Raw genomic sequence first — 144,179 nt, 5'->3', positions numbered from 1 at the left:
AATAATTAGTCATGATAGGGCTTGATATACTTGATTTACTAGGAAAACTCAAATTTCCTAATTTAAGATTTTTTTTTAAATGAAGAATATAATGTATTGTATTCCCTTTGTAAATAATCTCTTAGCCATAGAGAACTTGCTTAACTCACTAAAAATAGTTTTCTTTTAGGCTTTGGAGAACAACAGACAACTTGAAGATCTCATTGGCATTTCCCTAGTACCATGTTTCTTAAAAAGAGAAGTGGAGAAAACCAGAGAACTAAGTAAGAAAGATTAATGTATTTTTAAAGATTTTTAAAAATTTATGTATTTTATGTATATGGGTGTTTTGTCTGCATGTCTGTCTGCATACCTGAAGAGGGCATTGGATTCCATTATAGGTGGTTGTGAGCCACCATGTGAGTGCTGGGAATGACCTTAGGACCTCTGGAAGAGCAGCCAGTACTCTTAACCACTGGGCCATCTCTCCAGCCCCTGTGTTTTTAATGTTAGTAATTTTAAAGTTAAACCTCCTAAAGTTTCTCAAGTTTCAATCTGATAGATCACACATATTCAAAGCTGTCCAGATAGAAGTACTGTTACCTCATTAGAAAAGGAGGTATGTGTGCTTTATCAGGATATGTTGTTTGATGGCTTCCTCTTGAATGTGGAAGAAAAGATTGCTCATTGGAGACTGCTTAGCAGACTTCCTTTATACTGAGCTCGTTTTCAGAGGAAGATAGTAAGAGGGCACTGTGTTGTGCTTGATACCTATAGTATGTGTCACTTTGAATTAATTTTTTTTCCTAAAGTGTTGCTTCTTCCAAATAATGAGGAATTATTCGTTCATATTCCATGTTGGTTTGTTCATAGCCCAGGCTGTCCTTGGATTCACTGTGTAGCCCAGGCTGTTCTTGAAATCACAGCAATCCTCTTTTTTTTTTTTTTCAGCCTCTTGAATGCTGGGATTATAGGTGTGTGCCAACCACACCCAAATATTTTATGTCAATTCTTAAAAAAAAAAAAAAAAAAAAAGATTGTGTGTGCCTTTGTGTTTGTACTGAAGAGTGTATATTTAAGTGTGCATGCAGGTGCTGTGCACAGCTGTGTGCAAGCATGGAGTGTCCTATCACTGTCTGTTCCTGTGAATCGGGGTTTCTCTGTGAGCCTGAGGCTTACGTTTTCTCATCTAGACTGGAAGCCAGCAAGTCTTAGGCATCTTCCTGTCCCACCCTACTTAGCTGGGAATATAGTCATGCTCAAGATTCCCAGCTTGTTGGATGGCTGCGGAGACCCGAATTCTAATTTTTATAATTGCTCCGCAAGCTGTCTTCCCATTAAGCCATCTCTGCAGCCCTTTGTGTTACTTCCTAATGTGAGGGTGGTTTTGTTTTGTTTTTTCTCTTACAGTGACAAGAGTCACAGAGCAAAAGCTGTGGGAGAAGAAGAGTTCACGAATTCCTCCCAGAGGTGGGATTGTCTTTTAGTTTACTACATAAAGAAACGGGGCTGGGGAGGTGGCTCGTCAGTGGAAAACACTCATCACTCCTGCACAGGACCTGGTCTCGGTTCCTAACAGCCCTTGTGGTGGTGCACAGCCATCCATAACGCCAGTGCCCAGGGCTCCAGTGCCTTCCTCTGACCTCTGTAGGCACCAGGTGCACATACGGTGCTCAGATTACATGTAGGCAAAACACTCACACTCATGAGATAAAATAAATCTTTTTTTTTTGTTGTTTTGTTTTTTGTTTTTTTGAGACAGGGTTTCTTTGTGTAGCTTTGCGCCTTTCCTAGGACTCACTTGGTAGCCCAGGCTGGCCTCGAACTCACAGAGATCCGCCTGGCTCTGCCTCCCGAGTGCTGGGATTAAAGGCGTGTGCCACCACCGCCCGGCAAAATAAATCTTTTTAAAAAAGAGAAATGTCTTCATATCATTTCACAAACTAAGACCTAACTTTGTGTACACACACACACACACACACACACACACACACACACACACACGAAGGCCAGAAGAGGGCTCATATTATTTTTTAAATCCATTCATTTCATTTAAAAATGTTTGTAATAGATTAATAAGAAGACCATGTCTGGTGAAATCTACTTTCCTGATGGCTGAATTTTAAAATGCTTTTTGAAATACAGTTTTGCCTTTTTATTGTAATTTCTTTTTAGAATGTTAATAATCTTTAATTTTTAGTGGTAGAATATTTTTTAAAGCATTTAAAGTAATTAGTATCCTGGAAACTTTTAAACCATTAGTGATCCTTTGACAGTTGATCTACTAAGAATTTATACTTTTGATCGTTTAATACTGTGGAAAACTAAGCAGGTTTTCCGTTTCCACAGATGATACACACTATCCATAAGTAAGTACTACAACCTTTTTAGACCAACTTGAACATCAGCATTTTATGGGGGGAGGATTGCCCTTTTACTTTTAAATTTTTTAGCATTTATAAATTGTGCAAAATGCTGGGTTTCGTTTTGACAATTCCATTCATATATAAAACATTTTATTTTACTTACCACATATGTTACCCTGTCTTACCCACCCACCCCCCTCCTCTGTCTGTGTATGTGCAGGTGTGTGTGCCTCTGTCCCTTGCTGGCTGCAGAAGTGGGCATTGGATGTCCCTAGAAACTTCCCTTCTACTTCATGTCCCCTCATTATTTTTTCTTCAGATTCTGCACATGAGAGAACACATGGTGATAGTTATCTTTCTAGGTCAGATTTATTTCACTTAACAAGATATCTCTAGTTCCATCCACTTTCTTGCAAATAACCTGACTTTGTTCTTTTTTTTCCTCCCTTGGAAACTATTAGAGTGCTCTGAGATTCCTACACATTTCTTTTTGTAGATATAAGCACTCTTATGAAATTTTAATGAAGGAAATTTTATGCAGTGTCTTCAAGTGTAGCATTAAGCTAAGTAAATTATGATGTATTCATAGAAAACAATTTGCTACAGCCATTCAAAGTCTTCCTTTAGAAGATTTTAATGGCCATATGCAATATGATTTCAGTTATGTACCCAAACTATAAAAAAATGTGTATGGTCCTGTACTGGCTGGTTTTATGTCAGCCTGACACAAGGTAGAGTCGTCAGAGAGGAAAGAGTCTCAGTTGAGGAAATGCCTCCATAAGATCCAGCTGTAAGGCCTTTTTCTCAATTAGTGATCAGTGGGGAAGGGCCCTGCCCATGGTGCATGGTGCTGTCCCTGGGCTGGTGGTCCTGGGTTCTGTAAGAAAGCAGGCTGAACAAGCCATGGGGAGCAAGCCAGTAAGCAGCACCCCTCCATGGTCTCTGCATCAGCTCCTGCCTCCAGGTCCCAGCTCTGCTTGAGTTCCTGTTCTGACTTCCTGCAGTGATGAACTATGGAAGTGTAAGCTAAATACAACCTTTCCTACAAAACTTGCTTTTTGGTCATGGTGTTTCGTTGTAGTAATAGAAACCCTAACTAAGACAGGTCCATACATGCTTATATGTGCATATAAATATATATGTTTGAATCACAAGATATTGTGTATACACATTCTATTTTAGATTTTCACTGTGTCTGTTTATGGTCCTAGGTTAAAAGGACATCTGGATACAAGTATATATTGTATGTTGAGCTTAACCACCTATCATACCTTTCTCTCCCATTCTTACCATTATTTTCCCTAAATGTTTTCATTTCTACTTCATGTCACATATGTGTGCATGATGTTATATGTCTATATAAAACCTGGCAATCACAATTAAGCAAAATCATGGGATATTTAGCATTCTAAGACTGGATTGATAGTCATGTCCAGTTGCATCCATCTTCCTGCAAACAACATAACTGCATTCTTGTTCATGGCTGAACTTTTTCTGCTGTGTGTGTGTGTGTGTGTGTGTGTGTGTGTGTGTCCACTTTTAGCTTTCTGAGAAACCTCTTAAGTGGCTTCCCAAGTGACTGGACTAGTGTATAGCCTGTCCAGCAGTTGATAAAGGTTCCTGTCTCTCCACATAATCACCTGCACTTGCTATTATTTGCTATTATTTGTTTTCTTATAACTTCTGTTGTGACTGGGGTGAAATGGAATATTATAGTCTTAATTTGCATTTATCTGATATCTAATGACATTGAAGGTTTTCTTACATGTTTATTGGCCATTTGTATTTCATCTTTTGAGAACTTTCTGTTCGTTTCATTAGCCTACTGTTTGACTAGGTTATATGATGTCTTGTTTCATTTTTTGAATTCTCTCTGTATTCTAGATATTAGTCCTGTATCAGATGTATAGCTAGCAAAGATTTTTCTCCCATTTTATATCCTGTCTCTTCATTCAGTTAACCGCTTGTCTTGCTGTGCTTTTTAGTTTCACGGGGTTCCTTCCATTTGTTGATTGTTGATATTATTTCCTGGGTCCCTTAGTCAAGAAGTAATTGCCTGCCTAAATCATCAAAGTGCTTTCTCTCATTTTTCCATGACAGTTTCAGAGTTTCAGGTCTTAAGATCTTTGATACATGTGGAGTTGATTTGTTTGTTGGGGGTGTTGGGGAAGTTGCTTTTTTGTTCTTGTACATAATCAGTTTTCTCACCATATTTGTTGAAGATGCTGTTTTTCTCCGGTGCGTATGCCTGGCATCTTTGTCAAATTCAGATAGCTGTAATTGTGTGGATTCATGTCTGAGTCTACTGGTTTTTGTTTGTTTGTTTTTGTTTTGGGTTACTTGTTTGTTTGTTTTTGTTTTTGTTTTTGAGACAGGGTTTCTCTATGTAGCTTTGGAGCCTGTCCTGGAACTCGCTCTGTAGACCAGACTGGCCTTGAACTGAGTCTACTGTTTTATTCCACTGATTTATAGATCTGTTTTCATGCCAAGACCCATTGCTGGTTTTGTTGCTGCAGCTCAGTAGAGTGGCTTAAAACGAAGTGAAATGATAATACCAGCATTACTAGTTTGTTTGTTTGTTTGTTTGTTTGGTTGGTTGGTTGGTTGGTTTTTCAAGACAGGGTTTCTCTGTGTAGCTTTGTGCCTTTCCTGGAACTCACTCTGTAGCCCAGGCTGGCATCGAGATCACAGAGATCCACCTGGCTCTGCCTCCCGAGTGCTGGGATTAAAGGCGTGCGCCACCACCGCCCGGCTCAGCATTACTATTTTTGCTCAGAATTGCTTTTGCTTTCTGGGGTCTTTTGCGCTTCTATATGAATCTTAAGGGGGTTTTATTGTTTTTTTTTCTATTTCTGTGAAAAATAACATTAGAATTTCAAGAGGGTTGCATTGAATTTGTAGATTACTTTTGGTAAGGTAGCCATTTTCACAATATTAATTATTCTAATCCATTAATATGGGAGATCTTTCCCACTTCTATGTTGTCTTCAGTTTCTTTCTTGGGTACTTAAAAGTTTTAATTGTAGAAATCTTTTACTTTCCTTGGTTAGGTTTATGCCAAGGTACTTTTCTTTTTTTTAGACAATTGTGAATAGGATTGTTCTTGATTTTTCCCCCCTTTGGTTTATTTGTTATTGGAATATTGGAAGGCTGCTGGGTTTTGTATGCTAATTTTGTATCCTGCCACTTCCCTTATCAGATCTAAGAGTTTCCTGGTTGTCTATAGCATCTCATGTACAAAATCACCATTTGGAAATGGGGCTTCTTGATCTTCCTTTTGTATCTGCATCCTTGTATTTCCTTTTCTTGCCTTATTGCTTCAGCTAAGTCTTTAAGTAGTATATTGAAGATAAATGGAGAAATTGTCTTGTTCCTCATACTAGTGGAAATGCTTTTGAGTTTTTCTCCATTTAGTATAATGTTGGTAACAGGTTTGTCATGTGCAGTCCTATTATATTGTGATATATTCCTTCTGTTGCTAATTTCTTTTGGGATTTTATCATGGACTTTTGTTAAAATCTCCCTTTTCCACATCTGTTGAGATAATCAGGTGATTTCTGACCTTGAGTCTATTTATATGATATATTTACTGATTTCCATATGCAGACCCTTTCCTGCATCTCTGGACCAAGCCAACTTGGTCATGGTGTGCAGAGAGCCTGTAAGGCCTTCAGCACTTAGGATGCCCACATAAGTTTTGCTTTTCGAATATGGTCAGTTTATTCACACAAACATTCCTTATAATATCATACTAATAGAAAAATTAAACAGACATCTTGCCAAGTGGGGAATGGTTGTTTGGGCAGGAATGCTGCTGCAGGGTTCCACTGGGAAATCTTCTCTGGTGAGGATGCTTTGGAAACTTGGAGATGTGAAAGTCCTTCAACTGTGGCAGGCAGGAGGATGACAGGTGGAGGTCCAGGATGTCCTTGAAAGTGTAGGTCAATGGCTAGTGCCAACAGGTGGGCCTGTGTGGCCCCAGCCACAGTGCTGGAAGTTCCAACAGTCACTGAGGCCAGGGCCACACAAAGTCTCAGTCCTCTTATTGATGGGTATCAACAGAGAGGCTAGAGAAGCCTTGGCTAGGAAGCACAGGTGTGATCCTAGAGACCATTCCCAAGGTTTCAATTGTTGTATCATTTCATTGGGCAGTAGCTTTGCGCTCTCAGGGCTCACAGCTTGGTGCCTGTTCACTAGCACAATCCTGCTACCTTAGGTCCTGTCTCTGAACTGCTTGGTGGCCTGTCAGGGACTTGCTTTTGAGGCCTAGCTCTTATCAGAGCTATCTGGTGGTGAGTTCAGGTATCACGTTATTTCATATCATATCAAATGGTTTCTGAGTGACACAAAATGATGTTAAAGCTATGTTCCTAATGTGGTAAATGCTTGTTTTGATGTGTTCTTGAATTGTTTGCAGATATTTTCTTGAGAACTTTTGTATCTTATCAGGGAGATTGGTCTAGAATTTCATTTTTTGTGCATGTCCTTTTCTGGCTTTGGCATTAGCCTGATACCAGCTTTGTAAAAAGTTTGGCTGCATCTCTTCTCTTTTGAGCTGATGGAATAGTTTGAGAAGTCCTAGTGTTAGTTTTTCTTCAATGGTCTGGTAGAATTCAGCAGGGAATCCATCTGTGTCTGGACTTTTTTTAGTTGGGATATTATTTATTACTATTTCAATATCATTGTTTGCTATAATCTGTTTAAATGATTTCTCTTTTCTTGGTTTAATTTTGGTAGGTCATACATATCTAGAGATTATCCGTCTTTAGATTTTTCCAATTTAGTGAAATATTAGTATTTAAGGTATGTCCTATTGACGTTCTGAATTCTATCAGTATTTATTGTAATGGTTCCCTTTTCATCTCTCATTTCATTAATTTGAGTGTTGTCTTTTTTGTTGTTGTTAGTTTCACTAAGGATTTGTCAAAGCTTTATCTTTTCAAAGAATCAACTCTTTGTTTTATTGAGTCTTTGCATTGTTGTTGTTTGTGTTTTTGTTTTTCATTTTCATTTCATTAATTTCTCCCTCACCTTTATTTCTTTACCTGATTTTAGGTTGCCATTTTCTTGTTTTCCCAAGGCCCTAATGTACATCATCATGTTAGAAATCTAGATTTTTAGAGTAGTTGTAAACTTGCTTAATAGAACTAATTTCATAGGTTTTTTTTTTTTTTTGGTATGTTGTATTTTTATTTTCATCCAATTCTAGGAATTTTTAAATTTCCTTCTTTAGTCTATCAGTGAGCTATTCATCATTCAGTAGTGTGTTGCTCAAACTATACATTTGTATAGGTTCTATAGTTTTCACGGTGTTGATTTCTATTTTAACCCATTGTGATCAGATAACATATAAGAAATTATTTCAGCTTTCTTGTTGTTGTTATAATTTGCTTTGTATTGTATTAAATAATCTACTTTAGAGAAAGTTCTGTGTTGTGCTGTTTAGAGTGTGTATTACTCAGTGTATGGTTGGATGTCTAGGTTCATCTGTTAGATCCATCTGATCTAGGATGTCAGTTAACTCAGATGTTTTCTTGTTTATTTTTTGTCAGAGTGACTTGTATGTTGATGAAAGTGGGCTGTTATGTTACCTGCTGTGACAATTTGAATAGAAATGGCCCCCATAGGCTCATATATTTGAATGCTTGGTCCTTAGGGAGTGGCACTGCTTGACAGGGAGTGGCCTTGTTGGAGTAGGCGTGGCTTTGTGGAGGAAGTGTGTCATTTGTGCGGGCCGGGGGGATGGGCTTTGAGGTTTCAGAGGCCCAAGCCAGGCCCAATGGCTCTCTCTCTTCTTGCTGCCTGCCAATCCTGATAGAGAACTCTCAGCTACCTCTCCAGCCTACATGCCACCATGATGATAATAAATTAAACCTTTGAAACTGTAAGCCAGCCCCAATTAAATGTATTCCTTTATAAGAGTTGCCATGGTCATAGTGTCTCTTTGCAAAAACAGAACATTGATTAAGATGTTACTATTACTAACATTAATATTATCATTACTTATTATTAATTAATGTTGTGGGATTCATCTTAGTTTCTACTTGTAGTAGTATTTGATTTGTGAACTTAGGTCCACCCATGTTCAGTCCATGTGTGTTTAAAATGGCAGTGTCCTCCTGATGGAGTTACTTTAATCTGTATAATGTAATCTTCTTTATCTCTTCTAATTTTGGTTTAAAGTCATTTGTCAGATATTAGAACAATGGTACCTGCTTGTTCCTAGTTCCATTTTCTTAGAATATGTTTTTCCATTCTTTCACCCCAAGGTAGCATCTGGCCCTTTCGTTTTTGTCTTGTTCATGTGTGATGTTCGTACATATGTATGTTAATGTTCACACAAATACATGCTCACACATGAGTGTATGGGTAGGTCATGGTTTGATGTTGGGTGTCTTCTTGATTGCTTTCCACCTACTATATTGAGGCGGGGTCTCACTTGAACCCAGAGCTTGCCCATTTGGCTAGCCTAGCTAGCAAATTTGCCTTGAGATCTCATATCTCTGTCTTCTGTGTACAGGCATTACAGGTGAGCCACCCCATACCCCTCCTGGCATTTACATGAGTACTGGGATCCAAACTCTGGTCCTTGTGTTTGCACAGCAAGTGCTTTACTTGTTAAGCCCAAATATTTGGAGTGAAGTGTGTTTTTAGAGGCAACAAACAGATGGATCTTGCTCTGTAATTCAACCGGCTAGTCTATCTTTTGACTAGGACATTGAAACCATTAGTATTCAGAATTATTACTAAAAGGTATTTATTGTAAGCATTGCAGCTCAGAAGGAAAGGTATCCTGGCAGTCAGGAGCCAAGGACTACTACAAAGTCACCCTAAGCATAAAGCTTACAGCCCTGCTCCAGGGAAAGATTTCCCCAATGCAAGTGTAACAACTTTGTTCCAGCAGGGGAAAGTTTCAAACCCCCCTGCAAAGTTGTTACAGTTCTGCTCTGCTCTGCTCCAGAGAAGTGTTACAGGTCTGCTCAGCTAGGGGGAAGTTTCCCCAGTGAAAATTTTACAGTTCTGCTCTGCTTTGACTCATGCTCTGCTGTAGGCAGACTTTTCTTTCCCATCTGCCAGTTCCCAAATGACTGACATGGAGACTCAATAGTAAGTATAAATGCTTGGCCATAGCTCAGGCTTATTACTAACTAGCTCTTGCAACTTAAATTAACCCATTTCTATTATTCTACATTCTGCCACGTGGCATCACCTCTCTTTCACCTTGCACCTCCTGTTTCCTCCTCTGTCTGGCTGGTGACTCCCCTGACTCCACCCTTCTTCTTCCCAGTGTCCTTAGTCTGGTTTTCCTGTCCAGCTATTGGCCAGTCAGCTTCTTTATTAGACCAATCACAGTGTAATTTACACTGTGTACAAAAGAATTATTCCATAGTATTGCTCTGCCCTGCTTCAGCTCTGTTGACAGTTGTTACAGCTGGGATCACTCCAGTGAAAATGTCACACCACACAACAAAACTCACTTGAGATTTATTGGGAAGGAAGAATCTAGGAGGATGGCTGCCTCTAGGGAGAAGCACAGCAAATTGAACAGGGTACAGAGCTTATATAGCATTTCTTAGGGGATGGGGGGCAGAGCTTTCCAGGATGGCTTGGAATTAGTGGATTTTTGTGGTCTTATTCTGAGTCAAGCTCAGGGGTTAGTAGGATTCTGTGCTCAGGGACCTCAGAGATTGGTGGGATTCTGCAGCCTGACTCTGGGGCAAGCTCAGGAATTGGTGAGATTTCAAGCCCTGGTCTTAGGGTCAAGGCCCTTGGCCCTTTTCACCCTACAAGTATTACAGGTGAGCCACCATACACTCCTGGCATTTATGTGGGTACTATTGAAAACTTGTATTTCTGTCATTTTGTTGATTATTTTTTTAGTGTTTGAGATTGTCATAGTCTTTACTTGCTAAACGGTTATTCTGTTGTGGTTTATTATTTCCTATAATATGGATGAGTTTGCTGTGGGATGTTCTGTATGGCAAATGTGTTGCTAATTAGTCAATAAATAAAACACTGATTGGCCATTGGCTAGGCAGAAAGTGTAGGCGGGACAAGGAGGAGAATAAAGCTGGGAAGTGGAAACCTGAGTCAGAGAGAGACTGCCAGCCGCCACCATGACAAACAGCATATGAAGATGCCGGTAAGCCACAAGCCACGTGGCAAGGTATAGATTAATAGAAATGGATTAATTTAAGCTGTAAGAACAGTTAGCAAGAAGCCTGCCACGGCCATACAGTTTGAAAGCAATATAAGTCTCTGTGTTTACTTGGTCGGGTCTGAGAGGCTGTGGGACTGGCAGGTGAGAGAGATTTGTCCTGACTGTGGGCCAGGCAGGAAAACTCTAGCTACATGAGTTTGTCTTTTTCTTTATTCTAAAGGATTCCTTCAAGTATTTAGTGTCAATGCTGGCCCTCATATCTGGCCTAATGCCAATAAGTTGGGAGTACAAAAGCTCTGTGTCACACCGCCAAATCCCTTGGGCTGGAACGGTGCTCAGCTGTGTGTCACAAATCTCTTTATCCTATTTGTCTCATGGAAAGTGTTTTTTCTTTAATTATGTCAAATAGTTTTTCTGTGTGTAGGATTCTGGGTTAGTGATCCATCCTATCTTTTAAAGATTCTCTTGAGGAATTCGTTATTATTTTGATGGGCCTGCCTTTTATGTGACTATGTTTCTTATAATTTACAACATACTTTGTTTCATATCTTTAATATTTTATTCACAATAAGATATAGGAAAGTTCTGTTCTTGTCTTTTTTCCTAACTTCCTCCTGTGCCTGACTGGACATCTCTTTCCTTAGATATGAGAAATATTCTGCATACATTTAGTTGAAAATGTTTTCTGTGCCTTTCACATGAAATTCTTCTCCTTCTCCATGCTCATGATTTGTAGATTTGGTCTTTATTCATAGAGTCCCATACATTATGTTTACCCTTTCTTATTAATTCATCTTTGTCATTGTCTGCATATTCCAATTCATCTATCTTGTTTTCACTCCTACTATTCTGTTCCCCCCTAGCTGTATTCTACTTATTCTATGGAGCTTCCTATTTGATGTAGTGAACTTGGAATTTCTTGTATTTCACTTGTTTTTTGTTTTTCTTATTCTACTTTCATATCCTATGTTGACTTGTTTCTTTTTATTTTATGTGTGTGGATATTTGGCCTATATGTATGTCTGTGCATCACATGCATGTCGTCACTATGGAAGCCAGAAGAGGGGATTGGATCTCCTGGAACTGGAGTTACAGGTGGTTTTGAGCCTCTGTCTAGGTCCTAGAAATTGAACACAAGTCCTCTGCAAGAGCAATAAGAACTCTTAACTGCTGTGCCATCTCTCTAGCCCCTCCATCTTATTTTTTGAGATAAGGCTTTTACTGAACCTGGAATTTCTTGGATTGCCCAGACTGGCTGGCCAGCCAGCTCTCAGGATCCACCTGTCTCTGCCCTTCCAGTACAGGGGACACAGACATATACCACCATGCCTGGATTTTATGTGGGTGCTGGGGATTAGACTGACTGAGCCATCTACCTAACCCCACACTCCTTTATTTCTTTTAGCTATTTTTGTTCTCATAGAATTCACTCAGGAGTTTATTTATGTCCTCTTTGATATTTTTGAATAACTTACCATCATTCTTTTGAATTAATTATTTGGGATTTCATATAACTTACTCTCATTAAAGGACATTACTGTGGGATAAATGATTTTTTTGGAGGAATCATTTTGCCTTGAACTTTCATGTTTCTTGTGTTTTTACATTGAGACTTACACATCTGGTAAATCTTTGGGGTTTTGTTGTTGTTGTTCTAAATCACCTCTGTTCTTTCATTTGAAGTGATTGCAGTGTAGGAAAGTGACTGGGTTGTAGTAAGGTTATGGTGTTGTTTTCTGCTAGACTCCATGTCTAGCTTAGTAGTTAGACCCTCAACCCATATGTTCAGGCACCAGGCTTAATCCCTACTACACCCCTGAAGGTAGAACACTGTTTGCAAAAGCAATCATTATCAAAGATAGGCCAGCCCACTGTGAAAATACAGCAACGGTCAAATAAAAAACAGTCACCACCAAATGCCAGTCATTTTAGGATGTAAAGGAAAACTGATGGTGCCGTGTGCACTAAGATGTTAGTTATTTTGTATAAGTGGGAAGGGAAAGCAGAGTGAGACTAGTGGTTAGTATTGGCTTGATGGAGAAAAGGAGAGAAGGGGGAAAAGTAACAGAGGGACCAGTGAGGAGAGGTAAAGAAATCCAAAGGCAGTCAAGAACAGCCCTATCCTGTAGGAGGCGGCAATAACAAAACTGTACATGCAAACCAAGCTATTATGTTCTTGAGGAAAGCCTGTCCACAAAGACGGGAAAAGAAAGTCTAGAGTTGGAAAAAAAGGAGACAGCAAAAGACACTATTTTTTTTTTTTCCTAAAAGGGAAGAAAGAAGCCCTAGCCTGAGGGCCTCAGTGTGCCAAAGCCTGAGCACTAGGCCTGGGGTGCCCAGTCCAGCCCAGGTGAGCATGGGAGAGCACTGGGTCCTCTCTGCGCCTGCAGCTCTGTCACCATTATGGCTAGCCTTCAGTGCCTTTCCTAACCCGGGGTTGCCAACTCAATCTTGGATCTGGGTTCTAGGCATAATCTCAGAGTCCTCTCTTGCTGAGAGCTGCTGGTAGCAATGGTTTTACCAGAGACTGTGGGAGTACACACCAGGTGACAACTAGTATTTAACAGGTTGACCCACCAGGCGAATAACTCTGATGGGGAGCCCAACCTGGCAAGGACCGTGGGGTCACTGACTGTAAATGACCGGTTGCTCCTGTCTGTAATTCCTCTCATGTGTCACTACATTTCTCCCCTAAGAACTGCTATGGGTGTTTTCCCACTGCTTGTGTGTTTATCTCATGTATATAGTTCATCTCTTGGGCACACTTATAGCTGTGGATGGCCAGGAAGATGATTTCTGCTTAAATTGTATAATTCTGATGAATAGAATACTAGGATATTTTTCATTACTCATACCAACATAGGAAGATGGCAATGTTCTCAGCTACAAAGACAGCCTTTCATTTATTTTGCTAAGACCTCAGAGCAAATCCAAAATAGACTGAGTTGCCTGTGGAGACAATTTGCTCAAGGACAAATTCCCAAGTGTCTATTGAACCAAAGTCAGGCCGATACATTAAGACGTGGCTTCCTATACAGGTCCTCTTGGCAGTTGGCTTTCTGCATGTACTCCCTATTTCAAGATTCAGCCAACTGTTTATCGTTTGAGTCCTGAATTTCAATGTCACTTTCTGTCTGGGAACCCTGATCACTTAGAGCTATGTACACAGCCAAGCCTTACTCACTGACCGGTCAGCATGACCTCCCTAGCCTGAGAGAAACTGTGGGACTTATCATGTGTTATGAGAATAGGTCGGACCCTGAAAATGTAACAGATAATTGTCCGGAGTTTGGCTGTTGGTGTGTGTGCTGAAAGGGAGATGTAGCTGTGTGTAGAGAGAGAATGTGTGAAGATATGTAACTGTGTGGAGACAGAGATGTGTATGTAGGACAGAGATGTGTATGTACAGGAGAGTGAATGAGAGAATGAATGAGTAAAGAGTGACTGGATGATGTAGTAGAGTGTGAAGGACTGTAAAAGGGTAGAGAGAAGAAAGAGATGTAATTGTATATAGAAATATATGGCTGTGTAGGAGAGAGATGTGTGTGTGTGTATATATAGAGAGAGAGGTAAAGAATATAGCTGTGTGGAAACAGAGATTGTCAGAGAGAGGATTTTTTAGGTTGAAGGAAAAGAGAAAGTTACCATCAGAAAGCATGCCTGTTTCCTTATTTACCCCTGAGAAGTCTAGCCCTTGCCACACTCATGGCTTTTTTTTTTTTTTTTTTTTTTTTTGTATACCCTGGTGCTGACTGGAGGCTGGGCCTCTAGTTAGCAGTACTCTCTATTGGGGGGATACTGTGACCTCAAGGATGATACAGATGTCTGTGGAAGAGTCACCACCATCTCCTGAGAAACTGGGGCAAGGGCAGTATTGTTCTCTCTGGTGAACTTGTTGAACCCACACCGGAAGTAGCAGTGACAGCAAACCCACTCCAGAATCTAAGTTCTCTTCCAGTGTTCTCCAGGCTCCTAATCTCCAGCACCTCACATGGTGGAATGGGGACCCCAACGGATGAGCTGCAGGAGGCTTGGGACACAGCAGTCTGGCAGTACTCACTAGGAAACACCAAGTTTATTGGAGACTTGTGTCTGTTACTCTTCAGACTCTGGCCCTAACCAGATTTGCACCTTGCTAAACATTGAGTGGATCCCATTCAGTTCCTCCCCGCACAGCTTTGCACATCTGGTAAATCTTTGATTTGTTTTTCTTCTAAATCACCTCTGTTCTCCCATTTGAAGTGATTGCAGTGTAGGAAAGCGACTGAGTTGTAGTAAGGTTATGGTGTTGTTTTCTGCTAGACTCCATGTCTAGCCCAGTAGTTAGACCTTCAACTCTCATGTTTTGAAGTGTATTGCTGGTGAGGTTTCTGTGTCATCCCAGGATACTTGCTGTGAGTTCTCTATGTGTGACTGTTGGAAGGCCTGGAATTGCCAAGCCCCTAACTCAGCAGGGATCTTTTTTAAAATGTCATACTTGGGCTGCTCCTGTTGAGTGTTCCTCTGGTCAGATGCCCAGCAGAAACTTCCTTGTTCTTTATGACTGAATAATACTCTGTTGTGTGTAGAAGAATGAGAATTTTAATATTCTGACATGAATGCCACTCAGCAATCTCTGCAAGTGGAGTTGGGCCTTGGCTAGTTGTATATTAGTCTACCATCCTTAAGGACAAGCAACTACTACTTATTAAGTACTGTGTTTCCAGTACTAGGCTCAGCAGATCTGTACAACAATATTACAAGATAGTTATTTTCATTGTCATTATGGACAAAAAACACATACACAGAATTCACTAAGAAATTTGACCAAAGACACTGCCACTTAAGTTACAGAGCCGGGACTCCAGCTAAAGGTCAGCATGACTCAGAAAGTCTGGCCTTTCCATGATTTCATGGTTCTTTCCAAAACAAGTGAAGTCATCTGGTCACCCCAGCTTTCAGATTATACATTAATATAACTGACATTGGATCAGCCAGTCTAATATGTCTGACTGGGCTTAGGACTTGAACAGTAACCTCCAGTGGTAATACCGGATTCTAGTCAGATACAGAGGCTGGCGGCATTATCCAAGGGTAGCAACCATGGCAAGATGCCTCCAAAGCTGTTGTAGAGAGGGCAAAGTAGACTCCTGCACCTCTCACTTATACTGTGGCCTAGGAGGAGAAGAAGACTCCCGCACCACTCACTTGTACTGTGTGTGACTTAGGAGGAGGAGTAGACTCCTGCACTGCTCACTTGTACTGTGTATGACCTAAGAGGAGAAGTAGACTCCCGCACCTCTCACTTGTACTGTGGCCTAGGAGGAGATGGGGGTCTCCTCTCCTACTTTAGCTCTCCAGAGCTTGACTGCAGTGTGTCGCTGTTTCACTTCCTAACCTGATAAGATTTAGATTATGTGACATTTATATGTTTATTTCTCAATTGGAAGAAATCCGCTATATCTTCTGTGTAGATGATACAATTTTTAAATCCATACTTTTCTAGAACGATTAATAATTTACCTAATTTGGGGAAATGCAGGAAAAATTCTCAGGTAATTAGTTAACAGAATTATTACATTTATTTCATTTATTGGAGGATGAAATGGACACTTGTAGGGTCAGCTGGTAAATTACAGGAGTCAGCTCTCTCCCTCTATCATGTGGCTCTTAGGGATCAAACTCAGGTCGTCAGGCTTTGGCAGTAAGCCTCTTCACCCGCTGAGCCATCTCACTAGCCCTCAGATAATTCTAAAGAACATCTTCCGAACGTATCAATACATCACTAAAATCTTTTAGGGGCTTTTGGATAATATGCCATTCCTTTCTGTTATCCACCGTACCTCAATTCTTTGTGCACTTATGCAAGACCAGCCTGGTAGCTATTCTCTGTTATTTGTAGACGTGCAGACTGACTTGTCCATTACCAGGCTCTTACCAGGTTAGGTTTCTTTCATTCATAGAAGAAATTGTATCACTAAATCATATTTTGAAATTTCCAATAGGCACTAGTTACTTGTTGTAGAATAAATAAAAACTTAATTTAAAAACCTGTTTTCATGTTATTTTACCAGTATATGTTGTTCTTATGTACTATCTGGATCACTTTTTTTTTTTTTTTTTTGGTTTTTCAAGACAGAGTTTCTCTGTGTAGCTTTGTGCCTTTCCTGGATCTTGCTCCGTAGACCAGGCTGGCCTTGAACTCACAGAGATCTGCCTGCCTCTGCCTCCCGAGTGCTGGGATTAAAGGTGTGTGCCACCACCGCCTGGCCTGGATCACTTATTGGTATTGATAATCCGTCATTTCTATATGGCACAAGCTACATTAGCTCTTTCTATCTTCTAGGGTACTGAAAGTTCTTCACTTTTCAAATTACGAAAACTTGCTTCCTGTGTAGTTTGAATCTGAGCTCCTGCATTTCCCTGGATGCTGTCCCCACTGCTTTCTCTGGTTCCTACTATGCATATTTTCAGTTTGGGTTTTTTGTTGTTGCACACACAGATTTTTCTTTGCTAAATTAACAACTCTCATCTCTTCTTACCACATTGATTTTAAGAAACACTTGCTAATTTTTGTAATATCTGAGACTAGTCTGCTTTGTGTGCTCCCTTGTTGATTGGGCTTTGATTCTTTTTTTTTTTTTTTTTTTTTTTTTGGTTTTTCGAGACAGGGTTTCTCTGTGTAGCTTTGAGCCTTTCCTGGAACTCACTTGGTAGCCCATGCTGGCTTCGAACTCACAGAGATCCACCTGGCTCTGTCTCCCAAGTGCTGGGATTAAAGGCGTGTGCCACCACTGCCCGGCTGGGCTTTGATTCTTTTTTTTTTTTTTTTTTTGGTTTTTTCGAGACAGGGTTTCTCTATGTAGCTTTGTGCCTTTCCTGGAACTCACTTGGTAGCCCAGGCTGGCCTCGAACTCACAGAGATCCACCTGGCTCTGCCTCCCAAGTGCTGGGATTAAAGGCGTGCGCCACCACCGCCCGGCTGGGCTTTGATTCTTAATAATGTTTTCTACTTTACTTTTTTCTATTACTATCCAGATTTGTTTAAATTTTAGAACATCTTGTGAATTTTCATGACATCGGAAATAGTTTTTTTGAATCAGCCCTTATACTATATACTGAATTTGTTCCATGTCTGTAATCATAAAAGTGGGGCTAGTCAGTCACTTGTTTCACTGTCAACAGCACATCCCCACAGTGGCCGTTTAGGATGATGATGGTAATTCTTCTTATCCTTCAGATTCTTCTAAAGTTTTCCTAGAATAATTAAAATAAGCAATTGCAGGAGAGTTGCAACATTTCCGCTGCCGTTGCCCATTCAGATCGGTCTTTTCCTCTTTCACCCTGGCGCCAGTTCCCTTCCCTCAGCACTGCTTGCAGCTGCTACTGCAGCAAGAATGACACTCCAGGATTAAGTAAACAGGCACCTGACACATACATACCGTGAAGGCTTCAGGCAACTAAGAGATGTAAAACATCCCCGGTAACGTGAAGAGGTCACTGAACTTTTCCGAAGAACTAGACCTTATGAATCAGAATGCCTTCTTAGACTGTGTGAGTAGCAGGCACTCCTCTGCTTACCCAGGGTCTTAAACAAAGGACGGCTTCTTTGGCTTACTTAGGATATAAGACTAACTTCACTTTCCTTAATAATATTGGCTTTATGACTATTAGGAAAACGATGAAATGAAAGGTTCCTTTTCTGTTAGATTTGGATGTGGATTTTCATAATTATTTTAAATTTGTTACGCATAAGATTTAAGACATCTGACTATTCAGTGGGCTGAGACGGATGGAATGTCACATTGTCATCACATGGTAAGGCATGAAATGTATTTGCTTTATACAGTCAACCTCTACTAAAAACAACCTCACACAGATATCCCTTAGTCAATAGATGGCATTCTGTAGCACTTGGCATTTTCATTTTTTCTAGAGATATTAAAAAATGCCCTCATTGTTTGTCTGTGTCTAGGAATTCCAGTAAACAAAATGTTTTTGAAAAGAATGTAAGCAAATTGTAGAGCAGTTGCCAAGATAAGAAATCAAGACACTTAGTTTCAGTCCAAAACATATTTTATGTTTTGAGAATAACTGTGTAGGTTGCAGAATGCATATTTCAAATGCAGTACAACCATCTGAACTTTACAGTGCTCAAAAAAGTTGATTGTTTCAGCTATTTGTAACAGAAACTATTTCAGAACTTCTAGCTCTGGTCTTTTGAAAGAAGCACAGACTGTTTTCTTTAGTTAACTTCCATTGTAAAATCCATCTTGGTTCTAGGATTCCGAAGTTATCAAAGTCTTGAAGCTCTATGACAAGTTGAAGCCCCTTTTGTACTGACACTATAAAATAGTTTGAGGTGGCACTGCCTTGTCGTTCTGGCCACCACTAAGGTATTTTTAACAAAAATATGTTTTGCTTCTCTCAACTCAGTCGTGAAAAAGTATTCATCAAATTGGCTAAATCATTTTACTTCCTGAAGACTACTATCCTGCTGGCTTTTCATCTTGTAAATATCTTTTTTTTTTTTTGGTCAGAGACTTCAGTTTTAAAAGCACTCATTTGAGTTTGAAGATTCTCTTAAACATTCCCCCATGTGCTTTTCTAGATTGATTTGGAGATAGCTGTTAATTTTGTACCACAAATTCACATTAATGGACATTGCAGCCCTCAGCCCTTAATATGGACTTGCTGCTGTGCATGCGGCATGGGTCAGTCCTCTGCTGTGGATGATAGTAATGTGCTTATCTTCTGCCGATCACCATGCTGGGGGAATACTACCAACTGCTGGAAATGCTTACTTAAGATCTGCCTTGGATTTAAGGAAAACCAAACAGGTTTATTACTTTTCAAAGTCTTTTACATAATTTTCTTCCATGATTTAAATTTTTATGCTTTACTTAAAGAATAATTTTCTTTTGAAAAAAATCTGTAGCACATGTGGAAATTATACATTTGGACTCACTTACTAGCAATTACGTGTTTAAAAGGTGTAAATAACTTGCAAGCAGACAGGACAAATATCCAGGTGTTCTTATGTGCTGATGACAACAAAATTGAAAAGAAAGACTGTAATAATTCTGACTGGTTTGCTCTGCAGAAGATATTGATTATTTGTGTGTGGTGAGAGATTTGGAAAATTCAATTAAAGGAGTTGTGCAAAGGTTTCATAAATTTCCCTTCTCCAGCGTGTACACAGACATTGTTGCCTTTTAAATCAATGCAGCACTTCACAATATATTTTCTTTGAAACATAAAAATAAATAACATTTAAACAGTTCTGCTTACTACAGAAACAAATTTTATTTTCTGTGAAGCATTTAGTCATGTGCTATCACTGACTCATACACATTTGCCAGCTGTAACAAATTTTATGGACACTTCCCTGGAGACATTGCTCACATACTATGAATTTTTAAATGAACAAATGGTGAAGAAGGGATGTCAGCAATATAAAAATTGATCAGTTAAAAGATAAAAGCATAAGTAAAGAGATTTGTATGGTAGCCTTAATAGGTTTTATTAAATAAAAATACTATAAAGAGACAGTAATGAATAGACTGAGGACTGGCTGTTCTTGAGGAGGAGAAGAATTATCCTGGCACATTTATAGAAATTGGTTTTTCGTCACCTGACAGGTGAACAGTTTCCATTTTAACCCTGAAAAGCAGAAAAACTCACCCCACCCCCAAGACTCACATCAGATTGCTAAGTGGCATACATATTTTAGACACGTATATAACAAAGTATATTTACATTGTTATATAGCTAATTATGTTAGGTGATTTCCTGTCCATCACAGACTCAAAAGAGAAGGAGGTCATTTGTATTCACACTTAGTTTCAGCCCACTGGAATGTCTGGGCCCCTCTGCCGCTTTCCTTCCACCAGATTGCTGTCTCCTCTCCTGCTTATCTAACTGCTCAGTCGGTCACGATGGCCCATCCTCTGGGATGCTCCCCATTCTCCCAGGTGAAGCACAGTTGCCCCATGTTGTAGGCTCCCATGGTAGTTGTCAGTGTTTGTTAGTGACTGTTCATTGTGTTTGTGTAGAGCATCATCACGCTCAGATTGCTGGCCTTTCTGTGGACTATTCTGTATTGCAGCCGCAGAGCCTAGGTCAGAAGCTGGAGAGAGGGTTGGGTGTAGCTACAGCAGAGCACCTACACAGAGCCCAGGTCAAAGGTCCTTTATGCAGTCTAGTGGATGGGTAAATGTCTAGTCTAAGAATTTTAAAATATATTTTATCAGAGGCACCCAACAATAGTGATGTCTGACTCCAAGAATTATCTAAGCATTTTCAAACACTTAAGTTTTTTTTTGGTTTCATTGAGTGAGTTGGTTGATTTATTTTGGACGGGGGTCTCACTGTGTAGTCCTAGGCAGCCCAGAACTTGCCATGTAGATCAGCTGGCCTCAAATCCAGAAATCCACTTGCTTCTGCCTCCCAAGTGTTGGGATTAAAGGTTCAAATACTTAGGATTGCTCTGTTCATGTACTTCATTAATTAAATGTTTACAGAATGCCTGTTATGAATTAGTCTTCTGACCTTAGAGACACCAACAAGACAGGCATTGTCCTGCCCTCAGAAGTAGAGTCCAAGCTGGGCGGTGGTGGTGCACGCCTTTAATCCCAGCACTCGGGAGGCAGAGGCAGGCGGATCTCTGTGAGTTCGAGGCCAGCCTGGTCTCCAAAGCGAGTTCCAGGAAAGGCGCAAAGCTACACAGAGAAACCCTGTCTCGAAAAACCAAAAAAAAAAAAAAAAAGTAGAGTCCAGCAAAAGAGCAAGTAACCATAATGAAGCATGAAAGTGTAATAGCAATAGCATTACATGTTGATACTCTTTGTAATAATGTATAAGGCATACAACAAATATCTTGGCTATTATAAATTTAAAATATATATGCTGAAGTAGAACCAGAGTAACCTCTGAGATGTTGAAATAAAAATTATAAAGCCTAAACTTGTTTATTATGTAAAATAAAAGTTGAGGGTTTTTTTTTAAGATTTATCTATTTTTATTTTGTGTATAGATGTTTTCCTGCATGTATATAAATGCATCATATGCATGCAGTCCCCACAGAGGGTACTGAAGAGAGCATCAGATCCCGTAGAACTGGAGTTGTAGATGGTTGTAAGCTGCTGTATGAGTGCTTATGACCCTGGGTCTTCTGCAAGAGCAGTGAGTGCTCTTAACTGCTGATCCAGCTCTCCAGCCCCCAACTTTCATTTATTTGAATTTCCCTTGATTCAGTATTTACTTTGTATCATATAGTGTGGCAAGTTATTCTGAACTCTTCATCTCTTTTTTTTCATGTAGAACATCATCTTGACAGCTTTGAATTCTTTAAAGCCATTTTAAACTGAGGTAATGTCTTGCTTTTCTAATTTAGCTAACCTTGTTAAATTTCACTGTTTTGTTCATGTAAAAACATTTAACTTACATTGTAAGATTTAATTAATTAGCTGGCTATAGCTTTCCTCTAGAGCCATTACTATTTTGTAAAGAGAATCTTTTTCGGGTAGCTAACTATAACATATAAACTATCAGTGTGTCATGATGTGATATGTTCAGAAGTTCACTAGATGGAATATGCCTTGCTTGCTTTGGACATTTTCTTCATTTCATCCACACCTGACTGGTCCTCACCCTCGTGAAGAGGGCTTCCATCCCAAGAGTAAACCAGTCTCAGCTGCTACGCTATCTCAAGTATATTTATTTCATCACTTCTCCATCAAAATTGTTCTTCCTCTACCTTTCTAGGGTTTATAGCACTCAGCCCAGCTTAAAAACTTAAAACAATTCAGAAGTGATATGAATTTTAGATGTGGAGACGGAATTTTGAGCTATACTAAGTCATACAAGTTCAGACTCTCGTTCTAGGGTTCTGGCCCACTGCACAAAAATTGTGACTCTAATGAGGATCAAAGTATCAGCTTGGAGAAATGGATGTCCCATAGGGCAAGCCCTCTGGCACAAAAAAGTTAGTAATTAACGTGGACCAGGCCTTAAAGCAGAAGTGTAATCACCTAGAATTCACACCAAACTAAACTTGAACTCAGTGCATTGCCCCAAACCTGAGGGGAAAGCTTGGTTGGTAAGTCTGTGAAGACCACAGACCTGCCCTGTGTTCATGATTGCAACTGGCCATGTGAGGACACGGTACTCTCCTGACCGCATGCAGCTAGGAAGCACAAAGGCCCATGAACTTGAGATACGTAGCGATAGTGAAACTACACATGAGAAAGAATGGTGTGTAAAATTAATGACCTATAATGTCAGTAAAATGTAGGCCAGTCAATGTTCTGGATTCTGCCTTTCATGAGATGTAGAGCAAGGAATAGTTGATAATAGATATAAACATTGTTTTCTGCTGTGAGTGCCAGCAAAGAAAAAGCAGTGTTCGAAAGTTCACAACAGACATAGATCAGCTCAGGAAGGCGTGACCGGGGAAGTAGTTAGAGACTGGGGACTTGACACCAGCTCGAGCAGTGTGGTGCACACAGTCGCAATCCCAGCTCGTGAGAAGATGAGCTGTACACCTGGGCTTCACAGCAAGCACGTCTTAAAGGTGGGAGGGACCATCCTACTAATTCTGCTCTCCATTATCTCTGTCCAGGAGCCATTTACATTCTATTAATAGGTGCCCTGGACTTTAATAGCTAGAAGAACTGAGAAAACCTGCTCTGTTTCTCCTTTAAGTCAGGATTCCACTAATATAGCTAGGCCTGACCACACTCCTCCTCCCTCATCTTCCTAAGAGCTAGAATGACAGACGTGTACTAAATATACCTGGCTTCAAAAACATGGGTGATTTTGATGGGTTATGTAAATATGCCTACGTAAGCACAAAATATCAGAAAGTGAGACTAAGGCAAGGCTCAGGGCAACACAGACGGTCGCCAGCCTCATACAGCCAGAGATGGCCCAGCAGCGAAGAGTATGAGGACAGCAAGTCTCTGAGGTATGCCGTGGAATATATGGTTGCCATGAAGGACGAATACTGCCACTATCTGTTATACCTTAACATAACTCTCAGTAAGTTTTCTGCTTGGTCCTAGATTTGACTTCAAAATCAAAATAGTTCTCCCAACAATCAGGGTCAGCTGATGAACACTTTTTTTTCTTGCAGTATCTGATATTACAAAAAAATAATGTTTTAAAATCCAAAGATGTTTAATGCCAACTCTGCTACCTACCTATAACCCTATTCATGTCCTAGGTTCCCCTCAGCCTGAATTGTAAATGGGGCTTGTGATCCTCCTTGGTGAGAGTAAATTAGCCTAACTAGCATCTCCTCTATGGTAATATTTTAATAAGAGCTTTTCTCTCCTTTCTAGTGTTACCTTCACGTCTGACAACTGTGTCAATCTACATGGGTACTAGTCAACCTGTAAGAATGCAGACCAGACTGAAATGAAGAGTCAGTGAAAGTAAACTGTTAAGTTTACAACCCATCTTCTAATGGAGTTGAAATGGAGTATTTGTGGATTTTTCTAAATAGGAAAAAATAAACGAGTCCATTGTGCACTGCCTTTTTATGCAAAAATCTGTGTGTGTATGCCTGTGTGTGTATGTTGGGGGGCGGGCAGGTATATATTTACCATGGTACAGGTCCTCACATGTCAGCCCATCATCCGCCTTAAGACGGGGTCTCTTGTTCACCAGTGTATACACCACTTAGCTGGCCTGGGAGCGCCCAGTGAGTGATGGGTGTAGATACATGCTGCTGCCTCTGGCTTTATCTGGGTTCTAGTGATCCACATGCAGGTTCTCACCGTGAGCCATCCCCCAAGCCCACCACTGTTCATGACTTCTAACTGCTGGTGAACACGAGGAGGGAAAGAGCCACGTGCCTGCAGGAAGGTTTGTTTCATCAGTTGCCAGTATCTTCCCTGACGCAGTGCTCTTAGGTCTAAATGAGATCATCTGTCACCACTAGGAGTCCCCAGTGGGACACACTGAGTAGGAATCTGTCCCAGTCACCACACAGGCCCTTCTTGGCAGCTGTTGAAGAAAGCACCTGCTGGAGTCCCTTAAGCCCTGTAGACAAAGGCATCTAAATTGTGTTTTCAGTGGGTCCTGTTGGAGTATCAAAGTTCTCTCAAAAGTATTTCTCATATTTCTTTACACAAAAATAAAGAGTGCTGTCAGAATAGCTAACTAATTTGTGAAGGTGAATCTTACTCAGAAGACTCAAAAATAAGCAAATGGAAGCTTATCAGTATCTAAAGTAGGTACCAAATTACATGGCAAATAGCACTTAAATAATTTCTTAAGCGATGCATGAGATAGATATATGTTAATTTGGAAACTAATTCATGATGATGTAATAACCGTCTTCTATATCCCAAAGGCACTTGGAAGAAATGCACTCACTGTGAACAGTGTCTGCATCTGCCCGATCATATTTAAAGGCACAGAAGAAATGTGTGTAATGAATCTGCCCAGTAAATACCAGCTTGTAGCACTAGGCAGGTGCAAGTCTAGATAAAATTTCTTGCAGCTAATTTAAACTTTCTACACACACCACTGGATAATCTCAATGTAAATAATACATTTCTTCTTGACCCTTTAAGCCTTGCAGTACAGGACAGTCCTGACTTCTGCTGCACATCACCTATGTTCCTGTCCACGTTTAACACTTTTGGATAGAGTTATGACTCTACTTTTGTAGAGTAACATACTTTACTGAAACTCATAATACACCAGGCAAACCAGGAACCAGCTTTCCCCTGTACAGTCCCAGCCAGTTTTTAATTTACAGGTTACTTTGTGTTTATTGGAAATTTGGTAATATATGGTGGAATTGGTGTCTCCGGAGTGTGCTATTCCACTCTGGGGACCATTGTCTCTGCTTAAGAGAAAATTACTGTAAACGTTTTAAGATTTCATACATTTAGAAAACACTGTAATGAATCCAGGACAGACATTTAAATATTCAGTTGGTTTTGACTAAGTTCAGACTCCAATGAATTTAAAGCAAAGACCTTTACTATCGGGCAGAACGTGACCCCTTCCAGATTACTTGAAGCATTAGCTTAGATGTGTGATTCTGTGGCGTTTGCATTACAGTCTGTTTGCACTGTAAGGATAAAGGGGAAGGAGAAGCATAGACTGTCACGTCTTTATAACATAGTTTCGAACACTTACATACTTAAACACTGCTACAAGGAAGTAAGTGCTGTTCTCTTGGTTCTTGCCCTAAGTAAGTTTTGACAAAATTAGTCTAAGATGTCACTTGATGCAGTATTACTTTGAAAATAAAAACTTTGTATGAAAATGTGAAGCAAAAATCAAGATTGAAAAGAACTTATTTTTCACTTAGAAACATTTCAGATTAATATCTTAAAGGTGTTTAAAAAAATCTGTTACTATAAATGGCATAGGTCCTAAGCAGTGGTTCAGTCTCAGTCAACTATTCAACCTAATTGCCTTCTGAGTCTCCAGGAACTACTTAAGCAAGAGTTTTTGTATATCTGTTGGCTAAATATCAAGAATACTTTTTAATATGATCCTTCAAATATGTTACCCAAAACATACTAATATAGATTGTTCTAACAGTGAAAACTGGGGTACAAGCCAACACATTTTATAAAGTTAAAGTACCCTGCATTAGTTAGAAAACAAAGGGTTAAGTAGATTGGTTTCACATGTAATGAGTTATGTAGGTATGTGTTTAACGCAGTTACTGTGTGTTTGACCTCTTGATATACTGAGCATTTGCCTTTCAGAACAGCTGGGTCTGCTGAGAATCATTTCCCAGTTCTCTTCATTGTAGATCAGATGACTCTCGCTTTATCACCTTTAGAGGCCACATGAAGGACAAAGCAGAAGGATCCACACACAAACTAATGTTTATATGGGGGGAGGAGAAGGGATGTACCTGGCCGGATAGTTCAGTCAACAAAAAAGAAACCAGTTGAGAATTGGAACCATTGTGTTTCTCTACTGGTTTTTTTTTTTTGTTTGTTTGTTTGTTTTAGCCGTCTTTTGTTCCTTCTTATTGAACAATGGACTGTTTGGCTGCCTTGACCTTTGTGTATGTCTTGCTCCCTTACTTGTGGTTTATGATTTGGACAGATACCCCCCCCCCCCAGCCAAGGCCTCAAAGGATAAAGATTCTAGTGAGCTTCATATGATACACGAACTCACACCCTATTCTCTTCTTGCTTTAAGAAGCAAACCTGAGTGCATTAGCAGTGGAGAACACTGCATTTCTCAAAAGTGCCTCTTCACTCAAAAATGTATCTGAAAAGAACATGGAAGTCTTCATTTTTTGACAGATAAGAAAACAAGGCTTCCTATCTTTATTTAATTTTGTATAAGTATCTATAAAACCTCCTGTGTTCAGGCTAGCCTCGAACTCATGATCCTTCTGATTGTAGCTCCCAAGTGTTAAGATTACAGGTGTGTACCACCAAGCCCAGCTCTAAGTGCATCTTAAGCTGGTTTCTAATGGATGTGAGAGCTGTTGACTTACACTGCCCATCCCAAGTCTCCTTTAAAGCTGAAGGTTACTCGGTATCATCTGAAAAAAAAAGTGTTTTTATTGAAAGAATTTAAGTACATAAGAAATGCTAAATCTAGCACCATGTTATACTGTTAGTTACTTTTATTTTTGAGTAATAAGGTTGCTCTACTGAATTTCTGGCAAGTTAGAACTTTGTCATTAATGGAAATCTGCTGTGGGATGGTCTGTATGTCAAGTGTGTTGCTGATTGGTCAGTAAATAAATCACTGATTGGCCATTGGCTAGGCAGGAAGTATAGGCGGGACAAGGAAAAGAATTCTGGGAAGTGGAAGGCTGAGGGAGACACTGCCAGCCGCCATCAGGACAAGGAAGATGTGAGGTACCAGTAAGCCATGAGCCATGTGGCAAAGTAAAGATTAATAGAAATGGGCTAAATATAAGAGTAAGAGCTAGACAATAACAGGCCTGAGCTAATGGCCAAGCAGTTTAAATAATGTAAGAGTCTGTGTGTTTATTTTATAAGTGGGCTCTGGGACTGGCGGGACTTGGTGGCGGGAGCTGGAGAGAAATTCTCCAGCAACAAATGGCGTCCAACGTGGTGGCAAGAGTTTCCACCTAAAAACTTAGAAAAAAGATTCTAAAACGGAACTAAAAACAGCTTCCTAATTGTCTCTCTCAAATGAGCGGCAGCTGCCGGTTTGAGCTACTGGCGGGTTCCTAGCGTGCGCTCTCGACCTGCAGTATGGTGGGAATGAGGCCTCTGCAAGTAGCACATTAAACTGTGTGGTGAATTTAGCCTTTGCTAGCACAAAACAAAACAAAACAAAACAAAAAAAAGAGGTTTCTGCGCTACACGCTGCTTTGATAGAAGCATAGACCCACTGTTTCTGAGAGTTGATGGCTCCCAGAGCTGGCGGAAAACGGACTACCGCCATGTTGGGAAGAAGTGGGCGGAACCAGCAGCCACAGCGCCAGTGCCGTTTCAGGCTTAGAAGGCTACAGTTTAAAGCAATAGGCTCAAGCTAATATAAAAAAATAAGCCACGTAAAGATGGCTACCACACAGAGAATCTGGATTATGTTCTCTTTGATATTCGTAACTGCAGAAAAACATTTGATTGTAAAAGCTGTTGAGTTATGCCAAAATGTATATTTTAAAGGTACCTTGACTTCAAAATTTGGATATAAGGATATGTTGCTTTGGAAAAGAGTCTCTGCTTTTGTTTCCACAGAAAGCCAGAGACTATGGATTTGTTCCAGATTAAGATACATCAGGTTTGACCAGCCAGGACCCCCTGAAAGGTCTCCAATGACACCATGGCCCAGATGATTCAACATCCAGAATGGTTTCAAGTCAACTGGCTCAGATGATACAGCCTCACGGACTACTCCATGATCCTAAAATTTTCTTTCTGTCTCCAGAAGATACAGCGCCCCCCTCCAGCAGGAAGTAGTAAGAGAAGCTACGCCCAAATTCCCAAATATACCAAGCTGGCTTTAGAGATGGAATTGGCTCACTCCCCCTCTAAACCCAGACATATTGCTCAAAAAAAAAAAAAAAATGGTTAAGAGATTCTTGTGTCCCAAATCAGAAGAGCCCTCTGGTGTGGGACAGAGAAAAAACAATATTTTTTTTAAATCAGATTGATTATAAATACAATCTCTTTCTAAAACAAAAAGGGTGATAGTTTAGATATGATAGGATGAAAGGGTAGATTAATGAACCTACTTTTAAAGAGTAACAACTTGTTTAAAATGTTTTACATTGCTATAGATTTTAGTTTATTGATACAAATTTAAACTTAATTTTGTTATACTGTATATATATTTCTATTCTTGTTTGAGGTATTATGTTTATGTAACTCATTTAAAATTGTAATGGATAATTAAAAAATAGATTAATAGTTAGTCATCTATGATAATATTTGTAGCCATGTTAGTTAAGTCTTCTAGGTATACATAGATATATTTCAGATAGATAGGTAATCTTCAAACACTTCAAAGACCTACAGAATATGGCATTTAAAATGTTTTAAAAGTTTAGACTTTTTGGACAGTGAGACATGTCTGCTCCTGACAGCACCGATTTACTTCAGAGAGGAGGATGGGCATCGAAGACACTCCATATGGAGTTTATCTTCACCTTGACAAAAATAGCCATTTGGGCAAGAAACTGTTCTTGCCTGGACTGTCTGATCAACTGGACATGCAGGACCCATACAAAGGTGACCACTGAACTTTGCTTGACAAAATGGTCCTTCAGGTTCCTGCTTTGCAGAAAAAACTGCCAGACATTCTACAGGACACAGAGAAAAGTGAATAAGAGACTCTAGGCCTGTGGGCTGAAGACAGATGCCCCAACTTTACAAGAGAACTTTGAATGACTGTCCAGGCTGCCAGCTGTCTCTGTCTACCCTACAAGACTCCTAAAAGTTGCTTATATCCTTCTCCATTTCTCAGGTAGTAATATATCCTTCTGAGGTCTTTGATGTGGTTAAAGACTAGATACTTACAATTTTCCTTAGTTATAATACAAGATAAGTTAGATATAAAACCTTAAACTTACAAATATAAGATAGATAGGATCTCTTCTTTAATATTGTAACTGTAATTCTTGCTTGATAATTGTTTTGTTATATGTAATTTTACTATGTTAAAGTTAAAACCTTCCTTTTTAAGAAAAGAAAAGGGGAAGTGCTGTGGGATGGTCTGTATGTCAAGTGTGTTGCTGATTGGTCAGTAAATAAATCACTGATTGGCCATTGGCTAGGCAGGAAGTATAGGCGGGACAAGGAAAAGAATTCTGGGAAGTGGAAGGCTGAGGGAGACACTGCCAGCCGCCATCAGGACAAGGAAGATGTGAGGTACCAGTAAGCCATGAGCCATGTGGCAAAGTAAAGATTAATAGAAATGGGCTAAATATAAGAGTAAGAGCTAGACAATAACAGGCCTGAGCTAATGGCCAAGCAGTTTAAATAATGTAAGAGTCTGTGTGTTTATTTTATAAGTGGGCTCTGGGACTGGCGGGACTTGGTGGCGGGAGCTGGAGAGAAATTCTCCAGCAACAGAAATCAGCATTTCTGTGTTAAACTCAGATACATTATTTAAAAAAAAAAAAAAAAAAAGAGTGTTAGAGTTAAACCAGCCAGCCAAGATGCTGTCAGTTGGGCCCAGTGGTTACAGACAGTGGCCATGGACAGTGATGTCCCTGCTGACTGGACAGTGACCAAGGCTGCTTCTCTGTGCTGATCTTGCCCTTTCAATCCTCACACACATTTACTGTTGTCTAGGCCCACTTCCTTTATCAGACTGAGAAATACACATTTCCTTGCATCAGCCTATTCATGTCCAGAACCAATTCTTTCTACTACTTTAGAATATGCCATTAACGACTTAATTCTTTCATAACTATATCATGAAAGAAATATACACAAAATAGGCAAGTGGTAAGGTGTGGTGGTACTGTGTTCACCAAAATATTGTGCACCCTAATAAACTTATCTGGGGTCAGAGAACAGAACAGCCACTAGATAAAGAGGCCAGAAAATGGTGGCACACACGCCTTTAATCCTAGCATTCCAGAGGCGGAGATCCTTCTGGATCTCTGTGAGTTCAGGGCCACACTGGAAACAGCCAGGTGTGCTAACAAGAGCCTTTAATCCCAGGAAGTGATGGCAGAAAGCAGAAAGGTATATAAGGCTTGAGGACCAGGAACTAGAGCAGGGTAAGCTTTCAGGCTTTTGAGAAGCAGTTCAGCTGAGATCCATTTGGATGAGGACTCAGAAGCTTCCAGTCTGAGGAAACAGGATCAGCTGAGGAATTGACAAGGTGAGGAAGCTGTGGCTTGTTCTGCTTCTCTGATCTTCCAGCATTCACCCCAATACCTGGCTCCAAGGTTTGTTTCTTATTTAACAAGACCTTCTAACAATTCGTGCTACAGTAAGGTGACTTTAATTTGTATCAGAGACTAAAAGAAAGAGCTTTCCATGAGAAAGAAAAACATACTACATGATTTTTACCAGTTGAGACCAGTACAGTGAGCACAGAGAAGGGATAACCATAGCTATGGACCAAGCAGACGGAAGGCGTGGCCTGAGTAAACACTGTTTCAGTGGAGACCTGAAACGAGGTAACGGAAAGGAGATGGAATCTTGATAAAATAGTTTAATTTAGAATGACTAGAAATGTAGAACTAATGACCATGAGTAACCAAAAAGGCTTCAAACTTCTTAGATTTATAGTCAATAGTTCTTTTTAAAAATGGAATCAAGTGACTCTGTATTCTTGGAAACAAAAATACCATTTAATTTATTAGCATCCAATTTTGCATATGCAAAGATACGTATTCAATTTCAATTTCAGTAATTAAAAAAAATTAATTCCCTGAGATACAACTTTAAATGAGATGCTTATTACTCATATGCTAAAGCTCAAATAAGACAGAAGCTTAATTCTTCCAATAAACTCACTATAGTTACAGTTTTTAAAAGATCATAATTTACAGAGCGTATTTCATTATTAAATATTGGCAATAAGGACATTTTTTTCTCTCCCTTTTTTGTTGAGACAGGAGTATCATGTAGCCCAAGCTAGCCTCAAACTTTCTATGTAACCAGGGATGACCCTGAACCAAGGTCCACCTGCCTCTACCTCCTGGTACTAGGACTGAAGATGTGAGCTACTACAACCAGCTGGGACATTTTTCTCTCTTATTTTATCATTTAAATATCTGTGATTATTACCAAAATTACAATATGCTTTACCAAAAAATACTTAAAAAGCGAGTGCTTTGGTCCCATATACAGTTTGTGTAGGTTAACAATAGGCAGTGACCATTTCTTTTCCTATGACACCATGATTCTAAACATGTACACTCACTTATACATAACAAAAGATTGCATTTGATTGGGTAAATAGCTAGTTGATTTTCTTACGATTTCTTCCATTTTTGGAATCCCACATGATTACAATGTTAAAGTATACCAAGAAGAATATGAAGTTTATACAGGACACAAAACACACCAGTACAGAAAACAAGTCTGGTAATTTCTGGGGAGGGTTCACTGTGACACTCAAAATCGTCAGAAGGACCATGGTGACGACTGAAGACAGAAACTGTAAGAGAAAAGAAAGACCATTACTGAATGGTAGAGAAGGCCGGGCCAGTGTGTTGGCTGCATTTCTTGTCAACCTGACACAAGCTGGAGTCATCTGGGTAAAGGGAACCTCACCTGAGAAAATGCTTCCATCAGCTGGCCTGTGGGCAAGTCTACAGTGTGTTTTCTTGATTAATGACTGATGTGGGGGGTTCCAGCACACTGGGGTGGTGTCACCCTGGGCAGGTGGTCCCAGGATGGGTAAGAAGAGCAAGCCAGTGAGCAGCATTTCTCCACAGCCTCCACTTCAGTTCCTTCCTCACATTCTCGCAGAGTACTGTAACCAGGTATGTAAGCCAAATAAACCTTTCCTCCCAAGATGCTTTTGATCATGGTCTTTTCTCTTTTTCTTTTGGAGACAGGGTTTCTCTGTGTAGTCCTGACTGTCCTGGCACTCACTCTGTAGACCAGGCTAGCCTTGAATCAGAGATTAACCTGCCTCTGCCTTCCGATGTGTCACCACCACTGGGCAAAATGTGCAGCCCAGGCTGGCCACGAACTCATGATCCTCCACCTCCTTCAGCAAATCCTACTGGCGTGTACGACCACAACCAGCAGTCATGGTCTTTATCCCAGCAACAGACTTAGACAGCTGGTAACATTGATTTGTAGCTGTTATATTAGCAGAACTGCAGGTGAGAGCTTAAGGATGTCCAATCTGTCATACAAGTGGATCTCAGCTTTGGCTTTATGTTGGAATTATCTGACAGACAGACTGTTAAAAACCTCCATGCATAGGCCATACCCCAAGCAAACTAGAAATTTAAGGATAAGCCTTAAATATAAATACCTGTTGTTAAAGCTCTCCAGAGGGTTCCCATATGAAGCTAAACTTTCAACCTTTGTCTTTGTCTGTTACAGTGTTTTGGGGGGAAAGGGGAGGGAGTGCACTCAAGCCACTGTGTGTGTGTGTAAGTCAGAGGGTAACTTGCCAGCCAGTTGTTCCTTCCAACATATGGGTCCTGGCAGTCAAACTCAGATTGTCAGGTCTGATGGCAAGCGTCTGTACCTGCTAAGCCATCTTGGTGGCTCAGAACCTGTCTTTTTAATGCAATATGTAATGGATAATGTTTATGTAAACATATGTGCACCTGTGTGGGTACACAGTGTGTGCATGCGTGTTAGGGCGTCCAAGGCTGACGTCAGGTGTCTTCTGTCACTCTCTACCTTGTATCTCTTGCAGATCTTCAAGCTCACAACTTCAGTTAGCCATTCCTCTGGGAATTCCTTATCTCCACACCCTGCTATGCTCACCTAGCTTTTAGAAGTTCTGAGGATCTGAACTCCAGTCCTCAGCTTTTACAGCAAGCATTTTACCTGCTGAACCTTCTCCTCAGCCCAATATACAAGTTTCAATAACCACAAAAACACCATTCTATAGGCTACTTAGTATTTCATACATTATTAGGGAAAGGCTGGTGGCAGCAGTACACACAGTCTATCCTTCACAGTTTTGTTCATCACGGCCTCACACTAAATTCACTTGATGTCAGCCTGCTTGGACTTAATTTAGACTAATCAGTTCAGAACTAGTATAGGGGGCATTCTAGAGTTACAGACTTCCTGTCCCAAATGCAACATAACACCAAAAACTTCATCTTTCTTTTTTTTTTTGTTTTTTTTCGAGACAGGGTTTCTCTGAGTAGCTTTGCGCCTTTCCTGGAACTCACTTGGTAGCCCAGGCTGGCCTCGAACTCACAGAGATCTACCTGGCTCTGCCTCCCAAGTGCTGGGATTAAAGGCGTGCACCACCACCGCCTGGCAAAAACTTCATCTTTCAACAGTATGGCTTTGTCCTTGTCTTATCTATATGGTGGGCTGCTTAATTCCTTACTCCCAAACATCTGAATAGCTATGTAATTAATTACACATTAATTACATTAACTAATTACATATATTTATAAGCATAATTTTAGAAGTTAATAAGTCCTCTTTAAAAATTGATTTTAGGGGAGGTATTTATTTACACTATTAGAAAAAAATCCTGTAGTGGTTTGAAAGAAAATGGTCCCCAAAAGGAGTGGCACTATTAGGAGGTGTGGCCTTGTTGGAGGAAGTGTATTACTGTGGGGGTGGACTTTTTTTCTCAAGTGTCACTTAGTGTGACAAGCAGTCAGCTTCCTGTTGCCTGCAAGATGTAGCACTCTCAGCTCCAGCACCACATCTGCCTGCACACTGCCATGCTCCCCTTCATGATCACAATGGACGGAATCTCTGAAACTATAAGCGAGCCACCCTCAATTAAATGTTTTCTTTATGAGAGTTGCCGTGGTCATGGGGTCTCTTCACAGCAATAGTAAACCCTAACTAAGGCAATTCCAAAGGCAGCTTTCCCCTCAACAATCAATGAATGGATAATGAAAATTTGGTATACATACACTATGAAATACTACTATATAATTTAAATGAAGTTTTCCCATCTGGGCTGGTAATACTGCCCCCAAAAGCCAAAGACCATCTAACAAAAACCAAAACACTAGGCCTGAGAAGCCCCTCTTTTGAGTTAGTGCAGGGTTATCCAAGAGACTCCCCAAACATTACATGTTATGGTTATTAACCCTGACTGCCCCTCAGAGGTGGAAAGTAAGGCTCTATTGCTGAAGAGACCATGCACTTCGGATGCATTGCCCGGAGGCCCCTGGGCTGGAACTGATTTGAAAGCCTCCTCTCTAAGGACTAGTTCTCATGTTTCAGAAGGCATCATGCAAGTTTGCAAAGAAGGAAAGCAACCAACAGTCCTACCCACATGAGACACCTGTGAACCACAACAGAGGTAACATGGCACTATAAGCCTAAGGGTGCTGTAGTGGCACACACACCTTGGTGGTCACCAACAGCTCTCTAACTGTACTTAAGACCCTCTCAACAAGAAAGATACCATGCCTGGTACTGGAAACATAGCCAATGACTCAGGGCTAGTGACATCACAGATCTTGGAGGAGACCCTACAACTACCACTTGAATAAACCAGCATAACCCCTAACTACATTCTAAATATCCTTAAACCCACAGGTAAGTGTAATCCTCACTCCTCATCAAAAAACTTCTCTTTGAAGCAGAAGGAGATTGTTACAGAAAACCACAACCAATCATGCTTAGGTGTAGAGTCCAGATCTAATGGCTAAATCTATAAAATAACGCCCACATTTAAGGCTCAGGGATCATCACAAAAGGGGTGCAAAGACTGTAAGAGCCAGAGGGTCGGTCAGTCTGCTGTTCAGACCATGTTCCCTAGGAATTTCAGAAGCTATATCCACAGTCCCACCAACATGGCTGCCTACACAGGAGCTGAACAAAGACCACAGCAACGGACACGCATGCTACTGTGGTTGGGGAAAGCCCACAAGGTCTCAACCCTACACAAAGAACTATAGGCAGTTAAACACTGAGTAGGAGAAATAATCTTCCCCAGGGAAGAGCAGACCTACTGCTTTTCCAATATCAAATGGTCCCTGAAAACTGACAAGTAACATTATATAGACTGAACAGGATGTGTTTAGTAGTATATATGTATACGCATATGTGTATGTAACAACAATTCATGAAAAAAAAAAAAAAGGTCATGAATTTGAAAGACACCAAGGAGGGGTACATGGTATGGTCTGGAGGGAAGAAAGGTAAGGAGGAAATTAAGTAATTAGATTATTTAAAAAATAAAAGTTATTTTTTAAAGTTAGGGTTTCTATTGCTGCAATGAAACACCATGACCAAAAAGCAAATTGGGGAGGAAAGGGTTTATTTGGCTTGCACTTCCATATTGCTGTTCATCACTGAAGGAAGTCAGGACAGGAACTCACACAGGGCAGGATCCTGGAGGCAGGAGCTGATGCAGAGGCCATGGATGGGTGCTATGGACTGGCTTGCTTCCCCTGGCTTGCTCAGCCCGCTTTCTTAGAGAACCCAGGACCACCAGCTCAGGGATGGCAGCACCCACCATGGGCTGGGCCCTCCCCAGTTGATCACTGATTGAGAAATACCCTACAGCTGGATCTCATGGAGGCATTTCCTCAACTGAAGCTCCTTCCTCTAATGACTGTGGCTTGTGTCAAGTGACACACAAAACCAGCCCGTAGCTTTAAAAAAAAAAAAGTGTGATGCTGATGACACAATTTTCCTCAGTGGGTTGTATAATTTCAAGGATTCAATAGTTTGTTAGTACATATAGCATTAAAATACAGAAGTAGGCCGGGCAGTGGTGGCGCACGCCTTTAATCCCAGCACTCGGGAGGCAGAGCCAGGCGGATCTCTGTGAGTTCGAGGCCAGCCTGGGCTACCAAGTGAGTTCCAGGAGAGGCGCAAAGCTACACAGAGAAACCTTGTCTCGAAAAACCAAAATAAATAAATAAATAAATAAAAATAAAAAAAATAAAATACAGAAGTAGATCCCTGAAGTATGCACTTTGAAGACAATACTGTTTTGAGGTATACTTTCTATATATTTCCAAGTTAGTGCTTTGGCCAAAAAAAAAAAAAAAAAAAAAAAAAATCCATCATTACAGTCACAAAACTCAGTTTTGGGTGCAAAGATTATCAAAGTAACAATGGCACTTAAAGCAGTTCCTGCCCCTTTCTAACCCCCCCCCCATCATGTAATACCCCTAGAGAAGGATTTTCTGAAAAAAATTAATTATTTCTCTTGAGAAAGAAACTTTGGTCTGCAGAATTCTCGACATCAGACCATGTGTATGGGTCACTTTACCACTGCTCATTGGACATAATGAAGGTAATGAATTCGAAATGGAAGCTTTCGCTATTACAACAAAGAGCTTTGACTAAAGCTGAACAAAGAATAGCAAATATTGAAGTAAAAACCTATTGAGGAAAATTCTGAGTGGGTATCAGATAGGTTTCTGGTTTCCATGGTACCAATCACCTGTTCTGACAAAGCTCTGATGTCAGCCCAAAGAGCTGTTCCAGTGCCACCACCTAGAGCAGCAAGCTGCTCCTGTCCTGGCTCCTGTCCGTCCTGCTTGGGTTTTCTGCATGGAGTGCGCTGTGAAATGCAGCACGGCATTCACGGTCTCCTATTCAGTGCATTCTTTTCTCTTGGGACTCCATGAAGGTTTCCTATCTGACTGGAGAACAACTGGTCCTGTTTGCAGCTGGTTCCCTGTGATGCCACAAGTACACAGGGCACCACAGCAGATCGCCCTCCTTACTGCAGGTTGCTCTATCAGCAGGCATGGAGTGCCTGCCTGCCTTCTGCTCTCCCTGCTTTCTGGTTCCACCCTTGAGCTTCCTCCAGAGCATCAGGACTGAATTGTTTTCCTCAAGAAAGTCAGAGATCTGGCAAAGTCATGTGATAGCTTTCTGGCAAGTATGATTTTCTTCAATACTGGGAAGTGTCACAGGAGGAAAAGCTATGCAAGTGTAAGGGTGTCTCCTGTGTGGACACCAACCAAGGCAACACCAGGACCTGCTGCTGTCTGAGGAGGTGCAGCCCCCAAAGACTCAGAAAATCTTTGGGAAGGAGGCTGGCTGCCAGGACCTGGGTTTTCCTTTCCTGAAGCCATGGTCTTGGCCAAGGATCAGAACCTCTACCGACCACACTTCATTCCACACAGACACTGAAGAAAAATGCCCTAACTAGGAATACCTAATATCACTACTTAGGGTAATAGGTAGTATTCCTTTACCCAATCCCAGTAGAATATAAAATTCTAAGCTAACCAGGAGAACCTGTCTGAAAACTTTCCCATGGTCAAGGGAAAATTATAGTCACTGAATACTTTCAATGAGCTAATGCTGTGGTAAAGCACAGTGACAAAACGTGGTTCTCTTGAGGGATTAGAGGCACATTAACTAAAATCGCAAAGTCTTATTTGACTGAACATCAAAATCAGTAGTAAAAATACATTTATGGTAACCATGTAGTAGTCGGCTTCTCTAGACCAGCACGCTGTAAATACAACTTTTCTACAAGGATGTCCTTCTGCACTCTCCAGTCCAGGAGCTATTATCATGTGTGGCTACTGGGCATCTGAAATGGCGCTCATATGGCTGAGGAACCACGTTTTCATTTAATTTCAGTAAGTTTAAGTCTCCCCACGTGACTAGTAGCTAGTATATGGGTAGCTTAGCTCAAGTGAGCTCCCTTTAAGATGTAGATTAGCCAGACTGCACTCACTTTACCCCTAGCACAGCAGATACACAAAAGCTGGGTAAGTAAGTGGAAAAAGCAGGTGAAGCAGTGGTGACTTTCCTGGAGGAGGCAAAACGTAATGGAGTCCTCCTCCGTGATGCCATCAGGGCAGCAGTGCTGAGAGCCGAGTGGAGAGTAAGGCTCTGGCCATCCCAGAGGACAGCGAGCAGGGCAGGACCCGCTAGGTGTTAAGTATTCTCTCAAGGGAAGGTCCCCGAGTAGAGGGGTGGGTGTGAAGTTTTCTGAAATGAAATCACAAAATTTTAAATGTAAGAAATAATTTTAAATATTTGAAAATATTCAAAATAGTTGAGATACCATGATCTTGAACTAGTTAACTTGAACAGTTAAGCTTTGAGGCTGGAGAGATGGTTCAGTGGTTAAGAGCACATACTGCTCTTGCCCTTGCTGAGGACAGGAGTTAGATTACCAGCACCAATGCCAGGCAGCAGCTCACAACCTCCTGTAACTCCAGCTCAGGGGAACCGATGCCCTCTTCTGACCTCTGCAGGTACTGCACTCACATGTACATAGCCACACAGAGACACTCACGCACACTAAAGAATGCTGAAATTTCTCCCACTTTAGACAAAAATCTGATTCTTGCAGCTCTTGCTCTACTTTATAGTAATAATTATAGCAAAGCTTCAGAAAGTACCTGTAGACACCGTGTTCAATTCTTCCATCACTGGTGAATTGTGTCACCTGGGCTTTTGCTTTACTGCTGCACGTAACAGCTGTGTTCATCTCTCCATTCTGGGTATATTCTTATTCCCTTATCCATCCTCTCAGTAAACAGCATAGAAGTAACACAGTACACCCATCACCATGAACTCATTCCTTCATTTCAAGGAAATTCAGCTACCATGACACCATACTTCCATGACACCATACTTCCATGACACCATACTTCTATGACACCATGCTTCCATGACACTGTACTTCTGTGGCACTGTACTTCTGTGGCACCATACTTTCCATGACACCGTGCTTTGATTCTTCCCACCTGGGACAAGCCATACTCAACTATCTACACAGTTAGGTGCAGTCCTTTAAAGGACCCTGCTACTTGAAAACTGCCATTGTCCTTGCTCCCTCGCTTTGTTTTTCTCCAAACCTCTAATACCCTGTGGTGTGTGTTTCCTACATGCTAGCATCTTTGATTCCCCTGACTACAACAACTGTGATAGGAGGAGGTTTTCATTTTTCCCCACTGTTATATTTTCAACCTCCAAAAGAGTGGTTAGCATATAATAAGCACTCAATGAGTTGAATAGATTGAGGAGCCTAGGATACTCCTCACCTTAAGACCACCTGTGACCACCCTGTGGCTGTCACAAGAGGCTGCAGTTCTACATACATCCAAGCATTCAGTCATGTGCTAACAAAAATAAATTTTACACCGTGCTCTCCACTTAAACCCCGAATAAGCAAATTAATCTATTTTTGTCTTTCTTATTCACCTCTTAATTTCTGCTTCAACCTTCTCCTTCACGGTCATTACCAACAGTGCAAAACTCTCAAGACACTCACTGAGCTGTGCATTTAAGAATGCTGTCGAATACTGTAAGGTGCTCTGCACACCATCAGGAGAAAGGTAGTCATCAATATCTCCTAGCTATATACACTGGCCTACAACAGTGATCTACCTGCCTGCAGGATCTACTGGGGCAACAGTGACACGAATGTGATGGCGTAATCACCACTCTCTGGTTGGATTTAGGCCAACTCCATGAGATGGAATCCACACCTCACACTGCTACAGTGACCAAGATCCTGAGACCAGACAGGCCATGAGCCTAGAGGAAAACCGAATACTGCTGAAGGAACAGAGCCATACAATGACTCCTAATGATACTCTACCCAGAGATCAATGCCTTGCTCAGCCCTCATCAGAGAAGCTACTTCTTGCAGTAGACAGGAGCTAACACAAAAACTCACAACTGGACAGTGTGCAGAGAATAGGAGACCTTGGGAACTCAGTCCTAAACAGGATGTCTTCAAAGCCTCCATTCCCCACCCCTTCAAGGCTCAAGGATCTAAGAGGTGAAGAAGGCAGAAAGATTGTAAGAGCCAAAGGTTATGGATTACTCCAAGAAAACAGTGTCCTCTAGACAAACAGGACTGATGCACATATGAAATCCCAGAGACTGTGGCAGCATGCACAGGGTCCCACACAGGTTCAAACCAGACAGGTCCCAGCAATAAGAGGAAGTAGACAAGGGTTGCCCCCTCTAACCAAAAAGCTATCAGCAAGTGATTCCACTGGCAATGGAAAAATCAGTTTTCTCTAATGGAGTCTCACTGAGTATATTAACCACACCTCAGGGAAGACTCTATGCCCAATAGCAGTTGGCCAACACAAAACAAACTCAATTCTTTGGGGTTTTTTGGTTTTGTTTTGTTTCGTTTGTTTGTTTTGCTTTGTTTTTAAACTTTTTGTCTCATTCTGCTTTGTTTGGGTATTTTATGTCTTGTTGATCTTTTGCTTGTTTTGTTCCGTGTATGAAGGGGTTGTTTTGTGTTTGTTTTAAAGAATGAGAAAACATAAATTTGGGTGGGTACAGAGGATCTGTGGGAAGGGAAAAATGTGATCAAAAAAGAATGCAGTCTAAATGCCAGGCATGGTGGCATGAGCCTGTGATTCGAACACTCGGGAGAGAGGCAGGAGGCTCAAAGCCAGTTTCACATACACAGTGAGTTCAAGGCCATCTTAGGCTACATGAGACTTTGTCTCAAAACAAAACAAATTGCCTGTCAAAAAATAATATTGTAAAATTAGTTATATTATTTAAAGCAACCTATATATCCAGCATTAACTCTCCATTAAAATTCCAATGGCATTCTTCAAAGAGCTAGTGGAAAAATTCCTAAACTTCATATAAATGCACAAAAATAAGCAAGTAGACTAATGGAAAGAGGATCTAGAAATAAACCCAATATCTATAGCCAACTCATCTTTGGCAAAGTTATCAAAAGCCAACATTGAGAACAGTCTCTTCAAAAATGGTTTTGGAGACCTGGATATGCACATGTAGAAGAATGAAATTATATCCATAACTTACCCTGCACAAAATTCAATTCAAAACGGATCGAAGACCTGCAACTTTGAAAGTGCTGGAGGCAAATCCTGCACTGAGATGCAGACAGGCTTCCTGGAAATGACCCACTAGCAGGAAAAATGCTAACGAGGTAACGTAGAACTTAAAAAACTGTACAGCAGCTGGGCGATGGTGGCGCATGCCTTTAGTCCCAGCACTGAGTTCAAGGTCAGCCTGGTCTACAAAGTGAGTTCTAGGACAGCCAAGGCTGTTAACACAGAGAAACCTTGTCTCAAAAAACAAAACAACAACAACAAAAAAAAAAAAAATTACCAAAAAAAAAAAAATTATCAAAAAAAAAAAAAAACTATATAGCAAGGAAACAATCACCAATGTGAAAAGACAGTATACAGGTAGGGAGTGGAGTAATCTGCCAGATAGGAGATTCATATCTATAATACATAAAGAACTATAAACATAAAACATCATAAAAATAAATCACCCAGTGAGTGAACCAAATAGACAGACCTCAAAAGAAATACAAATGGCTAATAAATACTTTCAAAAGTATTCAACATCCTTAGCCATCAGGTTAATGCAAATTAAAACTCCTTTGTGATTGCCATCTTGCCCTAGTCAGAACGACTGTCCTGGAGAAAGTAAAGGACAGCCTGGTAAGGCTGTGGGGAACGAATGTGGAACACATACTCTGCTGATAGTAATGTAACGTAGAGCAGCCATGTAGAACTGAGTGTGTAGGATCAACAATGAAAACCTACAACCTACTATATAATCTAGCTGTTACACTCCTGAAGATATCCCCAAAGGACTGCAAGACAACACACGACAGGTAACTGTACATCCATGCTTATTGTTGTACTGTTCACAATAGCAAAGAAATGGAATCAGCCTAGATGTAGGCCAACAGATTAATAGAGAAAACATGGTACATATATACCACATTTTATTCAACCACAAAAGAAAAAGAAGACAGACAGATAGAAAGATAGATACAAAGAGCAAACCATGACATTTACAGGAAAGGAGAAATAAACCAGACCAGCAAATATTTTTTCTCACATGTGTGCATCATTGAGCTCAGGCCCTCTGCAATAGCGGTGTGCACTCTTAACTACTGAGCCATGTCTCCCACCCAATCAAAATTATATATATATATATTTTTGGTTTTTCGAGACAGGGTTTCTCTGTGCAGCTTTGCGCCTTTTCCTGGGACTCACTTGGTAGCCCAGGCTGGCCTCGAACTCACAGAGATCCGCCTGGCTCTGCCTCCCGAGTGCTGGGATTAAAGGCGTGCGCCACCACCGCACGGCCAAAATTATATATTTTAAATAATGTATAAAAGACTTGTGCGACTCAAAAATAAAATACACAACTGAATTAAAAATAGGCAAAGGTAGCTGAAGTGATAGCCATCATTGAGAGGTTACCTAGAATGTGCAAATTTTATTACCAGCTGATGGGGAGATAGGAAGAACAAAGATTTGAGTAATTTCCCCCCCAAAAAAGATAGATAATTGGCCAGTAAAGAAATGAAAAGATATTCAACATTTTTCATTAGAAAACTGCAAACTGAAATGAAATGGCGCCACTTCCCAGCTAATAGGACAGCTGTGGTTAAAGAGGCAGCAACAATACTGTCAAAGACATGGGCGCTAGAACCTTCCTCCCAGGCTCACGACAATTCACAATCACGCTTGACTTTGGAAAATAAGCAATTTCTAAAATATCAGGCATTGAATTACTATGGTGTCCAGCAACTCTACTCCAAGGTATACTTTCCAGGGAATGAAAGCAGGGGATTCCATATTTTGTACACAGATATTCCTAACAGTATTACTCACAATACCAAAATTAACCTAATGTCTGTTAACCGATGGGTTAAAAAAAAAATGTGGAACATATTAATGGAATATAATTTGTCAATCAAAAGAAATCTACGTGCTGATAATACACTACAGCATGAATGACTCTGCCATGAAAGAAACCAGTCATGAAGACCATATTTTATGATTCCATGTCATGGATTCAACTATGTCCTACCTCAAAATTCATGGAGGGCCAGCGAGATGACTCAGCAGGTACAAATGTTCTGTCAAAGCTGACAACCCAGGTCTAACCCGAATCCTACATGGTGAAAGGAGTGAACTGACTTCCAAGTTACCCTCTGAACTCTGCACATGTGCCACAGTACAGGCACACACACACACACGCACATCAATACATGTAAAACCGAAAAGTCACATGTTGAAGCCTGAACCCCTCAATGTGACAGTATTTGGACATTGGCTTTTAGAAAGGCAATTATGACTACTATAATCCATTATATATCTTTATAATAAGGAAGATACCAGACAAGAGGCCACATGAGGAAAAGCCATCTAGCTATGGCAGAACCAGCAGACTCACTGGAAACCAACCCCGCTGTCAGTGCCTCCAGCCCCAGAACCGGGAGGAAGTGCATTTCTGTGTATCTTATTAAGCAGCCTGTGCTGACGAAGTCATTCCCTTAATAGGCACTATTCAGAAAAGGCAAGTTTGGAGACAAAAAGCAGATTAGTGGCTGCCCAAGGCCGGGTTAGCAATGACAGTGTCGTGACAAATGACTGCTACTGAGTGGGGACTTTCTTTGACGAGGGTGATAAAAATAATCTAAAATTAGATGATAGTGACAGTTATACACAGCTGTTAAGTGGTGGATTATAGAACACCACCTCAAAAATCTACAAAAGGCATTTCAAGCCAGGCTAAGGCAGGAGGAGCAAAGTTCAAATCCTGCATGTGCTACAGTGAGGTCCGGGCTAGCCTGGGCTACATAATGAGTGTGACCCTGTCTCAACAACAAAAATTCAGTAACTTGAAAAAAATAGTAACATGCTAGAAAATATACTTCTTAAAACCTGCACCGTGCCAGTGAGACGTCCAGCAGGTAAAGGCACTTGCCACCAGGCCTGACAACCTGAGTTCAATCCCTGAAACCCACATGGTAGAAGGAAATGACCAACTCCCAAAAGTTACCCTCTGACCTCTACATGTGCTATGAGGCGTGAGGACACACAGGCACAAAATAAAGTTAAAAACGAGCTGCCGAGCCTACCAGATACTGGATCATTCTGGGAAGGAACGTGAAGCCCGGGAGCCACCTCCTCACAGAAACTGCGAAGGACTTCAACTGCAGTTCTTCTTCAGAAGTACTCTCAAACACCGGGAAGAAAGTGGCACAAGCCACTAAAAACGCCATCGTTGTCACAACTGAGGGCAATAGGAGCTCATCCTTCAATAGAAGAGGCAGCATGCTGTAAAGGAAAATGGGGATCAAAGGCAGCAAGTTAAACTATAATGTGAATCTGTAAGAATCGTACTGGAAATGTTATACAGAAATCAGTTTGACTCACCTAAATGTCGACACTAGTAAAAACCAAGTCGACATGAAAGGAATTTCTTTTAAAACTAAGCAAACTGGTCTAAAATGACAAGAAAAACAATTTTAATATTACAGAATATATTTTTTTTCAGAATATAATTTTTATCTCTAGCCTGTAAACAACTAAATATACTCTACATGTCTGATTTCCAAGGTTAGTTTAAAAGGAAAAAAAGTTCTCCATGTGACTACTCAGAAAGTGTCACCTTCTCAAAACCAGACAACAGCCACTTGACTAGGTCACTATCAAACACTCCTCTGTGGCCACAGGAACAGTCCCCTAAGGAAAGGACCAGAGAAAGAAGCCTCTGCATTTCAGTCATTTTGCAAATACAAAGTGAATCCCAAGGCCATTGTTTTCAAACTTCTTCTATGTTACAGGCTACTCAGCTGGTCACAAACTAAAGCCATGAAAAACAGGATTGCCACATCAATGAAGAAAGGACAACACAGGTGAATTACAGAAGGGACAGGTTAAAACCAGTAAACTAAAGACAAATATGAAAACTAAATAGTTAGAGGCCACATGGAAATGACAAGGACACAGGGCGTGAACAGGACGCTGCTAAGTGGAGCCTCCTCCTCTTCTTATCTGGTGTTTAGGTGCTCTCCCACAGCCTTTGACTGATGTTGTCTGGGTGTAACTGCATCCACGCTCATGGAGAAGCAGGCCAGTTAGAAGCCCTGAGTCCTAGCTAGTCCCATGGCTGCCACTCACTGTGTGACTTGGGCCAAGGATTAATGTCTCTGCAAGGATCACTTGTATTTGTTTTTAGCAATACAAAATAAGCTTTTCTAAGAGTGACCACTATTGACTTACTGTGGCCATTACTACTAATCTCTCTCCCGTTACGTTTAAAAAGGTTCCAAAGGCTTGACATTCTCCTCCTACGGTAGTTTGCATGAGAAATGTCCTCCATAGGCTCAGATATTTGAATACTTGGTCCCTATTTGGTTGTGCTGCTTGGGTAGACTTAGGAGATGTAGCCTTGCTGGAGAAAGTACGTCACTGGAGGGGGGCTTTGAAGCTTAAATGTGCCATTCAAGTTTGATCTCTCTGCTTCGTGCTAACGGTTAAGATGTGAGCTCTCATCTTGCTGCTCCAGCCACCTGCCTTCTTCCCATCATGATGGTGACGGACTCTAGCCCTCTGGAACCATAAACCCAAATAAACCCTTCCTTCTATAAGTTGCCTTGGTCATGGTGTTTTATCACAGCAACAGAAAAAGAACTAATCTACTCCCTTTCTTTTTCTTTTCTTTTTTTTTAAGATTTATTTATTTATTTATTATGTATGCCAGAAGAGGGCGCCAGATCTCGTTACAGATGGTTGTGAGCCACCATGTGGTTGCTGGGAATTGAACTCATGACCTCTGGAAGAACAGCCAGTGCTCTTAACGGCTGAGCCATCTCTCCAGCCCCCTACTCCCTTTCTTAAAGGAATGTTTTTCTGCATAGCAACCAGCATGTAAGGTTTAAGCTTGGCATTGAAAACCACTGTTTCCTATTAAGGGATCACACTAGAGGACTTTCCAGTGCTTCAATATGCTATACCGGAAGGGGTTTATCAGCACAAACATAGTAAGTATTCAATAAGTAAGGTTTTCTGAGTTCCCCTTCCCATGTACTCTTTCAACTACCAAACCAAATGAAACTGCATTACACATAGGCACTGCTCTGAAAATAATAAAAATGAAACATTACTTGGCCTTAACCGCAAGGTGGATCAAGTAGCATAGAGCCCTCTATGTCCTCAGGACCTCACTCTCCCCTTCATCTGCAGAAACCATGCCTGGCTTGCCATTCCCTCAGAAAAAAGCCAAAGTTTCTAGAAGCCCTTCCAAGGTCTTACCTGACCTGGACTACTGTGCAGGTGGTTTGAAGTGGGAAGCCCTAACCAGGTACAGGCTTCAGGGGCGGACATGTCCTCCCATCTGCAATGACCCTGTGCAGCAGCTTGTACGCCAAGGTGCTTCCACAGAGGCAGCCCAGAGCTTTCAGCCCAGAGCTCCACCTAAGAAAAGCACGAGCATTTCCTTCATCTCCCTGGCCATTTTGTACCGGTGTCTTCTACAAGCCCACTGAGAGCACCGGGTGGGGCGTAAGGCAGCAGACAGTTGGGACTGACCCGGGGAGGAGTCAAGTACTGCACATTACTCTAAGCCTATACTACTTTAGAATTAGGATAACACGGCCCAGTTGTCACCCAGTTCTTTCTATGAAGAGTGGAAAATTTTAATGCTCTTAAAAAAAAGTAATCTGTTGAAGGATTGCCAAGAGGGTCTGAAACCTTCATATACAGGCTGTGATTGTGTGTCAGGGGTGGGGGGAGGGAGGGCAGGGGAGGCAAAAAACAAAACACAAGAGAAACAACATATGGAGGACCTCATGGAGATAAATGGTAGAGATTAAGGCTATCCATTAGATGTGGAAATGAATAAACTACAAAAGACAAAGAGAAGAAAGAGGAAAGCCACTTGGAGGAATGTGTTTAATTAGCAGAGAAAAATCTGAAGACCAGGAAGACATAAGAATACGTCAATAACAATTTTATCAACTGTGTTGGTTTAAAATTTATTTTATACAGTAAAATAAAGCATTACCTTTCTGAGAATGACTAAAATAATTATATGCAAAAATATTGTGTTGCTTTATTTTGTACTTAAATTAACACTTTTGTAAACTTACTTATACATAATACTATATAATAAAATTATAATGGATGTACACTTCAAAGCTGTCTACTTACAATGACACCAAGAGAATGGACTTTTCATGTACTTGGAAAGAAAACAGAAAGAATGATAGGGCACAGCTAACCTTGAAGAAGAAGAAGAGGGTAAAACATGATTTAACAACTTGAAAACTGTATCAATGGAACTATAAATCTAAATAAAAACATTCCAAGTTTAAATAGTGTAGTTACTAGTCAAAAGGGAAAAATTAAACACAGAGTATGCATAATATTTAACCAATTTTAAGCATGTAGAACTTAAAAACTAATAGTAATTATTGGGCTGGTGAGATGGTGCAGTAGGAATAAGGTGCTGACGACCCAAGTTCAGTCCCCAGGACCCACCTGGTGAAGGAGAGAACTGGCTCCCACACGCTGTCCTTGACCTGTGGTGGCACATGTAAAGCCTCCCACACCAAAAAATAATTAATAAAGTTTTTTTAAAAAGCAACTATTAAAAGGCTACATAGAAGTATCCAAAATGGTTCTGAAACTACCAAATAATAATAAACAAAACTACCAGCCAGGCTTGGTGGCACACATCTTTAATCCTGGCACTTAGGAGGCAGAGGCAGGTGGATCTCTGTGAATCCAAAGCTAGCCTGGTCTACAAAGAAAGTTCCAGGATAGCCTGGGCTACATAGCACTACTCTGTCTCAAAAAACCAATAAAAAAGTAATAATAAATAATAAAAGATAATGATGGGGAAATCTACAGAGACAATTGAACCAAGCTCGTATTAACTCACAAACTTTAAACTGCCAGGCTCTAGGGGGTAATGGGGGTTTGACGGTTATATTATCGCCTGTACATGGTAGTTTTGTTTATTATTATTATTATTATTTATTTAAGAAAACTTTTTATTCATTTTACATACCAACTGCAGATCCCACCTCATCCCTCCTTCCTGGAACCTGCATGGGACCAGACTAGGCCCTCTGCATATGGGAAATAGTTATGTAGCTTGGTCTGTTTGAGGGATCCCTGGCAGTGGGATCAAGATCTAACCCTGGTGCATGAGCTGGCTTTTTGGAGCCCATTACCTATGGTGGGACACCTTGCTCAGCCTTGATGCAGCGGGGAGGAGCTTAGTCCTGCCTCAACTGAATACCCCAGGCTTTGCTGACTCCCCATAGGAGCCCTTACCCTTTTGGAGGAAGGGATGAGGGTGAGGGGGAAGTTGAGGGGGAGAGTGGAAGGAAGGATGAGGTGGGATCTGCAGTTGGTATGTAAAATGAATAAAAAATTTTCTTAAATAAACAATAATAAACAAAACTACCATGTACAGGCGATAATATAACAGTCAAACCCCCATTGCCCCCTGGAGCCTGGCAAACTACTTAAAACATATAGGGCCAGCAAGATAGCTCTGTAGGTACAGGCCCTTGCTGCCCAAGGGCAGGGGTACCATCTCTAGAACCCACTTAGAGGAAAAAGAGAACCAACTTCCATAAGCTGTCCTCTGCTTTACACAGGCATGCCATGGCACGTGCACACAAGTGCACACAAACACGCAAGTAAAATCAATGTAAATTTGTTAAGCATGAAAGACAAAAAGGTCAAAGTCTAAAACTGAAAATCAAACAAATTTATTGCAGTGTTTTTAAAAAGTGTGCCCCAATGAGACATAGTAACTGTTTTTGCGAAGTCACCCGGCTACTTGGGGTTTTCAGTATGTGTCTCAGATCTGTGTGTGTGTTTCTAGCTGCTGAAGCACAACTCCTGACTTACACATCCCACACATCCCCTCCGTAAATGTGCTGACACTTCCCACACACATCAGCCATCCACTTCGCTCCATTCTGCTCTGCTGATGTTGGCAAGCAACCTGCACATCACCTGGCCCAGTACAGTAACCTAACTGGAGGCACTCTCACAGTTGTGTCAGATCACATGATGCCCGTCTCAAACCCCCCAAGGGCTTCCTAGTACACATCCAATAAAGCCTGGACCCTTGTGAACTCTGTCTTTCCTAATCCACCAGTTACTGTCTCCTTCACTCCACTTCGCCCAAGCCACTTTTCTTACCCCTTTATTCTTTGAGCAACCCAAATATGTTTCTGTTCTCTCCTCTTCCCAAAATCTGTCTTTGCACATCTCATACAGAAGCCTCTCAACCAAACATCTGACATCTTCTGAAACTTGCCCCATTTTTTACCTTTTCTTCACCTACCCTTAAACACAAGCACACACACAAATACACATTTTAACATCCATTCCTGCTCTCTGTCCTTTCCTAGCTCAAGCTCTCTTCTGCCTTGAGTTTCTTTTCTGCTGTCCAGAAGTTCCAAGCCTTGCCTAGCTTCCCAAATCTGGCTGAAATCCCACTTGCCCAGCAACAGTCTAAAATCCTCCTCCAAGATCTCCACCTTCCCCATCACAACAAAGACTTGATCTGTACCTGACCAAGCATAATGCCAGCGGCTCAACAGCATTAGCTCTTGTTTCTACTGCTGAGGCGAAACACCATGACCAAAGAGCACGCTGGGGAGGAAAGAACTTATCAGGCCTATACTTCAGCATTGCTGTTCATCACTGAAGGAAGTCAGGACAGGAACTCAAAACAGGGCAGGATCCTGGAAGCAGGAGCTGATGCAGAGACCATGGAGAGGTGCTGCTTACTGGCTTGCTCCCCATGGCTTGCTCAGCTTACCTTCTTATAGAACCCAGGATCAGCAGCCCAGGGATGGCACCACCCACCATGGACTGGGCCCTCCCCCATGGATCACTAAATGAGAAAATCCCTTACAGCTGGATCTCATCGCCACAATGAAGGCTCCTTCCTCTGATGACTCTAACTTGTGTCAAATTGACACACAAAACCAGCCAGTACAGATGCGCATGTTATCACCACCTTTGTATTCCCTCAATCGATACAAAGCGGAAACTAAACAGTTCCTGAAGTAAACCAAAGATTCTGATTGCTCAGCCTTATGCCTAATCCAGCACCTGCACAAGGACGGTGTTTAGTGTCGGTCAAATGATCGAGCGTTTTATTTTGCAGCCCAGTCAATCTTACCCCAAAGCAGAAAATACTTAGTGATGTTTTTAAAATGTCAGCTACAGCAAAAACTAAAGTGTAAGAAACATGAGAACTTACCAGAGTCAATCTGAATCCTTTAGAAGAAGGCTGAAGGGTCAGTTTTATACATGCAGGAAGCAGGCTCACAAATGTAAGGCAAAAGCTAAAAAGCAATAAAATGTGTCTTCTGTGACAGAAATCCAGCTAAAACAATTACTTTTTAAAATATAAGGATTATATCATTCATCAATCTAATTTGATCCCAGATTAAACTTTATTATTTATTAAATTTTAAACTAGAACCTAAATAAAGCATACACATTGAAGTATGTATACACTTTTGTACACAATTCTAATATAATACGAAACCAAACAATACTAAGTATTGCATTTGTCATTCCACATTTAATATCATGTATAAAGATATAAAGAACAGAGTTGCAGGTCAGTTAGCAAACACTAGAAAATAAGAAAACACTACCAGGCCTAAGGAAACAACACCGTATTTCCAACACAAATACTCATAAACTTAACTCTCAGGGGAGTCCTGGCCCTCACTCCACAAAAGTTGACAATCTGAGTTTTCAAGTCCAGAAAGAACAAATCATAAGGAGTGAGCAGCTTCTCTTAGTGATGGCTGGGGAGTAGGGAAGAGACAAGGCAGACACAGACACCTCAGTGCTGTGAGAGACAGCTCCCAGAGCCTGAGCACACCTCAGTGCTGTGAGAGACAGCTCCCAGAGCCTGAGCACACCTCAGTGCTGTGAGAGACAGCTCCCAGAGCCTGAGCACACCTCAGTGCTGTGAGAGACAGCTCCCAGAGCCTGAGCACACCTCAGCGCTGTGACAGACAGCTCCCAGAGCCTGAGCACACCTCAGCGCTGTGACAGACAGCTCCCAGAGCCTGAGCACACCTCAGTGCTGTGACAGACAGCTCCCAGAGCCTGAGCACACCTCAGCGCTGTGAGAGACAGCTCCCAGAGCCTGAGCACACCTCAGTGCTGTGAGAGACAGCTCCCAGAGCCTGAGCACACCTCAGTGCTGTGAGAGACAGCTCCCAGAGCCTGAGCACACCTCAGTGCTGTGAGAGACAGCTCCCAGAGCCTGAGCACACCTCAGTGCTGTGAGAGACAGCTCCCAGAGCCTGAGCACACCTCAGTGCTGTGAGAGACAGCTCCCAGAGCCTGAGCACACCTCAGTGCTGTGAGAGACAGCTCCCTGAGCCTGAACACGGTATATATCTCAACACAGAACCTCCTGACTTCCTTACTTTCAGTGGTTCTGTACCCAATGAGCTCACGAGGCTGAACTGAAGTCCCCAGACTCCCTTTTTGTATATTTCCTGTGAGGAAAAAAAGTCTATTCTGAGAGGCGAATGTGGTGATATTTTATCTGTGTACCCCAATAAAGTTTCTCTGAGGATCAGAGGAAAAAGTCAGCCATTATATTAATCACAGAAGTCAGGCAATGGTAGCACATGCCTTTAATCCTATAATTCAGGAGGCAGGGATCTGTCTGGATCTCTGTGAGTTCAAGGCCGCACTGGGAACAGAGCCAGGTGTGGTAGCACACACCTTAAATTCCAACACTAGTTAACCATAAAGGTTTGGAGGTCTGTATAGACAGACAGGAAGTGACAGAGCTGGGCAGGAAGAAGAAGTGATGTAGCTGGACAGAGAAAGCAAATATAACAGAAAGGCATATAGGCGTGGGTATACAGGAAGTAGGTCTCTTTGGAAGCTGAGGGGTCAGTGAGATGACGTTGGCTTGTGGCTTTTCCTATTCCTCTGATCTCTCAGGTTTTCACCTTACTATCTGGCACCGGGATTTTTGTTTAATACGACCATTTAGAAATTGGTCTATAGGCAGAGCCCACAAGAAAGGCAACACCCATCTGCTACTCAAGCAAAGGGGAGTCTGTCCTGGGGCCTGGCAATCAGCTGGAAGCCCCTAAGACAGCTTAGGCCTCCTAATAGCCATGATGGGTCAGGGGCACTTCCTTCTCAAGACACTCCTGATGCCTGCCATGTGGACTTCTGGTTTGCTTAGCCAGACCCCACAACTGCATTATCCAATTCTTGTGATAAGTTCACACACAGAATAATCTCTAACTTGCTCTATTTTGCTGGCTAATGCTGGCTGCACACCTGTGACAATCATGAATTCTTCAAGATAATGTTAACCTATAGTGTATGTTCTAGTTAAAGGAAAAATAAGAAAAATGTTCACATAAAATAATTCAGACTGGGAAGGAGAAGAGGGAGAAGATAAAGATTAGGAGGAGGAGAAGCCAGGCAGTGGTGGCGCTTGCCTTGAATCCCAGCTGGGGAGGCAGAGGCAGGCAGATCTGAGTTGAGGCCAGCCTGGTCTTCAGAGCAAGTACCAAGGACAGACAGGGCTACACAAAAAACCCTGTTTCAAAAAAATAAACATAAAAAAAGGGGGTGGTGAGGAGAAAGAGGAGGAGGACAGAATTGTATTAAGTGGGAAGTCACTAATGACCAGCTCAGATAAATAGCATATTACTGTAATTGGGTTGGGTTTTTTTGAGAAAGGGTTTCTCTGTGTAGCTCTGGCTGTCCTAGAACTCACTTTGTAGACCAGGCTGGCCTCAAACTCACAGAGATCCACCTGCCTCTGCCTCCTGAGTGCTGGGGTTAAAGGCGTGTGCCACCACTGCCCCGCTTACTGTAATATTTTTGAAGGTTAGTTTATAAAGCACTATATCTATATATATATTATGTTAGTTACCTGATTGCTAGCTGAATGTGACGAGGCAAAATGTCCTTAATCTTCAGAAAAACATTAATGCTGCACCAAATATTGGCTACTTTATCCTTAAAAGAGATTTGTTAGTTTTACATTTTGGTATAATTGAAAGAAATATTAAACCCCATGAAGTACAGCCTATAATCTCCAGGTAATAAACTTTAGAGACATGAAACTTTCATTCACATTTATAACAAAGTAGATTAAACTCTTCAAGCAATAAAAATATATACCCACAGCCTCAAGCATTTTTCTTTTTCTTTTTTGAAATACAGATTATATAAAGCATTAGTCAACCATAATCCACATTCTAGTAAACTACTTAATATTTTTCAAAAAGCAGTATATTAAGCAAAAATCCCCCCAAACTTGTAAAATAAATATTAATTACATTTGCACCATTTTATTACAAATGTAACTTTCTGTCACATAATCTAATAGGTCCTAGCAATGACAAGACTAATTGCTAATAAATCAAGAAGCTTTAAAACATTAGCAGTTGGGCTGGGCTCACTCAGAAGGAGATTTGCTATCTCAGCTCCCCAGCTGGTGCCACCCATCCTCTACACAGCTGCAAACATGGCATCAGGAGAGCGTGGCCGCCAGCAGCTGCCCTACCCACTTCCTGGTCAAGACAAGGTCTAGAGTAGCCGCTCCCAACCTGTGGGTCAAACCACCCTTTCACAGGGGTCGCCTAAGGCCACCTGCACATCAGATATTTACAGTACGATTCATAACAGTAGCAAAATCACAGTTATGAAGTAGCAACAAAAATACTGTTATGGTTGGGGGGGTCACAACATGCGGATCTGTATTAAAGAGTCGCTGCATTAGGAAGGTTGAGAACCACTGCTCTGGAGCTTCTGTGGTGGACAAGGAACAGGGGATTGGTGACACACTGAATATGTCTGACACCATTCCATGACTCACCGTCACAGACACCTTCTGAAATGGAAGATACAACAAATAACAGGCAGTCTTTATAGAAAATCAAGCTTTGCTTTGCTATTAAGGTTATCAAGACTTGAAATCATGACTCTGCCACATACTGTGTCTATGAATGTCTGACCTCAGTTTCCTATCTGTACAACAGGGACAAGAGCCATCTTAGAGCTGTGGGGATCATAAGTCATGCAGAAGGGTCTAGCACCTAATGAGTGATGTTAGCAACAATGGAGATACCACCAATCTGTACAGTGACACTGTCCACACACCTCTGCATTCACAACAACACTGTTCAGTCTCTTTCAAAACATTATCCCATCCTCCTGCAAATCCATGGAAAACTATTTTATAGAAATTATGTATTCAAAACTTAGAGATGCTTTCTAATTCTTTTCAAAAGAAATGTTATTCAAAAGCAAATTATCTATAAATATGTTGTCTCTAAGTTTATTAAAAGACCTTTTGTTTCAGAAATAAATGGTTTGTTTAATTTAATTACTAAATCTAAATGATCAAATTATTCATGCAATAAAAGTTTAACCAGAGTGATTAAAGTAGCATTAAATGAAGGATTCTCATTAAAAATTACTGTGGATGAAGGTTATATATTTCATAAGGAATTATGAGATCTTTCTGAGGCAAACAGGATTATCAGCTTAACAAATAATTCTGGCAAACTAAGAAGAGAATGTAAACCAACACGGTGGCAGGCTGGTTAACTTGGTCGCCTCAGCATCCAATGCTCTTTTACTATGGACCAATCTGACTTTTAAAAAAAGTACAACTGAATTATGGACCTAATTATGGCAAAAATATTACCTATTCATAAGGCACTAAAAAATGCCAACTAAGTCAGGGGTGCTATATTGGATTAATAACTGACAGGCTGACTGGAGGAGGAAACGGAAGTTACTGTCCCTGGTATCTCCTCTATGAGCTCCCCAAAGTTAAAAGGGAGGTGCAGTAATAGAAGAAGGTCCATTTGTAAACATACCTCAAACAATCCACGATCAATAGGGAAGAGTCTTCTTAGAACCTGCAGGGCATGTTCCCTTTCTGTAAAGAAGGGCAACCAACACAGAAGGAAGGAAGCCACGACAGTACAGGCTATCTTAATCAACGACTCAAACCTAGAACAAAGAGCGGAGATGAGCAGTAAGACAGAGAAAGGCTAACAACTCTTGAAAAAAGTGATGTGACTATCATTCAATACAATAACCGCAAATATAACAGCACTGTCAATCGATACTATCAATAAAGATTTAAGATGGGAATCCACTCACAACACAGCTGAAATTTTCACAACTGTTAAAAGACTCATTTTTCCAGCCAAAGACCCACCACTATCATAATTAGCATTTAGCTTGGCTGTCATTGCTACAGGCATGAAGGGATGCAGCCATGAAGAAAAATGTCAAGCAGGAGTATTTTTAATAAGTGCATAGCATGATAAGCTCTAAAGTGATAGCACTCCACAGGAGTACTCTGGAAAACTGGCCCAGACTGCCTCCGAAGTGTACATGGATCCAAACAGTCCAGTAGTTACGAGGATTTGCAAGGATACAGAACATGGCTCAATAACTTTCCTCCATTCATCCATGCATGGCCAACACATTTATAAGAAAGCACCTAAACCAAAGACCACCTTCCTCCAGATAAGTATGCAAAAAAATTCTCTAAAAATTTTTAATTCTGTGCTCTAAGAGTCACTTACCCCTTTCCTTTGAGGCCTTTTTTAAAACACTTGCCAAGTAAAAAGCAAAAAAATGGCAGGGAATGGTAGAGCTCCATCTGTTTATAATTTAGAGCTAAGCAAAATGCCAATGACCCTAGCAGGTCCCAGTCACAAGATACTCCAAGAACACCCCACAAAGCAAAACCAAGACTCACAGAATTATATCTGTCCCTGTGTCAAGGAAATTAGCTCAGTAATTAAGCCACAGAGCTTGCATTTTGTAAACATATTTCTTGTGTGATTAAAAACAACATGTAAACTAAAAGCTTACTTCTAAATATAAGCTGAAAATATTAAAGGGATAAAAATGTATACAAAGCAGGCTCAAATATATTGTCTGCTGTTAAACAGCAATGTGTAAAGGTTTAAAGGAGTTACAAGTACAGATAACATAGTTTTTTGTTTTTTTTTTTTGGTTTTTCGAGACAGGGTTTCTCTGTGTAGCTTTGCGCCTTTCCTGGGACTCACTTGGTAGCCCAGGCTGGCCTCGAACTCACAGAGATCTGCCTGGCTCTGCCTCCCGAGTGCTGGGATTAAAGGCGTGCGCCACCACCGCCCGGCCAGACAACATAATTTTGTTTCTGTTAAACTACTTCACAATATTATAATAATATTCCAAATCTGTAGAATAAAACCACTCTGGCAGCAAGTTCAACACCGACAACAAAATTGCTGTTGTCACTGTATGCTTCTGTCAATCAGGTAAGAATCAAAAGAAAAAGAGGAGTAGGAAGAGAAAGAAAATCTTAATTAGAAATTCAAAATATGCCTAACAAAACAAATGGAATTTAACAGAGGTGTTAATGGTAAAGACAGAGTAATTTCCTAGAAGGCACAAAACAGAAAGGAAACCTGCAGAAGAGGGAAATAAAAACTCTAACACCTGAAGAAAGCTCAGCATGCACATGGCACCTCACAACTGTCTGTAAATTCAGTTCCAGGGGATCCAACATTCTTACACAGACATGCACACAGACATGCACACAGGCAAAACACCAGTGCATATAAAATAAAAATAAATTATACAAAAAAAAAAAAAAATAAGGGGAAAAAATGTTGGATATCTTTAATACCAGGACTGGAGAGGCAGAGGCAGGTGGATCTCTATGAGTTTAAGGCCAGTCTGGTCTACAGCAAATTCCAGGATAGCCAGAGCTGTACAGAGTTACTCTGTCCCCCCCCCAAAAAAAAGTAAATAAAATTAAAATTAAAAATAATAAGGAAAGAATACATAATTGTTTAAAAAAATATATCCCCACAAAATTGCATAACTCAGAAACTTGAAGACTTTAATTCACCACACCAGACTTTTATCAACTGAAAAGAGTTCATATAAGTATATATGACAATAGAGGAAGGCAGTGCTACGTGCTGATGGGCCATGTCGCTCTATATGCTGTGAATGTGTTGCTCTGATTGGCTGATAAATAAAATGCTGAATGGCCAGTAGTCAGGCAGGAAGGTGGGAGATAAACAGACAAGGAGAATTCTGGGAAGAAGAAGGCTGAGTCAGGAGTCACCAGCCAGACACAGAGGAAGCAAAATGTGAAAGCAGAACTGAGAAAAGGTACCAAGCCACGTGGCTACACATAAATAAGAATTATGGGTTAATTTAAGTGTAAGAGCTAGTCAGTAATAAGCTTGAGCTAACGGCCATACAGATCGTAAATAATATAAGCCTCTGTGTGTTTACTTGGGGGACGCAAGTGGCAGAGATTTGTCCTGACCACAGGCCAGGAGGGACACAGGAAAACTTCAGCTACAACGTGCAGTGAGCCTAGATCATAATATATAACTGATTTCATTTCCAATTTAATAAAGGATACTGAAAATGCCCATAGTCGATAAGAATAAGACCTGGATACAGCAATATGCATAATGCACTAGCGATCTGTAAAGAAAAGTATGGTAGATAAAGAGGTCATTATTATAGCGGAGTGACGAGCACTGTACATCCAGCATGCAGGGAACATCCATCTTCCTGAGGCATTGTCCTTCCTTATTCAAAATATTCCATTTTCAAGAGACACCTGTTAAGACACTAAAGTTTTCATGGAGGCAAAAGAAAATACTTTAATAAAAAGTAAAATTACTGAAAAAGTTCAGTTGTTTTGTTGAGTCACACTATGTAGCTCTGGGTGTCCCGAAACTCACTATGTAGGCCAGGCTGTCCTCAAGCTCATAAAGATGCACCTGACTCTGCCTCCCAGAATGCTGGAATTAAAGGCACCCTTGTCATCATACCCATTTAATCAAATGACTGGCTATCTAATCATTCAATGTAAAATTCTCAAGAAAGGATGCTTGATAATGACTATGAACAGACACACACACTTTCCAACATGCCCTTTAGTCAAGTGCTTGTCCCCAGCCAGCTCAGAACTCTGATTTACAAGCTTAGCAATAAGTCCAGCATGGCATGGGTCAACAGTACAGTACTTCTGAAGTTCAATGCATTCTGTTATGACTAGAGCACACTTAAAGTAATTATTGTAAGTTAAACTATTGTTTCTAAATGAAAATTAATAAGTAGAAGACAAAATATTCATTATCCTATCTACTCCCAAAGAGCGGGGCTTCCTTAAAGTTGGTACTTAGTACGCTAGTAATAAACATTTCAGAGATGAAATGTCAGACAGCTTTAAAACTTACCTTTCTCTTAGGTGAGATTTCTCTTAAGGAGTAACAGTACAAAAGCACAGCTGGGATGTAAATGAGCAGATCAGCAACGAAAACTGCAAACAAGCAAATACAATGCGTCCATCAGGCTCTCCACCAACCACCTTCCTCCGCAGCCTTGACTGACAACTGTGTCAACACTACCTGCAAGTCCCTACACAACTAGCCCTTTGCATTCCCTCTGCTTATAAAGGCCGCATCCCAAGACGCTTCTCTGACTTTAATACACGTAATCAACGAGATGAGGACCCGCAGTCACACTCTTGCAGCTCAGACTTGAGCATCAAATGAACGCTCAGAGCACAGGAAGACAGTCTGGTCTCTTGTATCTGCACACTCAAAGTGTTCTGCTCAGAACAGCTCCAAGGAGAATCTTTACTGCTGCTATTTATAAAAACATACAAACTTTTACTAGTCGATGCATATAAAGAGTTAGAGAGAGCCTAGCAGTGTCTCATGAACATTATTTTTTTTATCCATCAGCAGGATGCAGCATGAGGATGAGGCCCGGGGCTTCATATGAGTTCCAAACCAGTCATGATAGAAGAGATGGCAGGACTCTCTCAAAGGAAAAAAAAAAGAGCTTGAGAGGCCTGGGTAAGCAAGAAACTAGAAATACACACATCGTGTATGAGTGTGTGTCTGTGTGTACATAAGAAGGGATGGTACGAGACAAAAGAATAGGGACAGGGGCTGGGCGGTGGTGGCGCATGCCTTTAATCCCAGCACTCGGGAGGCAGAGCCAGGCGGATCTCTGTGAGTTCGAGGCCAGCCTGGTCTACCAAATGAGTTCTAGGAAAGGCGCAAAGCTTCACAGAGAAACCCTGTCTCGAAAAACCAAAAAAAAAAAAAAAAAAAGAATAGGGACAGGGACAAAACAGAGAAACAGCAATGTATAATTCCTTGTTGTACAGTCGTTTTAGAACAACAACAACAACAAATTCTCCAACAGGACAACATTGCTGTCCCAAAAGTCTGTTATCCTGCACAAGGAAGGCACTTTTATCGTTGGGCACTCTCTGAACTAGAATGGGCTTTAACCAGTGTGACTCTCGGGGATGCAGATATCAGTGTGGGTGCTGAGAACCATGGAACGAACATGCCAAAGAAAGAAAACAGTGGAAAGTCCTGGAAGAAGGAGAGACGAGCAAAAGGGCAGACAAACAGAAGCTATCTCCTGGATGATATTCCATAAGAGGTGAACAGTAAAGACAACAGAGAGTCCTTGGGTTAATTAACAACAAAAGGTGCAAATCAGAATTAAATCTTAGCTCTATAATGCTTTTAAAGAAATCAAAGCTTACTACTTTCAACCTAGAGCAGTGCATAATAATACTCTATAAACACTGATGACAGGCTGGGGGTGTAGCTCAGTGGGAAGGCTTGACTAGCATTTTAAGTCCCTTTGTTCAGTCCCCAGCACCACTCAAAAAGAGAGGAGGAGAGCCTGGCGGTGGCACACGCCTTTAATCCCAGCATTCAGGAGGCTGAGCCAGGCGAATCTTTGTGAGTTCAAGGCCAGCCTGGTCTACAGAGCAAGATCCAGGACAGGCACCAAAACTACACACAGAAATCCTCTCTCCAAAAACCAAAGAGGGGAAAAAAAGAGAGAGGAGGGAGTGTTTGAGTGGGTTGTTTAATGTACAAACACCACAATGTATGAAGCCCCACTCTAAGGACGGCTTTAAGAACAGTGAAGGAACCTGGGATTAGGATACTAAAGCAGCAGCGTAAACAAGTACAACTTCAGTTCCTAACTAACTGACATTTGAGCCTCGGTAGTTTCCTCAGCTTAAAATAAGGGTAAGATCTCCCAGATGCTATAGGGTTCTCTCCCACTGTTGCCAGTGGATATCATCCAAACAGTGGGCTCATATCTTTGGTTTTTGTGCAGTCATTGTCGTATTGTAGTCCTAAGACTCATTATAGTGTATTTTTGATATTTTTGAAATGTGTTAAATTTTTTAGTTCAATAATATGAGCCAGAGCATGTTGCAGCAAATCTATTGTTTGTAAAAAATAATAGCAATAAATAAAATAAAATGGAAAAAAAAATAAGGGTAAGAATATTCATTGCATCATGGAATCAAGTGAGATAATCGATGTGAAACACAGACTTATTCCTTTACTCTTGGTTTAAAGCTTACATATACTTTTAGTCTTACAGCATACATACACATATATGCATAATTATACAATTTTAAAACCATTAGAACAGTAGCCAGGCATGGTGGCACACACCTTTAATCTCAGAACTCAGGAGGCAGAGAAAGGCAGACCTCTGTGAGTTCAAGGCTGGCCTGGTCTACATAGTGAGTTCTAGGACAGCCAGGGCTACACAGTGAGACACTGTCTCAAAAACAAACAAAAAAAGAATAATAACGCTATTTTATCAATTTATCCAAATTGTTTTTAAAAAACACATTTTTGAGCCCATACCAACTGCTCTTTTACCTGTGGTACGCATGAAGAGCTTGTGCGCTTGACTCTCATATCCACGTGATATGTGCAGAGCAACCCAGTCGGGATTTATAAACTCTGCCCTGCAAATCAAAGCATACATACATGCACTTTATTCTTCTTGGTTTTAGTAAGAAGGGCACCTGAGAACATAGACTCTAAGAGTTGGCTGCTGCTGTTAATAGGGTCAATACTGAAGCTCTTCTCCTTGTATTTAATCGTGTAAAATTCACTGAGGATACAAAACAGTATCTCATCTACCTTGCCCATCTTCCAATAAAACCATGTAATACGCAGATGTCTGACTCTTGTCATCCTAGTATAAAAAATAATCTGATATCACATTTCATTATTAAAAACATACTTCACTTAGAACCTCTTCAGTTACCAATACAACTGGCTATAATAAACATTATCGGTCATAAATTTCCCATAAAATTCAGCCATTATTATTGATAAATCTAGTTTTCAATCATATTATAATATCCTGAACACTACAAAGTATAACTAACCATCATGTTTAGGAACTTAATTTCAACCCATTATTAAAATATGAAACAGTTAAATGTTGAAATAATAAACCACGGAAAATGAGCTCAGGAGACACCGTGAAGATGTTTCTCAAATGTCCGCTGACACATGAAGTCTATGAGGAATGTGCTCCAGCAGTGAACAGGGTCCCCACCAAACACAAGTCCTCGTCTAGAAAGCACTTCATTTGTTTATTTTTTTTAAAGGAGGCATGCCTATCCTACAAGTTTCTACCTTAGCAGATCAGTTAAGAAGGCCATTTGGCAACACTCAGGAGGCAGAGGCAGGCAGAGCTCTGAGTCTGAGGCCAGCCTGGCCTACAGAGTGAGTTCTAGAACTGCCAGGGATGCACAGGGAAATGGGGGTGGGGGGGTGGGGGACTGGAACTACAGTTTTCATTACTTGGCTACTATGCAGAAAAATTAAAGCTTTCTTGTATTACACTGCTCAGCAGTCATGTGCAGTTGCTAACTGCTCTACTCCAAAACAAATCTAAGTTCTGCATTCTTTCTTGCCTGTACACCACAAACACTACAGAAATGTTCAAAATCTGATAGTGGCTCTTAAATTTGTCATATGATCGAAGCTACAAGCAATCACACTTACATAAACCAGATCACACTGTGTCTAAGGGCATAAATATTCAGTTCTATTTTAAAAAGAGAAACTCACACATATGCACATAAGAGACTATGATAGGCTGTAAGAGGTGGGTAATCCAGTCCCCAGTACTGTAAATTGTTGTCACTGCTGTTAAAATACCTGGAAAAATAAAAAGCACAATTCCATTACCAATATTCGAGACGTAATTTAATATCTCATGCCATTTAATTAAAATTAAGCTTAATGGTTTGACTAATTAAGGCATTAATAATTACTCTATGACATCAAATACAAACAGGGATGCCCCAGGTGCCTAGGACTTAATTCTTAGCAGACTTAGTAAATTAATTATACTCATACAACAAAATATATGCAACAAGGACAATTTGTTTCTGATACTATAACAAATTAGAAAAACGGCATTTTTAAAGCATAATTTAAAAAATACAAAGCCAGTTTCAAAGAACGCAAGAAGATACAGTACGGTGATATTTTATTTGTACGGAAATGTGATTTTATTTGTATGTTAATAAATAAAGTTGCCTGGGGATCAGAGCTGATAGCAAGCCATAGCAGAAGTCTGGCAGTGGTAGCACACGCCCTTAATCCCGATCACATGACAGCCAGATTTCTGTGTGTTCAAGGATACCACCAGCATGGAGACACACGCCTTTAATCTCAATAGCAATCATAGAAGACCTGGAGGTCTGTATAAATGGGCAGTGATGAGGAGGTCATGTGGTTTGGTTTACAACCAATGAGAAGGCAGAACAGAAAGTCTATAAAAAGACAGATACACAGGAAGTAGCGCTCTTGTTGAGAGGAAGGACAGCAGCAGCAGCGAAGGGTAAGCTCAGCTCTCAGCTACTTTTAACTTGGGCTTTTAACTCTGCAATTGGCTCTGTGTTTCTTATTTAATAAGACTGTTCATCTACAATACAGCTTATGGAAAGAGGAAGACTTCATGGAGTCAGCAGGCTTGATGAAGATTTTGAAAACAATTTAGCTGCATATATAATTTAGTCCTACTACAGAAAAGATTCTGTGAAGCAATGGGAAAAACCTGTCTAGAGTCCATAAATGTGCTCAGCTCCTCCAGTTACAGTTATGAAGGAATTATAAAAAGCCACTGTGTCTCTAAAAGGAAAACTAAGCTTATATAAACATATTTCTTAGTTATGTCCTTTATAGATAAGCAACTTCTTCCATCCACTTTACTCTCAGTCTCAGGAGCAATTTCCAATAATGCAGAGCAAACTGCATCACCCCCAAATAACTGCTCATCATCTTGTTTCAAATGGGTCACAAGCTCTCACTTCTCCAACATGAAGACTTAAGTTAGTACTCAACAAGGTTCTCATCAAGAGGGGGGATCTAGCCCACCTGAGTTGAGCTGTTGGCAATTGATGGCTGCTAGGGAAGGGAGGGTCAGATGTCTGGTAGGGTGCCGTGCTCAACAGGTGGCCCTCCCCCCATAAACATGCTGGCAGCAGTAACTGGATTCAGTGGGTTACAAAAGGAAGACATGAAGTTGGAAGGAGACTGAGGCAGAGAGGTATCTGGGAGAAGCTGGAGTGGGGGGAGGTAAATATGATCAAAATACATATATGATATTCTCAAAGAATGTATTTAAAGTGTATTTAAAGGGATCTCCATCAAGTAATTGATTGTTCACACCCGGATTTGCTCTTCTTTAAATATAGCGTGTACAGAGCTGAGGATTAGTAAAATGTTCGAAGCCTACTAGAGAGCTGAATGACATGGGTGGGGGCACTGTGGTACAGTACGGCTGAGGGCAGTCGGAGGTTCCGGCAGAAACATCCACAGGAGCATCCTGAGTCCTTGTGTGGCTGGCACCAGAAGCTAGAAATCAGTGTCTTCTCCTCATGAGCTGCAGGCCAGGCCCTCTGCACAGCCTGAATCTGCCAGGAAAAAATGGTGCACAAGGGCTCGGTTCTCTAGGAAGGGTTGTCTGATGCCAGGCACCAACTGTGTTACTTCCAAATTCACACCACTGGAAGGCACACCGCACAACGCTTCGCTGCGTCTGCCTCACAGCGCTGTTCAAGCACTCAGTTAAACAAGTGAAGCTGTCAAGTCACTGCTTGGCAGAACCTAAGTTCTTAGCAGTAGTTCTAATTTGCCATTAACCACCAAACTACTGGGATGGATACAGCAACAGGAAGTCACTGAGTCACTGAAGATTACTTTTGACCAAAACAAGTTGATGTGGTTTCCAGCTTATAAAGAAAAGCTAATTTTCGTTTACTTGAACCTTGAAATTCACTGGAGATGAGTGAAAGAGGCGCTGAAGTGACAGTGAGCTGTAAAAATGCAAAGACTTCTGCTATGGCAAGAAGGTAATGTTAAGACTGCACTCCCCACTCTTAGGGTAATTCTTAAGAGGGAGCCTGCTCCTAGGCACAGGCCTGTAATCACAGCCACTCAGATAAGGCAACAGAATTACCATTCAAGGCCAGCCTGGACTACACCGTGGGACTGTTTAAAAGGGGGAAAGAAAAAGAAAAAAGAAGCCTGGAAGATGGCTGTGTAGCTCTGCAGCTTGGTGGTCCAGTCCTTGCCTAGCATGCAGTGTGGTGGTTTGAATAAAAGTGGCTCCCATATTAATCCCAGCACTCAGGAGACAGAGACAAGTGGATCTCTGTGAGTTCAAGGCCAGCCTGCTCTACAAAGTGAGTTCCAGGACAGCCAGAGCTGCTATGCAGAGAAACTCTGTCTTGAAAAACCAAACCAAAACAAAATAAATAAATAAATAGAATGGCTCCCCTAGGCTTATATATTTCATGCTTAGTCATCAGGAAGTGGAACTCTGATAAGATTAGAAGGATTAGGTGTGGTCTTGTTGGAGTAGATGTGAACTCACTGGAGGAAGTGTGCTCAATGGGGGTGGGCTTTTAAGTTTCAGAAGCCCATGCTAGGCCCAGTTCTCTTTCTGCCCGCAGATCAGGATGTAGCTCTGAGCTACTGCTCCATCTTCTCTCATATGTGGATCCTAAATTTTAATTCTCACATATACATACAGATATGAAGGTGTAGGTGAAGAAATTAGAAAGGGGACCATGAAAGGAGAAAAGATCTTAAGGGGTTGAGAAGAGGGAAAGGACTAATGGGGGGCTAGAGATACAGCTCATCAGTTAAGGTGTATGTATTGCCCTTGGACAGGACCAGTGTTTGGTTCCCAGCACCCATATCCAGAGGCTCACGAGTGCCTTTAACTCTAGCTCCAGGGGATCCAACGTCAGCCTCTGGACTCAACTACATACATGCCCACACACAGGCATACAAAAAAAAATTAAAGTCCTTTTAAAAGAAGGGGCCATAGAATATGTAAGACATGGGAGCAGAGAGGGGGTTCTTGGTTGGGGAGAAAGGGAACCAGGAAGAGTGAGCGAGAGAAGAGAAGGGAGTGGGCGAGGGTGATAAGAACAAAGCATGTGTGGAAATGCCTTAATAAAACCCTTACTCACTGCATGTGGTGGCGCACGCCTTTAGCCCCAGCACTGGGGAGGCAGAGGCAGGCGGATCTCTGAGTTCGAGGCCAGCCTGGTCTACAAAATGAGTTCCTGGACAGCCAGGGCTACACAGAGAAACCCTGTCTCAAAAAACAAAAACAAACAAAAAAGCCCTTGCTGACCCAGTGAAATATGGAGACAGTTACTTCCACTCTGCTAGAAGAGAGAGTTAATCAGTCTGCAGAGGTGGAGCCAACAGTGACCTGGGAGCTGAACTCAGGCAGTCTGCACGGCACCTACACTCTTCCCGTTTTAACATCACTAAGGTCCCGAAGAGACACTCCGGGACACCTCCAGGCAGATGTGCACACAACATGAAGGTGAATTACCACTGCTTCAGTGGTTGAGAATAACAGCAATCTCTACGATGTTCTGAGTTCTACAAAGCAGGAGATCCATACAAACCATACCATGAAACCACTGATGGTAGAGTGATTTTCTTTACACTACAGGGAGAGCTATAGTAATAAGACCACATAAGAAAGGACAAATGAACATTCCTTCCTTAGGGAGATGTTCACAAGGGTCTGCATCGTGCCAGGACCCACACTAGATGCAGAGTACTCTAGGTGGCCAAGGGACAGAAGTAAATTTTTCAGTTGAAAACAAATTCAAATCTCCTTTTTATTCCTTTTCAGCGCCACACATATAGCCAGTTACTACTGCCAAGACGTTTCTGTTTTTAGCTAGAGCTGATGTCACAGTAAGCTTTAGTGAGAAAGGTACGGGTGAGGGAACAGGGCAAAACACTGTCCGCTTCTGCCGCCGTTTCAGCTTGCATCTATCCAGAGGGGCTTCCCAGATACACAGTGTTCTTGCACCAAACCTCGAGGTTAGGGCTGGCAAGATGGCTCAGTGGGTAAACTCGCTTGTCCGGAGGTCTGGCTCTCCGGGTTTGATCCCTGGGACCTGTGTAAATGTGGACGGAGAAAACCAATTCCACATGTCCGCTGACCACCACAGGCACACGGTGACATGAGTGCACCCCCATATCATCACACAGGATGAGAAGAAATAAAATTTATAGATTATTTAAAATGAGAAGTTCTAGATTAATAGCACATCCTAGCTAACTGAGCATGCACGTGGGTAATTTTCAGGACTGTGAAACTTTAAAGATGACATGCAATATGAAAGACAACGTATACAAAGCACCATATGCAAGAGATGAAGAAAATGGGGTTTTTCTTTTAAATATCTTCATATAATCTATATTACCTATGATGAACAACAAAATCAAGCCAAAATCATCCATACCACTCTTTTACTGGTAAATTAAAGGTAATTTCTTGCCAGTGTCTCTGAGCTTCATAATCACCAAACATAGGAGGTTTTCCAGCACCTAAAACAAAAAGAGGATAAAAATGGACTTTCAGCACATGAGGCTTTTTCCCCTCTTATAAAAATGTGCTCTATTACAGGGGCAATGCAAGCCAGGGAAAGAACACAGGAGTATCGAAGTCAGAGATGAGGCCTGAACTCAGTACTGCTCATCCCCAAGTGACCACGTGATGGGCAAGTTCCTTACCCTCTCTAAGTCATGAGCCACACAGTCTACTCGGAGAACTGCTAGAGCAAATACCAAACAAGTGTAAACAGCCAGTACAGAGCCTAGCATAGCAGACACTCAGTAAGCAGGGCCACTGTAGCACCACCCAGCTATTATCAGTACAGGTATCTATGATTGGGTTTTGTTTTTTGTTTTTCAATTATAATTGCTAGCTGTGATGGTGCACACTTTTTTTTTGTTTTGTTTGTTTTATCTTGTTTTTTTAGAGACAGGGATTCTCTGTGTAGCTTTGTACCTTTCCTGGATCTCTCTCTGTAGACCAGGCTGGCCTCGAACTCACAAAGATCTGCCTGGCTCTGCCTCCCGAGTGCTGGGATTAAAGGCGTGCACCACCACTGCCCAGCTAATGGTGCACACTTTTAATCCCAGTACTGGGGAGACAGGCAGGATGATCTCTATGAACTCAATGCCAGTATGGTCTACATAGTGAGTTCTAGGCCAGTCAGGGATACACAGTGAGACTCTATTTCAAATAAATAAACAAAACCAAAAAACCCAACAACATTTTTTAGTGTGTGTGCGTGCATGTGTGTAACGTGTAGAAGTCAAAGGCAAGTCTCAAGAGAGGATCTTTCCTGCCACCTTATGGGATCCAGAGATGAAACTCGAGTCGTCCAGCATGCATGAAAGCACCCAATGATTCATCTTGCCAGCCACCAGGTTTACTTTTACTTCATGAGAAAAACTGTCACCAACACTGTGGTCTGAATATGAAATGTCACAGATAGGCTCAGGTTTGAGGACATGGTCCACAGCTGGCGGAGCTGTTTTGAAAGGCTGTGGAACATTTCAGAGGTAGAGACTTGAGGAAGTGGGTCCCTGGGCCAGGGCCTCGAGGCTTGCTGGCCAGAGTTCCTCCAGTCCTCCACTCTTCCCAAGTGGGGATGCAGTGTGAGCAGCCCTCTCCCACTCCACTGCAGTGGCATCCCACAGACCCTCAAACTGGAGGGAGATAAACCCTTCTCCCACGTGGTTTCTGGTCAGGTATTTGGTCACAGCAAGAAGAAAAGTAACAACACAAATACTTCATGAAAGTACCATAAATTAACAACAAATATCTGCATTTACAAACTAAAAATAAAAACTTAGGTCGAACACAGAATAAAAACAGGCTATGTATTGACAAAGGTCAGCCTGTACTATCAAATGATTTGTATATACTCAAAGGCTGGTGAGATGTCTTAGCAGCTAAAGGAATTTGCCACCAAACCCGAGGCCAATCCCTAGAATCCACATGCAACCAGAGAACCAACTAAGTTGTCCCAACTTCCACACGCCAAGCAATGTAGCACATGCAACACACATAATAAATAAGCAAAGAAATGTTTAAAAAACACAACAGCTTGTAATTTGCTTTTTATAAGTAAGGGATAATAAACTTTTAATAACTAACATGTATGTTGTAGTGCTAAATACAATAATCCTATGAATTAATTGTTATGACGTTCCCTATTCAAAGGCTAGGGAAGAGGAAATGTTCACTAAAGTAGTCAAAAAGCAAGGAAGATATAAACCCAGCAGGTTGGCTCTAAAACCCATTCTCCAGTTTTGTCTTGAACCTTTTTTTTAAAGAAGTGAGTTATTTTAAATGGTTTGTTTTTATTTTATGTGCATTGGTGTTTTCCCTAAGCGTGTGTCTGTGTGAGGGTGTCTGATCCCCTGGAACTGGAGTCACAGACAGTTGTGAGTTGCCATGTGGGTGCTGGGAAGAGCAGCCAATGCTCTTAATCACTGAGCCTTCTCTCCAGCCCCTAAAACCCATTCTTAACTCCTACCCTATCATGCCCACATAGATGACAAATCTCTATAGCACATACTAAACACCCTATTTAACTAGCAGTTGACTACTGAACTGTGAGGAAGCCCAACAAGGTACAATAGAGTCACAGGTTCTAAAGTCAGCAAATAAGGTAGAAATCAAAATGGCCCTATATACTTCTAACCCAGTCGGTAGGTGTCACACTGAATAATAACAGACATGCCCATTGAATTCTAACCCAGATTTTCTCCAGAGTTAATGAAGTTGGTTGCTTACATTAGTTGGCTGCATCCTACCAGTACTCTTTGAATGCTGGAATTTCTAAGGAGACAATCTATAAATTACCAGAAAAGCTGACTAACAGCTCTACAGCGTGTACACTGAGAACAGACTAACAAGTCTACAGCGTGTACACTGAGAACAGACTAACAGCTCTACAGCGTGTACACTGAGAACAGACTAACAGCTCTACAGCGTGTACACTGAGAACAGACTAACAAGACTACAGCATGTACACTGAGGACAGACTAACAAGTCTATAGCGTGTACACTGAGAACAGACTAACAGCTCTACAGTGTGTACACTGAGTAACTGGTACAAGAAACGACCCACAGTACAAACACCCTTGTACAAAAGCAAGCCTTGTCTCAAAAGAACAAACAAAATCACTTCAAATCCCAACCCCCATGAGTCTCCCTTTACAAATTAAAATATAGTGAATTATTGACTTCTCATGATATGTATACTTTCCATATCATGTTTGTGATATGCCTAAACTACTTCCTGATTGATAATCAGGTAGAAATTTTAGTTACTAGAACAGAAAAAAAATGCTTTCCATTAATCAAACTAAGCAACATGTTAAGCATGTAGTAATTTAAAAAGGTACTCAATTAAACTCAACAGGAGAAAAAATAATTTCTTCTAATAATTTCTTTTTTTTTTCTTTTTTTTTGGTTTTTCGAGACAGGGTTTCTCTGTGTAGCTTTGCGCCTTTCCTGGAACTCACTTGGTAGTCCAGGCTGGCCTCGAACTCACAGAGATCCGCCTGGCTCTGCCTCCCGAGTGCTGGGATTAAAGGCGTGAGCCACCACCGCCCAGCTTCTTCTAATAATTTCTTAAAAGAAAAGAATTCTTCCAAGAGTTTTTACATTTTTTCCATGTGTCATCATGGATATATGTGTGTGAATCCAGTCTAATGAATACAACCACTGGATATATGGCTTCTTTGGAAAGAGAAATCAGTTATTTTTTTTCTTTTTTCAATGCCCTTAGGATAATAAAGTCAGAAAAGATTGCAGGTAATTTCCTATACCTGAAAAAAAAAAAAAATCAAACTATCTAGATTTCCTAAAACTACTCTAGAAATCCTGTGGTCGATGTGGGAGAATTGATTACACTCTCTAGCAAACAGAAGAATGGATAACGACTCTTCAGGGTTGGGAAACAAGTTTTTATCCAGAGTCTGACCTACTTCAATAAATTCAGCTGACACTGGCTATGAAATTAGTACTTAAGTTTTTGAAACTGCTAAAGTGCCCTCAAAGCAACCCAGAAGGACAGCCCAACTGTGCCTGTGGGAGCTTCACTCAGAAGGGCAAAAGAATTCCTTCCACAGTGATTAATTCTACAAACTTACTCACATGAGATTCAGAGCCACGTAAAGAAAACATACCAACGTGCATTTACAGAACCTCAATTTTGTCATGCTCCCAGGAAAATGGGACTAAGTAGCACTAAAAAAATGTTCATTTTATTAATTGCCAAATTATTCGAAACTGTGTTTAAATATAAAGAATAAGCAGCCTGTGGACAATACATACTTTACAGTCAAGCTTTAAACATTCTAAGAGAAGAGTTGACTACATTTTCCCATGGGTTTCTTCTTGTTTCTGGTAAGAACATGTAACCTTTCACAAACAGTAATGGATAAGTCAAATGAAATCAACCAATTAAATCACATGCTGTCATGCTTTTTAATAACAGATATTTTGCAAAAACTGATTTTTTTTAATGATGCTTTCCTTAGCTACCAATATGACTTGGAGTGGGGGTTCGAGGGAAGTAACAAAAAACAGCCTTCCTCAACAAAGTGTTGCTATAGTACTTTGGGTGGAATGTAAGAGGCATTGTAAATCTCTTTAAGAAATGACTAACTGGCTGGGCGGCAGCGGCGGCGGCGGCGGCGGCGGCGGCGGCGGCGGCGGCGGCGCACGCCTTTAATCCCAGCACTTGGGAGGCAGAGGCTGGTGGATCTCTGTGAGTTCGAGGCCAGTCTGGTGTACAGAGCGAGATCCAGGACAGCTATTGATGGATACACAAAGAAACTTGTCTTGAAAAAAAGTAAAAAAAATAAATAAAATAAAAAGAAAGAAAAAAGAAATGGCAAACTGGTACTAAAATAAGAACCTGTTTATTACCCACAGGTCGTTTAATGCAACCTACTATATTCAGTATCTTAGTTCTGTGAAAAAGCAACACTAAAAATATAAAGAGAATACATTTTAGAAAAAATTGAATTACAATAATGTATTTAAGTAATTTGCCCAAATGATATACACATTTCAAAGAATAATTCAGTAAAATGAACGCACACTAACCTGACTTGTATACTTGAGTATGGCAGGGATTGGGACACACTACCAAAGTGACACAAAGCAGAGATTAAGCTGTGGTCATCTGAAAAACAGCAGGCGCAAACAGGGCTCTCTGACCTTTCTCCAAAGCAAGTCACAAGACCACCAAGCAAGAAGTGCTCTGCGGTGTCCTTATCTCCAAAACATGGAAGGCCAGGCCAGAAGAACCAAGAAACTATCAGCTTGTATCCATCCCTTCTGACTGTTTCTGGTTGTTGTTGGAGATAGCATCTCAGGTAGCTCAAGCTGATCTTTTAAACTCTCCATAACTAAGGATGACCTGGAACTCCTGATTCCCCCCCACACCCCGTTTCCACCTTTCCAGTGCTTAGACTATAGGCATGCACCAACACACCTAGATTATGTGGCAACAGGGATTGAACCTGTCTACACTTTATCAGACCTAGTGCAAAACACTCAGGTTTAAGTGTTCCTTTGGTTTCTCATTTCCTCATGAAGGCCCCCATGTCACATAAAGCTTACACTGAACACATATGCACGGTTATCTGCTAACTTGTCTTTTGTTACACATACTCTAACAGACAACTTAGAAGGGTTGAAGGAAAAGAGTTTTTTCCTCTCTAACAAGTGCTTCTTAATTACACTCTTAAAAGAAAATAAATCAAAAGGAAAATAAAATATATCTATTTAAAAAATTAAAATAAAGAAATTAAATATGTATTTATTGTATGTGTGCCTTAAGTATATGTAGGTATATATGTGTACCATGTGCATGTAGGTGCCTTTGGAGGCCAGGAGAGGGCATCAGATCTCCCAGAACTGGATACACAGGCAGTTTGGGAGCTGCACAGTATGGGTCCTGAGAACTAAACCCAGGTTCTCGGCAAGAGCAACAAGATCTTGACTGCTGAGACAACTCTCCATCTCCCATGCATAACTCTCTTAGCTTCCCATGTCACAGTTCTTCACATGTGGGCTGGAGATGGAGGGTGATACTGTACATGCCTAGCATGTTTGACCTTGGGTTCCATCCTCAGCATTGAAAAAAGAAAAAGGAAAAAAAATGTCTTGGGGCTTGGGAGACAGTTTGGTTGGCAAAGTGCTTACTGCACAGGTCTGAGGACCTGCGTTTGGATCCCCAGCACCCACATAAAAAAGCACAGCATGTTAGCACACGCCCTTCTCCTCACTAACCTAGAGAAGCTGCTGTTCTGTGGCTATAGCTAGGCAACTAGGAGGCTTACACGGCTCTTCCACACCCCTTCTTCATTGTTTGTTTGCCTGGTAACTGACCTGAACCACAGAACCAGCTCATGAAACAATACTAATAAATGTGGTGAGCACACTGTGGTCACTGCACACAGATGATCCCATTTACCTCTCCTCACCCGGCTCCAAAGTCCAGGATGCTTCTAGAACCAGCTCTTAAAAACAAGTAGGATCTTAGGACCTTCCTGCCCACACACACACACACACACACACACACACACACACACACACACACCTGTATTCCTCCATCTTTCAAAAATGTCTCAGCTTTGTTTCACGTTTTCTTATACCAGAATGTTCTTCTCACCCATTTTCTACCTAGTAAAATTTTTTAGAATATACTTAAATGTGACATACATACCAAGAGTTTCTCATCTGAATTAGAAAATATCTAGAGTTCTAAATCTAGTCGCTTTATACTGCACTAAATTTTAATGTGACATATATTTGTATACCCACCCTGCCCACCAAACTGTTACCTTCTCTAGGGAAGATACCATTTTTCATTCTTTATTATTAAAGCCTTAATAATTACCAAGACCTCTTTTTGGCTACACAGCAAACAATATTTTGGAGGGTTTCTTTGTTAAGACAAGCTCCCATAAAAACCAGGTTGACCTTGCACTCACTATGTAGCCAAAACTGGCCTTGAATTCCTGACCCTCCTGCCTCTACCTCCTGAGTGCTGGGATTACAGGTGTGTGACCACACCTGGCCATATTTTGGAGTTAAATAATCTAATGTGATGATCAATAGAGGTATGGCATGGCCATAAATGTGCTGATTCTATTCCTACATAAAGCACAGCTCATACTTATTACTTGAACTAATCCCTCAAGCAATTTGCTGAAACATGTATTGACAGTCCTACCTTGTATAAAAGCTCAGGGAAATTAAATAACTTCCCCAAGATTAGGCAACTAACAGGTAAACTAAGATGTGAGCCCGTGCTTTACTGCACAACATTTAAGTGATTGTTAACTGCCTCAACAGTACGAATTAACCCGAGGAGCAGGGGTGGAAGAAAGGTTGCTGGACACAATCAATACACCACTGTGTAGGTGTGCAACTGACACAACCATTATAATACAAATCCAACTTTTTTCACTGTCTTGGTCAGGTCCTCTTCTTTCTCAGAAGCCTCAGGGCAGAGTCAAAAAAAAACGTGCTGGCTGGAATCAAGTCATCACACTCAAGCCTGGCTGTCGTTTACATGTGCATGTGCGCCTGTGTACCACGTGTGCACGGTGATGTGCACTGTGATGTGCACGGTGCCCAGGGAGGCCAGAGAGGACGCTGGACCCTCTGGAAACGGAGTTACAGCCAGTAACTGGCATCATTTGGGTGCCAGGAACCAGGCTCAGACCGCTTGAGCCTTTCACCAGTTCACTGTTTTCCTTATTCCAAATTCTGTTTAGATTGATTAGCACAGGCAAATGTTAATTGCAGGCTAAGAACAAACAGTCCAGTATCAAAACCCCTACTCTTCAGGACTGTCCCACTTTGTGGTTGTACATTTAGATATCACCCCATCTTCAGTGGTTCTAGTAAATCCTAAAGAAAACAGTGCCGAACATCAGTCAATGCTCAAACTACACTGGCACTGCTACTGGTGTTTTGTCCCTTTACCGCTGGCCTTTTTCCTACAACCTTTTTTCTAACCAGAAAACTCTTCTACAACCAAATTTGCCTAGATAAATGTACAGCCAAAATCCCAGCCATTTCCAAAAATGGTTATGCTACATCTTGGTTCTTTTTTCTCCCTAGGCTACTTCTCCACAGACATAATCAATTTTTCATTGTTTTTTTTTCCTTCCATTTTTACTCCTCTTGATGGCATTTTTAATCTCAATTCTTTTTAGTTTTTTAAGTCACTCTAATACTACATACTGATAACTATATTCTCTTATGTTTCTGTGCAAGTCTCTATTCTCTAGAACACTGTACCCATTGCATTTGTCTAGCGAATTCTGATTAATCCCTCAAACCCCCAAGTCAGCCATCTTATCTGAAATCCGCACTGGTACACTTTCATCAGCCACCTCTCTGTTACCCTTGTGCCTCAAACATAGCTAAATCTTAATTACCACACCCTATAGTGACTGTCTATTTGAACTGGGTTCTATGACATCAATATTTACTTTCTATTTCTCACACCTAGCACATGTGATACCTGCAACAAAGCTCTAACTACGTACCTGCAGAATTAAATCTGCTTCCCCCCCCCCCCCCGCGTCTGCAGGGTTACACTCCATCCCTCATTTGAATCTTACTCTTCTCCACTGCTCTTTACTCTCTCAATCTAGTCATGTGTCTTCTCTACCACAAACAACACCAACAAATAGAAACCTCTGTCTCCAAGACCATCTTCAAGGACTAGCTCAAGACATAATCACACCTCCATCTGTCATATTCCAAGCTAGAATACATTTTTGTTTGCTCATATCACAAAGTATGTTTACCTCTTATACTTTCTCATTATAATTTGATGCATGGATTTTTGTTTGTTTTTTTGAGACAGGGTTTCTCTGTGTAGCTTTGCGCCTGTCCTGGAACTCACTCTGTAGACCAGGCTGGCCTCGAACTCACTGAGATCCACCTGCCTCTGCCTCTCGAGTGCTGGGATTAAAGGCATGCGCCACCACTGCCAGGTGCATGTATTTTCTTAATCATAACAATAAAGCCTCAAATTCTTCTGTTTCAGTCAAAAACTATAAACAGTTATCAAAACAAGCAGAAGCAACCCACTCAGGAATATTTACCAGTCTTTCCAAGAGGAAAAGTGCACTACCTGAGTAAGGGTGAAGAGAAACCGTCCACCGCACTGTGAGTCCTATCAAGACCGCTAGTGTCATCCAGGACCAGTTCTCCATGGTTCTCCAAATTCGGGGAGGAAAACAAAAGCCAGGACCAGAACACGTCCCACAAAGTCAGTCACTTTGTCTCCTTGTTCAAAGCAATGTCACCATCTCCGAAGTTAGGAGCTTGAGAGGATTTTAAAGGATGCTTTGCTTCAGCACAGTGAAAAATCAATCATGTCTGTGGAAAATAGCCTGGGGAGAAAACAGAACCAAAATTTCAATCAGTACAGCACCGTAACAATGAACCCATGAAGCCACTCAGAAAAATGGGAGCTTAGGGGAGAGGGAGTGGGCTGGGAGAGTTCCAGAGGCTCTTTATCCCCAGGATTGAGAAATACACTGCAAAAGGCAATTCTCTGTAAAATGTGATGCAATCATGTCTAAAGACAAGACAGACAAAGGCCTGCTTTTACAGGTGAGAATTTCTGAAAGGTGTGGATAGTGGCACAATCTATGTACAGCAGGTAAAGGCACACACCTGCAATCCAATTCCAGCACTTGGGAGGCTAAGACATGACCCTGGACGACACAGAGTCCACAAAGGTGGGAAAAGGTAAGTTATCTTTGGTACAAAGGAGGAGATCTGCCTTTGCGTTTAGCTTAGCAAAGCTTCCCGCTGATGGAAATCTCTCTAGCCTTGTTTTCAGTTCCTTCTCCCACACCATCTGTGTGCTAACCACACACATCAACTCCCATGGGAGGGAAATAAACTTTCTAAGACAAATAGGTAAGAACGGCCCAAGTCTTAGAAAAGAACCTCAACAAAAAAAAAAAAATTAAAATAATAATTAACCACCTAGAAAATTCTTTTTCTGCCCTTTCTATTTTTTTTTTTTCTTTAGGTTGAATAGTGTGTTTTGTTATATTGTTTCTGGGGTACTGGGGATGGAACCCAGGGTCTCACACACACTAGTAAGTACTCACATCACAGAAGTATATCCCAGACCAGGCTGGTAGGCTAAAAGCAAGAAGCAAATGGACACCTTCCTTTGAAAAATTATGAGCCATATTAAACATATTCAGAGAAATACATATAAGTCAGCTGAGAACTTTTGCAGAAAATTGGAACAGTCTACCTCTTAAGCTTAAATTACTTTCTTACTTAAAAATATCAGGGGCTAAAGAGATGGCTGAGCAGTTAGGTGTACTTGACGCTCTTGGAAAGGAGCCGAGTTCATCCCCAGCACCCAAAGCAGGCAGCTGTCACCTTAACCCCAGTCCAGAGGACCTGATGCCCTCTTCTGGCCTCTGTGTGCACTGGCATGCTTGGCATACACTCACACAGCCACAGCCACACACATAAAAATAAAAATGAAAACATCATAAAATTAATACTAAAAAATATTGTAATTTTTCAATTTTTTAAAATATCAAAAGCAAGGCCAGAACTAATAGAGCCTGGGTAGAATGACTCAAGGCACAGAGTGAGGCTATATAACTCCATTCTTACAGCTTGACTGACATACACTCCCTCTTCACTGTGATGCTCCTCTGGTCCTTCGACTGCTCCTAAAACTGCCATCTCAGAGGCAAGACAAAATTAAAGTGAAATCACTTTCCAATGCTGACTCTGGATTTGGCACAAGTTCGAGACCACTATCGTCCACTCAGATGCTTTTTTGGTCTATCACTAAAGTCTCTTCTAGCAACAGGTACTGTAGTCAGACTTGAAATGTTATGTTTCTGCTAGGACACCTCAAACTTATAATGCAAATGCTAATTCCTGGGCAGCTTAAATACATATTTATTTAACTAATTAACATGTAGTTTAAATAATAGTCTAAGAAGGAAATTGAAATCACTGATGGTCATAGTTAGCTTAAGCTGTCAACCAGGAAACTGAAATCACTGATGGTCATAGTTGGCTTAAGCTGTCAACCTGATATAAACCTAAAGTTACCCAGGAAGAGGGAACCTCAGCTGAAGAACTGCTCAGATCAGACTGGCCTATGGCCATGTCAGTGAGACATTTTCTTACTTGCTAATTAATTAATATAGAAGGGCTCTCTCGGTTAGGGTTTCTATTGCTGTGAAGAGACACCATGACCACGGCAGCTCTTGTAAAGGAAAACATTTCATTGTGGTGGCAGCTTACAGTACAGAGGTTCAGTCCATTCATTACCATCATTGTAGGACATGGTGGCATGCAGGGAGAAATGGTGCTGGAGAAGCAGCTGAGAGTCCTACATCTTGCAGGCAACAGGAAGTGGTCTGTGTATCACACTGAGCACAGCTTGAGGATATGTGAGACCTCAAAGCCCACCTCCACAGTGGCACACTTCCTCCAACAAGGGCACACCTACCCTATTAGTGCCACACTTCCTAATAGTGCCACTCCCTTTGGGGGCTATTTTCTTTCAAACCACTACAAGGGCTGGGCCATCTCTAGGCAGGTAGGTCTGGACTGCATAAGAAAGCTAGTTGAGCAAGCCAAGAAGCAGGACAGTAAGCAACAGAATGGTTTCTGGCCCAAGCTCCTCCCTTGGTTTCCTTCAATGACAGACTATAACCTAGAAGATAAAACAAACCTTTTTTCCTAAAGTTGGCTATGGTTATGGTGGTTACCATAGCAACACAAAGCAAACTAGGAGACTGATAACAACCAGGTTAAATGAACTGTCCTCTGTTGTGGTGGTATTTTACTTGTACTGAAATGTGATTTTAATTGTATGTTAATAAATAAAGTTGCCCAGGGGTCAGAGCTATTAGAGCCATAGCAAGTGCATGGTGGCGGTGGCGCACGCCTTTAATCTCAATACCATAGAGGACCTGGAAGGCTGTACATACAAGCAGTGACGAGGCAGTCACATGTTTGGGTTTACAACCAATGAGAAGGCAGAACAGCTAGACTATATAAAGACATACACACAGGAAGTAGCCCCCTTTTCGGAGAGCTCTCTTGACTGAAGAGGATTGCTGAAGCAGGAAGGGTGAGGCTCTTAGCTCTGACCTCTTGGCTTTCTTCTCTGAATCGGCTCTGTGTTTCTTATTTAATAAGACGGTTGGTTACATCTACACTCTGTTCTAGAAAATTTTATTTAAGTACTTCCTCAGGAAACTTAATGAAAACAAGCCTATTGATGATACTGAATCATTAGCATCATGAACTTACACACAATGGAATGCTTAATAGGTATCATGCTGACTCAGCTTGCCAAGAAGAGCACAATGGTGGAAGACACAGCTATGTAACAGATGGAACACTCAAATCCAAAGTTTTCTCTAGCAACTATGGAGTAAATCATACTCAAGACCAAGAATTTACAAATTCAAGTACATACTTAAATGTGGGGGGGAAAAAAATCAAGTGTATGCTGACTGACTAGTTGGCAACAGATAACTAGTGTGTGCTCACTGACTAGATGGAAACAGATAACTAGTGTGTGCTGACTGACTAAAGGCAACAGATAACTAGTGTGTGCTGACTAAAGGCAGTGATAACTAGTGTGTGCTGACTGACTAGATGGCAACAGATAACTAGTGTGTGCTGACTGACTAAAGGCAACAGATAACTAGTGTATGCTGACTGACTAAAGGCAACAGATAACTAGTGTGTGCTGACTGACTAAAGGCAGTGATAACTAGTGTGTGCTGACTGACTAAGGGCAACAGATAACTAGTGTGTGCTGACTGACTAGATGGCAACAGATAACTAGTGTGTGCTGACTGACTAGTTGGCAACAGATAACTAGTGTGTGCTGACTGACTAAGGGCAACAGATAACTAGTGTGTGCTGACTGACTAGATGGCAACAGATAACTAGTGTGTGCTGACTGACTAGTTGGCAACAGATAACTAGTGTGTGCTCACTGACTAGATGGAAACAGATAACTAGTTTGTGCTGACTGACTAAAGGCAACAGATAACTAGTGTGTGCTGACTAAAGGCAGTGATAACTAGTGTGTGCTGACTGACTAGATGGCAACAGATAACTAGTGTGTGCTGACTGACTAAAGGCAACAGATAACTAGTGTGTGCTGACTGACTAAAGGCAACAGATAACTAGTGTGTGCTGACTGACTAAAGGCAGTAGATAACTAGTGTGTGCTGACTGACTAGATGGCAGCGGATAACTACTAACAATCTTCAGTTTTGCTGGACCTATGAATGATGGGCCATTTACCAGGCACTCTGATTATTAGCAAGAAAACTTAACTAGGAGTGTAGCCCAGTGGTAAAATGCATGCTCTATACACACAGGTCCTAGGTCCCCACATCAGTAAGTAGATAAACACTGGAAAAAACAGCTATGAGGACAGGTGTCCAAACACAAATGGGCTTCTCATGAAGGAAATGCCTCTTCAAGTTCAAACAGAAATTGGTTGACTATTGGATGGTAATATTTTAGATGTAGAGACAGGGTCTTGCTATGTTGCCTAGACTGGCCACAAACTTGAGATCCTCCTGCCGATTTCTAAGCACTAGGATTATAGGTATAGACTACACCTGACTTCATAGGAATGTTTAAGATTTATTTTTTAATTTTGTGTGTGTGTGTGTGCGAGGTGTAGGCATATGTCCATAAGAGTGGGGATGCCTGGAGCTGTGAGCTGTCTGTTGTGAGCTGCCTTACACAGGTGCTGGAATTTGAACTCAGGTCCTCTGCAATAGAAGCATTCTTAACTGCTGAGCCATCTCCCCAGCCCTCCACGAATATTTTTATTTGTTTGTTTGTTTGTTTGTTTTTCGAGACAGAGTTTCTCTGTGTCCCTTTATGCCTTTCCTGGAACTCACTTGGTAGCCCAGGCTGGCCTCGAACTCACAGAGATCCGCCTGGCTCTGCCTCCCGAGTGCTGGGATTAAAAGCGTGCGCCGCCGCCACCACCACCCAGCCCTCCAGGAATATTTTTAAGAACTGGAATAAGCCGGGTGGTGGTAGCACATGCCTTTAATCCTAGCACTCAGGAAGCACAGGCAGATAGACCTCTGAGTTAGAGACCATCCTGGTCTACAGAGCAAGTTCCAGGACAGCCGCACTGCATATTGAGACCGTATCCCGAAAAAGAAAAACCAGGAGTTAAAATAAATGACTAATTCCCATAGTGTCTTCTAAATCTGCGTCAATGTCTCCCAGCCACGAAGACATGCTGGCACTTTTGCAGAGCCTCTCTGATGAAGGAAATGGGTGGGCCTTCACACCGGAAACACGTGGAAAACATCAGGACCATCGTTCTTACATCTGCACACTTCAAACCCTTACACTCCAGCCAGGGCCTTTTCTATGGAGCCCCTGCCTGCCTCTGGCTGCATCTCCCTGCACACCTCCTGCCAGAGGTCTTTCTTCTGGGAGAACCTGTCAAGTTCACCCAGGCTCAGTTTCTTTTCGCGCTTGTAACTCAGCTCCCCGTCAACCTTCTGCTATAAAGTCATCGCTTGGAAAGATCAGCCCTCCCTAGTGAAAATTTCCTCCCAGTTTGTACGATTGCCTTCTTTAACTTTTCTTCCCACTTTTTCACCATCAGAACTGTATTTTCACAACACACCTTTTTTTTTTTTTTTTTTTTTTTTTGAGACAGGATTTCTCCGTGTAGTTTTGGTGCCTGTCCTGGCTCTCGCTCTGTAGACCAGACTGGCCTTGAACTCACAGAGATCTGCCTGGCACTGCCTCCCGAGTGCTGGGACTTAAGGGGTGTGCCACCACCGCCGGGCCCACAGCACATTCTCATATGCATACTTTTGAATAAAAGAAGCTTGACACCAAAGAATATGGGACTCCACCTTTGTCTTAGGGTTTCTGTGGCTGTGATAAACACCATGACCATAAGCAACATAGGGAGGAAAAGGCTTATTCATTTATACTTCAAGGTAACAGTCTATCATGAAGGGAAGGCAAGGAGGAACTCAAAGCAGGAACCTGAAGACAGGAACTGGAGCAGAGGCCATGGAGGAGTGAGTGCTGCTTACTGGCTTGCTCTTCATGGCTTGCTCTTCATGGCTTGCTCAGCCTTGCTTGCTTTCTTCCACAATCAGGACTACTTGCCCGGGGGTGGTACTGTCCACAGTGAACTAGGCCCTCTTACATCAATCATCAATCAAGAAAATGCAGCCAGACATAGTGACATAGGCCTTTAATCCCAGCACCTGCGAGGCAGAGGCAAGTGAGTTCGAGGTAAGCATGTTCTACAGAGCAAGTTCCAGGACAGCCAGGAATACACAGAGAAACCCTGTCTCAAAAAAAAAAAAAAAAAAAAAATTAAAAAAGAACAAAAATGCACCACCGACTTGCCCATAAGCCAAATTTTCTTAACTGAAGTTCCAACTGACTCCAGCCTGTGTCAGGTTGACAGTAAACTAGCCAGCACACCTGTATAGTGTTACAAATTAATAAAAAAGTTACCTAAGGTGTTGGGGGAAGGGGTCTCTGGGGAGGTCTTCTGAGATGCTATGAATATTGTTATTTGAACTGAGTAGCAGTAAAAAATACGTGTTCACTAGGTGGATAAATCAACGAGCAACAATTTCCAGTACAGTTATCTACAGTATGGTTCTGCAAGCACACTATTCCAACAAAAGAGCTTAGGAGGAAATGTCATTTACTTGTCACTTAGAACAAAAATGCTGTAAGAGCAAAGATCCTTCCTTAGTCCTTTCAGTGTCCTTCCACACTTAGCCAGAGTCGGCAGAAAGCAGGAACACACTTAAATAGAGGGGATTGGCAGGGAGGAGATGGGGGTAGGAAGACAACTTTTCAGAGTCCTATGTGGTTATTCAGTGAGACACAGGGTCTCACTGTGTTGCTCTGGCTAGCCCAGAACTAGCTTAAGTAGACCAGGCTAGCCTGGAACTCCAAGAGTTGCGCCTGCCTCTGCCTCCTAGTGCTACCACACCCTGCGAGCCCTGCGATTTCCCCCTCAAACTGTGAGTGCTGTTCCACCTGCAAGCACACAGTTCAGCAACTTTCTCAGGAAGCCACATGCAGGCAGCTCGCGCCATCGCGACAGGGGCCAGGCCACCGAGTCCCAGAGTGCTCCACTTCCCTAGCAGAGGGACAGACTCGCAAGACCGAGGGGACAGGATCACCGGGGCCACCTCGGCCAGGCCGCGTCACCACTGCAGGACGGCCGCACGCCGAGGGCCCCGGGGCTGGACGAGATCTTACGACAAGCCCCCCGAGTCCTCCGCTCGCACGGGCTGCCGGCACCTCCCCACGCCTGCCGGCTCCAGACCTCGGCAACCCCAGACTCTTACCAGCTACTAGCCTCCGGAACTGGCGCCCGTGGAGATCCAGGGAAAGCGCCTGCGCACTCGCCGCCCACGGTGCAAGCGCGCCTCCGTCGCCCATCACGGAAGCGAGCCCGTAAGGCGAGGGGGCGGGGAGGTGGGTGGGGCTAGGCGGAGAGGGGCGGGGCGGTAAGAGGGGCTCGATGGCGCGGGGCGGGGAGGTGGGAGGGGCGGTGGGAGGGGCTCGGCGGGGCGGGGCGGGGCAGGGCTGCCGCCTTTCTGCAGGCGGGGTCCAAGCCCTGGAACCCGAGAAGCTTGGCGACTGGGGTTAGGTCAGGGGCAGGTGGAAAGCCCCTTGCTCCTCTTTCCCGGGATCGTGGCCAAGGCCCGAGCGGCTGCTTAGCCCATGGATTCCTGTGAGGGGCGGCTCCTGCCCGCTTCGCTGTGGCGAGCCCTTGGTCAGTCCTCACCCCAGGCGGCAGGTCTCCCTCCTGGGCCAGTGCCCTCCAGCAGCCACCAAGCCAGCCTACTTTCTTGGAGCTAAGCAAAGACTAGTGCCTAGTAAGGCTGGGAAGTCGCTTCTAGTGAGAAACCGTTTCTAGAGCCTCTGGCTGAGCCTATGAGCAGCACTAGCCTGAGATTGTCACCATATGACAATCTCAGCCCTAGGGAGGCTGAGGCAAGAGGATCAGGAGTTAGAGCTACATAGCGAGACCCTGTTCCTGACCCGCCAAAAAAAAAACCCCAGCTCCATCCCAGAATAGACTCTGCATGCCCCATCAGGCAACTTGAATCGCCTGTTCCCACATTTGCCAAAAATAATATTCCCCAGCTTCGGTCACCCTGCTCCTGAATTGTGCCATTCTATAGAGACTAACTCCGATATAAGTAAAAACAAATATTTGGCTATTGCTAGGACTATTTTGTTTGAGGTGTGTGTCTGTGTGTGTACGTGTGCAGGTATGTGTACTTGTGTGTACTTATGGGGGCCAAAGACCGACGCTGGGGTCTTCCTCGGTGCATCTCCACCTTATTTTTTGACAGCGTCTCTCACTCAATCTGGAGTTCACCTGTTTGACTACACTGGCTGGCCAGTGAACTCCAGGCATGTCTGCCTGTCTTTGCAAGTAGCTACCGCCAGGAGTTGAAGGCCAGTCTTGGCTACTCGAGATCTTATCTCACAAGGAAAAAAAATTTTTACTATGAAAATATGACATGCTATAACCAAATCCCTGCTCTCACAATATTTAATTTTCTTTGAAAAGGACTTCCCATGCAAAAAAGATAGAAAGCAATAGAATGAAGTGCACACTGTCACATTAGTGGTGTACACATTACAACCCACGGGAGTTAAGACAAGACTTGGGCTCCATGTAAACCATCAACTACCAGGAAATGCTTCTTCCTGGATGAGCCACCCTGGCTTTGAAAGAAAAACTGGCTCTTTCCGTTCTGCTGCCGCCGTGCCATCCAGACTAAGGAAGACCCGGAAACTCCGGGGGCCACGTGAGCCACGGCCACGGCTGCATCAGCAAATACCGCAAGCACCCAGGAGGCCGCGGAGATGCTGGAAGCACGCGTGACCACAGGATCGACTTCGACAAATATCATCCAAGTTACTTTGGGAAAGTTGGTATGAGACATTACCACTTAAAGAGGAACCAGAGCTTCTGTCCGACTGTCAACCTGGACACTGGTCAACGCTGCAAAGAACAAGACTGGAGCTGCTCCCATCATCGTTGTTGTGCGATTGGGCTACTACAAAGTTCTGGAGAAGGGGAAGCTCTCTAAGCAGCCTGTCATCGTGAAAGCCAAATTTTTCAGCAGAAGAGCTGAAGAGAAGATAAAGGGTGTTGGGGGTGCCTGTGTTGTGTCCTGGTGGCTTGAAGCCGCCCAAGGAGGTTAATTAAATGCTAACATTTTCCAAAAAAAGAAAAACTGGACACAGGTAAAGAAAGCTAAGAGTGTGGGTGTCGGAATCTAGACAGTGGAAATGATTGACACCAGAATCACAGCAGCCGAAAAAGTGCAGAACATTTCTCCCTGCTTTCATGGTGGTTAATGAATGAGAAAAGGTGGAGGAACTCTGAGCTGCAGGCTGTGGTGTTGAAATCATTCGGTGATCAGCAAGGGCCCGTTAAGTGACATTTAGCAGGGAGTCAAGTGTATACAGTGCTGGGCTAGAGGAAACTTAAACGGGTGATAATGGGTTAGATGAGTCAGAGGGAAAGGTGGAGGTCTTATAGTAATTCACAGCTAGACAAGGGTGAGAAGTAGAAAGGGTCAGAGCAAGAGGGAATGTGTCCAGGTCTTTGTAACATACTAAGTGTGCAGAAGTGAAGTGCAAAGGAAGGGAGATTGGGGAATGGTTCCGAAGGTTTTGAACTGGGAAGCTTGGAGCTGCCTTGGAGGAAGATGCTGTGCTCTAGTGAATTTCATGTGTGACATCAACACAACAAAATAGTGATACTTGGGTGCCAGTTGTGAATCAGAACCCAGGGAAGAAGCTGGAGCTAAAGATAGATGACATGTTTTTATTGCGGAAGAATGAGGGAGCTAATGGAGAAGTAGACAGCTGGACTTAAGTGACTGTATGCTTAACCCACAAAGAGAAAGCTGAGCTGAGAAAGTATATAGCATGCTTATACATGTTGTGCAAAGCCCAGCTCGTCCTCAGCATGTCTGCACATCAGCTCTCCCCCATACCATGCCTGCTTCTGGCGGCCACCGTCTGTCTCTCCATCCACTCTCGGATGTAGCAGTTGACTCCAGGCTCCCGAACTTTCTTTGTTCCTCGTTATCAGGCTCTTGGGATAGTTTAGTCTCAATAGGTTCCCTCTCAAACTGGCACCCAGACATAGGCCTCTAAGACAGAAGTGATAGAATAAACCTGTTCTCCTCTGCTGACCTCTGCCAAAAGCATCAGTGTGTCATGAGAACCCCAAAGACATTGAGGTTTGCAGGAACTGTGGACTTGTCCTGTGGATAGGATGCCAGACTCTCAGCAGGGCCATCTGGTTTATCTTTTGAATGAGGTTTCTACTCCCCCTGCCCCCATGCCAGGAGCTATACAGCCCAGCTCTGTGCTGTTTGCTGATTATTGTTCAGTTGACTTGGTTTCCTTTCACTATTCAACTGTCTTATCAGATACTTCATGGAGTGAGTGTGTGTGTGGGGGGGGTGAGTGTATATATTTGGGGGGTGAATGTGAATGTGTGATATGTGTGTGGTGTGTATGTATGTGTGGGGTGTGAGTGTATGTAAGTGTGGGATAAATGGGGGGTGAGTGTGTGTGTATGTGTGGGGTGTGAGTGTGTGTAAGTGTGGGATACATGGGGAGTGAGTGTGGGGGTGGGTGGGTGTGTGTGTGTATGTGTGAGGTGTGGGATGTATGTATGTGTGGAATGTGAGTGCGTGTAAGTGTTGGGGCAAATGGACAGTGAGTGTGAATGTGTGGGGTGTAAAGAGGTGAATGTATATGTGTGTGTGTGTGTGTGTGTGTCTTCACAGGCCAGAGGGAGAAAAAAGTTGTTTTAATACATTGTCTAAGGTTAGTTGGTCAGTTTTCAGGATTTTGTTTGTCTTTTTTTTTGCTCCTGTGTTTGTAGGTTTCCCCTTTTATATATTCTTATTATTGTTTTTTAAACCATTTTCACATTTGCCAGGCGGTGGTGGCACATGACTTTAATCCCAGCACTCTAGGAGGCAGAGGCAGGTGGATCTCTGTGAGTTCGAGGCCAGCCTGAACTACAGAGTGAGTTCCAGGAAAGGCTCCAAAGCTACACAGAGAAACCCTGTCTCGAAAAACCAAAAATAAATTCATATTTAATAACTGAAAACAATAACAAATCCCTTCAACATGTGAATGAATAAATTTTGTTATACTCAGAATACTATTAGCAAAATAAATCAGTAACACACAAGTCCAGGTTAGGGTCGCAATAATTATTTCTGGTGAAAGGATCCACGAAAGAAGGGGCATTGTAAAAATTCATTTACATTTCTATAAATGACACCACTGTAGTGGGTAGCCATTCCAGCTTTGATCTGGAAGTTCCAACCCCCATTGAGACTTCGGCAACTGTCACGCCTACAAGGCGGGGCCAAGGGAGGGGCCTGGAGGCCCGAGATCTGGATGGGCCAGCGCTCTCTCTCTTGGTTCAGGGACCCTGGACGGTGGAGGTGGGCCAAGCAGAGCTCCAGAGAACACTGCTGGACTGTGATACACCTCCCCCAGACCCCGCGACCTACTTATCCCTTAATTTGTAAGTTACGACATTAAATAAATCTTTTAACTACGTGGAGTGGCCTTAATAATTTCACCAATACACCACTCTATGGTGGCAAAGATCAGCACTGTCCTGGGCTGTGGAGAGACAGTGGGAAGGGCAAAAGAGGACCATGTCAGTGAGCACAAGGAAACAGTTGTGAGGGACCTGTGTGTTTGTTTTCTGATAAGAGCTTTGGGAATCTGCTTATAGCAATTTTGTCAAATTGTATGTTTAAAGGGTATGCAGTTCATTCTATGCCAATTATATTTTAATGGAGCCATTAAAAAATTCAGGCACAGAAACTGCGATCCAAGAATAAAAAGTCTAGACCAGCATGGTGTCTCCTAGAAAGTCCCCTGTGTCCCCTGAGTCAGAGACAAGTCTGGTTCAGCAGACAGTCACTAAGATAAGATTGCTTCTTCCACACTAAGCCAAAGGAGGGAAGAGGAAACACAACCAGAAGCGGATTAAAAAATCACCAGGCTTTTATGTCCAGACCTTTTTGAGAGGGGGATGTTGAGGCAATAATGAGGGGAGGGAGAATGTCTGCATAAAGCAGAGACAGCTTGCCAGGTCCAGTGATGGAGACTCTGACCCAGAGCTAGTCAGCCTAGTGAGCAGCCAATCAGGAGCGGGGCAGGTAGTCCACTGTGCTCACCCCTTGTACAGCATTCTTGCTGTGTCTAAATCGCACATTTTTAGAATAGGGGTAACTGCAGTGGCACCGGCTGTCCCCTCCAGTACATCTATGAAGTTGCATGCTCTCAACTTGAGGCTAAACCCAGTTCCCTCTGTTCGATGAAGCTGCAGCTCTCATAAACACTAGTGTGCTGGGAGTGGAACAGGGGAAATGGTGAGGTGCATTCCCAGAGCCAGGCAGCCTAGCAGTGATTCTAACGTGAGAAGTTATGACGGTAGCAATGTGCAAAGCACCTGGGCTTGTGACAGGTGTGCCGCAGGCAAACCAGGGTGACTTCACGCTTCTAAGTCCTGATTACCTTGTGCTGCCACTAGGAGACTGGGCTGCCAGAGGGGTTATGCAGAAGGCTGTTGCTGAAGCGGCTGGCTCCCTCCCAAAGAGCTGCTTATTAAGGACCCCAGACTAGAACTGAGGGGTGGATCGAGTATAAAAAGTGCGACTGAAAAAAAACAAAACAAATCAAAATTAAAAAAAAGTGTGATCGCAACTTTCAGTTGGCCCCAAAACTTACTGCACATGGTAGAAGCAATACGATCATGGGGTAGTAAGTTCCCCAAACCTAGAAGTATGATACAGAACAAAACGTTGCTGTCATTTGAAACAAGAGGAGAGTAGAAGATGATGACTGGTATCCGTATCCTTGAGTTCAGTGGCAGGATCGGATGATGAATTACACAGGTGCTACCTGCTACCAGAGCTGTAAGTACAGGATACAGTCCAGGATGGACCCCAGTTGAGGGACACTCCAGGGAGAGGTGCTCTTTTGCTTCCCATCAAAAACCCCAGCTATGGGGACAGAGAGATGGTTGAGCAGGGAAGGCACTACCATCAAGCCTGACCACCAGAGTTCAATCCCTGGGACCCACATGGTGGAAGGAGAGACCTGACTCTTGAAAGCCATCCTCTGAGCTCTGTATGTGTGTGTGTGTACAAACAAACACACAATCAATCAATCAATCAATCAATGAAATGTAAAGGAGCCCCAGATATGGGCCTGGGATGGTTTCTAAGCCAAAAGGATGAACAAGTTAGAACCGGGATAAGGCAAGAGGCTCCAAATGCAAGGGGGCTGATGAAGACCATTAGCACTTAGCGTGTGCCTCTGCTGCATAGGAGACTGGGAAAGAGCTCCTGCTGCAGCCCGGAAGAGATCTCAAAATAGCAGCCTCAGGAGAGGTATCCTGTCTACATACATCACCACAGGCCCTAAAGATGGCTGCCAGACCAGGCATTCAGATGCATGAGTTGCTGTGGCAGAAAAGAATGGAAGGGTGGGGAAGGAGCGAGCGTGAGGGGAATCTACACACATTGGTGTTGGGGATCCCGTCCTGCAGGAGGAGTGGCAGGTCTGGCCAAATAATAGGGTCTTCATTCTCATCAGGTGGACCGCCTACATTGAGCCTGCCCCTAAAGGAGGGAAGAGGATGAGAAAGGAAAGCCAAAGGCTGAGAGTTAGGGATGGTGGGGCTGTGAGGTGTCATAGAAGGTAGAGGGGCGGACCCAGCAACAACCTGGTCTGACAAATGTAAGGGGCAGAATAGCAGGCAGTCCCCAGTCCCTGCAGCAGGTGGAGAAAAGGCTGGGCAGACTGTGAGGCAGTACAGGCTGCCATCACACCCAAGACACCTACTCTATCAGCCTCGATTTTACTATTACGACCCAGTCAAAGCAGGGCAGCTTGGAAGGGAGGCGCGGCTCACCAAGCCCTCCAGTGCAGCTGCAGTAACTGCAGTGGTGGTGGCAAGGATGGTGGCACTGGCCTGACCTCCACACGTGCACAGACGTACACATCTGCACACAGATGTGTTCATATATGTGCACAGGACATGCACACTGTTGTCTGGCTATGTGTATTCTCCTCTTTGAAAACAGGTTTTCAAAGTTCTTATCTTATCCAATTTAAATTTTTTTAAAGTAGTCATTTTTTTAAAGATGTATTTATTATGTATACAGTGTTCTGCCTGCATGCCAGAAGAGGGCGCCAGATCTCATTACAGATGGTTGTGAGCTACCATGTGGTTGCTGGGAATTGAACTCAGGACCTCTGGAAGAGCAGCCAGTGCTCTTAACCGTTGAGCCATCTCTCCAGCCCTAAAGTAGTCATTTTAAGAGCACATATTGTTCTTATAAACGATTCAAGATGAGTTTCCAGCATCCATGTAGGTGGCTTAAAACCACATGTAACTCCACTTCCAGAGTATCTATTACCTCTCACCTCTGCAGACACCTGCATTCACATGCATAACACACACACACAGAAACACACATAGATGCAATTGAAACTAAAATAAATCTTTAAAAATAATTTAAATAAATCCAAGCTATGACTGCCTGCTCAGTCTTCTTGGTCAATGACCAGGTTAGGCTCTGTGCCTCAGAAATCAAGTTATGTCTTTAAAAGTATAGCTTTTAGATTAAGGATTTCCTTATGCTATAAAGTATCAGATAGTCTACCTTTAAAACTGAATAATTATAGTAAATGTTTTGAGATTCTTGCTATATTTTTTAATTCTTCTTGAAAGTCTTTTAGCCATGGCAGGGCTCTTGAACCCTTGAACTCATAGCACATGTTTGCTGGCATAGACCTAAGCAAGACCAAGCCAATCAACATTCCAGCATGAATAGAGAAGGGGCTCATGAGGTCCCACCCCTAGCTGATTGGCAGTCGGTGGCTGCTGGGGGAGTGAGAGTCCATTCTCTTCAGTGGTGTGGACCATGTTAAGGTACCCACGTTCCAACATCCAGGAACAAAGGACAGCTCTAATTGAACTCAGTGGGTTATAGAAGACTGAGGAGGAGAGAAGTTAAGAGCGAGATGTTGACGGGGTGTCCAAGAGGACTTAAGATAGGGAGCAGGAGGAGGGATATGATCTAAATTCATTGTATTAGTATATGACATTATCAAAGAATAATTTCTTAAAAAATCAGTGTGAAAACAAAAAAATTGTTTTTATATATGACTATGTGCATGTATACTATGTACATATGCTTGAATGTCTGCTTGGTACCAAACTGGCTTATAAGTAAATGGTCATATAAATTAAACCTGTCAAGTTACCCCAAATTCCTTTTAGTTTGTAGTTTATGAAATTTCAAGAAATGTGTGTGTAATTAAACAATCTTAGTCAAAATGTTATTTGGGCTGGAAAGATAGCTCAGCAGTCAAGAGCACATACTCTTGCAGAGGGCTGGCATTCCGTTCCCAGCCCCCACATTGAACAGGTTACAACTACCTGTGACTCCAGCTCCAGAAGGATTCAATAAGAGCACCTGTACTCACATGCACACCCATAAACACACAAACGCACACACACACACACACACACACACACACACACACACACGCACATTCATAAATGTAAAAGAAAAAATTTAAAGATGTTATTTAATTATCATTATCTCAGGTCAGATTTTTCTCCCCCAAACTGCATTTAGTCACACTAACAGAAAGCAAACCGAAACATTTATTCATTCTCCCTCTCCTTATTTTTCCATCACCCTAAAATCATAACTTTGCCTGGTTGGCAGGGCCCCTGTGGCCAGCCTTCTGAGAGACAGGGCTGACCAGATGGTACACCTTCAACTTTCTTTCTCTTCCCAGTCTACCTTCAGCCAAAATCCACCATCCCTGCAACTGTTCTTGTCCCTATAGTTCTACTGTCTTCTAAAATACTTTTATCACATCTATTGTGTGTGATGGGGGGGGGGGGCGGGAAGACAACTTCTGTGAGTCAGTTGTCTCTTTCCACCATGGGAGTCTCAGGGACTGAACTCAAGTTGTCAGCCTTGGCAGTAAGTAAATACCTTTATTCATTGAGCAATCTTGCCAGCCACAAGCTGTCTTCTAAATACTCATATTTATTATCCGTAGATTAATGCTACTCTCAGCCTTTGTCAGAGACACTTTTATTGCGGCCGGTGGTGGTTAATAAAGAGAGACCTATAACTGATCAAAATGCCAACAATAAATGATGACGGCATGCTTGGCCCTAAATGGGGCATCTATATCAGTCCCCAAGGCTCAGGGAACATTTTGAAAGAGAGGGCACAAAAAATGTCAGAGCTGGAGGATGGGAGGTGGGCCACAAAAAGATGTCTTCTGGACGTGACCCAGCTGTTGCACTATGAAGTCACGACAGCTGTGGTCACCTGCTCAAGACTGAGCATATGAGACATTCCATCATAAAAAGAGGGGGTTGGATATCTAGGTCAGTCCCTGGCAGGCTTCCTGGTGGTCCATTCAGTTTCTGTGAGCCCCTGTGAGCCCAGGTTAGCTGATTGTGTGAGCCTTCCTGTGATGTCCTTGACCCTTCTGGTCACCTTACCCTATGGTGATATTTTATTTGTATTAAAATGTTATTTGTATGTTAATAAATGAAGTTGCCCGGGGGTCAGAGCTATTAGCAAGCCATAGGAATGCAGGGCAGTGATGGCGTACTCTTGTAATCCCAGCACTTGGTAGGCAGAGCTAGGTAAGTCTCTGTGTGTTCAGGGATACAGCCAGTATTGGATACACATGCCTTTAATCTCAATACCAATCACAGAAAACCTGGAGGTCTATACAGACAGGCCGTGATGAGGCGGTCATGTGGTTGGGTTTACAACCAATGAGAAGGCAGAACAGGAACTCTATATAAAGACTTTAACACAGGGGTAGCTCTGGTTTGGAGAGGTAGGACCACCGCAGGAGGAAGGGTAAGGTTTTAGCTCTTAGCTCTGATCTCTTGGCTTTCTTCTTTGCATTGGTTCTGTGTTTCTTATTTAATAAGAAGGTTGGTTACATCTACATTACCCAGCCTTAACACATGGGGAGGTGCTTAGTCTCACTGCAACTTGATATGCCATGTTTTATTGATACTCATGAGAGACCTGCCCTTTCCTAACGCAAGCAACCCTAATGAAACTCACTGGGCCACATACACAGAGACATGAGGGTAGGAGGAGGGTTGCATAGAAGGAGAGGAGTTTAAGCAAGAGAGTGAGGGGGGATGAGAGAGGGTAATGGGAAGTGAAAATGACTAATATCCTTTAAATGTATGTATGAAACTGTCAAAATTTTTAAATTTTTTATATTTGTTTTCTAGGCTACGGGGCAATTTCAAACTAAATTTCATGTGGTACAGGGATTCAGCCAACTCTTACTACAGAAAATCCAAAGCTTTTTCTCCAACTAATAGGTAAAGAAGGGAAAGTCGTGTAGCCCCTCATATCCAGGAACCACACCCTTCATCAGCATGGACTTCACTGTAGAACACTGACTGCTCATGGTCCTGCTTCCCTCAAAGTGCTCTGGACCACAACTCTCTGGAGGAAGCTGTGACTTGAGAGCTGGCCCTAGAGACTGGAGAATCAAGATTAACCATGAACGAAGCCAGTTGGTGACTTGAAGTCTTTTCCCACCAGGGTATGCCAGAAAAAAGAGCTGGAGAAAAGCCATGATCCACAACCTAAGAGAGTCGGGTACCATGTATATGTCTTGTAAAGGTCCTGAATCTTGTGGTCTGGTGCCCTTTGACCATACCCATTCTCAGTGATGCTTTTTCATTCTTAAAAAACCATCCAGGGATGCCTCAGCACTTGCCACCAAGCATAAAGACACGAATTTTAATTTAATCTCCAGAACCCACATGATGGGAGAATACCAACTCCTGACCTCATGCATATGGGAATACACACACACACACACACACACACACACACACACACACACACACTAAATAATAAATGTTAAAAAAAAATAAACTTTCACCAGGTGGTGGTGTATTTCCTCCAGCAAGGCTGTCCCTCCCATAACCTCTCCAAACAGTGCCATCAGCTGTAGACCAACTGCTGTTCAAACACCTAAGCCTAGAGGGACAGTTATCATTCAAATCACTACACACATCAATAATAAATAAATTTTAAAAATAAAAACATTGGACATAGGCATACATATGCATGCAATAAAGATTACATAAAGACAGGAAGAAGTCACCTATGAGGTCAGGAGAGGGGCTGGGAAGAAGCCAACCCCTCAGGGACAGTGATGCTGCATAGTTGGTAGAGAGCTTGCCCTAATATTCATGAAGCCCTTGGCTCTGTTCCCAGCAATAAACTGGACCTGGTAGCCATACATATAATGCTAGCACTCTTTAGGTGGAGACAGGAAGACCAGGATCAAGAGTTCAAGGGCAACCTGGCTACTTAATTTGAGGTGGCCATGTGAATTTGAGGCTAGCCTGGGCTACATGAGATCCTGTCCAAAAGTTGAAAGAAAGGAGGAAGATGGCAATGAATGAATGAGTGAATGAGTAATAAACCCTTCAGGCACTTTGATGTGAGATCTCAAGATTCTAGAACTCTTCTGGTATTTTTAAGACAAAGTTCTAGGGTTTCAGGGGCATACCACAAGCCTAGCCCCATGTTCCAGAATCTTGAGGAAACATTGTTCTGTTATTTACACCCCTTGGCCTCTGACATTTTGTTACCTAAAACCATAACTAATATATATCTTATTAGAATTATTTTAATTATTTTTATTTTATGTGCATTGGTGTTTTGCATGCTTATACGTCTGTGCAATAGTGTTGGATCCCCTAGAACTGGAGTTACAGTCAGTTGTGAGCTGCCATATGGGTGCTGGGAATTGAACCTGAGTCCTCTGGAAGAGCATCCAGTGTTCTTAACCTCTGAACCATCTCTCCATCCCTCAGTGATTAAAGCAAACTTCCTCACACAAATCATCGGGTTTTGAGACAGGGCCTCAGGTAGCATAGACTGGCCTCAGTGTTGGCATGTAGTCCAGGATAGCTTTGAACTTCAGCTCCTCCTCCTCCTGCTCCCATCTCCTAAGCTCTGGGAATATGGGGGTACCGCCATGTCTAGATGGAAATCACACTGTAAGAGTAGCTTTTAGTCTCTCCTAGGCACTTCCATTCACTAAGAAAACAAGCCCTTGACTATAAGGATCCCAGACGTCCTGATTTCTAGTGACAACCATCTATCTGCTCACAATTGTTCCTTGACTCAGTCTCCTTTCCTGTCAGTAGCACTTCCTCAGTTGACCTTCTCTTGCCATTGTCCATTCTTCTGAAATTGCGAAGTCTCATCACACCCTTGCCCCTTCCAGGGCACAAGTCACCTAAATAGTGTAGTGTTAGAACTGCCACATCCTCAAGTACCATGCAGGCACTGACAAAAGACTTTTGTGTACAGTTCCCTTGACCTTCAAAGTAGCTTTGAAAGAATGGTAGATGGGCTTTATTAACCCCTTCCCACAGATGAGAAAACTTGAGACCAATTTTTGCCAAAGTATGGTCCGTAAGACTCTCAGTTTGTGTGGCTAAGCCTACTGGAAACATAAATCTTCCTCTTTTTTGGTCCTGGGGACTGGACCTAAGATCTTCTGCTTTCTAGAAAAGCTTTGAGCTATATCCCAGCCCACCAAACTAATGTTCTTAATTTTATTTTGCTTTTGAACTTGAGTTTTTTTAAATCTAGTTTTGTTTTTTAATTAAATCAGTTTCTAAATTTCATATCCTTGACACCTTTTTGCAGATCTGAAAGTCAATAAAACTGATATCCCTGGGGTTCTTCTTGTTGTTCAGGAGATTGGGTTAGGGGCTTCCACATGCTAGAAAGTGTCTTTATAATTGCTGTATCCCTAAGCCCATCCTCACTTTTTTCTTTTAATTGATTGATTAATTTTGAGACAGGCTCTCACTGTACAGCTCTAGCTGACCTGAAACTCACTGTGTAGACCAGGCTAGCCTTGAATTCACAGAGGTCCACTGCCTCTGCTTCCTGAGTGCTGGGACTAAAGGCATGTACCACTCCGCCTAGGCTTTCTTTTCGTTCTTTCTTTTTTCCTTTCTTTCTTTCTTTCTTTCTTTCTTTCTTTCTTTCTTTCTTTCTTTCTTCTTTCTTTCTTTCTTTCTTTCTTTCTTTCTTTCTTTCTTTCTTTCTTTCTCTCTCTGTCTCTCTCTCTTTCTTTCTTTCTTCTTTTTTTAGGGGGGATAGGGTCTTGTTATGTAGTTCAGGGTGGACTTGAACATACTATGTAACTCAGGCAGGCTTTGAACTAATTATCCTCTTGACTTAGAGTTTCAAGTAGCTTTGATTGCAGGTGTATGCTAATATGCTGACATTCCTGGCATATCCATGCTGTTTCCTGCCCCTCAACCCATGCTGGTCAAGTGCTCTCCCATTGAGCTGTACCCTCAACTTCTAGGCACTCATGTTTTTGTAACTGAAAAAATAATTTATTTTTTATTTATGTGTATGTGTCTTGCATGTCTGCATGTGCACTGTGTAAGTGCAGGTGCCCAAGGAGGCCAGAAGAGGGCATTGGATCCCTTGGAACCAGTTTTACTGGCTGAGTTTAGCCAGTGATATATTCAGAAATCACCAGTTTCAATAAACATTGCCTCAGTCTCTACTCAATTCCTATCCAAGTCTCATAAAAGGCTATTAGGTCAGGCAACATGGCAATGAGATAAACATGTTAAGTCTAGAGAAAAAAAGGCCACACAACAGTCTTCCCTCCTCTCCCACCCTCACAGAAATATACGCTAAGAGGTACATCTCCTAGGTCATTCTAAATCCAGTTAAATTGGCAATAATGATTAACTATCTCAGCTCCACCACCTGTCAACTTGACACCCAATCAAATCATTTTAAATCATAACTTTCCTCCTCGGCCTTTGAAGTATCATGTTCATCTCATAATGCAAAACTCCATTTGGTCCATTTCAAAAAGCTCCCAACGTCTTAACAGTTCTGGTGCCGTCAAAATCCCACCATTCAATCCTTTCTAAAACCCAACAGAATTTATTAACTGTGAGCCCCTATGAAATTTAAAAAATCAAGAGATATAGTTCCAATATAAAACAGAATAGGGTAGGCCAGGTAGTGGTGACACACACCTTTAATCCCAGCACTCAGGAGGCAGAGGCAGGCAGATCTCTGTGAGTTCGAGGCCAGCCTGGTCTACAGAGTGAGTTCCAAGATAGGCTCCAAAAGCTACACAGAGAAACCCTGTCTCGAAAAACCAAAAATAAATTAATTAATTAAAAAAAAACTCAGAGGTTAAATATTCCCATTCCAAAAGGGAGAAATAGGAACATACCAAATAAAGATCAGACTAAAATAAGATTGAGCAGGGAAAACACATCATGCAGCTCCATGTTCAGCATCTGGGGCTGTTGGTGGCATCATCTGGTTTCCAACAGCCTTGAGTAGCCCTTCCCTTCCAGTTTTATCTGCAGTACATACAGCTTCTCTCTTGAGCAAGCGCTGCTCCAAGCCCACAGTCCTAGTATCTGACATATTCTAGAGTCTCTACTGCAACATTGGCTTTCCCTTCCCAGCCTCACTCAATGAATTCTCATGATATCCTTTCAGGGAATCTGACCTTGGGCATCTGCGCTTACATGGTGCCAAACGTTGTCTTGCCTCAGCAGCTTTCTGGAACTTCCATTGTTCCATCATTTTGCGTTTTGCATGCCTGAAAAATTATCATCACGTAGATGACTTGTCAAGTTAAACTGGCAGCTAAAAGTGTACCCTTTGTGTGCCTTGCTGGCTGAACCTGGGAAAGTATTTTCCCAGATGACTGTTCCTCAGTAGGAACTCCTTCAGTGGCATGCTTAGTTCAGTCTCTCTCCTTTCAGAGGAATTCACATTTTTATAAGCCAGGGCCTTTGATGAGTAGAGTCTTGCCCTCACGGCAAAATGTGATGCTCCTCCTTAATTATACTAATATATTTAAAATTATAGATGATGAATTTTGCCTCACCCAGCTTGTTAGGGCAAGAGCAAATGTGGCCAACTTCCCTGCCAAAATAGAACACCATCTCTAATCCACTTCTCACAAGTCCTTTGCTCCCTTCTGAAACCTCATGAGCCCAGCCTCCACTGTTTGGTTTTTCTTGGCATCCTAGTCGTCTGAGCTCAAATCAGAATGGTCCACTAAATTCTGTATATGACATTCTAGGACTTCTCCAGCCCAAAGTTCTAAACTTTTCAACATTCCTCCCACAAATGAAGAACCTCGTGGTCAGGCTCATCACAGTAATGACACTACTCTCTGATACCAATTTCCTATATTAGTGACTTTTATTATCGCTGTGACAAAATACTGGACAAAAGGAACTCAAGGAAGGGTTTGTTCTGGCTCATGACCTGAGGGTGCAGCCCATCGGGGTGGGGAAGCATGGCTGCAAAAGCACTTGTAGATGGCAGGGGCAGATTGCGCACATCTCTCCAGATGTGGCAGGGGGAAACTGCGCAAGTCTCTGCAGATGTGGCAGGGGGAGACTGCGCACATCTCTGCAGCTGTGGCAGTGGGAAGTTGTGCACATCTCTGCAGATGTGGCAGGGGGATATTGCTCACCTCTCTGCAGATGTGGCAGTGGGAGATTGGACACATCTCTGCAGATGTGGCAGGGGGAAATTGCTCATATCTCTGCAGATCAGGAAGCAAAGAAAGAAGAATGTTGGTGCTCAGCTAGCTTTCTCTGTTTTCTCTTTGTATCAGTCTCATACCCCAGCCCTTGGGATGATACCAATTACATTCAGAGTGGGTCTTTCCTTCCACAGACTGGAGGTAAGTCTCCTAGATAATTCTTAATCAAGTCTATTTGTCTAGTCACGTGGACAATGAAGATCTACAGTCACAACACTTCAGTGAAAAAAATTTATTAAAATAAATAAATAAATAAAAATATTTGTTGGTGTCTTAGGGTTTTCCATTGCTGTGAAGAGACACCATGACCATGGCAACTCTTATAAAGGAAAACATTTAATTGTGGTGGCTGGCTTATGTTCAAAGGTCTAGTCCATTATTATCATGGTGAGAAGCAAGACAGCATACAGGAAGACATGGTGCTGGAGAAGGAGCTGAGAGTTCTTACATCTTGACTCACAGGCAACAGGAAGTAGTCTATCTCACTAGGTATGGCTTGAGCATATATGAGACCTCAAAGCCCACCTCCACACATTCACACTTCCTCCAAAAAGACCACACCTACTCCAACAAGGCCACACCTCCTAATAGTGCCACTCCATTTGGAGGCCATTTTCTTCAAACCACAACATTCTACTTCCTGGCCCCCAAAACCTTATAACAATATCATAATGCAAAATGCATTTAGTCCAACTTCAAAAGTCCCCATAGTCTATTACAGTCTCAACAATGTTGAAAAGTCCAAAGTTGAAAGTCTCTTCTGGGATTCATGTAATCTCTTAACTGTAATCCTCTATAAAATCAAAATAAAAAAAACAGATCACATACTTCCAACATATAATGGCACAAGGTATACATTTCTATTCCAAAACATAGGGAATGGAGCATAGTGAGGAAATACTGGACCAAAGGAAGACTGGAAACCAGCTGGGCAAACTCCAAACTCTGCATCTTTATATCTAATGTCAAAACACTCTTCAGATCTCCAACTTCTTTCAGCTTTGTTGACTGCAACACACTTCTTTCTCTTGGGCTGATTCCATTTCCTGTTAGCAGCTTTTCTGGGCAAGTATCCCATGGCTCTGCCATCTCCAACATCTTGGAGTCTCCAAGGCAATTCAGGCTTTAACTCACAGCATCACACAATGGCTGCTCTGGGCCTCCATTCAAGGACACCCCTGATACATGTCTAGCCTCAGTGGCTTTCTTTAGTCATGGAGGCAAATTCCATAGCCCCTTTCTTCTATCCTTAGCTCTAAAGCCAGAACCACATGGCAAAGCTGCCAAGTTCTGTGGCTTACTGGAGCTGGAACATGGCCCCCTTATTCAATTACATCTTCACAACTTTCTGTTTTTGGTAATTTCCTTCACTGACTAAGCTCGACTGTTCTGGAATTTGCTCTGTAAACAAGGCTAGCCTCAAACTCAGAGATCCGACAATCTCTGCCTTCTAAATGCTGGGATTAAAGACATGTACCACCACACCCAGCTCTAAGTTTTTCTTTAATTCATTTTTACAAGTTGGAAACTTAGTGGGGTGGGATTTTGCCCTGAGGTCACCACTCCCTTTATTCCATGTCTTAATGTTTATCTCCTTGAAGACAGAACTTAGCTCCAGTCCACCTCCAAGTGTTCCTTTTCTCCTCAAATATTTTTTCTTGCTCAGCTTGCTCCTTTTCATTATATATCTTCATTAGTGCCAGGCAGTGGTGGTGCACGCCTTTAATCCCAGCACTCGGGAGGCAGAGCCAGGCTGATCTCTGTGAGTTCGAGGCCAGCCTAGGCTACAGAGCGAGATCCAGGACAGGCATCAAAGCTACACAGAGAGGGGGCTGGAGAGATGGCTCAGAGGTTAAGAGCAGGGGCTGCTCTTCGAGAGGTCCTGAGTTCAATTCCCAGCAACCACATGGTGGCTCACAACCATCTGTAATGAGATCGGGCGCCCTCTTCTGGCCTGCAGGCATACCTGCTGTATACATAATAAATAAATAAATCTTTAAAAAAAAAAAAAAAGCTACACAGAGAGACCTTGTCTGGAAAAAAATAATAATAATAATAATAATAGTAACCACAAAACAGAGTCTATACTAGGCTGTTTTGAGATTTTTCTCTGCCAATAGAATTAATACAAAACTCTTTACTTTAGCCGCAGGCAAACTTTTTGGACAAGAACAAAAAGCAGCCACATTCTTCACCAAAATATCACAAGAACAATTTCTAGGCAACATCCTATAATTCTTCTCCTCTGAAACGTCTTGAGCCAGGCCTCCACAGTTCAAATCACTCTTAACACCACTGTTTTCCATGCTCCTACTGGTATGGCCCATTAAGCAACACTTAAAATGTTCAAGTGCTTTTCTAATCCACAGTACCAAGGTCTATATTCCTTCAAACAAAAATATGGTCAGACCTATTGCAGCAATAACCCAGTCCCTGGTACCAACTTCTATCTTAGTTAGCGTTTCTATTGCTGTGAAGAGACACCATCACCATGGCAACTCGCATAAAGGAAAACATTTAATTGTGGTGGCTTGTTTACAGTTCAGAGGTTTAGTCCATTATCATCACGGTGTGACTTGGTGGTGTGCAGGCAAACATGGTGCTAGAGAAGGAGCTGAGAGTCTTATATCTTGACTTGAAGGCAACTGGTAGTGCTCTGTCTCACAGGGTGTGGCTTGAGCATATAGGAGACCACAAATTTCACCTCCACAGTGACACACTTCCTCCAACAAGATCACATCTCCTAACAGTGCCACTCCCTTTGGGGGGGGGGTCATTTTCTTTCAAACTACCACATTTGGTAACTGCGTTGTTGATTAGAATTGGATTGGAATTGCTATTCTGAAGCTAATGTATGTGTAAAACAGGACAAAGAAAATTATTTATATGGCTGGGTGGTGGTGGTGCACGCCTTTAATCCCAGCACTTAGGAGGCAGAGCCAGGCAGATCTCTGTGAGTTCAAGGCCAGCCTGAGCTACAGAGTGAGTTCCAGGACAGGCTCCAAAGCTACACAGAGAAAGCCTGTCTCAAAAAAATAAATAAATAAATTTATATGATATGCAAATTCTATCATTGATGATTTCAAACCAAGATTCCCAATCCCCCACACACACTTTGAGATTTTGAGACAGGGTATTGTTGTGGAATATTATTTTAAGATGTGTTACATTTGTTTATGCTCTGGAACAATTGTTTAATGATGCAAAACATGTTGCATTCTTTTATGTTACATTTGTTTAGCTCTGTGAAGCTGTGTTACTTTGCTTGTCTAAAACACCTCATTGGTCTAATAAAGAGCTGAATGGCCAATAGCAAGGCAGGAGAAAGGATAGGAGGGGCTGGCAAGCAGAGAAAATAAATAGAAGGAGAAAAAGAGGGATGAGGAAGCAAGAGAGATCAAGGATTAAGAAAAGAAGGGGCCAGCCAGCCACCCAGCTACACAGCCAGCCATGGAGTAAGTGAAAGTGAGGTTATAGAAGTAAGAAAAGGAAAAAGCCCAGAGGCAAAAGGTAGATGGGATAATTTAAGTTAAGAAAAGCTGGCTAGAAATAAGTCAAGCTAAGGCCAGGCATTTATACAAAAGAATAAGCCTCCGTGTGATTTATTTGGGAACTAGATGGTGGGCCCACAAAGAGTAAAGAGTAAAAAGTAACCAACTCAGTGTAGCTTAAAACCCTCTATGTAGGGGGCTGGAGAGATGGCTCAGCAGTTAAGAGCGCTGGCTGCTCTTCCAGAGGACATGGGTTCAATTCCCAGCACCCACATGGCAGCTCACAACTGTCTATAACTTCAGTCCCAGGAGACCCAACACCTTCACACAGATATGCATGCAGGCCAAACACCAATGTACATAAAATTAAAAACAAACAAACAAAAAACCTCTCAATGTAGCCAAGGCTTGATTTGAACTCCTGTTCCTCCTGCTTCTTCCTCTCAAATGTGGGGATTTCTGCATGTACTGCCATGTCCTGGCTGAGGACAATGGTTTTTAGCCTGGAAAAAATGAGTTATGAATTCAGGATATTCTTTACTAAATCTGAAAGGAAGAAAAGAAACACAGATGGGAAGGAGGAAGACAAGGAGAGAGGAGGAGAAAATGTACCAACATGCCTGTGCCAACATACCAGCTTTTCCCACACATAAAAAATAATAATAGCTGCCTGGCCTAGTTGGTAACCCCATAATTCTAGATACTTACGAAGCTGAGGCAAGATCATAAGTAAAAGGCTAGCCTGGGCTAGGGAGAGAGCTCAAGGTCAAGACTAGCTTGGGCAACATAATGATAAAAAGTAAAAAGAGGGCAGACTGTGGTGACACACACTTTTAACTCTAACACTCTGGAGACAAAGGCTGTTGGATTCTATGAATTTCAGGACAGCCTGGTCAACCTAGTAAGTTCCAGTTCAGCCAGGGCTACATATAAGACCTTGTCTCAAAAAAAAAGGGCTGGTACTCTATAGAACTCAGTAGTAGGGTGCTTGCCTAACATCCAGGTTCAATCCCCAGTACTTAAAAAATAAAATATGTATAGAATAATAACAAAACCAAGACCAACCCAGTGAGCATTCTCTCCTTGCAGGATATAGTCTTACAAAAACCATTACCTACTAAAAGAATCTAGGGATCCTTGGAGAAATACCTGACTACAGATCTTGAAGAGAAATAAACCGAAACAAAACTAAACATAGAACATCTTGTTATACAGAGATCAGTGGTAGTGTTTGCCTCATGTGGGTGAAGCTCTGGACTCCTTACCATTACTATAAAATGAAGGACCCGGGTCAACTTAAAGATACTGTCACTGGCTGTTAAGGTGAGCACAAGAATTACAACAGATCCAGATACAGCAGATAAGTATATCACATTCTTTGTTTGTCTGTCTGTTTGTTTGTTTGTTTCTTTTTTGAGACAGGGTTTCTCTATGTAGCTTTTGGAGCCTATCCTGGAGCTCACTCTGTAGACCAAACTGGCCTCAAACTCACAGAGCTTTGCCTGTCTTTGCCTCTCAAGGACTGGGATTAAAAGCATGTGCCACCATTGCCTAGCATATAACACATTCTTTACATGCTCAAAGTGATACTTTTATCTGAGAAAATGAGCTGGAGAGATAGGTTGGTGGTTAGTTCTCTGATGCCCTCCTATGGCCTCTGTGGGTGCCTGCACTTACATGCACATACACACAGTCATACACATCATTTTTTTTAATTGTTAAAAAAAAATTGGACAGTATTGGTGCATGCCTTTAATCTCAGTGCTTGGGAGGCAGAGCCAGGTGGATCTCTGTAGAACAGGCTGGCCTCGAACTCACAGAGTGAGTTCCAGGACAGTCATGGCTGTTACATAGAGAAACCCTGTCTGAAAAAAAAAAAAATTAAAAGAAAAAATGAACACCTATGGAGGAAGAAAACAAACTCATTATTTTGAAACCTGGTAAATAATGGAATGAAGCAGTTATTCTATTTTATCTAAATGATCACACTGGGTTGGAAATAATATGTCAACCTAAATTGAAAACTCAGTCAGCCAAGTGTTTTCTAAAAGATAATGATATTTATTTGGGAATAGCAGAGCACTACCATAATTCATAGTAAACTATAGAAATATTCAAAGAGGTGGAGGCAAGGGGGATGTTACAGATAAAAATGAGGAGGCTTGGGAAGGGCAAGAAGACTCAGTAGGTAAGAGCATTGACTCTGCTCTCAAAGAGGACTAGGGTTCAGTTTTTATCATCCACATGAAAGCTCACAACTAAATGTCTTTAACTCCAGTTCCAGGGGATCCAAGTGTGTGGTCCTCACAAGCACCAGGCATACACATAAATAAAAAAAGGCAAAACACTTACATAAAGTAAAAAAAAAAAAAAAAAAAAATTAAATGAGGATTGAGGGTTGGAGGGATTGCTCAGTGGTTAAGAGCACTTGTTGCCCTTCCTAAGGACCTGGGTTCATTTCTCAGCATCCATTTGGTGGTTTAACAACCATCTGTAACTCCAGGTCCAGGAGATCTGACATCCTCTTCTGAACTCCAACGGCATCAGGCACACATGTGGTACACATACATAATACATACAGCAAGCAAAACACTCATACACATAAAATAAAAGATAAATATATTTTTGAAAAACTAAGGAGTCTTGTATCAGATATTTTGAAACAATAATCTTTGGCCAAAATAACTGGCAACAAGATTGATGTCAGTCTGACACTGGGGACTTTCTGGGCAAGGGTCTCTGTAGGACTTTTTGTGGACCAGTGGGATGGTCCAGCAAAGTAAGACACTTGCTGCCTGAATCTGGCAACCTGAATATTTGACCTGCAAAACCCATTTGGTAGAAGGAGAGGCCGGCTCCTGCTGGTTGTCCAGGGCTAGGTCTCCACAGGAGTCCCGTGGTGTGCCCCACCCCAGATACAAAAAAGTAAATAAATAAACAAATAAGTCTTTAAAAAAGTCTTTTGAAAAGGTGTGGTGACCTCTGGTGTGCTCAGGGTTCTGGGAGACTTTTGCTGCTATGGTTCTGACTAAATAATCACAGGTCAGTCAGTATCTTTTCATAGCTCCTCTTTTGTCCTTCTTTTATTGGTAAAGGTTAACACAAATAACTTCCATGTTGATCTGACGGCTTTCACATTTTTTCATGAGCTAACCACTCCTCAAATCTTCTCTCTTTCATCTTCCTTCTCTCCCTCCCCACTTTCTCCCTCTTCTTTTTTCTCATCCACAAACACACAATACACATGCATATACACATAGTCACCCTTTTTTCCAGGCCAGTGGAAGAAATTTCTTTGAGAAGTTCTGAAAGTCATTTTATATTTGCATGAACCTAGAGTCAACCTGAAACTGAATTTTTTTTCTAGTGTCAGTAGAGTGATTTTGATTTCTTTATTGTTGAATGAAGCTATAAAGTTAATTTATAATTTTATGGATATACATATTTATTCAACAAATACTTAATGAATAAATGTCCTACCTAAGCACACAGACCAAAATATATACATCCCAGAAGAACATAATCATTATTCTTTTTATGGTCAACTTCTGATACAGTTGGAATTATTCTTTTATATAAACATATACTTCAAATGTACCCATATATATAATCACACATGTAAGAATAATTTTGCGTGAGGCTGAAGGGATGGATTGGTGGTTAAAAGTAAGAATTACTCTTGAAGAGGACTCAAGATCCATCCAAGCACCCATGTCAGGAGGCTCATAACCTCTTGGGAACTCGAGCTCTAGGGGATCTGACACCCCCTTCTGCCCTCCAAAGACACTTGTGCTCATGTGCACATACCTACACGCAATAACTTTAAAATCAAAAATAAATCTTTAAAAAAGGAGTAATAATATGAACCATAAAGGAAACAATGTATGTACATAATCTAAGAATGATACTGAGGACATTCATTTATACTTCATTCATATTCACTCATTTATATTTAAATATATACATAAAAAGATAGAACAAGTGTAAAACTATAAAGAACTCCAGACATAATTGATATAAACGTCTAAGTTTAATAAAATCTTAAAATTGTACTACTTTTTTGTTTGTTTTTGGAGACAGAATCTCACTATGTAGCCCCTGAAGGAGTGGAACTTACCATGGAGACCAGGTTGGCCTTGAACTCACAGAAATCTTTCTTCCTCTGCCCCTTGAACGTTGGGATAAAGGCATGGGCCACCATGCCTAGCCTATATGTCTGCCCTATTACTCTGCTTTCTTTAAGTTCTTTAAAAATATAGGATGCTTATATCTTTACAAAGAGAAAGAGTTCTTTGGATATGGAAATCATCACTGCTTCATGGACCCCCAAACCTCCAAGGAGTGTCACAGACCTGCACCCTCTCTCTCTTAGCCCAGGATTTTGAATTTAAATATATGATATGCAACTCAGCCCAAGGTATTTTCGGAACACTCTAAGCATCTCTAATTTCTACGTCCAGGGTCGGGTCAGTGTTCAGAGGGGTGTATAAGGACAGTGGAAGAACACAGCTGCTGCTTCTTTTGACTTCAGTTCCAATGTCTTTCACGACTGAGTGAATTGTCACACTCTATTGTGTGACACACAGATCCAGATCCACTGGCTTACAGCTGTCATGGTACTTGTCTAAAATTGTCTTTGAAAGTGAACATTTGGGCTAACTATAAAGGAGGCAACCTGTCAGTGAGAACTGTTCAACCCAAAACCTCCCTGAGGGAGATGGGAAGAACTCCATTTTAAAATCATTTAAATCAAGAGGGTAGGAGGTTCCAACTTGTACAATTTACAGTTAGGTTTTTTTTAATATTGATTGATTGATTGATTGATTGTGTGTGTGTGTGTGTGTGTGTGTGTGTGTGTGTGTGTGTGTTTGTAGACATACCACAGCATATGCATGAAGGCAAGAGGACAACTGGTAGTCATTGTCTGTGGAGTCAGTTTTCTCCTTCCAGCATGAGAGTTCTGGGGATCGAGCTCCAAGTCATTGATGTTGGCAGCAAGCTCTCTTACCTGCTAAGCCCATCACTAGCCCATAAAGTCTGATATTGGAATGAAATTTTATTTAAAGATAGAGTCTGGGACCAATGACATGACTTGGCAGGCAAAGTGCTTGCCACAAAGTTTAAGGACCTGAGTTCAATCCCTGAAATCTACCAGAAGGTGGAAACAGGGAAACACTGCATTGCCCTGCGTACTTTGAGCTGATTGCCAGCATGGGGCCACAGAGTACTGAATCCTATTTAAAAAAAGAGAAGCCTAGGGAAGAAAAGTAGGTCCGTTGTTCTCCCAAAGAGAAACTCATGAGATGCGATTCTGATTCATGACATACTCTGCCTTTTCCTCTCCAAAGAAGTCTACAGAACACTGTGCTTTCCATGTTACATTAAACATAATTGGAGCCCAACACAGTAACATACATCTGTAATCCCAGCATTTGGGAGGCCGAGGCACAGGATCATCTCAATGTCAAGGTCAACTTGAGCTATGTGGTGAGTTCTCGGCTAGTTGGAATAACAGAGAGAAACCCTGTCTCAAACACGTCAGCAAGCAAACCAGCAGATTCTGTACTGGATGCATTCCTTGGTTTCTTCCCTGCGTGTACACTTTTCAAAAGGGTTTTTTCCTAGACGTGTCAGGAGTGTGGAAAGCTTTTCTGGAATGTACCCCCACCATCTTTCTCTTCTTTCCTTTCTCTTCTTCCTTCCTCCTCCCTCCTTTTCTTTGGGGAGGGGGGCTACTTTTGAAACAAGGTGTGGCACGTTGTGCCTCTTGCTTCTGCTCCTAAGTGCAGAGGCTGCAGGCATGCACCACCACATTGGAATGCCGTTCCTAAAGTTTGCGTCCTACCTTTTGTAAAACTGCCAGTCCCTTTAAGCTATTTCCCCATCGAGGTTTAATTACATTCTAGATTGCTTTTCTCTGGTCCTTCTTTTGTTCGAATTCATCACACACACACACATACACACACACACACACACACACACACACACACATTTTCTTTGAACCCTAAGATCTAAGATATCCAAAGTAAATTTGGGGAAATCTTATGTTTTTAATAAAGTTCCCCACTTTTTTGGCACATTTGTCTTATTTTGAATTAGTAAAGTTTTGGTAGTTTAAATAGATTAAATGTCACACTTTAAATAGAAAGGGAAGGCTCTACCTAAGTGACCTATTTTTCATCTGTGGTTTGGAAAAAGGCAAGATTAGCATGGATATTGCATTTTCAAGGACCTCACCACTATTAAATAGACTGTTAAGTGCATTTTATGGCTCAAGAGTCTGTTCCCAGTTCAGTCTCCAAGACATGTTAAGTTCATCTCCACCTGCTACATTGAACATTCACTGACTAAAACCTTCTCTACAGTGGAATATCTATGCTCTGTATCTTTTAAGTACATAACTCTAAATATTTTAGGATGAGTAAATGTAACTCCATAAAAGTCTAGAGAACGTGTTGTCCCTCCAGAAAGACACGCTGTGTTGGCATTCCTCAGAGATACACAACCTTTGCTCCATTAGTTCCTGTGTCTGAAGTGCCAGACACTGGAAAAACAACACAGTCACTCATAAAACGAGATTACAAATCCTGTTTAAACCAAAGAAAGCAACAACAGCTGGTTAAAGCTCCATCCTCTCCATCCCTGCATCAACTCAATTTATTCTCAGGGTTTGGGAACTGTGACAGGACTTTATGGGCCAGTGCTCCAAACAGAGCAGAATTGATATTGTACCCTGTATTCTAGCAAAAAATTGGGGTTGACTAGTCTAAAAAAAAAAAAAAAAACAAGAAACCTGTATCGAGAGCCGGACTTGGTGGTGTATGCAATCTCAGCTCCTGGGAGATGGAGGCAAAAGCATCTGTGCAAGCTTGGGGCCAACCAGGACTGCCTAGTGAGACCCTTTCTCCAAAAACAAAAAAAGCAAAACAGAAATAAACGAATAAAAACCCTTGTACTGGCTAGTTGTGTGTAAACTTGACACAAGCTAGAGTCAGAGAGGAAGAAGCCTCAGTTGAGGAAATGCCTCCTTGAGATCCAGCTATAAGGCATTTTCTCAATTAATGTTCAATGGGGGAGGGCCCAGCCCATGGTGGGTGGGGCCATCCCTGAGCTGGTGGTCCTGGGTTCTATAAGGAAAACAGGCTGAGCAAGCCAGTAAGCAGTACCCCTCCATGGCCTCCGCATCAGCTCCTGCCTACAGGATCCTGCCCTGTTAGAGTTCCTGCCCTGACCTCCTTCAGTGATAAACAGCAATGCTGAAGTGTGAGCCAAATAAACCCTTTCCCCCACAACTTGCTTTTTGGTCATGGTGTTTCATCTCAGCAATAGAAACCCTGACTAAGACGACCACAGCCCTCAGAACTAAAACACAAGCAACCACTCAAAAGAACATCCACCTGTTTGTGGCTTTGTTTGCTTGCTTAAGATAGGGTCTCACTTCTTAGCTCAGGCTGAATTGATACTCCATTTGTAGTCCAAACTGACCTCAAACTTACATTGATCCTCCTGCCTCAGTACCCTCCACCCACCCCCAGTGTTGGGATCACAGGCAGGAACCACCATGCACGGCCTCATTTTTCCTTTTTTATTTAGGTGGTTTCGAACACAAAAGAAACCATCAATAGATGAATACAAAAGTAAAAAGTAACAATGCTTGTCAAACGCTTTTCTGTTCCTCCCCATTACACGGGTGTTAGAGAATTTCTTAGGGGACTACTTACTTGTCTGATTTGAACTCATCTGGCATGCCAGAGTTTGGTTAGGTGCTGTCTCTGTCTAATTCAGATACCCACGCAAAGTAACAGTGAAAGGGATTCTTCAGTTTGTTGTGGATATCGCTCTATATAAATAAAGCACTGATTGGCCAGTGACCAGGCAGGAAGTATAGGTGGGACAAGGAGAGAGGAGAATTGAGGAAGGAGGAAGGAAAGGGAGACCGGCTGGAGCCACCGCCAAGACAAGGAAGATGTAAAGTACTGGTAAGCCACGAGCCACGTGGCAAAGTAAAGATTAATAGAAATGGGCTGAATATAAGAGTGAGAGCTAGACAATGATAGGCCTGAGCTAATGGCCAAGCAGTTTAAATAATGTAAGAGTCTGTGTGTTTATTTTATAAGTGGGCTCTGGGACTGGCGGGACTTGACGGTGGGAGCTGGAGAAAAATTCTCCAGCTACATCAGTTCAGAAAGTCACAAACGTGAGATCTTGATCTTGTCGCACTCTCCCTGGGAGGAAAGGGTAGAGAAGAGGGTTGATGAATCCTAAACACTCACGTTTTTCAAGTTCCCCCTTTAGTCTTCTGTGATGTGACCCTAGCGACCACTCTAAATGCAGGAAAGGTCTTTCTGAGATCCTCTTCCTTTTTGCTGAAATAATGATACTACACCGAGCCTCTGGAGGTGGGTGTTGGGGGGGGGAGCCCTACCTTGTGCATTATTACTACAGTCTCTCTTGTACTCTCATTCTGAAGACATCACAGGTAGACTAGAAAAACAAGAATGGACTTCCTGAGATGGCAGCTTCTCGTTCCCAGAAAACATTTGGAGGAGAAATGTTGGGAAGGCATGGGGGAGGTTGTCAAAACAGAACCAGTAAGGGGAAGGGGAGGACCAGGGGCCCTTTACCCAGCCAGCATTCATTTAGAGGACTTCCAGCCTTGACGTCTCCCATCCCAAACATATAAAGCTGTTACTTTCCCTTTCTCCACGGTTTAGTCTTCTGTGTTTCCTGGTGGTCAATTCTTTCTTGTGCCAGAGAACACTAGACAACCACTAGGCAATCCCCTAGACAACCACTGGCACACCACCACCCCACATTTCATTTCTTGGGATCTGTCATCAGGGATTTGAGAAGACCTCTACTCGAGGCCATGCATACCTGACTGAAAGAGGAGAGACAGACTCAGAAGTGGCTGGGACCCATCCAGTACTCTAACGGCTCCTTCCGATTGAGGGGGACATCCTGACCATGACTAGCATGGTGGGAACCCAGTCAGTACCCACCTCCATGATCTTCTTTAGCTGGACTGTGGGAAGACGACAATTCTGACTTTGCAAATGCTCTCTTCATACATGTCCCTTCCCTTAGCCCAGGCTCTCCCATGGCCCATGTGTGTGTGCAGAATCCTTTGTTGGCCTTGCAGAGGACACTAGGTTCTAGAGGTCCCCAGACTGATGGAGAAGCTGGGAAGAAAATGGCCAGAGCACTGGCTATGGGGTTATCAGTGGGGTTATCGGTGGGGCTGTGGGTGGGGCTCAGGGGTAGAAAGTTGTTTTTTTTTTTTAACTTGTTGTGGAATATTATTTTAAGATGTGTTACATTTGTTTGTGCTGTGAAACGTTTGTTTTAATGATGCAAAGCTGTGTTGCATTCTTTTATGTTGCATTTGTTTAACTCTGTGAAGCTGTGTTATTGTGCCTGTCTAAAACACCTGATAGTCTAATAAAGAGCTGAACGGCCAATGGCTTGGCAGGAAAGGATAGATGGGGCTGGCAGGCAGAGAGAAAAATGGGAGGAGAAATCTGAGAGGAGGAAGGAGCAAGAGAACAAAGAGAGGAAGAGGCCAGGGGCCAGCCAGCCACCCAGCCACCCAGCCAGCCATGTAAGAGTGAAAGTACGATTACAGAAGTAAGAACAGGGAAAAGCCCAGAGGTGAAAGGTAGACGGGATAATTTAAGTTAAGAAAAGCTGGCAAGAAAGAAGCTAAGGCCAGGCATTCATAATTAAGAATAAGCCTCCATGTATTTATTTGAGAGCTGGGTGACAGGGCCCACAAGGGCCAAAGAGAAAAAAAAATCAACAACAACATTAACTTTCTTTTTATTTCTTTGTGCCTTTTGAAAGTTTCTTAAAGACACAGAAGGCCCTGAATTTCATCCTCCCCCTCCCCTACTGAATTTGCATCAGCCCAGAGCCAGGTGCTAGATAACCGGCTACCAGTACAAGCTAGAGGCAAGGATCAACTTGCTTAAGAGGGATGCTGGGGATTCGGGCTCCACTGGGTCTTAATGCCTGTTCTTTTTGCTCAGCATCCTCTGTCTATTTCTCTCTGTTCTCTCCTCCCTGCATCTGCTTCTGTTTCTACTCCATCACGCTTTATTTTTTACTTTCCAGTTGCTATGACATAAAGGTCAAGGAAAAGAACATTTCATATCCTCTAGATTATGGGTAAATTGTTCATTCTGAGTGCCTATCATGCTTGAGGTGTGATTTTCAGGGTTTCTTATTGTTTTTGTTTGTTTGTTTGAATGACGGATCTTATAAGGCTAGGAATTCATTAAGATTACAAAGGTACTAAAGAGTCATATCTCACATCAATAAAACCAAATAATCTGAACAAGATCTCCCTTCTTTTATGGTCACTAATGAGGAATAGGATACAGGGACCCATGCTCATCTCAGTAAACTCTACATAGAATGCTCTGGGGAGGAAAACAAAGACAATCTGGAAGATGCTCCAATAAAGCTCCTTTTGACTTACAATGTATAGTCATCAGCAAGGGCTTCCTTAGACTGTGCCCTTACCCACTGGGGTCTCTCTAATCCACAAGCCTTAAGAAAGGGCCACATGGTATTTTTCTACACACTGGCCTGGCCTAAGTAAGTCTCCACAGCTGTGAGCAGATTCTGGCATGGATTGAGAGATAGATAGACAGTGTTTCTTGCTTGGTGAAGCTTGAGAAGCTATTGCTGCAGGTCCTTGGGCTGCCTAAGAACTTTGCAGTTTCTTTCAAGTGTTGTCAATACAGGAAACACATTCAGAAGAGCCTCAGAAGCTACAGAGGTGTGCAATAATAGGTATAGCAGGAACCACTCAGTGCTGTACGATCAGAACAAGAAGGAATGAAGTCAGACTGACGTGTTCTGAGCACCTGAGTTATTCTCCTAGGTTCTGGCTTCCTCTAGTTAAAAGGGGGGTGGGGTATCCAGTTTCATTGCTTCTAATGCTGCTTTTCTACCTCAGGTGCCACCCCCTGGGCTTTGTCATAATGGCCAGGTCATATCCAAAGGATGCAGGATGCTGTTATCCTAGTGGCCAAGAGTGTTCTTGCAGATATACCATGGACCCTTCAGTCCTAATGACCTTTGGGACTATAACCACTTTTCCTATCAATTACATACCCCTTACACCATCAGGAATGGCTTTAGACCTCTCCCTATTAAGGATCCTCCCACTCTGTGATTGCTTAGTATGTTGAGTGCTGCCTCCTTGAGTCCTTGGTCTCATGAGATATAATAGGGAAAGTAGATAGGAAAAGCCAGTTTCTGCTGAAAAATGGGCAGAACAGTAATGGTGTGTATGCTGGCCAACTCTAAAAAGACCCATTATCTGTATGTAGACTCTGGGCCAAGTCACAAATATGAAGTTTGCATAAGCAGAAGTCATGTCCCACAAAGACCTCCAACCTGATCTTTCTGGGTACCAGATAGGAATGTGATGGGTACCAGAGGCAAACCTGTAAGGGAAGGCCAACCCTGTCTATCAGCTGTGGCTAATAATGGTCCAGTAGGCCTGGATTTTTGCAAGTTCAGAAGGAAGTTTGAGAGTCCATTGAAGACTCTATTGGGATGGTTTCTATGATCTGGGTCACTTGGGGCTAAAGAATCAGCTGTGATTCACAAAAAAATCACAACCATTGACATGAAACCCCTACTCTCCTGGAACAATTAACCCTGGTTAGCTGGGTATGCTGGCTAGTGGTTTTGTTTGTTTGATTGGTTTCTGTTTGTTTGTTTGTCCACTTGACACAAGCTAGATCTATCTAGGAAGTGGACTCTCAGTTAAGAAACCCCCTACAGGGCTGGAGAGATGGCTCAGAGGATAAGAGCACTGACTGCTCTTCCAGAGGTCCTGAGTTCAATTCCCAGCAACCACATGGTGGCTCCCAACCATCTGGAATGAGATCTGGTGCCCTCTTCTGGCCTGCAGTCATACATGCTGTATACATAATAAATAAATCTTAAAAAAAGAAAGAAAGAAAGAAAGAAAGAAAGAAAGAAAGAAAGAAAGAAAGAAAGAAAGAAAGAAACCTCCTACATACCTATCAGATTGGTGTAGACAAAAGCTGAGGAGTTGGTGAGGTGAGGTTAGCTTGGGGTTTGTCCTAGTCCTCAGATCTTTCTCTCTGGCTTTAACCCAACTTTCTGGCTCCATGTTTTTTATTTATTAAGACCATTTAGAGACTGGAGAGATGACTCAGGGGTTAAGAGTGCTGACTCTTCTTCCAGAAGACCTGAGTTCAATTCCCAGCACCCACATGGCAGCTTAGACCTACCTATAACTCCAGTTTCAGGGAACCCTGACACCTATGGCAAAAACACAAATGCACACAAAAATAAAATAAAATATATATTTTTTTAAAAAGGCCATTTAGAAATTCGTCAACAGATTGGCCCATAGGCATGTTTGTGGGGTGATAGGAGCCATAAGCCTAAGTGACCCTTGACACACACGCTGCCATATTTGGACTTCTCTCCTCTTTTCTTAGATCTAGGCCTTGCTTAAGTCTCCATAGCACCAGAACCTCTTCTCACAGATACCAGAACCTCTTCTCAGATATCAGGTGAATGAACTGCAGGTAAGCAATTAGGCAGTTAGACAAGGGTAGATAGATAACCCTCAGAGCAACATTTCCTGCTGGCCGAACAGCCCATAATTAAGTCTCTTCCTGCTTGCAACCCCCATTACTACGTCCCTTCTTGCTTGCAACCCCCCATAGTTAAGTCCCTTCCTGCTTGCAACCCCCCTTTGCCTACCTATAAATGCCTTGGGAGTAAAATAAAATTTTGGAGCTTGATCAGACGTCCTGTCTTGCTCTCATTCTTTGTGTCTCTTGTCCCTCTCATTCGCCGGCCCTCCCTTCAGGTCCCCATTGAAAACCCCGCTGGCCGGGGCAGTGGGGCATTTTCTTGACGGCTGATTGATGTGGGAGAGCCCAGCTCAATGTAGGCAGTGTCGCCCCTGGGCTAGTGGTCCTCGGTGCTATAAGAAAGCAAACTGAGCAAGCCACAAGGAACAAGCCTGTAAGTAGCACTCTACCATGGTGTCTGCATCAGCTCCTGCCTCCAGGTTCCTGCCTTGAGTTCCTTCGATGACAGAGTATGACCTGAGAAATGTAAGGTATAATAAACCCTTTCCTCCCTAAGTTGGTGTTTTATCACAGCAATAGAAACTCTAAGACCCTGGAGCTGAGAGAGAAACTATGATTAAGAAGAGTCCAATATCATTGAGGTGAATCTTCTGGACACATTTCCTCAGGATCAGCCCACTGAAGCTATAGTCCAGAGACTATATAAAAATCACATCTCCTGCTGGCAGCTGAACTTGGTAAGGCATAAGAGTCTCTCACATGGTGCTGGTTTGGGTGGCACAAAAACTTCAAGAAATGCCAGGACTGTGAGCTAACCACCAAGGACAGCATCAGCTGTAGAGTGGATCCAAGCTGAGTCTATGAAGTGAACTATGGTGTGCTGTGGAGGGCAAAGTCAGGGAAATGAAGCTGTCCAGGCCCGTTGGATCCCAGAAGATCATGAGTGAGTCCCAGACATTGGACACCAAGTTCTGATTATAATTGTGCCCTGGTTCTTCACTCTTGGAATTAGGAAGACTGCCTCATGTTCTCCATAAGGCTGTCCTGGGAACCTACCAAGCCCAGGGAGTATTGACTTTTTTATGTATCCAGTTTAACTAAGCTGGTGTTATACAGCGCTATCTTCCAAACCAAACCACTGCCATGACATCAGCTGGACTGGCTTGGAAAAGATCATCAAAGCCAGGCTTGTGGATTCTTCAGTTGCTAATGTTATTATATCTCACAGGATGGCTGCATGTTTTTCCAGAATGGAAAAGAAAGCTGGAAAGCTTAAGCAAGTTATTAGGGCCTGAGCAAGGGATGGAAAAACATCAAAACCCCATACAGTGATGTCAAACCTCTACTTAAATCAGTGGTTATTGATTTATTGGTCTATACTCCATGACAAAGACTGGCTTAATGAACAAAAATGTATGTCTGATAAAAGTTTGTTTGGTTTTTGCTCAAATTTTACCTAAATATTACACAGTAGTTAAAATACCAGACCAGTGTAAGTGACCTTCTAGATGTTCAATAACCATACTTAGAGGCTATATTCATGTGGTCAGAGGGATTAAAAGGGAGAATATTTCTTCCCCTTGTCCTCCAAGGTCAAGAAGTCTCAAGAGACTGTGGGACATCTCTCAAGATGTTCTGTAACTGTGTAGAGTCACCCGTTCTCTTGTTCAGGAAGGACATGGAGAATCCACCCAGTGAGTTTTAGCCGATGTGCAGTCCACAGAGGGGAAGCTCTGTATGGGGGATAAATTTCCGCCATACTTCCAAGTGAAGCCAAGTTCAAGCGAGGCTTCTGACTTATCTTCACGTAAATGAAACAACTAATAACAAGAAGACTAGAGGAACCAGAGATTCTTCTCAAGCCCAAGTGACCCCTGAGCTCCAGATCCACAGCTAGCCTTGATGGTAACAAATAAAGGGGATTAGTTCTGGCCACCTGCACGGGCTGAGACACTCAGCAGGAATGGACAACTGAAGAATAGCATGACTGCTATGCTTCTATAACAGCGTAAGGGATCACACTCCTCAGACATTAGATGCAAAATCCTGTGAGATGTTGCTTAGACAACTATTTCATTCCTTATTTCCTTCTTGACTAGAAAAATGCTATCCAGATATATTGGCTCAATTCAACACAGAATTCCCTACCTGCCATCACAAAAGGCAGGCCCACTATTATCTTTAAATGACCGTTAAAGTTGTCCCCTCACCCCCTCGGGGTATTGGAATGGCTGACACTGAAGTTACAGGTAGTTGTAAGCCACCACTTGGGTGCTGGGAATTTAACCTGGGTCTTCTAGAAAAACAGCAAAGTTCTCTGCCGTGGCATGGTCTTTCTGTATGCTGTGAATGCAATGTTGATACCATTGGTTAATAAAGAGGCTGCTTTGGCCTATGGTAAGACAGGTTATAGCCAGGCAGGAAATGCAAGCAAAGATACAGGGAGAAGGGTGGAGTAAAGGCAGATGCCATCCAGCTGCCCAAGGAACCACATGCCAGCAGACCGGTAATGCCATGGCCACGTGGCAAAATATAGATGACTAGAAATGGGTTAATTTAAGAGCTCTCTAGCAATAAGCCCAAGCCATAGATCAAACAGTTTGTAATTAACATTAAGCCTCTGAGTGATTATTTTATAAAAAATGGCTTCTGCCCAGGTGGAACTGGGCAGGACTGGGCAGGACCAAGAAACTCAGGTCTATAGCTCTCTTAATCTCTGAGCCATCTCTCAGGCCCTATGCTTTTTATTTATAGAAAGGGTCTCACTAAATGACTTGCCCAGGCTATCCTTGAATTTCCTCTGTAGCTCAGGCAGGCCCAGTTCCCTCCCCTTTTTATAAATGCTGGAACCAAACCCAGGGCCTCACAGCTGCTAACCATTCTGTCTCCAACTCAAAATTTAAACTTCTGAGGAGAAAAAAAAAACAGTATGACATAATATTTTCAATACTTTATTAAAAAAAACTTTTGACAATTTTCAGCACTGTGTTTTTAACTAGTAGGTTCACAATAAATAATAGTTGAGTTAAATTAAAACTTCACTGATCTGAGTCCTTTGGAAGATCAGCAAGGCTTTTAGTCACGAAGTCAGTAGTTCTCAACCTGTGGGTCTTGACCCACCTGACCCTTTCACAGAGGTCGCCTAAGACCATCTGAAAGGACAGATACTTACAATTCATAACAGTAGCAAAATTACAGTTATGAAGTAGCAATGAAATAATTTTATGGTTGGGAGTCACTAAACATGAGGAACTGTATCACAGCATCAGGAAGGTTGAGACCCACTGCTCTTACCCTCTCTCTAACCCTCTTCCTTCATTTTCAAAGCTATTTGCTTAGTGTGTCCAAATCCACCCCTCTCCCCACTCCTCTGCTCTGACCCCTGTTGACACAGCTCCTCTGACTTGTCCTGTTGCCTCTCTCCTAAGGGCCCTTTGTCCTTACGTTAGACCCATCTGATAACCAGGGTTATTCCCTTTTCTCAAGATCCTTAGTTAAACCCCATCTCAAAAGTCCTTTCTGTCAGGCTGCAGATGTAGCCCTTTGGTAGAGGGCTTTTTCAGTATACAGGAGGCCCTGGGTTTGACTCCATAGCACCACATGAGTGGGATCTGATAGAGGACTTTTGTAATCTGAGCATTCGGCAGGTAGAAGCGGGAAGATTAGGAATTCAAGGGCATCTGTGGCTACACAACAATTTCAAGGTCAACATGGACTACAGCAGACCGTGTCTAATAAAACAAAGAATAACAAAGTCCTTTTTGCTGTGCAACGTATTTTCAAATCCTGGGAATTAGGCTGTGGGCATCTTTAAGAGCCTGTTACTCTATCTTCCATTATATATATATATATATATATATATATATATATATATATATATATATATATATATATACACACACACACACACACACAAAATGAGGCTGGACAGAGACAGCTCAGTAATGAAAAGATCGTGGCTCACAAACACCTGTAACTCCATCTTCTGAGGATCCATGGCCTTCTCAGTTACCTACAGTCATGTGCAAATACACACACACACACACACACACACACACACACACACACAATGTAAAAATAATAAAAATATATCCTTAGAGACTACATAATAATAAAATCTGGGCCAACAAGATGGCTTAATGGGTCAAGGTGCTTGCTGCCAAGCCTGACAACCTGAGTTCAATTCCCAGAACCCACAAGATAGAAGGTGAAAACCCTCTCCCTAAGATTGTCCTCTGACCTCCACATGCACACCAGAGTATGCTCATGACTGTACACACACACATACACACACACTGAGTGCATACACACATACATACCACACACACACACATATATGCACACACCTATACTGAATGCATACATACATACTGAATACATACATAAATAAAGGTAAAAACTATTTTAAGAATTGTTATGTCAGGCAATGGTGGCACCTGCCTTTAATCCCAGTACTTGGGAGGCAGAGACAGGTGAATCTCTGTGAGTTTGAGGCCAGCCTGGTCTACAGAGTAAGTTCTAGGACAACCAGGGCTACACAAAGAAATCTTGTTTTGAAAAACCGAAGAATTGTTCTACCGGAACTGGCAAGACAGCTCAGTGATTAAAGGAACTTGTGACCAAGCCAAATGACCTGAGTTCCATCTCCAGAATCTACCCAATGGAAAGAAAAAAATGACTCCTGAAAGTTGACTTTTGACCTCCGTACCACATGCATTCACACACACACACACAGTGGGCACACATACACACAAATGAATAAAAGATAACTTTTTAAAAAGTTAAACTGGAAAGGAAAAGAAAATCTGAGGGTGGCGAGGCAGAGAGATGGGAACACCTCGGCATCCTACTGGCATTGTGAAGCACTGGTCCCAGCTCTGCTTCCATACAGTTCAATGTTGTCACTGTGAGTCACAATTAATCAGACTGCCACTACTCACAGCCGAACACACTCTGGCATAATTCACTGTGAGGGATTTTAAAGTCCTGGGTCACATGAGATTGTGTCTGGGGCCATGTTACATATGCTGTACTCATGTTGAATTCCCCGAAAGTACTATGTGGTCCAGCCATTGAGTGTTCTATGTCACCTCTCAGCCAGCTCCTGCTCATCACTTCCATATATGTTTACATGCCTTTCCTTGCCTGCCTGGAAGTCCACCTCAGTGTGTGCCCTGTTAGCCTTCTACAGGCTCAGCGACGACAAAGACCATGCCTGCCTTTCCCTTTGCTAATCCCATGCTAAAGGACACTGTCAGGAATCAGTCCTCCACGCTCAGGTCACCTTTCTTTCTCTTGGCTTTTTTATCCCGGGCAGACTCTTCTCTCGTGGAACCAGATGGCTAGCAGTGGCTTCAGGCTCACCTTTTACCAACTTGGCAACATTGATGGAAAGAGTGTCCCTCTTACATTAGGTCCATAAAAAGATCTGGCCTGATCTCATTGGCCAAAGCTGAGCTAGGCATGGGCTCCACAGCAACTGCTTTTTTTTTTTTTGAGCCGGGGTCTTGTTAAGTAACTCAGGCTGGCCTAGGACTTGGTCACTATGTAGCTTCCAACTCTTGGCAGTCTTTTTACATCTTGGATACAGGATTGTGACAGTTTGTCACCTTTTTTTTTCTTTTTGGCACTGGAATTGAGTATGCTTTACCACTGAGCTATACTTCCAGCCTCACCGCCAGTAGTAACTTCTGGAGCAAAGACGTAGGGCCAGTCTTGCAAGTAGCACTCAGGATGAGGAAGGGAAGGTTTTGTAAGGAAACTGAGACTTTGAAAGTAAAAAGTGGACAATAGATGTTAGATCGTAAAGTAGCACTGTGAGAACAGAGATGGAGGGATACAAAGAATCATCTTTCTTCAGACAGCGTCTCACATGGTCAGTTATTACTTTTCTGTCCTTCCTGAACAACAGAAGGAGCGCAAGGCCTTCCTGGCCAGCTGAGCTGTAAAAAGGGCTGGATAGAGCAACTGCCCATCACGCGCCAGTCCCGAGGTTCAATCTCCACTTTGACAAACTGAAACAGGTTCCTGGAAGGTACTGGAAGATGGAAGGGGACAGCTGATCTATGGGTACTAAGTTACAGTCAGGTAGGATGGGATGCAGATTCAAAGCACAGACCACCTCCTGGAGAACCCTGCCCCACCCGCCCTGGCTACTGCTGCCTAACTGGTACAACTGTAACTGTTTCTTAAAGAGGTTATTCAACTGTTCCATTAAGCCAGATGCTTCAGGATGGTGGGGTACATGGTAAGACTAGTGGATTTCATGAGCGTGGGTCCACTGTTGCAATTCTTTGGCTGTGAAGTAAGTTCCTTGACAGAAATGATGCTGTGTGGAGTATCCTAAGAGTGAATAAGAAGACATTCAGTAAATTCATGGATGGTTGTTTCAGCAGAGGTACTATGTACAGGAAAGGCAAACTCATAACCAGAGTAAGTATTTACTCAAGTAAAAAAAAATGCTTCCCTTTCCATGATGGAAGTGGTCGAGTGTGGTCGACCTGCTACCAGGTCACTGGCTGGTCATCCTGGGAAATAGTGCTATGTCAGAGGCTCAGTGTTGTTCTCTGCTGCTGGTGGATCTGGCCCTCAGCAGCAGCTGTTGCTGGGTCAGCCTTGGTGACTGGAAGTCCATGTTGTTGAGCCTGTGCATAATCTCCATCTCTGCCACCACGGCCACTTTGCTCATGGGCCCACTGGCTAGGGAAAGAGGCTGACTACCCACAGAACAGGTTATCTTATCTACTTGATTCCTGAACTCCTCCTCTGCTGAAGTCACCTGGTGATGAGCATTCCCATGGGACACAAGTATCTTCACATCCTCCCTCCATTTGGAGAGAACTATCTGCACATTTCACCCTCACATGTCTTTCTCACCAATTTTCCCATCATGCTCCTTCCATTCCCTGACTATCCAGCCAAACCATTATCTACAGGCCATAGATCAGTATATAACTGCATATCTGGCCATTTCCCCTGCCAAGAAAAATGTACGAATGTGGAATGATCGAAGTTTTGCCTACTGTGAAAATTTTTTCCATCAGTATCTTTCAGAGTTGTCCCAGAAAGGGACTGAACGTTACTGTTGTCCACTTCTAGGTGGTACCCACACTGCCCCTTTTTTTTTTTTATTTACTATAGTGCTTAAAGTCTTAGCTATAGCAATTAAGCAAGAGAAAGACATGAAAAGAATACAAATAAGAAAGAAAGAAAAAAACTGACTTTATTTGCAGATATTATTCTATACTTCAAGGCCCTATAGATGCTGAGTGTGGTGGTGCATTCCTTTAATCTCAGAACTCAGGAGTCAGAGGCAAGCAGATCTCTGTGAGTCTGAGGCCTGGTCTACATAGTGAGACACTGTCTCAAACGCAGAACAAAACAAGAAACAAAAAACACCCTATAAAATCTATTAGAAAACTCTTTGATCTAATAAACACAGTAAAGTTGCAGGATACAAAGGATATGTATATATACATTTATATGTGTGTGTGTGTGTGTGTGTATATATGAAGCTACTATATATTATAAACAATGCACTCTTAACAAAAGAAACAATGGGAAATAAGAACCTGCAATAAACCTAACCAAAGGAGTGCTAGATAGATACAATGAAAACTCCAAGACATTGAAAAAGGAAATCAGGGTGGAGAGATGGCTCGTCAATCAAGAGCATTTGATGCTCTTTAAGGGTTCCCAAATTCAATTCCCAGCACCCACACCAGTGACTCACAACCACCTGTAATTCCAGCTCCAAGGGCTCTAATGCTCGATTCTAGCTTCCATGGGTACTTGAACACACGCACGTGCCTACACATAAATAAAAATAAATCTTGAAAACAAAATCATAGAAGACCCAGACTATTGAAAGGCTTTCCATACTCCTAAACTGGCAGAATTAATAACATGAAAATGTCAGTACTATCAAAATTAATATACAGATTAAGTATAATACCCATCAGTTTTTTTTTTTAATTTTACATTTGTTTGCTGTTTTTGTGTGTGAGAGAGAGAACGAGAGAGTTCACATGTGCCACATCAAGTATGGCGGTCAGAGGACAACTACAGAAGTTGTTTTCCTCCCTCCCCATGTGGGTTCTAGGAACCAAACCCAGTCTTGGTCAAGAGGCCACACCTACTGAGCCATCCTGCTGATGTCAGCTGTGTTGAGCCAAGGTGGGCCATAATCTTTCTGAGGTGAGAAAGGCTCGGAATGATTTAGATTGACTTGTAGATCAGGTCCCTAATGTGCTAAAGCATTAAAGGGGAGGCTGAGAAAAACAAAAGGACAGAGACAAAAGAGTCTGTCTGGGTCCCTGGAAAACAAGTACAACAACATTTGGGTCTGCTAAAGTTCCTGAAGAAACAATTGGTAGAGGGCAAATCCAGTGAGTGTAAGACCCCAGGAAGCTCTTAAGCCTGAGGAAAAGTTTATTGACTGTATGAATGATAGCAGTGGGGGTGGAAAAGACTGCTTGTTCCAGGAGTGGGCAGTTATTCCCTCCAGAAAAACCTGTGTGTATTATTCTCCTGCATAAGACATATCGGAGTTAGAGACTGGGCTAGCCTGGCATCACCAATGTTGGAAGCATCCCGATGAAGCACTGGCCCAGAGACTCTCAGACTCGGGCAGTATGAGCAGGCTCACCAGGTGGGAGCTTTCCCTTGGTCCTGAGCTTGTCAGAGCAGGAAGAATGAGTCCCATCTGGCCCCTTGGCGGTGAGGAGATGTGTGTTGCCCTGGAGACAGCACCTTCGGGTGAAGAAGCTAGACAGCTCATAGAGAGAATGACTGTAGATTGTGGAGAGCTAACTGAGGTAGTGACTCCCACCCACACCTGTCCCCAATGTTGATCTTTTGAGACAGCGATGATACAAGCAATGAGCTCTTTTAATAGGGTACGGGACTAACACTTTCCTTTAGTAACCCTTCAGCTGAGGACTCCTGAGACCGACTGGCATTTGCTTGGTGTGATGGATGATAGCCCTTCGGTGAACCTGCTCACCCTTCGCAGGAGGGTTTGATTACCCAGATGAAATGATGCTAACCTCTGGGTGTTTTACAGATTTAGAAAAGCTGCCAAGAGACAAGCAAGCACACCTAAGGGAAGGAGGGTGGGAGGTCAGTTCACACAAGGTGCAAGGGCCAAGCCCGCCTGTGACACTCATGAGTGCTTTATGGTTGGGTGTTGTGGAACTTTTTCTGGGGAGACATAGGCAAAATTCTACTCACCCCAGGTAAGGAACTAACAACAGCTCAAAGAAATGATCTCCTTGAAGTTCACTTTGGTGAACCAATGAGTTAATTGGGAATACTTACCTGAGTGTGAGTGAGATTTTCTTACAGAATCGTAGACGACTCAAAGACAGCTACATCACCAAAAGGCCCGTCCTAGCCTGGGTGATGACTCATGAAAGCTGCATTTCGGCGTGACTTGCAGGTAGCTTGACTGGTGGGACGATCTCCTCCAGGCAGCTTCTCCACTTGGGGAGTCTCTTGACTCTAGCAGCTGTTACTGATTATTCAACCTTAGAGAGGAGCCTTGTCAATCTTGTAAATTTCAGATAGGTCCTGAGATTTGTGAGTTGTTCACTTCCTGGGTCCTTCAAGTTTTGTTTCTTCTTGAATCTTGAAGAGCCTTCCTCCAGGGCTGAATGTTTCAGTTCAAATGAAAGTATAACACTTGATAAAGCCAAGCTGACACCAAACAGAGTGAGACAAATTCTACAGCAGTTCTGTGCCTGTAAACATTAAAACAATTGGTTAAAAAGGCTGACGGAAGGTACCATGAGTGGTTGGAAAGAGACATTCTCAGAAACCACAAAATCCTAGTATCAGGGGTGGGCCTACCTCCCCACCCACCGGTTGCTGGCCAAGAAGGCTCCAGAATGCTCCAAAATGAGACAATTGCTACTACTGTTAATTGCTCACGGGAACAAATTGTAAGGCCCTATTGCTCAATTAACTGTGCTTTGCTTACAGGACATGGTACAATCAAGCTGGCATTAAGTTAGAAGCTTCCTCCCTGCTGGTGAGCTTTTGTCATGCTGAAAGTGCTATGCGGGTCCTGGGGGTGAAGGTTGGAGGTGGGGATGGGTTGTTATCCATGATCCTAGTTGGCCTTGGACCCTGAATGCTACATTGTCAACACTCCTGGCAGGATATATCTGCTAGTACAATAGCAGCATGACTACTGTGAGTGTAACCTATTACTTATTGGATTTGAGGCCCGCTCCACAGGTGGGAGTTCATGTCTGGTACAGTTGGTCAAAAGCCCATGGCTGCGGAAGTTGTAGGCCCTAGTGGGGAAGCTACTTACCTTTTTTTTTTTTTTTTTCTTAATGGATACAATGTACCTGTCAAATTATATTCTAAATACTTATGTTTATGCCCACAAATTATTGCTGTTGTCAACTTCCATCAGGAAGACTTCATTTGCAGTGAGTACTGGTTACTGAAGAAACTCAAAACTGGCCAGAGTGGTGAGAGTAAGTGACTGTTGAATGCCCAGCCCTGAATGAGACATCTGTATCATTCCCACCAAGTCTCAGGGAGCATTGAAGAAAGAGTAAAGTGCCATTGAACACTGTCCTAGGGGCACAACATGGACACATGTGGCCTCTTGAACTCTCAGCATCTGTGAATATCAGCAGCGGATCCACACAATATTGGGCCCATTACATTCTGTCGTGGAGGGATCGAAGGGAATCGTGTGACCCCTCCCCTCCCTGAGACTACATAAGCAATTGACAGCAGCCAGGGGAGATGGCGTAGCTGCACATAAGTTGCCCACACGTGTACGTAACCCCTCCCCCACATTCTTGCAAATAATCACAATTGAACTCACTGGTTCAATAAACAGGATGTGGACCAGTTTCTTTGGCTTGCCACTGATGCCTTCAGTGGGGTGAACAGATGTTTGTTCATCTCCCCAGGAGGGTTTGAATGACAATAGCTTAAGGACTGGGCTGTTTTCCACGAGACCCTCTTCTGGACTGCTAGGGAGCCAACTTCTTTCTCTGTCCTTCTGTGGCTTGCCTTTACTGCACGTGCTAAGAGGCAAAAGAGACAAAGCTTTGCTCTTATCAAGGTTACCAGTCCCAACAGATTAGAATCTTACTCTTAGGAAGTCATTTAACTTTATATCCTGAAAACCATATGCCCACTATCTACTGGACGTGGACATGATGTGGACATTGAACTAATTCATGAACTCACTGCAGCTATGGATACCTGCTGAAGATGGGGTTTGTAAAGGCTCATGAGGCTCCACCTCTCAAGGAGGAGCTATTTGGCTGTTAATGGTTGATGGGGAAGGGATTATTATTTTATTACTCACTCCTTTAGACTATGTAAAAGGGGAAAGATAGGCAGAAAAAGATCAAGAACAAGACAGAACCAAAGACTTGTCCAGCTTCTAGCCAAGGACAAGCATTAGAACTGATTGCTTTTGGGGTCCCACCTAAAACTACCTGAACAATCTCTATATCTTTTTCTCATCATTAGTGAAGTCTTCTTTATGAAAATAATGAATCATGGGCCAGGTGTGGTGACATGTGCCATTAATTTCAGCACTCGGGAGGATGAGGCAGGAGACTCTCTAGTTCAAAGCCAGCCTGGGCTAAACGTTGAGCCACTGGCTACATAGAAATAAGTAAGGTAAGTAAGTAAGTAAGTAAGTAAATAAATCAATGTTCAGGATGTAGCTCAGTTGTTGAGCACTTTCCTAGAATGCATTAAGCCCTGTGTTTAATCCCCAGCATCAGGATTGGTGGTGCATGTCTATAAACCCAAGAAGTGGGGGCAGGAGGATCAGAAGTGTGAGGTCAACCTCAGCCACATAGCAACTCTGAGGACAGTTTGGGATTCACAAAACCCTGTTTCTCAAAAACAAAATGAAAACAATACACACACACACACACACACACGTATGGATATATACATACAATACATATGGATAAATTGTTAAGTTTCCTATGTGTGTCAAAAGAACCTGTGTATCACTAATAATCCTCTAATGTCTGATCTTCAGCAAATGGCATTATAAACAGAATCGTACGTTTACTCATTTAGCCTCACAGTGACTGTGCTGGGTAGATAGTGTTTTGATTCTCATCTGCGGCTGAAAAAAGAAAACTATCTAATACCTCACAGCTAGAATAGGGCAAGGCTTGGATTCAAATGCAAATTGTCTGGCTTCTGAGCCTGTCTTTGTAACTGTAACTCCATTCTACTTACACTTACAGAATTTCTCCTGATTTCTCGTGGTCAGTTAACATAGCCCTACAAAACAATTGCAAAGAAAGTGTGTGGATTATTTTACATAGCCTGTTGTGTTAAGTGATTAGAATAACTTTACATTATAAAAGCAAAAATTGAGCTGGGCCGTGGTGGTGCATTCCTTTAATTCCAGCACTCGGAGACAGAGGCAGGAGGATCTCTGAATTTGTGATCTACAGAGCAAGTTCTAGGACAGCCAAGGTTACAGGGAAAAAAAAAAAAAAAAGAGAGTCTTCTCCATAGAAACAATTACTTCCTCATTGTGTACTTTTTCATCATTGTTTTGTGTTGTTTGCCTTGCTGCTCTGGAATTCAATATGTTAACCAAGCTGACCTGGAACCTGTAGCAGTCTCCTACCTCTGCATGCCTCGGGAATGCTGGGATAGTAGGCATGTGAGACCATGCTTGGACTTAGTTGTTTTTCACCCTTGTTTGTTTAAGACCCAGTCTTGTATAGTTTTGGCTAGCCTCAAACTCTCCATCCTTCTGCCTCATCCTCCTGGAACTACATAGAGGAGTCCTGAAATTACATGTGTGAGCACCGCATCCAGCTGTTTCTTAGTTCTACTCTGTAGAAAGTAAATTAGCTACACACACACACACATACACACACACACACACACACACACACACACACACACAGACTATTTAAGACTGAAGTACCTATGGGACAATCTTGAGAATAGAAAATCTAAGAGGTGTTGGGAGATGTACCTCCAATCCTAACACTCAGGAGGCAGAGGCAGGAGGATCACAGTAGGTTTGAGGACAGCCTAGTCTACATAAAGAGTTTAGCCAAGGCCAGCCATGCCTCCAACAAAACAAGACAAAATCTAAGAGGAAGGTACTTTCCAAAGCAGTACCTCACTGAGAACACACAACACGCTAAGAGCATATTCTGGCACGTGGTGTTTAATGGATATCAGTGCTTGTCAACATCATCCTGTGGGTGGTCTGCTCTGTGTAAAATTTGCTTTCTGTGTGAGAACACAAAAGAAGAATAAAGTTACGTGACTGGCTTCCTGGCCAAGCCCTATGCAGAGAACAGAAGCAGGTTACATTTCACAGAACCGCAAACCCTGCCAACCACTGAACTGTGTTTTATGCCCTTTGACTCTGGAACAACACTGGTGGAGCAGGTGTCACCATGGAAATGACAATTTAAGATTCCAAAGTAGTCTTTCTGATGCACCATCTGTGGTGGAACCGCCACCAAGATGCAGATTTTCGTGAAGACCCTTACGGAGAAAACCATCACGCTCGAAGTTGAACCTTCGGACACTATAGAAAATGTATAAGCCGAGATCCAGGATAAGGAAGGAATTCCTCCTGATCAGCAGAGGCTGATCTTCGCTGGTAAGCAGCTGGAAGATGGCCGTACTTTGTCTGACCACAATATTCAAAAGGAGTCCATCCTTCATCTTGTGTTGACTTCGTGGTGGTGCTAAGAAAAGGAAGAAGTCTCACACCACTTCCAAGAAGAATAAGCATCAGAGGAAGAAGGTTAAGTTGACTGTACTAAAGTACTATAAGGTGGATGAAAATGGCAAAATTAGTTGTCTTCGTAGAGAGTGTCCTTCTGATGAGTGTGGTGCTGGAGTTTTCATGGCTAGCCACTTGGACAGACATTACTGTGGCAAGTGTTGTCTGACTTACTGCTCAACAAATCAGAAGACAAGTAGTTGTGTATGAATAAATAAAAAGACAGGAACTGGAAAAAAAAAAGATTCCAAAGTAGGCTGGCAGTGTGGTCCACACATTTAATCCCAGGCAGATCTCTGTGGGTTCGAGGCCAGCTTGATCTACTAAGTGAGTTCCAGGACAGCCTCTCTCTCTCTCTCTCTCTCTCTCTCTCTCTCTCTCTCTCTCTCTCTCTCTCTCTCTCTCTCTCCTCTCTCTCTCTCTCACACACACACACACACACAAGATTTCAAAGTAGATGAATGGCAAAAATCAAACACAGTAAAAATTAGCTATAACAGTCTATAGAATAGAAATTTTTTATCAACACATCTGATAGTGGGCTAATATCTGAGATATATAAATAACTCAAAAAAAAAAACCCTGGATATTCAGAAAACAAAGAGCACAATTTAAACATGGGGCACAGGTATAAACAGAGAATTCTCAGAAGAGGAAACAAATGGCTGAGAAGAAATGTTCAACATCCCTAGTCATCAGAAAAACCCAAATTAAAACTACTTTGAGATTTCATCTTACACCTGTCAGAATGGCTAAGATCAATAAAACAAGTGACAGCTCATGCTGGCAAGGATGTGGAACAAGGGGAATACTCACATATTTCAGGAATCCTAAATGGTCTTATAGTCAAAACCTAGAGCCAGATATTGGGGTAGATGCTGAAAGATCAGAGGAAACAAGCCACAGCTGCTTCTCACCTTGCCAACTCTGCAGTCAATCCTCTCTCCACGAATTCTCAGACTGAATGCGAGTCCTCAGCAGAAGGAGCTCTCTAGTTCCTGTCTCCTCACGCCTTATATGCCTTTCTTCACCCAGCCATTTCACTTTCTATCTCAGCCTTCCTACTGATGGGATTAGTGTGCTTCCCAAACACTGGTGTTAAAGGTATGTGCCACCACTGCCTGGCTCTGTTCTCTCCTAGACTGGATCAATCTCATGTAGCCCAGTGTGGCCTTGAACTCACAGAGATCCAGACAGATCTCTGCCTCTGGAGTGCTAGGATTAAAGGTATGTGCCACCACTGCCTGACCCTCTATGTTTAACTCTGTGGCTGATTCTCTCCGTTGATCTTCAGGCAAGTTTTATTAGAGTACAACAAAATATCACCACACTCATTCATTGCTGGTGGGGGTGCAAACTCATACAGTCACTATAGAAAACAGTGTGGCCGTTCCTCAAGAAGCTGGGAATTGATCTACCTCAAGACCTACCTATACCACTCTTGGCATCTACCCAAAGGATGCAGCATCCTACCACAGTGAGACTTGCTCAACTGTGCTAGTTGTTGCTCTATTCACAATAGCCAGAAACTGAAAACAACCTAGATGTTCATCGGCAGGTGAATAGGTAAGGAAAATGTGCTACATTTACAAAACGGAATATCACTCTGCTGTCAAAAAACCATAAAATCCCTGGGTAAAATGGATGGAACTAGAAAAAAAATCATCCTGAGTGAGGCATCTCAGATCCAGAAAGATAAATATGGTACGTGTTCACTTATGTGTGGATGCCGTCTGTTAAATCAAAGATAAGCAAGCTACAATCAGCAGAACCGCAGAGGTTAGGTATAGAGTAAGGGACTGGGGGGAGGGACATCTCCTTAGGAAGAAGTAGAATAGACAGTTATTGATGGATTCAGGCTGGGGACTGGAACAGGAGGAGCAAATGGGGAGAGGAAGAGATGAGGATGATGAAGGAAAGGATATGGGAAGGGACAGCTAAAACTAAGGGCCATTTGAGGGGTCATATGGAAACCTACCACAGTAGAAGTTTCCTAAATTACATACATATGTGAAGACAACCTAAATGACAGAGCCAAATAACAGGGAGCCCCAACTGGACGTCTTTCATTGCCAAATGAAGCTTCAGTATTGGGAACGGTACTGAATCACATTTAATTGAGTTTTTGAGCAAAGTGGTCCCATGGGAATCCCTAAACAATCCAAGATGTTGCCAAGGCGATAGGTTGTTCTCCCCAAGCGACAGCAAGGCTCTATTGCTGAAAATAACACTTAAACACAGAGAAGTCAAGCTAGTGTCTACCTAGAGCCTTCGCCCCTACTGTCTAGTACTTTTGGTATCTGAATATGTTCTGCACACTAACAAAGAAGAAATGTAAACACCAACCCAGCTACAAGTCCTTAAATCTACAACGGTGATACGCTGATGCAACCGTGGCACAAAGCTTACGGGAGTAACCAACCAACACCTGATTGGATTTGAGGCCCACTCCATGAGATGGAGCCCATAACCGATGCTGCTTGGGTAACTAAGAACCTGATAGCAGTTGAAAGTCTTTCTTCCAGACAGCTGGGACCACACCCAAGTGTTCGGGAACCTAAGTGTGACCTGAGCGTCCAGAACAGGAGGTTTTTGAAGGCAGAGACCTTTACTGGCATCTTCCTGGGCGGCTTCGGGAAGAGCTTCTCGGAGTAAGCAGTTTGAAGTGAGCAGTTTAGTAGAAGTTAAGCCGGAGGCGGTTGCGCACATACAGGTAGTTTTAACAAAGGCTAAGATAAGTTAGCTATGACATCCTGACCTTTGATTCCTAGAATAGAGTTGGGAACTTTCCCTTGGGATTCTCCATCAAGGAGATCTGACTCTAGTTAAATCTGCAATGGCCTCAGCAGGAGTACAAGATGGGCTGAGCGGTGGTGGCGCACGCCTTTAATCCTAGCATTTGGGAGGTGGATCTCTGAGAGTTCGAGGCCAGCCTGGTCTACAAAGCAAGTTCCAGGACAGCCAGGACTGTTACACAGAGAAACCCTGTCTTGAAAAAAGCAAAGCAAAGCAAAACAAACAAAAGAACACAAGATGGAGGAATCTCTGGCTGTCTTGCCCCATCACAATGACATTCTGCTATACTCATAGGTCCCTGCCCTGCTCAGCCTCATCATAGAAGCTTTTTCCTGTAAGGAATAAATACAGAGACCCACAGCCAGACAATATGCACAGAATGAGACCTCTGAACATGGAGCCCGAGATGGGATGTTTCCATCAAATCCACCCCCTCGGGCCACAGAACGCCACAGAAGAGGAGGCAGGAAGAATGTAAGAACCAAAGAGGATAGAGGACTCCTTCTAAACACAGTGTGACCGAAGTACGTGTGAACTCACACAGACTGGAGTAACACGCACAGGGCCTGCGTGATGTGCACCAGACGAGGTCCTAGAACTGAAGGGAGGAGTGGACACATGCCCCCATCCCTAACCCAGAAGAATCACCGACTGATTACCACTTGCAAATGAAAAATTAGTTGTCTCCAGGACAGTCTCACTGAGGTAATAAACTACTTTAAGGGTAATGTGAGACCAAAGTGGGAAAAATATACCTTGTAGGTTAAGAGTTCTGTGTAGTTAAGAATAAATTCCTGTTTGTCCTATGTTTGTCTCACTCATCTATACCACATGTACTTGATTACACGTGGTCAGGAGGTATGTGAACAGGAAACACATCAGGATGCATGCTTGCCCCTGACTGGATGTAGGCAGAGGTACATAGACAGGAAACATATCAGGATGTATGCTTGCCCCTGATTGGATGTAGGCAAGAGGTACACAGACAGGAAACACATCAGGATGCATGCTTGCCCCTGATTGGATGTAGGCAAGAGGTACACAGACAGGAAATACATCAGGATGCATGCTTGCCCCTGATTGGATGTAGGCAAGAGGTACACAGACAGGAAGCACATCAGGATACATGCTTGCCCCTCAGTGGACTTGATGGGAAATATGGTAGCTTTGTGGCGTTGCCTTTTTAAGCATCTGCCAGGTATGACTCACGGCCATTTTCTGGGAACCCAGGGATGGACCTGGCCAGAGAATCCATCAACCTGACCAGTATTTAATTAACCTTGCTTTAATTAAATTTAAATTAATTTAAATTAAATAGATTTAATTAAATAATTTATTTGTGTGTTTCTGTGTGTAAGATGTGTGTGCGTGGGCACAAATGCCAAGGCTCAAGAGTGGAGCTCAGAGGACAGTTTTGTGGCGTTGGTTCTCTCCACTTTTATCCAGGTTTAGAGGGTCAAACTCAGGTTACCAGGTCTCCTTTACTCACTTAGCCATCTCATCAACCTTAAAAAAATGTTTTTAAATTTAGTGTGTGTGTGGTTTGTGAGTGTATGTGATTGTGTGGTATGGTGTGTGTGTATGTGGGGGGGTGATGTGGGTGAGTAGTGTGGTGTGAGTGTGTGTATGTGTGAGGGGGGGCATGTGTGTGTGCCACAAGTTTTGGAAGTCTGTTCTCTTCTTTAGTGGTGAATTCTGGGGATATAGAACTCAGGTCTTCTGGCTTCCCTGACCAAGTTCTTTCTCAACCATCTCACTGGCCTGACCTTGACCTTGTCCTCTGGCCTCTACTTCCCTAGTCCATTACCATATGTTTTATGCAGTGCTCAGGATGGAATCCAGGGTCTTCTGCGCATGCTAGGCAAACATTCTACCAACTGGGCTGCTGGGTGTTTTGTTTTTGAGCAACATGTTGCTCTGAGCCTAGGCGTACCTCATACTCACAGCAATTCCCTTGCCTCCACATCTGGTACAACAGGTGTGAGTCACCACACCCAGCAAAGTTAGTTGATTTCTAGCTCATCCTCCATTATCTATATGTCCTATTCTGTCATTAGATAGGTAGATAACCCAGATGGTTTTTATAAGCTAAAACTTGAGCTTTGGCCTAATCAGGTCCAGTCTAGGCAGGTAGTGACTTCCTCTAGTGAAATTTCAGAGTAGACATAGAAGAAAAAAAAATGTCAAAATTAGTCTACCCAGACCAGAGCTCAGCAAAGAGACACAGGCACATGTCCTTGTTCTTGTGGAAAATGCTATCATATCTTTAATGACTATTGTCAAGACCTCTCATCCACAAGACTGAAAAATACCCTGAGAGTGAGAAAGTGATTTACCAAGCACTACCACAGAGTAAATTGCTTCACATTTGTTAAGTTGTGAGAACACAAAAATGATCCCTAACTCAAACAGATGGGAGAGACAGTGGTCCCAGCAACTTCATTTTTAAATATGAAATGTGACAGCTATTTGGTATATGTTATCAGAGAAAAAATAAAGGTGGCCTCATAAAAATGTGACCACGATAAAATCAGCAAAACTGCCGCGCAGTGAGTTGTCACCATCATTAAGACCGCCAAATTCATCACAGTAAATCTCCATGTTCTGATACTTGTTTTACAAACAAGAAAACAGAAATGGAGTGGCTAGCTAACTGTGACTAAGAGTATATACAGCCTGGCCACTGTGGCTCAAACCTGTAAGCCCAGCGCTTGAAACTGAGGCAAGAGAATTATCACAAGTTCAGAGTTACCCTAGGCTATAGAGTGAGATTCCCCTGTTGAGAAAGAAAGAAAGAGAGAGAGGGAGAGAGAGAGAGAGAGAGAGAGAGAGAGAGAGAGAGAGAGAGAGAGAGAGAGAGAGAGAAGAAAACAATACACACAATTGACAACAGAGAGAGAATCAAGATTTGACACAAGACCATCAAATCTAAAGCCCACGCTTTTTCTAGAATATCATTCTGTGTTTCAAGTAGTAGACCCCCTAATGGCAAAGGAAACAATTTAAAATACAATAGATATCTCTCAGATGATATGTTTAGCTCTTATAACTAATAAATTTAATAAAATGCTTTCTCAAATAGAATCTCATTTGATGTAAGGATATTTTAAGGCAACGGGAAAAAAAGCAGCAATCTACTAAATTTGTAAATGAGTAAGCTGCACTAGAATAATGCTTCCCAAAGTGGAAGGTAGCTTTGTTCACCGTCACTTTGAGCACCTTTAAAGATTATTCCCAGGGCCTTCTGGATGGTGGTAGAGGAGACACTCAGTTCCCTAATGTATATATTAGCAATGTCTTCACAGTGCTGGAGACTTGAATGACAGATGGCTTAGTATGACAGATATCTTAAATCAAGACAAAAGTGAAATCAAAGTTTCAAAAAAATCTTTAAATTTTTAAACAGTTACTCAAAAAGTTAAAAAAAATTGAAATGATAGTTATTATACTATAATTCCTGTCTTTTCGCTAAATCTTCAGTAGTAGTCTTCAGGGCCAGCAATATAATTTATCTGGTTAAAAATACTTGCCCGAAGACACAGTCACCAGAGGTGGAGGGAGAGGACCAACTGCATAAAGTTGTGTATCACACAGGCACCACGGCATGTGTGCCCCCCACCTCACCTCTCCCTCTCTCTCCTGCCCATCCACCTACCCACACACACTAAATTTAAAAACATATAGAGCTCTCCACTAGGGCAAATATAGAATCTATCCAGTGCTTTGAAGTTCAATGTCAAGACTAGGGTTGAAAATTAATCTTGTCTTTTAATCCAGTTTATTACTTCTTGCATTCAATTTCCTCTAACAACAAGAGAAACTTTCCCATAAAGAACTAATTCCCATCGGCGTACCATCAATAAGGCAGGTGTTTCACACTGGCTGTGATTCAGTCATGCTCATCGTGACATTCCTTTGCTCTCGTAGCCAACATTTATAATTGTGAGATGCTAGAATCTGTAACAATGCAGAGAAGGAAGCTAACAGAGCTATACAAGGTTAAAAATAGTGGTGACCACACAAACTGGGATATAAAATTGCAAAAATCTGCATCAAATGATACACACACACACACACACACACACACACACACACACACACACACACATTATTTTGATACCATTTGGAAAGCAATGGCCAGATAACATGAGATTTTTCCTCTTGCCCCATATGAAATGACCTGCATGAACATCTTCCAAAGACATCTAAATTCCTACTTTAATAAGTTAAATGGCTTTAGTGAGTTGTAAGTAAGAGATAACTTTAGGGAGTGGTGTGATAGAGGGTCTCAAGTAAACAAGATTAAACTTGAACATACCAGGTATGAGGCTAGCCTTGAACTCTTGATCCTGTTGTCCCCATCTCTTGAGTGCTGGGATTACAGGCATGTACCACTACATCTAGTTCTAAAAGCTGACTTTTTGCCAGGGACTCAAAATGAAAGAGCAATTTACTTAACTTTCTTTTTAAATTTTTATTTTATGTGTATGGGTGTTTTGTATGTGTACCGCGTGTGTGTGTGTGTGTGTGTGTGTGTGTGTGTGTGTATGTGTGTGTGTGTTACCAGCAGAGGCCAGGAGAGGGTGTTGAGTTCCCTGAAGTTACATGGTAGTGAGCTGCCATGTGTGTGATGGAAATGTAACTTCTGTCCTCTGGGAGAGCAGCTAGTTAGTGCTCTTAACTGCTGAGCCATCTCTCCAGCCCTGTTTAACTTCCTAAAAATACTTTTTATCTGACAGGGGGTAGGGCACGAAATGCTCAAAATGCTAGCAACCATTCCATGAGACTTTTGTCACAGTCACAGGCAATGTGGTACCCACATGGATCCTGGAGAAAGATTCCCAGACGGTACTGGGACACCCCCTCCCATGCCCATCTTATTGTAGTCGCCAAACCACAATGGATTCTTTATGTTTTTAGATAAAGAATCCCAACATATACCAGGACCATCTTTATTATAAAAACCTGAGCAAAGAGCTCTTGAAGCTATTGCCTTTTTCCAAGGAAATAAAAGAATCCTTTGAAAGAAAAACTTTCAAATCAGGATGCCCTAAGATTGAGGGACTACTGTGTGAGAGCAGAAGCACTGGCTGGCTCGCACAGGCTCTTGGGAGGGGATTCCCATCAGAAGACAGCAGAAGTAGCTGATGGTATTTCAGCCAAGAAGTAGTCAGTCGATTTTAGTGGCCCAGAAAACATACTCAGAAAATCCAACGAACAACACGTCTTCCATGTTTTAGATAGCTAAGAAATGCCTCTAAAAAAAAAAAAAAAATTCACTTTGAAAAACTAAGATTGTTTATAGAAAGCATTTGTTATAAAGAAAGGGGCCGGAGGAAAGGAACGGGAAGAAAACACTCCTTCAAACTCTTAAAACCTGGTTTGACGAGCTCAGAGTCTCCAAGATTCTTCACCCCCCAGCTCATCGACACTCGAGGTCAGCTGGCATCTAATCTGGACAGCCCCTTGTGCCCAGCAGTAGGCAGTAAGGGGTGCATACGGGAATCAGAGAGCACGAATAACTGATTCATTTGTGCGCATGGGTGAGCTCAGAGAAGGAGCGACTAACTTAAGTTGGATGGTTGGGGAAGGCTGCCTGGAGGAGGCGCTGCCTTCCGGGATGGAGCTTGAGAGCAAAGAGAAAAATTAGCGTTGGAGGTTGCTGTAGCGCAGAATTCCTCACAAACCGGACATGTGCCCTTTGCAGAAAAGGCTAACAAGGGCCAAGAGTGTGCTTTTGTAGAAGACCAAGTCTTGCTTTCCATCTGTTGAGAGGTGTGGGAGGAGCCTGGAGAGGAAAGGAACCAAAAGTTGCTTCTCAGGACCCTCTTTCTAAGGCGGAGTCCCCATAGGTCGCACAGGGGCGGGCCAGGGTTGCAGAGAGGGTGCTTCTTCCTGGGCACACTCAACTCTGTCCCCCAGGCTGGCTGAGAGTCCTCAGCTACAGCCGTGCATGGCTTAGAGTGATAACTTACCCGAGAACCCAGCTGGGGCTTCTGCTGCCTAGGTTAATTCTGGGGGCAATTGCCTCCTGTAGGTTGCCTCCCGAGCGCAGGCCGCTAGGGTGTCGCAGGGCCCTGCGAAGGGGGACTTGTCCCCATCGTGTATCTCTCTCCAAGGCCACCTTCACAGCAGGTGCCTTTCCCCTCTGGGTAGCCTTCCTAAAGCCTTCCAGGTCTTCCTTGCATCCACACTTCCAGGCTGCGGGAGCTGGAGCCCTCGAGGCTGATGTGGAGGTTGATGTCCCGCGAGCACGGTGGGGGCGGGGGCGGACCACCGGTGGCATCCACTCCGGACACTGCAGCGATGTGGCTGGGTAGCTGGCCCATCCGGCTAAGGGAGCCACTGGCCCAAGTTCTCACGTTCTTCCCTCAGTTCTCCGGGAAAGGTCACGAAGCAGTCGGTCGGGGCAGAGCTACCCAGTGCGGTGCCTCACCCGGAATGGTGAGGGAAGGCCCCAAGGCCCAGGTCTGCCGCCTTACCGCAGCTGCCCCTAGCCCGATGCTTCTCTAGTCTTTCTCTCTCCCCCACCTTCGTTTGCCCTAAGGCTAGCTATTTTCTTTTCCTCAGATGGCACACAGTCCTTCCCGGGTAAGAAACATGTTTCCATCCCAGGACTACCAACAGAGGTTGGCCTCTGGGTGGCTTTGGGCAAGTCCCAGGGTCTTCTGGAACTGTGTATGTGTAAAGGAAAGAACTATCCCCTGGCGCTTGCTGTAAGGCCGATATGCTAGGCATGGTTTTTGGAAGGGAATGGTGATGTTCCCTTCATTCTCACCCCTCGCGGGGTGGAGCTGTGTGCATAAACAGAGTCCTCTGGGAGAAGACGCTTTCGGCATCGGTTTTATGTTTAAAAACAGGGAAGCAGACTAATTTAATTATTCACAAAATGTAGGACATTTTAATTCTTAGAGTAGTTTAGGGAAATTCCGATGTAAGACATCACCTGGATAAATAAAACCGGGATGATTGTGCTCATTTTAGGTTTCTATTTGAATTCTGTTTGGTACACAGCCCTATTTGGCAAGTTTTACCCCCAGAGAGCAAAGAATGGTTCGTACATTCCTAAGAGGGCACGAGAAGGGGGCGGCGGTGGAGAATAAGTTGGCTCTGGGTACCACCCAGCCAACTGTTGGAGGGCGGTGTAGGAGGGTGGTCTTTCAGGCGGGTTTGAGATCTGATTACCTTTAATTCGCCTTCGAGGCCTGGCCTGGCGCTGAGGGGCTTCTGTCAGCGGAGGTCTCCGATTTCCCCACTTGCCTGGGTTAGTGGCAGCAGGAAAGTAGACCGGTGGGCCAGAGAGGAATCCTCCCGCAGCAGGCTCGGGCTGGAGGGTGCGTACTCTCCTCCCAGGGCGCAGGGCGTGGTCGAGGACGGTTGGAGACTTGGAGAAGCTGCCTCGCTTTTGCTCAGTCCCCCCGAGGCAGCAGGGGCTGGGACCGGTTCTGTGACCCATCTTAGAAAACTCTTTTGCACACGTAACATCCAGAGGTTCAAAAACACCGCGGACACTACCAGTGTTAGAGCAGGACTGTTTCTCCGTCTGGAGTCCACGGGGGGCGGGGAAAGGGAGAGACCAGCGTGAGCGTGGGGTGTAAGGTACTTTCATACTAGACAGTTTTTGCAGCCTTTTTTTTTTTTTCACTGACACTAACCTAATTCTGCAGGAGAGTCAAAGAATTTGAGAGTTTCAACAAAACAAAAACAAAAGATAGGCCGCTTGATTAAAATCGAAGGAAATACCTGGTTGGGATGCCTACTGCGAGGCCTCTCTCACCCTGATGTCCCCTCCTACCCCTACCCCCCCCCCAACTATTTCGGTTCCGCTGCAGCCCGCACCGTCTGGGACACAGGTGGAGTTCTGTGGACTCATGGTTCTATAGCTGATGATGATCTCTTTCAGATCACATTCTCTACAGGTCAGTTTCTCGAAGAACTCACTCTAAAACACCCCGACACATTCGATGTTCCCTTCGCCACCGAGACTCTTCCTATAAAGCCACGTAAAATAAATAACTTCAAATGTAGTTCTTAGCTGCTTCCCAGCCAGTATGTCCTCATCACTAAATTTCACTGTTTCATAATTTCTAGGACTAATTCGCCTCGAGACCTTGTCCCTTTCAGGACACGGGCCAAGGAACGTAGCTTCTCGGAGATTTGACCTGGTCGTCCCAGGACGTGAGGATAAAGGATGGTGTCGGGGGGGGGGGGGGGGCTTGATTCAGAGCCTGGCCAGGAAGAGACCTGGACCGGAGGGTGGGGGTGGAGGGGTGAGGGTGTCTCGCGTTGGATCTTCACAAACAGCTCGGGAGTTTTCCATCTGCTCGTCGCCCCCTACAGGCCGTATCCACCATCGCAGCTACAGCTCTGCTCAGCCAGAAGGAGTATTTCACATTATTCTGAGTCTCCAGATCCTCCCTGCATTCCCGCAAGGGACTGGGTGGGTGAGAGGCCCACTCAGGAACTCCACCCTGAGGTCACACTAGGAGCCCCGGGCTTTGAGAGTGAATTGATTGCCTGGAAATCCGTGTCTGAAGAAGTGGGGAATGCTTAAATCGGTGTATAACTGAAAGTCTACCGTCTTCCGCCTTTGAAACCAACCTGCTTCCTTTATTTATGCTCCTTTTTTCTTTTAATTTCTTTTTTAAACTGTAATAAAAAGCAGGTGGCAATTGCACTGTTTTTAAATCTCAGTTTCAGAGGGATTTAATCGCCCTTCAACACACGTGCCTGCGTTTGCAAACATCAAACGTGGGTTTAAAGCTTGCCCCACCCTACTAAGTGCTTGAATTCATTTATCGACAATATCTACATTTCCTCGTCTGCTTTAAAGCTTCACCATTTAAACAGTTTAAGCTTAGCTTCTTTCCAGGGTTAGGGCTAGGCTCTACTTTCCCGGTATTTTGCCAGGACTTTGAGTAACCGTTGGCTTCTGGCGTTTGGACATGAAGCCCCTTACCCTCCAAACACACGGGAAGGAGGTTGTTTGCTGTTCCAGCAAAAGTGGCTGAAGGAAAGTTGCTGCGTTCTCTACACCGCGCCGCCTAACGCATCGCTGGAAAAGGCCCTGCGGATCTCCAGCGGCAGCTTTGTATCCGAGCGTCACGCTGCGTGCTCAGGCTCGGCCGGTATTGCTGCTATGCGCGGAAATATGAGCGAGTAATTTTATAAGTAACAAAGGATCAGGGATGGAATGAGGCCCCTGTTATCCAATGTCATTTAGAAGCCTTGGATCAGCAGCTTCTTGAGGCTAAAAGTGAATTCAAGAAGCCCTGCCTTTCCCTTTTCCCAGGGGTGCCAGCTAAATTTAGAAGTAACCTCTGTGTGTTTGCACAAATCGTGGACCATTTGCTGTTTGTGTAAAAACCGATTAGCCAGACACAACTGTGAAACAACTTGTGACTTTTATAGCTGCAACACACAAACCAATTTAGATCCGTTTAGTTTTCCTTGTAAATGGAGATTAGAAGGGACCCGCCCGAAGTAAAGCTCTCCTCGCTGAAGGTTACAGTCGCTCCTCCACAGTGCTGATTATCGGGTTCTTGTTTATCAAGTTAAAAACTCTCACCCCAGCAGCCTGTTTTATTTTAGGACTCGGCTCCCGACGGAATGTTTACTCAGGGAACAATAACATTTACGGTTCACCAGGAAAAAGAGAGTCGGTATTTGCGAGGAAGTGTGTTTCAGAGCGACCCGCAAGCCCACGCCGGCCGCCGAGAGCAAGGCTCGGATTCCTGGTGGCAAGCGAGGAGTGAACACGGTTTCTGACACTGTCTGGGTTTCACTGACAAGACGCTCATAGGGTGGAGCTGACATCGCTTATGTGCAGTTCTGGAGTTAAAAACTGATTTCGCATAAGTAATTGTAACAGCTAAATTAATTACAAAATAATTAGAATTGATGCTGTCTGAGGATATGCTGGTGGCCCAACCGGCCTCTTCGTCTAGACGTTTCATTTCTACTTTAACACCTTAAAAAACAAAGCACGTTGAAATATCTGGGATGCATACCTAAAATCTACGCGGACACTTCCTACTCCTACCGTATAGATCTCTCAAAAATCCTAACCTGGCTAAGGTAGAAAAAAAAAGGGAGGGGGATAAAATGCACCTGTTTTTAGAAGGATGTTAATTAATTATGATTTCTTGGCCTTCAGAAAGGCTCGGGTTGGGGAGGAGGGCCTGCCACTTCAGAAATCCTCTAGAAATCCAGTTATGGGAGTTGATTATTGCCATGGAAAGAGGGATCTTGAATTTTTTTTTCTGAAAAAATAAAAAATAAAAGAACTATTGCCTGTCATCTTAATGCAAATAATGCCATCCCAATACAAAACTTGAAACGCTACCTTATGAATTAAAAAAAAAATCAATGTGATTTAGCACTTCCTCTAAAGGGATAAAAAGGAATTTCAAAAATCCAAGGTTTAAACGCTAAAATATGGGATGCTTGGAATTTTGCTCTTGAAAGGATGATTAAAATGACCCAACACTGTTACGTTCGCCTGGCGGACTTCTTTAAAATGAACGGGAATGCTGTTGTTTAGATTTTTAAAGACAGTTTACTTTGCAGGAGCCGCTGGTCATTTACGGTAGCTCGATAGAAATGAGACCGTCATCCTTATTCTGGCTTTATGTGAAAACTAAATTTAAATTATAAAACTATAATTTAAATTAGGTATACTCTTTCCATTTTCAAATTCAAATGTTTTTTTCACCCAAATTATGAATTTGCAACGTTCAAAAAGGTCATTGGTTGAGGCTGCTAGATTTTCTGGGGGAAGACAATGCAAATCCCATATTAAATCTCACCATTTGCTAGACACCTAAATGAAACACCAGGCTGAGCATTTTAAAAATTTATTTACAAAGTTGTGTACAACATGATGGAATAACATTTAGAATACCATATATATTCATTCATATATAAACAGACTTTTATAATACAATGACACTTCGCCTTTTTGAAAAATTTTTTTTGTATTTAAAATTTCCCAAAGTCTCTATACATTCTTTTTCTCAGATAAAACTGCGGAGAGTGAACCTTCAAAAAAAATGAAAGTTCAGATCTCTAAATCTACTGAATTTGTTTTTTTTTTCTTAAAAAAATAAAAACCCCAAAAAGAAAGTCAATGATTTTTATACAAATATGTACAAAGAATTTCCCTCCCACCCCCACAGTACTGAGAGCAGGCGCCGTCGGGTGCATTTTTGGAAATTCGGTTATCAGTTTACCTGTACGGAAAGCTATTCCCAGCGGACGCGTGTTGAGTTTGCTCGGGCCAGCTTAAGTGAGCGAGGGGATGGAGGCCGCTGTCGGTCGGTGCTGGGGAGTCTGGGGCGGGTGGTAGAGTCCAGGATTGGGTAGAGGGACCAGGACCAGGGCAGAAGGACTAGGATCAGAGCGGGCGCACAGCCCGAAAGCGCAGACTCTGCCGGAGGCCGCCGCCCGGCCGGGCCACCACCGGCTCATCACTATTGCGCGGGCCACTTGGCTTGAACGGCGGCGGCGGCAGCGGCGGCGGCAGAGGCTGCGGGCTGCAGGAACTGTCCAGACAGCGGCACGCTCAGGATGGGCGCGATGGTGGCAGTCGTCCGGCTCAGCGACAGGGGCTGGTGCGTGGCCATGAGCGCCGCGGACTGCACCGTCCCGGGCGGCCGCAGGAAGGACTGGGTGCTGCCGCCGCCCCCGCCGCCCCCACCGCCCCCAGCCCCGCCCGCGCTCCCGCCACCCCCAGCCGAGCCCCCCGGCGCCGCGGATCCCGCGCCTATGATGTTCTCAATGCTGAACGACGGCCGCGCGCTGGGCTCGGACTTGATGAGCGACGTGGTGCCCGCCGCACCCGCCGTGCCCGCGGCCGCGGCGGCGGCGCCCAGGGTGTTGAGCTGCAACTGTAGGCTCGGGCCGAGCTGCGAGCCGAAGGCGGCCGCTTTGCGGCCCAGCTCGCCCGAGGGCAGCAGGGGCACGGCGGGCGGCAGCACCGGCGCCACCGGCGGCAGCGCGTACGGGTACTGGAGCGCCGCTGCCGCCGCCGCCGCTGCCGCCGCCGCGGGATGCGAGTAGGCGCCCGCCGCCGCCGCCGCGGGGTGCAGGCCGTAGGGGCGGCCGTAGGGTCCTGCGCCCGCCGCCGCAGCCAGGCTGTAGGCGCCGAAGCTCTGCATCATGAGCGCCGTCTGCTCGCGCAGGTGCTCCTGCTGGTGGCGCTTGAAGCGCTTCCGGCGCCGCAGGAAGCTGCCGTTGTCGAACATGTCCTCGGACTGGGGGTCCAGGGTCCAGTAGTTGCCCTTGCCCGGGTTGCCCGGCTCGCGGGGGATCTTGACGAAGCAGTCGTTGAGCGACAGGTTGTGGCGGATGCTGTTCTGCCAGGCGGGGAACTTCTCCCGGTAGTAGGGGAAGCGGTTGCTGATGAACTCGCAGATGCCGCTCAGGGTCAGCTTCTTCTGCGGGCTCTGCAGGATGGCCATGGTGATGAGCGCGATGTAGGAGTAGGGTGGCTTCACCAGGCTGTTCTTGGGCTTGCTCGGGGTCAGACCTCCCGCGGCACCGCCGCCCGCGCCGGGCCCACCGCCGCCTGCCACCGCGTCCTCGCCGCCCTTGCAGCCGTCGGCCTCCGGCGCTCCGGCGTCGTTCCCCGGCCCGGCCGCGGCCGCCTCGGTGGACAGTGCCAGAGGTGGTTGGTGGGGCGGCTGAGACTGGCCGTGATGAGCGGTCGCCGGTGGCCCCTCGTCCGCCTCGTCCAGGCGCAGCTCCGGCGGCCCCGCGGGGCTGTCGCAGCCCGTGTCGCTGTCCTTCTCATCCAGCCCGTCGTCGCCCTCGCCCACCACATCGATGTCCACGTCCTCGGCCGTCAGCACCGTCTGGCCGGACATATCGCTGGCGCTGCCGCCGCCGGAGAGGGTCATCCCTCCACGGGGTTGGTGGCGGCGGCCGGGAGCGAGCAGAGAGCGAGGGGGTCCGTGAGGGGCGGCCGCGGACCTCAGGGAAAGGGGGTGCGGGTGCCCCCCGAAAGAGAGCGGAGGGGGAGGGGAGGGCACAGGTAGCTTCGGGGGCCCTCCTGGGTCAGCTCACACCCGGAGGCCCGGCATCGCGCGGGGCGGGCGCTGCGCTGCGCTCCGCCGCCCGCAGCCGCGCTCCACGAACTCCTGCGGTCCCCGACG

General features: G+C 42.9%; 3 protein-coding genes, 1 long non-coding RNA gene and 2 pseudogenes across 6 annotated transcripts in view; 4 read left to right on the top strand and 2 right to left on the bottom strand.

Annotated features, from left to right (window-relative positions):
• Positions 1-24,037, top strand: part of Itgb3bp (integrin subunit beta 3 binding protein) — a 59,773-nt gene extending 35,736 nt beyond the window's left edge. Inside the window, exons 6-9 of the mRNA XM_059254571.1 lie at positions 170-263; positions 1,390-1,449; positions 21,808-21,855; positions 23,829-24,037. Of these exons, the coding sequence (XP_059110554.1) occupies positions 170-263; positions 1,390-1,449; positions 21,808-21,854 (201 nt within the window). The 3' untranslated portion in view covers position 21,855; positions 23,829-24,037. The remainder of the gene's footprint in view (positions 1-169; positions 264-1,389; positions 1,450-21,807; positions 21,856-23,828) is intronic.
• Positions 24,038-30,101: 6,064 nt separating this feature from the next.
• Positions 30,102-75,992, bottom strand: Alg6 (ALG6 alpha-1,3-glucosyltransferase). Its single transcript, XM_059254567.1, has 14 exons — positions 75,741-75,992; positions 67,011-67,095; positions 62,290-62,379; positions 61,081-61,169; positions 58,600-58,682; positions 57,774-57,838; positions 55,927-56,112; positions 55,207-55,342; positions 53,250-53,335; positions 50,577-50,661; positions 47,492-47,562; positions 44,714-44,782; positions 44,416-44,614; positions 30,102-32,076 (listed from the first exon to the last, which is right to left on the bottom strand). Exons 1-14 carry the CDS (start codon positions 75,820-75,822, stop codon positions 31,879-31,881), a joined length of 1,524 nt encoding a protein of 507 aa, XP_059110550.1. The 5' UTR covers positions 75,823-75,992; the 3' UTR covers positions 30,102-31,878.
• Positions 75,993-76,186: 194 nt separating this feature from the next.
• Positions 76,187-85,636, top strand: LOC131904833 (uncharacterized; annotated as a pseudogene).
• A 34,968-nt stretch (positions 85,637-120,604) lies between these two features.
• On the top strand, positions 120,605-127,187 carry LOC131903799 (uncharacterized). 3 transcript variants are annotated; one of them, XR_009377612.1, is made up of 4 exons: positions 120,626-120,899; positions 124,449-124,497; positions 124,891-125,263; positions 125,973-127,187. It is a non-coding gene; the product is annotated as an uncharacterized LOC131903799 (long non-coding RNA). The 3 variants fall into 3 exon arrangements; XR_009377613.1 differs by lacking the exon at positions 125,973-127,187 and having other exon boundaries at positions 120,605-120,714; positions 124,891-125,342; XR_009377611.1 differs by lacking the exon at positions 125,973-127,187 and having other exon boundaries at positions 124,891-125,342.
• A 177-nt stretch (positions 127,188-127,364) lies between these two features.
• LOC131905047 (ubiquitin-ribosomal protein eS31 fusion protein-like) lies at positions 127,365-128,605 on the top strand (annotated as a pseudogene).
• A 13,891-nt stretch (positions 128,606-142,496) lies between these two features.
• On the bottom strand, positions 142,497-143,971 carry Foxd3 (forkhead box D3). The gene has a single exon (XM_059256004.1). It carries the CDS (start codon positions 143,922-143,924, stop codon positions 142,497-142,499), a length of 1,428 nt encoding a protein of 475 aa, XP_059111987.1. The 5' UTR covers positions 143,925-143,971.
• Between the last annotated feature and the right edge of the window lie 208 nt (positions 143,972-144,179).

This window comes from Peromyscus eremicus, chromosome 2 (assembly GCF_949786415.1).
Source record: "Peromyscus eremicus chromosome 2, PerEre_H2_v1, whole genome shotgun sequence".
Lineage (NCBI taxonomy): Eukaryota > Metazoa > Chordata > Mammalia > Rodentia > Cricetidae > Peromyscus > Peromyscus eremicus.
Note: the sequence above shows the minus strand (reverse complement) of the source record. Positions and strands in the feature narration are given on the sequence as shown.

Coding starts and splice junctions, on each gene's coding strand:
- Foxd3 (XM_059256004.1), bottom strand. CDS start 143,924: ATGACCCTCTCCGGCGGCGGCAGCGCCAGCGATATGTCCGGCCAGACG.
- Alg6 (XM_059254567.1), bottom strand. CDS start 75,822: ATGGAGAACTGGTCCTGGATGACACTAGCGGTCTTGATAGGACTCACA. Junction 55,343..55,926: donor AAAGGCCTCAAAGGAAAGGG/GTAAGTGACTCT, acceptor TCTTTGTTCTAG/GTTTGAGTCGTTGATTAAGA. Junction 50,662..53,249: donor CACATTCAGCTAGCAATCAG/GTAACTAACATA, acceptor ATTGCTTTTTAG/CTTTTGCCTTACATTTGTGA.